This window comes from Vulpes vulpes, chromosome 16 (assembly GCF_048418805.1).
Source record: "Vulpes vulpes isolate BD-2025 chromosome 16, VulVul3, whole genome shotgun sequence".
In the NCBI taxonomy this organism is placed as follows: Eukaryota; Metazoa; Chordata; class Mammalia; order Carnivora; family Canidae; genus Vulpes; species Vulpes vulpes.
This window is the reverse complement of record NC_132795.1, coordinates 29,702,539-29,845,206: the sequence shown is the minus strand read 5'-3', so window position 1 is coordinate 29,845,206 and position 142,668 is coordinate 29,702,539. Positions and strand designations below refer to the sequence as shown.

Sequence of the window (142,668 nt, the reverse complement as noted above, 5' to 3'; positions counted from 1 at the left end):
ATTACAAACACGTCCTGGTGATGTACAGTACGGTGACTAGGTGACTAAGGTCAAGACCGTAACGTAGACTTGAAAGCTGTCAAGAAAATAAACATCACAAAAAAAATTGTATGATTATGTGAGGTGATGGAGGGATGGATGTAATGACCATTTTGCGATATACACACGTCATGTTGTACACCTAAACCTAACACAACGTTAAATGTCAGTTACATCTCAATAAAACTGGGAAAAATACCTTGAGTGGCCTTAATATTGATAATTAGTATAGAAGTTGCAGACTTAAGTCAGTTATATTGCATTTTTTAAAAAAACATCTTCCTCAGGCTCTGAAAACTCATTAATGTGATTTCATATTTCATACTGAACATTTACTGGAACAAAAGTTCATTTCCCCTTTTCTAATTCTGGTCTTCTGCTTAGGTGCCTCAGAGAAGCCATTTGTGACAGAAATCATCCTCTAAAAATAACTCGGCTTCATTTTCCCTACAGGTATGAGTAGGACTCAATAACTAGACTTTCCCTGGCTTCAAAGTAAGGTTTAACCAACTGTCCTCAAATCCCTGGCACCATGTGTGCTTCCGCAGATGTCTGTAAGGTCAGAAATCTCCTTATAAGGAACTGTTCAAGGTGATAAGTTTTATCAATAAGCTGCTATTAAACGTCTACCTTGTCTGGCCCTGCGGACAGTCTCCAGAGAAAGAGCAGAGCTCTGGGTCCAAGGGTGAGGTGTGCACTAGCCTCTCGCACAACAGCTTTTTTTTTTTTTTTTTTTTTGTCATTCATTTTGACAGAGTTTAACTTTGGGTGGCACTATGAAAAGTAGCTAGAAAAAAAAAAAAAGAAAAATAGCTAGAAGAAACAGGTAGATTATTGAGAGACAAATGTTTTCCTGCAGCAGCGTCTGGTAAACAGCAGACAGGATAATAGATTAATATTTAAATTACTATTTGTCATATCTTTAGTAAATAGCTGTAAAGAAGCTAAGTCAAAACACCACATTCCTTTCTATAGGATAGCAATAAATATTTTTCCAGAGATGAGGAGAGTCTTTGAAGGTGGTAGTTCGGTCACTGGGGGACAACCCTGAGACCTCCCCTGACTTCCCCAAACCTTTCTCTGATATGAGAAGAGCTACTGAGGAAGGAGCATAAAACACTACTACCGCAGGACCCTGGCAAAGACTCTTTCCTGGGGGAGAGACAGAAGTGCAAACTCTCTGCCCCTGGGGAGCAGCAGGACACACTGGGGTTCAAGGGCTTGAACTGAACTAACACAGAGTAGAAGTTGGCAACTTCTGGGAAACTCTTTTATTGAAGACGTATCACAGAAACAAGGCAGGATTTGTCAGCTTCAGGGGAAGGGGAAGAAATCCTGAGAAAGCCCCCACCTCGAAGGCTGAGCTATACAGGACTTAACCTAAGACCAAAGCTGAGCAGGAGAATGGAGAAGCCTGTTGCGCCACAAGCCAAGCACTAGCAATAAGCAACCCTACTCCATACTGAGGAGGAAAAAGAACGTGGGGAGAGGTCCCTTTGTAACACAGGCATGCAAGGACTGCTGAAAACTAAGCGGCAAGAAGAAAAATCCTCAGCACTCCAGCTTCCATACCCGTGTGGTACAGGCCACCTGCGTGGCTAAGTTAGTTAAGCATCTGCCCTCAGCTCAGGTCATCATCTTGGGTCCTGGGATCAAGCCCTGGGTCCCTGCTCCCACTATTTCTCCTTCTCCCTCTGCCCCTCCCTCCTGTTTGTGTGTGCTCTCTTTCTCTCTCTTTAATAAATAAATAATCTTTAATAAAAAATCCTGTGGTACACCAACAGATTTATTATTATAATAACAATAAAACTCAAACTCAGCTCAAATCCTAGATTGTTTCAATCACCTACATTTAAAATCCAACAGAAAGAGAGGCATACTTGTTTCTGGTATAAATATTTTTTACCTCAGTTTTCACTGCTCTTCTACAAGGATATCCATCATTCAATAAAAAATTACAAGACATTCAAAACAGCAAAGAAAAAAATCCATTATAAAGAGTTTAAAGCAATCAACAGAACCAGATTGAAAAATGACCCAGATGTTGGGCTATGATTATTATGTTAAAGGATCTAGTGAAAAGGTAGACAACCTGTGTGAACATACAGGAAATCTCAGCAGAGAGATGGAAATGCTAGAAAGTAAAAGCACATTATTAGAGAATGAATAATTCCTTCGATAGGCTTAGAACACTGGACATGGCAAGGAAAAAAAAACAATGAATTAGAATATAGGTAAGTAGAAATTATCCATGCTGAAATATGTGGAAAAATTTTTAGAAAAAGAAAGAAAGAAATAACAGAATATCCAAGATCTGTGAAATAATGTCAAGTGGTTTAATAAACACAGGTTGAAATCCCAAAAGGAGGGGAAGGAAGAATGAGACAGGAGAAATATTTTAAGATATAAAGCTGAGAATTTTCCAAAATTAATGAAAACAGAAGATAAAGAGAAAATCTTAAAGACAGCCAGAGAAAAATGATACACTGCAGAGAGCTAAAACTTGCAGAAGACTTCTTGTTAGAAACTGCATAAGCCAGAAGATAATGGAGTGACATTTTTTAAGTAGTAGAAGAAAGAATACTGTCAATCCAGAATTCTATACCCAGTTATAATATCTTTCAAAAATTGAAGGCAAATGAAGCTTTTTTCTTTTTTTTTTTCATTTCCAGTCATATAGACTTTCACTATAAAAAGTGTTAAAAGAAGTTCTTCAGGCAGGAAGAGTATTATAGCAGATGAAAATCTGGATCTACACAAATAAATAAATTGCTCTAGAAATGAAAAAAGTGAAAGTAAATATTAAATATTTAATATATTTAATATTTAATATTTAACTTTAATAATGAAATATTAAAGTTTTTATTATTGTAATCACTTAAAAAGATATATCTAAAGCAAAAATAGTTGCAGTGCACTATGGGGCTTATACATAGAATTAGAATGAATGACAGTACCACAGAAGATGAGAGAAAAGAAAATGGAAGTATACTATCATAAAGTTTTCACCATACCTAATGTGATATAGTAATCTTTGAAATTAGACTGTGATAAACTAAAGACATACGTTGTAAACCTTAGATCAACCACTAAAATCTTTTAAAAAGGGTGATAACTATTTAGGCAACAATGGAGATAAAATAGTACAATAAAATTTTCCAAAGAAGACAAATATAAGGGGGGGCAAATGGATAAAGAACAAATTGACAAATATAAAACAGCTTAAAAAATAATAGGTCTAGGGGATACCTGGGTGGTTCAGCAGTTTAGTGCCTGCCTTTGGCCCAGGGCGCGATCCTGGAGTCCCGGGATGGAGTCCCATGTCAGGCTCCCGGCATGAAGCCTGCTTCTCCCTCCTCCTGTGTCTCTGCCTCTCTCTCTCTCTCTCTCTCTCTCTCTGATAAATAAATAAATAAATAAATAAATAAATAAATAAATAAATAAATCTTTATTATTTTAAATCTTTTTTTTTAACGTTTAAATTTCTTTTTTCTTTTTTTTTAATTTATTATTTATGATAGTCACACAGAGAGAGAGAGAGAGAGAGAGAGAGGCAGAGACACAGGCAGAGGGAGAAGCAGGCTCCATGCACCGGGAGCCCGACGTGGGATTCGATCCCGGGTCTCCAGGATCGCGCCCTAGGCCAAAGGCAGGCGCCAAACCGCTGCGCCACCCAGGGATCCCTAAATAAATCTTTAAAAAAAAAATAATAGGTCTAAATCCAACCATATCAATAATCACATTAAATATAAGTGCCTCAACATCTAATAAAAGGGCAGATGTTGTCAGACTGAATAAATAAGCAAAAGCTTATTTACATGCTATTTACTAGAAAAATACCTTAAATTTAGGGATATACTTAAATAGGCTAAAAAGAAAGAGATGGGAAATTATATGCCATTAAAAAAAACCCACCAATCAAAAGAAAGTTGAGTGCCTATATTAATATCAGGTGAGGTAGACTCAAGAATAAGTAATACTGCCAGTAATTCAGTAGGTCTAGAGTAGGGCCTGAGATTCTGCATTTTTAACAAACTTGCTAGTGGGCTGAGGACATCTTAAACAGTAAGTTCTTAGAACACAAGGCCCATATTGACAGAATGAGGACAGATGGAAGGAATCCAAGTTCAAATAGTTTGGAAAATCCAGCATACTGTATTAGCCCTTGTAGACATTCACAATGACAAACAGCATATTAAGTCCTTAAAAATTCCTATAATAAAGAAATTGGCAGTAGGCAGTGTTTAGGATGACACTCCTCCAAAGATCCCCTCCATTTCTTGGTATTCATGCCCTTGTATAAGCTCCTCTCTAGGAGTGTGGCCTGGAAGTACTGACTTGCTTCTAATGAATAGTATATGGCCTATATGGTATGTCATTTCCAAGATTAGGTTATAAAAAGATTGCAGCTTCTATCTTGAGCGTTCTGTCTCTCTTCCTCTGGACTCACTCTTGCTAGAGAAGCCAGGTACCATGTTGTAAGGCAGCACTGTGGAGAGTGAATGAGCAGAGATTTCCCAACAGAACTTTGAGATGTTTCTAGTGCTGGCCAATGCCTTGGTTGTAGTCCTCAAGAGACCTTGAACCAGAACCACCTAGTTAAGCTGCCCCTATATTCCTGACCCTCAAAAGCTATGATATATTAAATTATACTAGGTTAATTTTTACCCTACTAATGCTGTGTTGTTTCCATCATGATCTCTCTTGGATTGAAGAATTCTGGGTGAGACATTTGATTTACACATATACTACACCCAAATTGAAGCCTGATAATTCTTTTTCTCAAATAAAACCCGTTAATATCCACGCACACACAGTTTAGAAAACACTACACTTAATCTATTATAATAGGTTCTTTAACATCATCATGGAACATTGTTTCCTTCTCATGAGAAGCAGATGCTATTAACAAACCACAATTATTGCAGTGTATTATTCCTAAATTACACCAACATTTGCGTGCATCCCTCTAGGAGATGAAATAAACTCATTAGCCAAGCCAAACCAAACCAATCCAAAACAAACCCCCCTATAAACAGGACACCAGCAGAATCTTCTGTTCAAAGCTGCCTGGGATATTATGCAGGCTTGCTTTCTATCTTTCCATTAGAAAATAGAGAAAAAGTTTGTCCATCAGTGAGTCAGTGAAGTGAGAAAGTTGTAGTTGGAATCACCACTAAACCTCGCAGAAGAATGTAAAACAATTGTCACTGGATAATAGGACCAGCCCCAAAGCTTCTACACCAGAAGGGATTATTGAAAAAGAACAAAATTCATTGCTTCTTGGAGCAGTTGCCCTGTTGTGCCACAGATCTTAGCTGTGGACTTCTGGAAACAGCCCATATCCACCTCTAAGATGGAATGAAGCATGGCAGCTTGGGGGATCTGGATCTCGCAGATGATGAAGAAGTTGACACTTTTGCCAGAATGCTATCAGGGTGGGTATAAGGAAACATTTAGCATTGTAAATGCAGATTCCCAAGACACACCCTCTAGAGACTGACTCAGTTCATCCAGGAAAAGCCCAAAAGGTACCTTCTTGATATATATGCCAAGTGATTCAAAATCATTACAACTAAACTTTGAGGGATCCCTGGGTGGCGCAGCGATTTGGCGCCTGCCTTTGGCCCAGGGCGCAATCCTGGAGACCCCGGATCGAATCCCACATCAGGCTCCCGGTGCATGGAGCCTGCTTCTCCCTCTGCCTGTGTCTCTGCCTCTCTCTCTCTCTCTGTGTGTGTGACCATCATAAATAATAAATTAAAAAAAAAATTAAAAAAAAAAAAAGAGCTAAACTTTGAGTTTTACAAATTTTATGCGTGACAGGAAGTGGCTTTTTCAGCAAATTTGTAACCACAGCTAAGATACCGTGTGTACTTTATATAATTCATTTTGCTATAATATGGTATATTTTTGAAAAAAAAAGGTATAATAAAGAGCTTCTTGAGGAAGCTTATTATTATTTTAGTGACCTGAGTTTTTTAAATTCCGACTATTTCCACATGGTGTGAAAAAGATGGTAATTCAATTTTCAGCCTCTGCATTTTTGTCTCTAGAGTTCTTGTTCTTCATAACTAATTAATTTTTTGTAACTGTCATAGGGTTATAATCAGTCATTATGAATCAGATGTAAAATTTAGCTCATGTCAGAAATTACTTAGGAACTTTCACGTGGTTTCTAGGTAGGTAGAACATTTAATTAAATGAATTAGAATAAAACAAAGTTCTACTATTTTGTGTTTTTTTTTTCATAAAGAAAGATTTAGTCTGCTATTGCAATGACACCTGCCAATGCCATACAGATTATAGAAGCTGTATGTGATAAAGTCTTCTTTTTAAAAATTCCCATTTTTGAATTTTACATAAAAGGAGAGAGAAAAAAACAACAGCAGGCTGTTCAAGACCTCTTCATAAAGGAAAAAAATAAAAATAGAAATTGACTCGTTGGATCATGTTTTTCTTAGCATATTTCATTTAAGAAATATTTTTAAATTGACTTGCCATATACTGGTTCAGTAATTTTAGTAATAATTCATGTCAAAACTAAAAGAGAGCTTTTCAGTATGAATGAATGATGTTGGGAAGGATTAGAATAATTATAATTTATAAGAAAGATAATATGTCCTCTGTATTAAATTAGCAAAGTTATAAAAAATAATTGGTCAAATTCAATTCAAATCTTTCAATTCAAATAGAGACTTGTGGAATTCTTTAAAGTAGTGATTGTCAAATTTTAGTGTGGGTAAGAATCCCATTTCCAAACATTCTTATTGAGTAGGTGCAGTGTATGCCCTAGGAATCGATATCAGTAATTCTGAGGCAAACCGTCCTGACTATACTGTATTATTGGTGGAAAAAATATTCAAAAGTGATAAATGATTCGTTGATGATGGCTAGAAAATAGTACCTGGGGGAAAAAATGGATGTATTTGGTTAATCTGAAAAAAAAGAAGATTGAAGAGTTACAGCTTTCTAAGAGTTAATTTAAGAGACTAGGATACAGAAAACCAGTAACCAGTTATTATGTTTTCAAAGAGAAGAGTGATCTTTCACCTGGATATCATCCAATCCTATCATTCCACATTACCCGATTCCTAAAGAAATTCTATCAAATTTTACTTTGCCGCCAACACACCCTTGGGAAGGATTTTTAATCAGCCATTCTCTATAATCTAGGTCTTTTTCTCCTACTGCATTAATTTCTATTAAAATAATTATAGTGAAATAATTATATTTCAAAATCCATTTTTCTTTCATGGAAAGCTGTAAACTGCAGATGTTCTTTGAGTTTAAATGCCTTAACTGTCTTCGTTGATCATTTATTGACGAAAAGATTTGTCTATTATTCAGGAGCCCTTTGATTCAGTTAAAACAGGGATTTTGTCTTCCTGCTCTCAGTTCTTTTTTTTTAAGATTTTATTTATTCATTCATAAGAAAGAAAGAGAGGTAGAGACACAGGCAGAGAGAGAAGCAGGCTCCATGCAGGGAGCCTGACGTGGGACTCGATCCTGGGTCTCCAGGATCACGCCCTGGGCAGAAGGCAGATTTAAACCACTAAGCCACGGGGGCTGTCCCTATTTTGTCTTTAGAGTCTATCTGCCTAAAATTAGATATCAAAGTCTACAAAACTAAGTGAAAAAACTATTATTATTTAGTACTTTTTGGTAACTTTCCCTCTCACCCATTGATATTTCTTTCCTGTGATTTATAGGCCCTGTCCTTACTGACAGGGTCAAAAACTCTACCTGTATTATCAGAGTATCTATTCATTAGGATATTTCCAACTAATTTCCAACTAAACATGTCTTAAATAATGAAGACATTTATTATGTCGCCTGGAAGTAAGTCCCAAGGCAGCAGCTTAAGCATGCTATCAAGGTCTCAGACTGTTTCCAGCTTTCTACTTCCCCACTCTTGGCTTGTTGGGTTTTGTCTGTAAGCTCTTGTTCTCATAGCACAAAAAGGCTGCCATTGCTTCCAATACTGGTTTCCCACACAACTGCAACCCAAGGCAGGGGCCTTCCATCTCTCGAATAGGGAAGTAAAGCCATTCTTAGAAGCTCCTGCCTTCACCCTCTCAGCAGACTCCCTTGCTGGTCCTGTTAGAAGTGAACTACCCCGTACCCTGGCTAAATGGGGTGACTGAGTATCTGGCATTTTCAGTCTCCATGGTGGGAAGTAATAGCAATAGATAGAGAAAAAATCACTATGGTGATATTTCTGACAGCTCCCAAAAGCCTTCGGCGGCTTCTGAAAATGGCAGTTGAAATTTAGGCTGACTTGATAGATGAGTTTTGTTCATTATCCTAAACTTTGATTAATGTATTTTCTTTTAGAAATTTACACATTGGGGATCCCTGGGTGGCGCAGCGGTTTGGCGCCTGCCTTTGGCCCAGGGGGTGATCCTGGAGACCCAGGATAGAATCCCATGTCGGGCTCCTGGTGCATGGAGCCTGCTTCTCTCTCTGCCTATGTCTCTGCCTCTCTCTCTCTCTCTCTCTCTGTGACTATCATAAATAAATAAAAATTAAAAAAAAAAAAAAGAAATTTACACATTGACTCAAAATGGGAGTTGCTTCTATATCAAGTGAGTATTTTTCTTTCTATTCTCTTGTTTAGCAGGTTTACGGGACATCTTTATTCTAAAACAATGAATTCCCTAAATAGCAAATACTTCCTGGGTTATAACAGGAGAAGTAAGGAGACAGTAGTAGGAATGGTAGAAAAAGCAAAAGATAAGGAACAAAAGGAAAGAGTAGACTGAGCAGTGACTGTTCTGGATGTTCTAACGTGAAGGATTTCAGTTAACTAGGCCACTGGCCTCCTGGAATGATGGGCAGGATAAAATATTAAGACTCCAGAGCAAACAGAATGCAGGAGGAGGGAGTTCACTGCTTTTTTCAGGCATGCATCCTACAAGTTAGAATTTGTCTGTCCTAACCACAAAGGACAGGTGTGTCCCTGAAAGGACATGTTCATATAGGTTGGCACTCCTTTTTCGCTCCTTTTTTCACTTAAAGATATTTTGCCTAACAACGATGCTTAGGATAATCCATCTAAATTTTAAGCTTTTAACTTGTTTCAGTAATTATCAAAGCTAAACCCACTAATATTCCTTGGATTTGTTTTAGGATTAAGTGGTTACTCTTCCTCCTTTGCATTCTCCCATTTCACCTGGTTCTTCACTGCCTTTTCCTAGTTTTCCCCCTTTTTACTCTTTGCCAAATTGTATAATCCCCAGAAATATTATAGATTGTTTTTAACACTTCATCAATCTTGAATAATACACGAGAGAATCTTGTTGAAATTCTCCCTTTGTTGTTACAGGTATCCTTTATGTTAAATCGATTTTTGTTGTTTTAATCCTTATATCTATTGTAAAATAAAAGTATAGAAAGCAATATACAATGAATGTATACCCTAATGAGTTATTTACCATAAGGCAAACATTCTTGTAGCCAGCACTGAAAGCAAGAAATAGTTTTCCAGCTATTCCAGAAGCTCTCCATGTACTTCTCCAATTTCAAACCACCTATCTGCCCCCGAGGCACTTGCCATCCTAATTTTTATAGTAATTATTTCCATGTGTTTCTTTATAATTATATGGCAGGAGTGCACATCCACAAAACTTATATTTCTGCCCATTAAGTATTTTTTTAATTTATCTTTTAAATCTCATTCTACAGGTTCATCCTTTCACCATCGGGAGGTTTGCTGTTTTCATATTCATGATGCAGTGTGGCATATTCCTCTGTCCTGGGCATTTCCTGAGAACTGGCAGCTGGATTCAGAAGCTTCATTGAACTCAGGTTTCATCACTTGGGGTAAGATGATAGGTTGTGTTGTGTTCTTTCATGAGAGGTATATGATGTTTGGTTGAGTCTCCTTTTGTGATACTATTAACAGTTGATGTCTGGATCCGTTAATTCACTGGGAGGTTGCAAATTGGTGATATTCAAATTTCATTATTTTTTTCGTTTATTGGTTGGAATGCTTTCATAAGGAGATGCTTGTCTTTATTTATTACTTGATTACTTAGTGGTACACAGTTCATAAAGAAAAGATAGGATAAGTATTTGGTTCTTCTATTTACTAGTTTTTAAGAGGATAAATTATTTTTTTTAGCCTTCTCTGAAGATGACTTTTTTTTTTTTTTAAGATTTTATTAATCTATTTTGAGAGAGCACAAGCAGGGAGAGGGGCAGAGGGAGAGGGAGAAGCAAGCTCCCCACTGAGCAGGGAACCCAACATGGGCCTCGATCCCAGGACCTTGGGATCACAAACTGAGCTGAAGGCAGATGCTTAACTGACTGAGCCACTCAGGAGCCCCTATTTGTTTGTTTGTTTTTAAATAATTCTTTTTAATTTCATATTGTTTACTGTAACAAGTTGAAAGTTGTGATAACTTTAGTGGCTTAAAAAATCAGAAATTTATTCTCTTGGAACGCCTGGGTGGCTCAGCAGTGGAGCGCCTGCCTTTGGCCCAGGGCATGATCCTGGGATACCGGGATTGAGTCCCACATCGGGCTCCCTACATGAAGCCTGCTTCTCCCTCTGCCTGTGTCTCTGCCTCTCTCTCAGTCTCTCATGAATAAATAAATTCTTAAAAAAGAAAGAAAGAAAGAAAGAAAGAAAGAAAAAAAAATTTATTCTCTTGTACTTTTGGAGCCCAGAAGTCCAAAACAGGTTTCACTAGGTTGACACCACAATATTGGCAAGGCCATGCTTCCTCTAGTCTCTAGGGGAGAACTAATTTCCTTGCTTTTTCTAACTTCTAGTGGTTACTTCTATTCCTTGGCTTCTGACCTTTTCCTCCATCTTTATTTTTCTTTAAATTTAAATTCAATTAATTAGCATATAGTATATTATTATTTCAGAGGTAGAGTTAAGTGATTTATCAGTCTTATATAACACCCAGTGTTCATTGCACCATGCGCCCTCCTTAATGTCCATCACCCACTTACCTCGTCTCCTCCCCTCTCCCCTCCAGTGACCCTCAGTTTGTTTCCCATGATTAAGAGGGTGACTCTTGGCTTTTAAAAATATTATCATGAACTGATGATTTCAACATATTTGATAAGGTTTCAATCAATGGCAATTACTTCTTTCTTGAAGCTCTAATTGTCCTATCTTTGGCCAATAGAATTCTTTTCAGGTTGGTTTCTGAGCCCTTTTGACATACGATACTAATTTTTGATAACTTCTTTGATATTTGATATCAGCTATCCAGGTTCATCCTGTGCTCAGACATGGAATCAGTCATATCAAAAGTCCTGATTTCTTTTACAATTTCAAGATCACAATCTAGGCACTAACGCTTATTGCTCCAGGGATGCTTATTGTTTCTGAGCCTTTGCAGTGGCAAAGCTAGGAAATAGATCTATCTATTGATAATTATACTTACAGATATAATTTTACAAATAAATATACCTAGTATGCCAATATTTCCAATTAAAATCCAGAACTATAGAGTTTTTTACTTAGTCCTTTTTATGCTTTTACTATATCTGTATCTCTTTTCCTCCATAACAAGATTCCGGTTCCCAAGGATACAGGAGATGACGGAATTAGAATATCTCATAATTACTCATCCACATTGTACACATGACAGGCTCAGAATAACAACACACATATTATGACTGTAATATAATTACAAAGAACAGCTTAAAATATTTTTATATGCTCTCCCCATTCTCAGTAATTTTTACAGTTGTACTATTTCTACATTATGCAAGAATATAGCTTTTACATATTTATCCTCTTTAAACTCTCATTTAATATTATTTCTTCAGATAACTATGTTTTACTATATACCACCAGTCGTTATATAGATGTCTCTCAAATCATTTTGTCTAAAACTCATCCTCTACTAGATTCTTCAGGAGGGGCTAATGAAAATAATATTCTTGGAGTTCTTGCATGTTGGTAACTGTTGTCCATGGCTTTTATGGTTGCAAGTCAGTTTTGCAGGATATAAAACGCTCAGTTCACATTTTACTTCTTGTGTCTCTTAAATATGTTATTTTATTTTCCTCTGGCATAAAGTATAGCTGTCAAAAAAGCCCCAACCATGATGAAAATCTAATGTTCTTACCCCGTAAGTTACTTGGTGGCTTTGACTGCATACTCAATGGAATATTTTCATTTTCTTTAAAGTTCATCCATTTTACTAGAAATATGTCTTGGTGTTGATTATTCTGGGTCAGTCTTCTCAGCTACATAGTGTGCTTTTTCAATATGTAGTTTCACACTGTTTCTTATTTAAGGAAAGTTCTCTTTTTGTTTTTAGTATTTGTTTTGCATTTCTTCTTCAAAGATTCTGGTTACTTGTGCTTGAATCTTCTTTTGTCCATCTTCACTATTTGTTACTTTCTCTCAAATATTTTTTAAACTTATTTTGTCCTTTTGTTTTGTCATTTTTAAGTTATTTAGTCCTTTTATTTTTTTGTCCTTTTAAATTTATTTTGTCCTTTTTATGTTTTATTTCTCTTAAGGCGTAATCTGTTTAATTACATTTGCTCTTGTGTTCCTTGTAGTTGAGTGTCACTTTTGAATTTTTTTTTTTTTTTGTTTCTACTTGCCCCCTAAGGTCTCCCTCCTCAGTGGCAGTGTTTTTAAAATTTTATGAGTTTTAACTATGTTGATTAATGTTTTCATTTCATGTCATATCATTTTATTAATGTAGTTTAGCTTCTTTTAAGATAGGAAGTTATAGGGGATCCCTCGGTGGCTCAGCGGTTTCGCTCCTGCCTTTGGCCCAGGGCATAATCCTGGGGTCCCGGGATCGGGTCCTGCCTTGGGCTCCCAGCGTGGAGCCTGCTTCTCCCTCTGTCTGTGTCTCTGCCTCTCTCTCTCTCTCTATGTCTATCATAAATAAATAAATAAATCTTTTTAAAAAATAGGAAGTTATAGTTTTGATTTGTTCTCTGCTTCTCTTTCTGATATAGGGATATTATTCTACTATGTTTCTTAGAAATAACTTTGCAAAGGATTTAGCCTCAATACTGTTTTCTCATTTTTATGGGAAAATGGTCTACAATTTTTAGTAGGAGGTGTGGTTTCAAGTAAGCTTCTCTACCTTCACAAACTCCCTCTTCTGCTATTTTCCTGTAGTTAGGAAGGGTTGACTTATCAGATTTCCTGGTCCTGTTGCCTCTCCTCAACACACTTTTTTTTGGGATCTCCTTCTATCTTTATTCTACTGTCTCTGTCTAGCTCAATCCTGATTCCGCTCTCGGCATTTCTCCTCCATGTGACACTCTGTCCTTGGAAGCAAGCTCTGACAGGTCAGTGTGTAGTGAGAGTTCATACACTCCCTACACTGCTTAAATACCTTCAGTCTTTGTAACAGACCTGGTGTGCTCACCATCTGCTGGATTGGGCAAGACCTACCCACATTTTCCAGGAAAGAGTCATTGCTAATTTGGGCTTCTCCTCTTCTCAAGTCTGTCAAAGTCTGTCAAGCTTCACTGCTTCTCTCTGCTTTTCCTGCTCAGATGCTGATATGATTCAGGACCTGTGGCTGTTGGTGGTTTGTCCGTACTTACGTGCATTTTGAAGCCTTCGTGGATGCCCTGTTAACTAGTGTCAGTGTAAATGTTGTCCATGGGTTTTTAATTTTATTGGGTAGCTCTGTGTTTTTACATTGAGATGTCGATTCAAAATTACCTTGCCACTGTAGTCATTTTCCTAGAATCTACCAAATTAATTTAAAATATTTAAGTAGAATCCACATTTTCACAAGAATTGGAAATGGTAAATTGCTAATAACTTCCTAAGCTGGGATAATTTTATTACAATTTCAGCAAAGTTTAGGAAATGTTTTCTCAATGTTATAAAATCCTCTGAGACCTTTTAGAGATGTGTATTTTTCAGTCTATGTCTGGCACAATTAAAGAGAAAATTTATGTGTCCTCAAACCAGTGTTCCAGGTATTAATGGGAAAACCAACTTCATATAAAACTTAGGTGCAAAGCAGGTTATAAGCTGAAAATAATAAAAGTAATCATTCTTATTGTTGTATAAGAGGAGGTATGTTTACACAGTGTTTTCACATAAATTATCTCATCTCATCCTCAAAATAACCTTAGCGAGGTATTGTTATTATGAGTCCTACTCCTCAGAAGAAATTGAGCTTAGAGGACTTAAATGACTTAAGATTTTAGCAGGGAGGACTCCATGTGTTAAAGGTTTACTCTTCCACCAAGGGCTCAGCTTTGGAGAGATCCCTGCATAGCTCATGGCAGGCAGTGAAACTTGCCTAGCCAGCTCTATCAATCACATATATACATATTTTTAAGATTTATTTATTTACTTGAGAAAGAGAGGGGGGAGGGGCAGAGGCAGAGAATCTTCCAGCAGACTCCCCACTGAGCATGGAGCCCAGTGTGGGGCTTACTCTCTTGATCCATGAGATCATGCCCTGAGCTGAAACCAAGCCCGAATGCTTAACGCTTAACGACTGAGCCACCCTGGTGTCCCATATCAATCACATATTTCTTGAGGACCCGTGGGGGACAGGTGCTGCAGCCGGATCTCTCACAGTCTGGTTGAGAGCCATGTTTAGCACCTGAGAGCTGTAAGTGACAGAATGGCACCTGAAGGGGAAAGAAGGAAAAAATGAGTGGGAAATATCAGAAAGGGAGACAGAACATGAGAGACTCCTAACTCTGGGAAACGAACAAGGGGTGGTGGAAAGGGAGGTGGGTGGGGGCTGGGGGTGACTGGGTGATGGGCACTGAGGGGGGCACTTGATGGGATGAGCACTGGGTGTTATGCTATATGTTGGCAAATTGAACTCCAATTTAAAAAAATATGTTAAGAATTTTTTAAAAATAAAAAATAATATGTAATAATAATAATAATAAAAAGAGTGGCACCTGAACCTAGGATTCTAGACCCGTTGGTTTGCTTCTCTCCCACTAGCTAACATCAGTTTCCGCAGTTGCTTTGTGTGACCTGCAGCACATTGAGTACCTCCAGTGGCATCACTATCCCTGCATGTCGTTGGATATGAGTAACTTTGATTCATGGTGGAGGTGAAAGGACAGTGTGCCAGGGCATTTCCGATGCTTGGGGCAATGCTTCTCCAACATTTACAGGAGAACCTTGTCCCCAACCTTCAGGGATTCTTTCATTACATCCTAATATTTTACCTTAAAATTCATGCAACTTTTAAATTTTACTTTGCAATATGTCTGTGCTTTTGAATTCAAAAAGAGCATTTACCATACTTGCTAGCAGGTAAAATTATTGCTATAGGTGAGGATCTAGACTGTTGTTCCAGTGGCTCTCTTAGTATCTAAAGTTCCCCAGTTTGAAAGCTTGATAGGAAGTGGAGGTAGGCTGCAGCTCTATCATGGAAGTGCAAAGATTTTGCTAAATATTTGAACATTATTCGCTAGACACTGAGAATCCAATGAAGTATTTTAAAAAAGAAGCTGACCTAGTCAATTTTGTGTCTTAGAGGAATGGCTTTGAACTTTTATGATCATCATCTATATTAAGAAATACTTTTTACATGGCGATACATATACACAATATATATATGAGTGTGTGTAATATATAATATATATATGTATGTATGTATGTGTAATATGCATCTGCCTTCACCTCAAGTCATGGTCCCCAGGTCCTAGGATGGAGCCCCACATCAGGCACCCTGCTCAAGGAGTCTGCTCCTCCCTCTCCCTCACCCCCTCCCCCTCCACTTGTGCTCTCTCTCGTGCTCTCTATCTCTATCTCAAATTAACAAATAAAATCTTAAAAAATAAAACAAAAAAAACAAGTTGCAGAATTGTCTGCTCTGGGACTTAGGGGCCAGTCACCAGTTTCTGAAGAGGAGGATGGTGACAACAAGGCAGGAACTGAACCGTAAGGGGGTGACAATCATAGCCAGGTCTCCACTTGTGGCTGAGGCACAGAGATTAAGGCAGCTACTAACTCTGTATATTGTGTGGGCCAGACTCAGGACAGAGGGCAGGAGATTCAGAGCAAAATGAGAAGTCAGGTGACTTAATTGCTGAGTTGTAAGAGTGTTCAGACAAGAGCTGCTGCCATTTTTCTTTAGCCCGGAAGGAACACTGAATTAGTAGGAGCTTACAGGTGAGGGTCAAGCAGTTCCCGCTGCTGGGACAGGAATGCTCTAGAGGGTTGGGAGCAGTAGGCAGAGGCAGGTAAGGAATGCAGTGGCTGTGGGCTAGGGCCACCATCAGGTCACACTCGCCCCTCTCTTACTCAACTGCCTACATACACCTCCCTCCTCAACTGCTCATAGAACTGGCTTGAGCATCATACTGCTCTCTCGTTTTTATCATATTGAATAAAATCTTTCTACATACTCACTATTTGCATGTTAGTCATCTTCTCTTTTTTGAAAATTGTATCCTAACAGTATACATAACTCAAAGTTAAAGAAATCTCATTAAAAAAATTTAATGGACATCAGGCTCCCGGCGCATGGAGCCTGCTTCTCCCTCTGCCTGTGTCTCTGCCTCTCTCTTTCTCTCTGTATGACTATCATAAATAAATAAAATTTAAAAAAAAAATTAAAAAAAAAAAAAAAAGGGATCCCTGGGTGGCGCAGCGGTTTGGCGCCTGCCTTTGGCCCAGGGCGCGATCCTGGAGACCCGGGATCGAATCCCACATCAGGCTCCCGGCGCATGGAGCCTGCTTCTCCCTCTGCCTGTGTCTCTGCCTCTCTCTTTCTCTCTGTATGACTATCATAAATAAATAAAATTAAAAAAAAAATTAAAAAAAAAAATTTAATGGACTGAGTTCTGGGTAGAATTAGGGATCCAAATATCAGTTTTCATATTCCAAGTGATTTTTAAGTATTGAAATACTGTATTTGTTTGTTACAATGTGGTTAGTATTTTTTAAAAAATACGAAATATGAATCATTTATGACAAGTATCCAGAGAATTCATATACTGCATTACTATTGCAAATGGAACAGAGCTGTACTCATTAAGAACATTTTAATTCTTTTTCCAGGAGGATTAGAAGTTGTTACTGGGCAGAAAGAGGAGGGGATGTTCCCACATCTCATTGCCACCATTTTCCCAGGGGCTGGATTCTCTCTGCTTCCTTCAGTCTGTTTATTCTCTGGCAGCCTGTCCCTTTCTCCAATCACCCTTCTTGAGAAAACTCAAGAAGTAAGAGAGGATAATCTCTGCCTTGAACCACCATGTCTCTCAGAACACTCTCGGGGCTCCATCCCAGGATCCCAGGATCATGACCTGAGCCAAACAAAGGCAGACGCCTAGCCGACTGAGCTACCCAGATGCTCCTGTTTCTTAAAAATCAAATACAGGGTATTTAAATATTTAAAAAATGTTTTTAATGTCAAAATACCCCATCACAGCTGTTCTCATAATATAATGAGTTAAGTTACTTTATTATATTGTAGATAGATTTTCAGTTTTAGTGGCCCCTAGTCTTAGAGTCTATTAACTTAATTAAAAACAAACAAACAAACAAGATCTTAATTTTTATTTTACTGTATAGTTATTGCTGCTCCTCTGTTTCATCTTGCCCTTGACTGGATGTCCTCGACACATAGAAAAGTTTTGCATGAAAAGCTAGTTGTTAAAGGGTAATTAAAAGATATCAGTAAAATTGGGATCCCTGGGTGGCGCAGCGGTTTAGCGCCTGCCTTTGGCCCAGGGCGCGATCCTGGAGACCCGGGATCAAATCCCACGTCGGGCTCCCGGTGCATGGAGCCTGCTTCTCCCTCTGCCTATGTCTCTGCCTCTCTCTCTCTCTCTCTCTCTCTCTCTCTCTGTGTGTGTCTGTGACTATCATAAATAAATACAAATTAAAAAAAAATAAATCAGTAAAATAAAAGAGAAAGATGAGGTATCTTTGAACTGGGATTCAGTGGACTGACTGAAAAGATTCAAACAGTCCTTTCCTTCTTTGGGAAGCTGAGCGAGAAGCAGGCCCAGCAGCCCTGACTTAGCTCCAAGGGAAAACACAGGCAAAAGCCAGTAGGAAGGGGATGCGGACTCCCAGGCAAGCTGGTCTGAGCAGGCCGCTTCCTGGCCAGGAGGCTCCCCTGACAGGGGCCTGGGGCTCCTGTCCTCTCCCAGATGCTGGCCCGGAGCACCCGTGGGCACCCCCACTGCACATCCCACTCGGCCGTCCTCGTGCCTCCGGTGTCACATGCACCCAGGAGGCTGCTCCGTGCGGGGCCAGTACCTGGTCAGGAGTGAGGTGGCCGGTCAGGTGGCCGGGGTCCCCAGCAGGAGACCACCGAGCCGGGCCGGCTCCCGGGAACCTGCGTGTCCGTAGCTGGGACAGGACCCCCCAACACTCTGCTTTGCAGCCTCTGCAGAAACGACTTGTGCCAAACACCCCGAAACGAGACAAAGAACCGTAAAAGCATTTGTCAGTGTCCGGGGCAAGGAGCAGTCAGGCCCAGCCCCCGGGTGTCAGCAAAAGGGACCTCACACGTGCAGTGGACCTAGCAGGTAGGCAGATTCGTGATCAGAGCCCACTGGGCCCACTCGGCACCACAGGATTGCTTAGGAAGGTTCCACAAAAGATCTCGCAAGGGCCCCTAAACCCAGGAACCCTGGGGCAACCCCCTTGGGCCTCCCTCCCCGGGAGCTTTATACTCTTGCTCAGTTAACTTGGCGTAGCCCCCTGCCCCCCTTCGTCTACCCCTTCATCCTCCCAAGAGGTGTGACGGAGACCCGGGTCCTAAGGCAACACCAGTCCTGTACCACCCTGCAGCCGCTCTTGTCTGCTGACTGACTGATTTATCCCACATCAGCCGCCCCCCAGCCCCCTGGGTTGCCAGGCGTGTGCGGCTGAGTGTGCTTAGCGCCTCCCGGAGCGAGGCTTGGCTGTTCATGAAGCTGAGCTGCAGGATCCGTCTTCACCTCAATAGTACAGGATCCGTGCTTCACGTTCAGACTTTAATTTAAATGTTTTTAAAAAAAATCCCAAGCACAGTTTTTTTTTAAATTAATTAATTAATTTATTTATGATAGTCACACAGAGAGAGAGGGGGGGGGGGGCAGAGACACAGGCAGAGGGAGAAGCAGGCTCCATGCAGGGAGCCCGACGTGGGACTCAATCCCGGGTCTCCAGGATCCCGCCCTGGACCAAAGGCAGGTGCTAAACCGCTGTGCCACCCAGGGATCCCCCAAGCACAGTTTTAAAAGAAACCTAATATAAATGCTTTCAGCTAACAAAAAAGGAAGAAAAGCATCCCTTTCTTCCTCGGGTTTTCAGCCTTATTTTAGATGGAAAATTTAAGCTCACCTCAATCACGAACTTTCGACTGGTTCCTCTGCTCCGCTTTGGGCCACTCTTGTTTATGGAGGTAACTCTGAGATCACTCCTCAAGCTACATATAAACGGAAACACTCTTAGAAAAGAATAATTTTTAAAATTGAAAATGACTACCTGTAAGATGACATTATCAACAAGCTTTGCTTTTTAAAATTAGAATTGCTAATGAATTGTTTCCTAGTGTTCTCTTCACCATCCTATGGATATTTTCTTAAAAGTTCACGTTTGTAAAATGGCTTGGTTTTCTCTGTCGGCCCCCTCATCACCCACACAAACCTGGCCTCCTACTCCTTGCTGACTCAGGGGCCCAGCCTCTTCCCACAGAAGTGCTCAGTGACCCGGGCCCACACCCACCCTCTCCTTTGTTCTCCCACAAACCCACCCCCTCACCTTCTCTCCTTCATCCAGGTAGACATTTTCATACTCCCACTGCTCAGCCGCCAAACCACAATAATGGCCTGGGCGTGGGGAAGAAGAATACTTTTTCTAATGGCCCTTATGGTTTTTTTTTTATTATTATTATTAATAAGCTCTATCCACAAATGAGTAGTTGAGAAACAATTCTTTTATTCTTGGATTATTTTCTCAAAAACTCCTTCATACACAATAATTGGATTTTCTATTTTTGAAATATCTACCAAAATGTGCATGCACTTTTATTGTTGTGACTTTTTTCCAGTGGAAACAGATGCTCTTATCTTTTGTCCAAATTAAAACATTTTACTCACATTTTGAAGTGAATGAGTGTACCAATGAAACAATAGCTCCCTGGAATGTTTATTTGCCGTAACAGTGTCTGAGCTATAGCTGAAACCAATAGGCACCCTGACAAGATTAATTGGCTGTGAATATGCTTGAACTATTCCGGAGCCAACACCAGAAATAAGGGCCGGCCCACTCGTCAAAACTGTGCTAAGGACTCCCCACCCTGTGGGGCCAGCCATGGGCGGGGAGACAGAAAGGCCAGACTCTGCTACTCATGTGTGTGTGTTTGTGTTTCAAGATTTATTTATTTTAGAGGAAAGGAGACCAGGCAGGAGCAGGAAGGGTGGGGGGGGTAGAATCTGAAGCAGACTCCATGCTCAGCACAGAGCCCAACAAAGGCTGGCTCGATCTCACGACCCTGAGATCACCACCAGAGCCAAAACCTAGAGTCGGACGCTCAACTGACTGCACCACCCCAGCACCCCTACCTATGTGTGTTTTTAAGGCTACTGAAGAAACCCCACACCCCCGCCCCCGTGAGTGGGACCAGGCCTAACCCAGAGGCAGCCCATCCAGGCGCCTCCCATGAATTTAAGCAACAAAAACATTCTGTTTTTCTGAGATAAGAAAACTATCCGCCGCCCCCCCCCCCCCCCCCCCCGCCCTGACTGGAAAGTCCCTGAACATGTTCGTGTTGACCTTCAAAGAAATCAATCATGTCATAACCCGAATGCAATGCTACTCCCGCGGTTTTTTGCCTTTAAAAGATGCCTATAATTGCTAATCGGGGCTCTGCCACCTCGGAGGCGGAGAGCCCGTTTGCGCAAACGTTCAATAAACCCTCTTGCTTGTTGCATACGCCTGTCTGGGGTCTGAGTCTCTGGGGTGTCCACCGGGACACGTTGGCACCCCTGAGCAAGGGTCCAACACTACCAGAAAGGCTTTCCCCAAATCATCCTCACCTTATGTTGCTATGCTTAAAATTCCAGCATTAAAGAGTCATTCCTGAATCTTCTCAGTATTTATAGTATGAAGAATCAGAAATATGCTGGATTTTCTTCCATTCATGACAACTATTTTCATCTTTCCACAGGGTTCAGATTATATACTACATGTCGTGAACAAAATCTATTCTGGAATATCACAAACCCACTCTTTAATAGGAAAAGTGAATATAATAGTGGGTTTCAATGAGTGCACAATTGAATTTGTGTTGGTATGGTTTGTTTTCTTTTGTTGTGTGGCTTTTTCAACATTATAATTGATGTGAACTCCTTAAAGGAAGGCTGAGACCATTTCTCCTTTTCATTAATCTCTCTGAGGTGTAGCACCATATCTGACATATAGTGGCACTCAGTTTATGACTGGAAAATTGCTTCCTGTCCCTAGTAATTTCTCTTGTCATTACTAAGACCTAGGGGCAATTTTATTGTACATTATTTTTTTTAAAGATTTTATTTATTTATTTGATAGAGCACACAAGCTGGGGGAAGGGTAGAGGGAGGAGCAGGCTCCCCACGGAGCAGGGAGCCTGATTAGAGGCTCAATAATCCCTGAGATCATGACCCCAGCTGAAGGCAGACCCTTAACTGACTGAGCCACCTAGGCACCCATTCTACTTTATTTATTTATGTGTTTAAGATTTTATTTATTTATCCATGAGAGACACACAAAGAGAGGCAGAAACATAGGCAGAGGGAGAAGCAGGCTACTTGAGGGGAGCCTGAAGTGGGACTCGATCCCAGGACCCTGGGATCATGACCTGAGCCAAAGGCAGATGCTCAACCACTGAGCGACCCAGGTGCCCCCCATTTTACTTTATATATACCATTAACTTACTCTTTATTTTGAATATAACAACTCTTTCCTTTAAATTTTCACAACACTGCCTCTGCTCTTTCATATATTCATCACCTTCTCTAGTATCATTTTTAATTTTAGAGCTCTTCACGGCTCATAAGGACTTTTAAGTTACAGCTCTCTATGATTTAATTGTATATCCTCACAAAAAGCAAGATTCCTTACATAAAAAGCTCCTTGCACAAAAAGATGCAAGCAAGGTGAAAACAATCAAGAAACATACACCTCCCTGCCCATCCTGCAGCCACAGTGGTGATACGATTGTCACTAAGTTTCTAGTTGCTGGTTTCAAGCTAAAGATGGTAAATGACCCACCCCTAGGCATGTAGAGCCCCGAAGGGAGGACATGAATAGATGAAATATCTATTTCAACAGATATTTGATGGAAAGAGAATGATGAAGGATAAAATGGCCCAATGGGAGAGGAAACCAAAATCAAAAGTGTGAAAAATGGAGCATACTGAAGATAAGCCAGATATTTCACCTTGAAGAACCAGAAAGAGGCTGAAGACTTGGGGTGATAAGATTTGGTAAATTGTGCCATGTAAAGCAGGAGATAAGATGAAAGCGTGAAAAGGAAGTCAACTACTTACTTTGTACCCTCAGGCACAGAAAATCAGCAGCCACACTACTCCCAGGAGGAAATAGAAGGTTTATTTCCTCAGGCAAGGCATAAGTCTTAAAATTGAAAGTGCCCATAAGTATTCAGCACATCATTGAGAAGTGTCAACCACTGGGAATAAAGAATCCCAAAAACTTCCAGAAAAAGAAAAACAAATGACTGTAAAGTAGGATTCAGTATGCATGAGACTTCTCAACTACAACTTTGGACTGGAAAAAAAAAGAAAACAATGGAACAATGCCTTAAGAATTATGATGTATAATTTTTTAAAATCTCTAATGAAATACCCTGTCAAACTATCAAAGTTTGAAGACAGAATAAACACCTTGTCAGATACAGAAGAATTCAGAAAACTTACCTCTTCTGTATCGTTTGTAGGAAACTAATACAAGGAATGATATAGAAAAATAAGGGGAGGAAAACAAGAAAGAGAAAGGCGTGTGATCTAAGAAATAGGGGATCCATCACACTTGAGATGAAAAGGGAACCCGCATGGTCATTGTGAAGGTGATTTGGGTGCAGCAGCTCTTCAGAAGCTTAAAGAGCAACAAGTTCAGATTGATGCAAGAGGACAAAGGGCTGCAGGACAGATGCCTCCAAGAAAATGGATAGATTTATAGAATCTTTTATAAATATGAATGTATTAAGAGATTTACATTTCTGGAAGAGAATAGGGTAATTCTTTTTTTTTTTTTTTAAGTTTTTTTGTTTTAACTCCAGTGTAGTTAACATACAGTGTTATATTAGTTTCAAGTGTGCTATCTAGTGATTCAGCAATTCTCTACATTAATCACTGCTCACCATAAGTGGTACTCTTTAATCCCCATCACCTATTTCACCCATTCCCCCTCCCCTCTGGTAACCATCAGTTTGTTCTCCATAGGTAAGAGCCTATTTCTTGGTTTATCTCTCTTTGTTTTTTTTCCTTTCTTAAATTCCACATGAGTTAAAAAAAAAAAATTCCACATGAGTGAGTGAAATCATATGGTATTTGTTTTTCTCTGATTGACTTATTTCACTTAGCGTAATAATCTGTAGCTCCACCCACTTGCTATAAATGGCAAGATTTCATTCTTTATGGCTGAATAATATTCCATTGTGTGTGTGTGTGTGTGTGTGTGTGTGTGTGTGTGTGTATGCCACTTCTTCATCCATTCATCTATCAATGGGCCCTTGGGCTACTTCCATAATTTGCTGTTGTACATAATGCTGCTATAAACATGGGGGTGCATATGTCTCTTTGAATTAGTGTTTTTGTGGGGGGTAAATACCCAGTAATTACTGGAATGTAAGGTAGTTCTATTTTTAACTTTTTGAGGAAACTCCATACTGTTTTCCACAGTGGCTGCACCAGTTTACCTTCCCACCAACAGTGCACAAGAGTTTCTTTTTTCTCCACAATCTTGCCAAAACCTGTTGATTCTTGCATTGTTGATTTTACTCATTCTGATGGGTATGAGATGATAACTTGTAGTTTTGATTTGCATGTCCCTGATGGTGAGTAATGTTGAGCATCCTTTCATGTCTGTTGGCCATCTGGATGTTTTCTTTAGAGAAATGTTTGTTCATTTCTTCTGCCCACTCTTTAATTGTATTATTTGTTTTTTGGGAGTTGAGTTGTATAAGTTCTTTATATATATATATAAATGTATATATAAATTTATATATAATTTATATATTTATAAATTTTTTATAAATTTATATATAATTTATATATATATTATTTATATATATTATATAAGAATTATATATAAGAAATATATATATAAATTTATATATAATTCTTATATAATTCTTTATATATATATATATAATATATATATAGCGAAATATACAGGCAGAGGGAGAAGCAGGCTCCCTGTAGGGAGGCTGACGTGGGACTCGATCCCAGGTCTCCAGGACCACGTCCTGGGCTGAAGGCAGCACTAAACCACTGAGCCACCCAGGCTGCCCTATATTTTGGATAATAACCCTTTATCAGATATGTCTATTGGCAAATAGCTTTTCCCATTCCGTAGGTTGCCTTTTAGTTTGGTTGATGTTCCTTCACTGTGCAGAGCTTTTTATTTTGATGTAGTCCCAATAGTTTATATTTGCTTTTATTTCCCTTACCTCAGAAGACACATCTAGAGAAATGTTGCTACAGCCCATGTCAGAGACATTACTGCCTGTGCTCCCTTCTAGGATTGTTATGGTTTCAGGTTTCACAGTTAGGTCTTTAATCCATTTTGAGTTGATTTTTGTGTATGGTATAAGAAAGTGGTCCAGTTTCATTCTTTTGCATGTTGCTGCTTAGTGTTCCGATATCATTTGTTGAAGAGACTGTTTCCCATTGCATATTCTTTCCTCCTCTGTTGAAGACTACTGATGATATAATTATGGTTTTATTTCTGGATTTTCTATTCTGTTCCATTGATCTAGGTGTGGACTTTTGTGCCAGTACCCTACTGTTTTTTTTTTTTTGTTTTTTGTTTTTGTTTTTTTTTTTTTGTTTTTGTTTTTGTTTTTTAGTATCACACTGTTTGGATTACTACAGCTTTGAAATACAACTTGAAGTCTAGAATTGTGATATATCTCATTTTGTTTTCCATTTTCAAGATTGCTTTGGCTATATAGGGTCTTTTGTGGTTCCATACAAATTTTAGGATTGTTTGTTCTACTTCTACGAAAAACACTGTTGGTATTTTGATGGGGAATGCATTGTATGTGTATAGATTGCTTTGCGTAATATAAACATTTAAAAAATATCTGTTCTTCCAATCCATGAGCATGGAATGTCTCCATTTTTTTTGTGTCATCTTCAACTTTTTTCATCACAGTTTTATAGTCTTCAGAATAACAGTTATTTCACCTCCTTGGTTAAGTTTATTTATGAGTATTTTATTATTCTTGGTGCAATTGTAAATGGAATTGTTTTCTAAATTTCTCTTTCTGTTGCTTCATTATTAGTGTATAGGAATGCAACAGATTTTTGTACATTGATTTTGTATCCTGTGACTTTACTGAATTAATTCAATTATCAGTTCTGGTACGTTTTTTGGTTGGAGTCTTTAGGGCTTTCTACATACAGTATCATCATTTGCAGATTGCAAATGTTTTACTTCTTCTTTACCAGTTTGAATGCCTTTTATTTCTTTTTGTTGTCTGACTGCTGTGGTTAGGAATTCTAGTACTATGTTGAATAAAAGTGTATATTATATCTTCATTATCCATCCATGTATTTATGGACACTTGGACTATCTTCCATAATTTTGCTTTTGTAAACAAGGCTGCAATAAAAAAATATAGAAGTACATATTATCCTTTTGAATTAATATTTTTGTTTTCTTAAAGAATGACTTTTGATAGGTACGTTAAAAAAATAAGCATATAAATAAAATGAGGTAATCATCAATTATAGGAATTCCAATTTGTACCTAAAGAAGCAATATAATCATAGTAGGTTACATGCCTCAGCCTTAAATAAAACTTGTCATCTTGATCATGTAAAAACTAATCAATGATCTGAGAAAAACATTATAATATAACTATATTAGGAGAATTAGAGGAAGGCATAAGGGACTAAATCCATATCTTTCCTAGAAGAGAGTCACAGATAATATAGGAATCTTTGAAAAATCACGAAATAGCAGTAGAAACGTGGAGATAAGTACCAGATGAAATGGCTGAAAGAGTTGAGTGTGGTTGCTTTTAAGAATGGAAATAGAACCAGATCTTGCAGGTTAGAAGGGACAGAGGCTGCTTTCTTCTCCTGTAGATTCTGAAGAGATATTTAGCTATTAAAACTCTGTACATTTATAACTTAGATAAAAGTACACAAAATTTCAAAAAGAAAAATGACGATATAGTCATATTATTTTTGAGATATGGAGGCAACCATCCTAAAAGCTAAGGAAAAGTTTGAAAGTGGTTTCCTTTGAAGGAGCAGAACTAGATTTGATTTTCACTGTAAGCCCTATTTGGTTTTTTAGACTTGTGAGGAGGCTACATTGACAAAATATTTTAAATAAAAACAATTCATTTGCAAGAATAATTCCAGGCATGTAGACACTTAGGAAGAATTTTGAATTTTAGCTCTGCTACTTGCTTAAGTTCCTAATTTTTTAAAATCTGTAATGTCTTCCTTACAAAGGGTAAGGAATTCATGAGAAAACACATTTGGAAGCTCCTGATAGATTGAAAATGATCAATAAACATTCCCTTTTCTCCTCTCACAGATAAAACCAAGTTTTCAATAGTATCAGCTCATTCTTTGAAACCTCTCTTTCCTGGACTCACAAGGACCCTTCCACTCACTACCCCTTGGATGCAAAAGAAATAGTGACATGTGCATAATGAAGTCATTTTTAAAAAATCCTAAGTAAAGGGGTGCCTGGATGGCTCAGTCGGTTAAGCCTCTGGCTCTTGAATTCAGGAGTCATGATTGATTTCAGCTCAGGTCATGATCTCAGGGTCATGTGACAGAGCCCTATGCCAGGCTCCACACTCAGTGGTTTCTCTCTGAGAATCTTAAGGTTAAGGTTCTCTATCTCTCTCTACCCCTCCTCATCCTCCCCCGCACACACTGTCTCTCTCTCTCTAAAAAAAAAAAAAAAAAAAAAAAGGAAAAGATCCTAAGTGAAATAAGAAATGCCCTTTGTGTAATCTGACTAATCTTACAATCCATCCATTATTTCAACAATAAAGTGCAATATATGGTTTACCCACTTTTCTGGAGCATTAATGATTTTTGAATGGGTTGCAGATTCAAATTTTATCTAATAGTAAATAGAACCAATCTGTCCATTGTGGAATGACATTAAAGCTGGGCTGTGGTGAACAGATTAGGAGTGAAGGATCGAGAAAATGATCCTCATATTTCTTTGGGGTAGGCAGGGCTCCTGGGTCAGTGACCTCTGGCTAAGATTAACCTAATCATTTCATATAGTACAGTACAATTATTATGATTTTTCTTTGAAAGCCATGTCATGAAAAAGGTTGGGAAGTACTGCCTTAAACAGGTGCCATGGGATCCCTGGGTGGCGCAGCGGTTTGGCGCCTGCCTTTGGCCCGGGGCGCGATCCTGGAGACCCCGGATCGAATCCCACATCAGGCTTCCGGTGCATGGAGCCTGCTTCTCCCTCTGCCTATGTCTCTGCCTCTCTCTCTCTCTGTGACTATCATAAATAAATAAATTTAAAAAATTAAAAAAAAAACAGGTGCCATAAAAATACAATATAAGGATGGACAGTCATTTAGGTAGTCTTTTTTCAGTTGCTTCCTTATGAAGTTAGTAAGAGAAGTAGTTAAATTAACATGTCTTTAAATGATTTTCTGTTGCCCCCCCCAATTCTGAATGGAAATTACTTAACATTATAAGGTTTATGTAGGAGTTTGGATTATTAAATTTAGCTATAAGTAACTTACTAGAGACCTCCAAGATAGTCATTTAAACAATTAGATCATTACTCTGTCCTGTAAAAAGAATTCTGTAGAAAGTTAGCCCAAGGCTAGCAAGGTGACTTCATCATCATCAAAGATCTAGAGGCTTTTAGCTTTTGGTCTTACACTGTTAAGGCATGAATCTCAGCTCAGGGAGTACAAACAAGCACATCCACACTGCAAAAAGTAGGATGAAGGAGGAGAAGAAGAGTGTGCCCTTTTCCTTTTATGAAGACTTCCCAGAAGTTACTATCCTATTTCCATTTAGGTCTCATTGTGAGGACCCTAGTCACATGACCAACATAGCTGCAAGCATGGTTGCAAACTGATCTTTAACTAGTTGGCAATATGTTGAGCTTAAAAGGAGTTTTATGAGTTAGAGAAGAATGATTATTTGGTAGGCAAATAACAGCCATCACATGTTTTAGTAACTGCCATGTAATTAATTTCAAACAAAAACCATCTGTCAAGTAGTTATTTAATATATACTGCAAGAAAGGCTGACATAAGCATTAAGGAAGACTAATTAGCAAATTCATTATTTGAAGTCTTGATTACTTATTTTTTCTGGATTTAATAATTCATGATTAAGACAGTGTAGCTGGGGATAAAAACGCAGATTCTGAAGTAGACTGCCCGGCTCCCACTTATTAGTTGTGTGACCTTGAGAAAATTGCTTAAGTGCTCCGTGTTTTTACCTAAAATGAAATCCTTTTCTTTAAAATCATACATAATTATGACAATCTGATTCTCTATTAAGAATTTCCAGGTGTGCAATATTTTCTTGATTTTACATTTGCAGACACTTACAAAATGGTGATTCTTGGAGTGAGACCATAGGGTTTTACTTGAGTTAATAAATATTATATTGCATAGTAGTGTTAAAAAAGACAAAGGAGGGGCACCAGGGTAGCTCAGTTGGTTGAGCATCTGACTCTTAGTTTCAATTCCGGTCATGCTCTTGGGATTGCTCCACACTGAGCACAGGGTCTGCTGGAGATTCTCTCCCTCTAGCCCTCTTGCTCATGCTCTTTCTCTCTTAAATCAATCAATCTTTTAAAAAGAAAGAGAGAGAGAGAGAGAGAGGATTTAGGTATTGGTCAAATTGAGCCATATTTGGTTTGTCTCCTTTCTCCTCCCACTCTTTTTTTTTTTTTTTTTAAGATTTTATTTATCTATTCATGAGAGACAGAGAGAGAAGCAGAGACACAGGCAGAGGGAGAAGCAGGCTCCATGCAGGGAGCCTGATGTGGGACTCGATCCTGGGTCTCCAGGATCACACCCTAGGCCAAAGGCAGGCGCTAAACTGCTGAGCCACCCGGGCTGCCCTGAGCCACCTGGGCTGCCCTCTCCTCCCACTCTTACTTCTTCTTTTTAGTGGACTGTATTGATGATGGCCCACCCTGACAGCCCCTTAGTCGGCTGGTCTCCTATTGCCACAGGCCTGTACAGATTCTTGCTATCCTTATTCCCACCACTACAGCATGCCTTGCCCAACTACAGTCCTTCCAAGTCACAGTCCCTAATAATTGCTGGTTGTTTAAAAGTGTAAATTGCCCAGATTAGGGCAAAAATGTCATTTATATGGGTATCCCTATTATTTTCTGGGTTGTTTTTTTGTCCCCAGATTTTCTTCAAACATTGCCACAAATATGAAAGGATCTATTTTCCTTTTATTTATTTTTTAAAAGATTTTATTTATTTATTCATGAGAGGCACAAAGAGAGAAGCAGAGACATAGGCAGAGGGAGAAGCAGGCTCCATGCAGGAAGCCTGATGCTGGACTCGATCCCAGGACCCTGGGATCAGGACCTGAGCCAAAGGCAGATGCTCAACCACTGAACTACCCAGGTGTCCCCCCTATTTTCCTTTTAGAAAAACAATCTTTAAGTGAAATTTTGATGATTAGTTGCATTAAAACTGTGCTAAAACACTTTCTCATCTTTTTTTAATAATAAAAGTATATTAAGGAAGTTTTAGAAAAATAAAAATTTCATATTTCCATTAACATATGGTTTTCATGTTTGGTCCTAAGACAACTGCTTCAGTGGGTGCCATTTCTTTTCTAGTAGGAAGGGATAAATAATCCATGGAGGGGGTTCCTGGGTCAGTTGGTTAAGCATCTGACTGTTGCTCTCAGGGTTGTGAGTTCAAGTCCCATGTTGAGCTCTACATTGGGCTCTATGTTGGGTGTGGAGTCTACTTTAAAAAAATAAATAAATGAGGCATGGAGAATATGCACCCAGTACGTTTCTGGGTAAGAGTGAGAAACTGCATACATTCTATTGGCAAGAACCTACTCATATGGCGATACCTGTATTCAAGAGAGGCTGGGCAATGCAGTCCATAGCTGGGTGTCCCTCTGACAGGCTAAAATTAGAGGTGGGGTTCTATTACTAAAAAAAAGGAAGGAGAAAACAAAGATGTAGTATATTAGTCTTTGTCACAAATTCATCACATACTTGCAATACAGTAAAAACAATTGTATTTTGCTTTTTACTTAACATTACATAAAAAAAAAAACATTACATCAAAAGCTTTTTTATAAAAATTTATTTATTTATTTATTTATTTATTTATTTATTTATTTATTCATGAGAAACAGAGAGAGAGAGAGAGAGAGAGAGAGAGGCAGAGACACAGGCAGACAGAGAAGCAGGCTCCATGCAGGGAGCCTGACGTGGGACTCAATCCTGGGTCTCCAGGATCACGCCCTGGGCTGAAGCAGGTGCTAACCTGCTGAGCCACCCAGGCCGCTCTCAAAAGCTTTTTTTTTTTTTTTTTTTATGTCAGTACGTAATCTTCATAATTATAAAGCAACAAATGGCATAACAATTTATTGAATGTATAATCAATAAATTCTTTAACTCTTCCTATCAATGAAAATGTAGATTCTTTACAGTTCTTCACTGTTATAAACAATGTCACGATAAATCTTTCCATGACTATGATTTCTTCATCTTATTGAGATGATTCCCTTAGGATGAATTCCCGGAACTAGGATTACCAGGTCAAAAGAGTGTGTGAACAGTCTATGATTCTTAATGTTTTCATTCCAAATTGGTTTCTGAGAAGGCAGTACCAATTTGTTCCCAAAGGAAATGCGCACATTCTTTTTCTATGAATGTGGAGAGAGAGACATAGTCACATATCCTTGGAGGTAGGATATTTTCAGTTTTGGCTGGAACGATCAGGAGACAATGGTTAGTGTTTTACCCAAAACATCATCCAGCAAGAAACTTGCAGAGCTGGGATTCAAACCTGGTGTACTTCTTCCCACTTTTATCTTTTTTCCTTGTCTTTGGAATTTTGGGGCATTATTTTATTATTATCATCATCACTATTTATAGCTCTGTGTGAGTTTCTCTACAATTTTTATGAACTTTGCATTTATTCCTGCAACAAAATCTCTATTTTCTTAAACTTGTTGCAAGAGAAACAGAAATTGACTCAAAGGTTCAGTAGCTTGCTATTCAAGCCCCTGCTGGTTCCCCAGAAGAAACCTCTTGAACCCCAGTAACTTTTACATTTTTCTTGGCTTGATTTTACCTGAGAGTAGTTCCGACTTACGTGTTTATGAAAGGAAAAAAAAATGGTTTTAAAATTGGAATGAATGAGTCAGATTCAAATGAGTTAGATTAGATGAAGCAAATTCTAAAACCTAACATTTTTGGACTCTGTCTCTTTTTCTTTCAACAGCTTAATATATAATTCACATACCACACAATTCAACCGTGTAAAGTTACAATTCAGTGGCATTGAGTATATTCACAGAGATGTGCATCCATCACCCCCATCAATTTTGGAATATTTTTATTATCTCAAAAAGAATCCCCACACCCCTTAGCTGGCACTCCCAAGCTCCCCTCCATCCCCCACTCCGCCCTCCAGCCCTAGGCAACTACTGATTTACTTCCTGGGCTCTTCCTCTTTTTACAGTGGCTCCCAAATGTCCGAATGTCCGTTTCCCACCAGCTCCAACAAATGGTCCTTCTCTCCACCCATCCCAGCCCCACTCCCAACTCAGCAAAGCTGAGCTCAATTATCTTTAATTCAAAGCTCAAATTCTGAAGTATCTGGTCTAATAAACTAATTTTTTTCTAAAACCCTTTTTGCTTTACTCTATTAGAATTTCCTTGCAATGTAATACTCAAGGTTAAAAAAAAAGGTACTTTTTTTTAAAGCTTTCATCTTCATGACTTTATTATCCAGTTTGTGGAGCTTTCAAAATCTTTTGTCTTTCATTGTCTTATGAGTCATTTCACAGCTTGTTAGTACCTCTAACTCTTTGCATGAAATGGTCAAGTAGAGGTTAAATTAAAATTGCTCTCTTATATGACTCTGGTTTTTAAAAAGTGTTGGTTAGGAGAAAGGCAAAACTTGAAATTAATGGTTAAAAAGAGTATTAAGGAACATCTGTGAATTTTAGTGACTTATATTCACAATTACTATAGGGAATATGTGATTTACTTTTTATAAAGGTCATTGCCATGGCAAATTATTGACAACTTGTTGATTCAGGTTGTATCTATTACCATAAGACTCTTAAACTGTTTGAATCATAAGGATGCAAACAATGATTTCTAGAACTAGCACAAACTTCCAAGGTTTGTTGATGGAAAGTAGTCCTGATGCTGATACATTTTACTGATGTTAATAAAACAGGAAGCAAGAAAGGGCAGTTAAACATTAGCAGGATGGGAGGTGGGAGTTATTCCCGAGGAGGGAAGAAATTAATGAAACATGTGAATATGCTTACACACCCCTGGTGACAACGTTTCTTCGACATACTGAAACTAATGTGAATTAGCTAGTGTACGCGGGGGAGGGTCTGATTCTAGTCTCTACTTGTGCTGACTTGCTTTTTGTGTTCTGGATACGTGTGGTGACAGCAACCTCTTAGCCTCCGGTAACATCCAGCCAGAGATAAATGTGAAGCCTGGACATGCGAGTGTGAGTGGGCACATCCCAGAGACACGAGCTGCGCTAACGTGGTCGGGCAGGAGAGGCTACGCAGGGAGCAGTGTGAAGGACAAGGACACTCAAAGGGCGGTAGCTTCATATAGGGAAGAAGCAGGTACTTTATGAGCAAAGAGGACTCGACCTACCTTTCCTCTACTCGGTGAGCTTTGCACAGTCTAGGTCTGCCCTCCTTAGAAGGGCCCTGTTCTCACGGAGCTACCACACCACGCATAAGTCACTGGGCTAGCAACTGTGAGGGACACCACACATCGTAGGAGTCCCGGCCTTGGGACTGCGGGGAAGGTACACGCGTGTCTGGGAGGCAGAGTCCATGTGTAGACCGCGACACGGGTGGGGAAAATGGGGACAGAGATGCAACGGGGTAGAGGCCTCGCGCCAGTAGCTTCCTGAGGCCAAATCTATGTTAGGACGTTGTTTTTTGGAAAGCAGAGATTCACTGATCTCCTTGTTTTGTTTTTTAACATGGGAAAAAAATGATCAGAGCTGTTTCTGGCTATTTATTCATATATATGTGTGTGTGTATATATATATATCGCTATATATATGTATATATTTGTCCCTCTGATCTCATCCTTCCTGAGACGGTACATGTTCAGTAAGAACCGTATCCGTCTTGTTTAACACCCGGCGCAGTGTGGCAGGCTATGCTTAATATTTAGTTCATGTAAACAGCAGCTGTTATTAAAGATTCATGTGTTCTTAGAATGGGAGAAATAAAGGACCCCCATTGTTCTTAACATTTATTTAGCTAAACTAGAGAAAAATTCCCCTCTCCAAGGAAAAATAAGAAACCCAGGCAACGTGGCATATCATTTGCCTAGGAAGAGCACTTCTAAATCCCAGGGGAGCTGTCAGGTGCTATGCATCATGGAAACACTATAAATCCCTATGTTCTATATTCCATTGATTCAGCAGTTTTTTCAATCTTACATCTGCAGGTAAATTCCAGGTGATTAACATATATTTAAACTGTCTAAGGCTCTGGTTAAACAGAATCAGTCATATTCCCATCTTTTACCGTCCCGTGTCATCTGTGGGTCTGGGCATCCCCTGGCCCCAAGGCACTTGCCAGAAGGAGCAGGTCGCCAGGGATGCTCCATGGGTGCCCTGTGGGGAGAACATCCGCAGGGAGGACAGGGCAGCCCGGCCCAGAAGAAGGGAGGAGTGGTGGGGGCTACTCTAGAGCCAGCCTGGCTCCGCCGGGGCCTGGAGAAGGGAAACAAGGGTCCCTGTAGTTTCCAGACCCAGGGTGCACTGCCGCCGCTTTCCACCCTGTGGGCTGGGCTGGGGGAGAAGGCAGGCGGGCCACGCAGCTGCCCTCCCTCCTGCGAAGGCTCCAGACTACAGGGCTGCAGAGCAAGATCGCAGCACCGGCATTTCCCAGGCCCAGGCAGCAAAGTGGGGTGACCTGGGATCAGGTGAAGGAAAATCATAAAATAAAGGGAAACACAGGAGAAATGAACCGAAGAGGAAGTCGGGTGGTGGATACGGGGCTCAGGTGGGGGCGACGCTGAGGGCCTGGGACAGAAACCTTGCACTGCCTGGGTGTGTGTCTGAGAGACGGGTGGGTGTGTTTGCAGGGGAAGTTGTGGGGGCATGTGTGCATGCACCATGTACGGTAGGGAGGGGTTTTATTGCTGTAGGAGTGGGAGGGTGTGTGCAGCAGGGTGTGGAGTGCGGGGGTGGAGAGAAAAGGGTGAGGAGCAAGGAAGGACTTTTATGGAATGCCAGGAACTCCCGATCCACAAAGGCAAACTGCCAGCTGCCAGACAGTCAAATCTCCTTTATGGGAAGGGATCAGCTCCCCGCAGTGGATTTTGGCCACAGAATGTGTGCCAGATGTTTGACCCATGAAGGGAGGAACGTGGTTTCTGGGTTTTTACCACACCCTGATCCATGAGCTTTCCCAGGGACCGATGTTTTTGCTTGGGTATTATGATAGTGTTGGTCTTGGAGCAGCCTGGCTTGGCAGACAGTTGAGTGCACAGAACAGTAAATTAGAAAGAAATACTTTCTAGTCTTGATTTCATCATATGCTTTTTTGATGGGCTTTGGAACCCTACCATAATATCTCTGTGCTTGGCTCCAGATTTTCCTTGTAACAAGGAAGACTGTATCAACCAGTTGAGGAAAATGTGATGTAGAATTAGTAATTGCAATGACTGAATAATTATAAAGACCAATGGATCACCAATTTTAATCCAGTATGAAAAAGAATTTGTACCACTTAGAATTGTTCAAAATTAGAAGATACTGACATAGAAGGAAGTCTGTGTCGTGTCATTAGGAGTCTCTAAACAGAGGAAAGATCACCAACTGTTGGGTGCGTAGGAACCCAGCAGCAAATAAGAGGTGTACTTAAGATACTCTGAAGAGTCATGCAAAAACTCTGAGATATTATAATTCTAGAATTATACAGTACTTTAAGCAACACAGAATTATTTCAAACATTAAGGTGACTTAGATGTGAAATAACCAAGGTATTAAATGATCAACTAACAAAGACAATCCCTGTATCTTTAGACAGGCTGTAGGTATAGCTTAGAGACGGAGAGACCTTGAGGCCCAAGTCTTCCACAGTAGCCCCCAAATTAAATACAGAGAAGGCTATGCCATATGCCAAGAAGTGCTCAATAAAAACAGGCTAGAACTTTTTTTTAAAGATTTTATTTATTTATTTATTTATTTATTTATTTATTTATTTGAGAGAGAGAGCAACCACATGTGATGCAGACTCAATGCTAAGTGCGGGGCCCGTGGGGTTGGGGGGCTCGAGATCATGACCTGAGCCAAAACCATGAGTCTGATGCTCAACGTATTGAGACGCTCAGGCACCCAAGCAGGCTCGACTCTTATCCATCATTCCTGAGTAGCCTCTGTTTCTATGGGCAGTCCAGTCCACCTTCGATTAGTACTGAAAGAAGGCTAGTAGTTTTCTTTTCGGTGATAAAAACTTTCAGATGTTCGCTGACCACCCAGTTGAGATGCGTGCTAGGTGCTTGGTGGAGAGACGGAACAGAAGTCTTCAGAGCTGCCTTAGCTTCCAAGTACTGTTGATAAGGTTGCTCAAAGGTTAATGTGCATTTTAATCACCTGGGGACCTAGTAAAATGCAGACTTTAATTCAGCAGGTCTGGGGGGAGTCCTAAGATTCTCTGTTTCTAAGAGATGTTGATGGTATTTGTCCAAAGACATCTCAAAGATGCAAGGCTATAGAAGACGGCTATCTGGAATTCTAGGTAGTCACATATTTTCTTGGGCAAGGGCACACAATGCATCAGAAGGACAAGATTCAATACCATCCCATCGACAGAATTACAAAATCAATAGGATAAAAGGAGTGAAGCCTTGTGATGCCCTCTAAAAACCATACTTCGGCTCTTTTTACTGGCCCCAAATTCATTATGTGAGGAAGGATGAGATCTGTGTGGGCTAGACGGAGGTCTCCGTAGGTGGTGATAATATGACCTATAGGATAAATGCCAGCGACTTCTTGGGAATTCTACACTACACTGCCAAGTAGATGAAGTCGGACTTAGTCTGCTCTTACCAGTTTGTCTCTCTCTTAATCATCATTTGGTGTCACTCATGTGGGGAATATAAAAAATAGTGAAAGGGATCATAGGGGAAAGGAGAGAAAATGAGTGGGAAATTTTCTCACTGAAAATTGGGTGCGAAACCATGCGAAAGGGTGCGAAACCATGAGAGACTCCTAACTCTGGGAAACGAACAAGGGGTAGTGGAAGGGGAGGTAGGCGGGGGGATGGGGTGACTGGGTGACAGGCACTGAGGGGGGCATTTGGCGGGATGAGTACTGGGTGTTATACCATATATGGCAAATCGAACTTCAATAATAATAATAATAATAATATATATATATATATATACATATAAAATAAAAAAGAACATGACTTTCCGCCTTTTCTCTCAGGACTTTAACCTCAACTAATTTTCTTAATCTCCTATAAGGAATCAGAGGGTAAAGAATTTAAGGTGTGACCTTCCCAGGCAACTCTAGAATTTCAAGACACAAAAGGATAAGGTCTATCAGCAATATGTCAGACCCCATGGCAGGTATAAAAGTGTATTTTGATAGAGGGCTAATTTAAGCAGCCTTCTGCTTCCTCCCTGAGCCAACCTTGCGTAGGATGAAAGGAGGGGGGAAATGGCTGTGTTAGGAGGAGTCCTGAGGACAGTCTCGTCCTAACTTAACAGGATTGAGAAGGTCATAGGGTGAAAGTCTTGGTCCAAAGGAAAAACATTTGAGGACGTGAATCAGCTAAGACGGTTAACCATTCTCTGAACGGTTACTTATTTTGCATCAATGAATGGGAAATAATTGGATTCCATCCTGTTTCTCACCTCAGATAGATAATAACTAATGTGATACCATATATATTTTTTAAAGATGTTATTTATTTATTTGAGAGAGAGCGTGAGCAGGGGGAGGGGTGGAGGAACAGGGGTAGTGGACTCCTCGCTGAGCAGGGAGCCTGATGCGGGGCCATGACCCTGAGGTCACGACCTGAGCCCAAGGCAGACGCTTCACTGACGGAGCCACCCCACGCCCCGTGCATCTTTACCTCTACCAGAAATGTAAGAATTATTTGCTTCAACCATTCACCACTTAGCTCTCTGGCAATACTGTCCATGCAGAACACAATTACAGTCCAAGAATTACGCAAAAAGTTCTCCAAGCAGGCAAAACGGATATCATTAAATTCACACGTGAGAGGTCATGAGGCCAAAGTTCTTAGTCTTCACATAATCAACGTCTCCCACTTAATGTCAGTAATTCATTACTGGAAATCAGATGTTCTATATAAACAAAGCTGACGGGAAGGCTATCGCTCATTATTTTAAATGGGAAAAATTATAACGTGTTACACATCAGCCCTAAGCCTCCAACAAATTTCTTCAAAGGTAATGAAAACAGTAAAATGTGTATAGTACATGTTATGATGTAAAGTGACTAAACTAAGTTTGCTGATCATCATAGTTTTTTTTTTTAATTTTTACTTATTTATGATAGTCACACAGAGAGAGAGAGAGAGAGAGAGAGAGAGAGAGAGAGAGAGGCAGAGACACAGGCAGGCTCCATGCACTGGGAGCCCGATGTGGGATTCGATCCCGGGTCTCCAGGATCGCGCCCTGGGCCAAAGGCAGGCGCCAAACCGCTGCACCACCCAGGGATCCCGATCATCATAGTTTTTAACACAGTTTTTAACAGCTGCTTTGTATGCTGTGATGCTTCTCTTATTACCAGTGTCCTTTGTCGGCGACACACACTAAAAGGCATATGCATGTGATTCTATCAATTTTTTTTAAGGTTTTATTTACTTATTCATGAGAGGCGCACAAATAGAGGCAGAGATACAGGCAGAGGGAGAAGCAGGCTCCACGCAGGGAGCCAGATGTGGGACTCGATCCTGGGACTCCAGGATCACGCCCTGGGCCAAAGGCAGGCACTCAACCACTGAACCACCCCGGCATTCGACTTTCTATCAATTATATTTCTTTTCCTATACACTTCCTTTTTAAAATGTTCTACTGAGTTTTGAGTATGTAAATATACATTTTCCCCAAAAAACATCATCCAAAAAGTTATATATATATATATATATTTATAATCTATATATAATATATATATGACATAACATGAAATTTTAAAAAAGATTTTCTTTATTTATTCATGAGACACACACACACACACACACACACACACAGAGAGAGGCAGAGACACAGGCAGAGGGAGAAGCAGGCTCCATGCAGGGAGCCCAACGCGGGACTCGATCCCGGGTCTCCAGGATCAGGCCCTGGGCTGAAGGCGTCGCTAAACCGCTGAGCCACCCGGGCTGCCCAAATTATTCTTATATATACATGTGTATTTATATATGTTCTATGAAGTTGGATATCAAAAACTAAGAGAGAACTCTACAAGAAAAATGTTAACTGGGGACGTGTTCGTGGCATACATCTAGTGGTACGCTGGCGTCTACTTATAGTGGTTCACAAGAACCAACTGTTAAATTTTCAGGAATTTAGCAAAGTGACTGATACCACATTGGTAGCTTAAAATTGGCCATGGTGGGACTATTTATACCACAAAAGTAGGCAAATGATACAAATCAGGGACTCCTCCCATTCCCATGAGAGCTGGTTGCTGAGCATTGACCAGCTGAGTTACCACTAAGACTGTCTATACAGTATTTCATCAAATGTAATAAGCTACCACTGGTTGTTGGGTGGATTCCAGGATTGTTGTAAGGATATGCTAGGTTATGTCATAGTAAAAATAATCCCCAAACATCACTGGCTTACACAATGAAAGTTTATTTCATGCTACAATGAGGGTCGCTCATAAGCAGATCAAGTCTCCATCACCTCCGTAAGAGGCTTCAGGGTTTACTGTGCAGAGAGAGAAATCATTTGAAAGTCAAGACCTGGTTTTTATATGCTCTGCTACCGAAATAACACAGGTCACTTTCTACTCATATCCCTCTGGCCAGATCTAGTCACATGCCACAACCACCTTTAAAAAACACCTGGAAGTATAGGGAACAGATTACTTCAGCACCGCCCCCCCCACCCCCCACCCCCCGGGGACAAGTCATATACACCATGACATTATACGTTTCTGAGGGAAAAAACCTACCAGCAATTAAACTATGACTTAAGGTTTTTCTTTTAACACAGAATGAGTTACTTGGACATAGATTTTAAAAAATCATTTATCAGGTAGCCCAGGTGGCTCAGTGGTTTAGCACGGCCTTCGGCCCAGGGCATGATCCTGGAGACCCCGGATCGAGTCCTGCGTCGGGCTCCCTGCATGGAGCCTGCTGCTCCCTCTGCCTGTGTCTCTGCCTCTCTTTCTGTGTCTCTCATGAATAAATAAACAAAATCTTTTAAAAAATCATTTATCATGCATAAAGGGTAAATCATTCAAATCATTCAAGGACAAATTGGTTAGTCTCTTAAATATTTATTTATGTATGTATGTATGTATTTATTTATTTATTTATTTTAAAGATTTTATTTGTTTGAAAGAGAGCGAGAGCAAGAGAGAGAACATGAGCAGGCGGGGCGCGGGGGGAGCAGAGGGAAAGGGAGGAGCAGACTCCCCACTGAGGAGGGAGCCCGGCTCCGCTCGGGGCTCCATCCCAGGACCCTGAGGTCATGACCCGAGCTGAAGGCAGATTTAACCAATTGAGCCACCCAGGCACCCCGAAAACTTCTGCACATTTAGAAGCTGGCTCTTCTGAAGCGCTTTGGATTCAGAGTCCTTGGTATCTCTATAGAGTATTAAACACTGTCACCAAGAGCACAAATGAGGTGGCATTTTTTTTTTTTTTTTTGAGGTGGCATTTCTTAAAAGAGTGCTCTATTACTGTCCCTAATACTTGTTTGCAAACCACTGGCACCAATTATGCAAGTTTTAATTCTGGAACTTTATGGATCCTACTGGAAGTTGTTCATGGAAGTTTTCAGACAACAGGTTTATACTCCCACCTTAAATATCCTCAAATGACCTGTTGTCTGGAGCTTTGTCGTCTGGGTCAGCCTTGACAGGAACAACCGAGTCACTGTACTTCCAGCAAGCTTAGTTTTAGTCGACTAATTTCTCATGGATGCGGCAATTGTGTCACGAATGCTGCTTGGCTGAGTGTGATTGTGAGAAGCTGTGGGTTGTAAGATGTGTCCTGATTTTAGAGATGTTGAAATATGAAAAATAAGATAAACAAAATAAGTGCATTTTAGAATCTATTAAATATCATACTTAACTAAGGGGAGCTTGGACTAAAATTCAGCCTTAAAGATTTTTGAAAACTCGATGAACAGAAAGAAGGAGAAAAGCACAGTGAATTCAAAGCTTTAGAGTTTTTTTTTTCCTCTCAAGAGATGGCAGCTGGAATTCACCTTCAGGGCAGAATGTTATTTTATTTGGAGAAAATAGAATGAGTCGTTTAGATGTTCAAACTTAAGCGAAGGCCTTGTTTTAAATTGGTGACTCTGAGTCGCTAAATATCTCTATATTCTAACTCAACGACAAATGCCTGTTTTATAATCTGCAGAACTGCATCTCTGCACACTCGATTTTTAGGTAAGTATTTTTCTTTAAAACATGGATTTAGACGATATTGAGTCTGAGCAGCATCACTTATTCACTTAGAGATTCGTGTGCATTCTTGTTCAGGAGCAAAATCTGGAGACTGCATGAATGATGAGCACGCAAGACCTCGCGCGAGGACACAGACCACACAGAGGAGCTCGGCCCGACTATTGAGGCCTGTGGGCAATATAAGGTTGAGTGATCCAGAATGTACTGAAGGTGCACCACTGTTTTGATGCATCACCCTACTGGGAACCACGGGACAAGCTCTGCTGCTCCGTCGTCTTAGGGAAAGCAGCAACATCTCCTTCCCATCTCTGGAGCTTGCCTGGGCTTGTGACTGGAGCTGTGGAGATCTCTGTCTTGCCTCTACCTGCAGCTGGGGTGAGCTGGGCGGGGTTGGGAACAAAAGAGGCATAAACTCAGAATGAGTCTGGGCCCCCCCTGAGTTCAGGGGTAGGCCCCTGTGCTTCTCTTCTGTTACTCCAACCTTCAGTCAAGCTTGTTAATAGTACAGCCTGGTCTCCAGCTGAGATGACAGGCTGCTGTCTAGAGTGGGGCACTTTCCTCCGAAGTCAAAGAGGCAAGAGTAGCAGATTAGGAACGAAAGGGTTCTCCGCGGAAGCCCACTCACAGTCGTGGGAACAGAAGCCTGGAGTACAGGGAAGAAGATCAAAAATGCTAAAGTAAAGCACGAATACTCAAAGAAGTGCAAGGAATGAACACGATAGCTCCGTGGGACCGGTGACAGGAAAACAGTGCAGCCCATCCCATTGGACGCCCTGGCTCCTGAGGTATCCGTGTCTTACAGCCCAGGACAATATTGTGTGTTGGACGTGAAAACTCCAAGTTCTCAAATTAAGAGGTTAAGTTTGGCAAGCTCCATGTAAGATCACATCACGGTTCATGCCACCATCGAGAGAGACTTTTACACAATTTGTTAATGCAAAGAATATACTTAGGATATAGTAGCTTAACTCTCAGCTACTTGGAAAACTTGGGTGTTATGGATGTTGACTTTCTTGAGAAACCTGGACAGTCAGAGACTCGCTTATTCAATTCGTGGCAATGGCTCTGTAGGACATCAGTATTTTCCCTGAAAGCATTTGGAGACGTTCCCTGTGTGTTTCTAACAATGCTCTAACAGCTCATATGAATCTAACAAGCATGAATTTATCTAAATCTTTCTTTATCCTATTTATATTTGTGGACTACGCAACATCTTGAGGATAATGAGTTCCATATGTTTACTACCCACTGTATAAAGTAATGCCATCTTTTATTTATCTTTAAACTACTTTCATAGAATTTCAATGGGTGCCCTTGAGTTTTAGCATTCGAGGATTTGGGCATGTTCTCCTTCCAGGGCCGCAGCTCGCACAAACGGGGCTCTACGCAGATAAGAAAAAAGCGCCCCCTGTGGCGCTCAGTTTGTGAATGGGTGCGAATGGGTGTGAATGGGTGCGAATGGGTGCGAATGGGTGCTCTGTCTTTCCGGCTCCGTGTGGCCTCAGTCCAGGTTCATGGTTCAGTGAGCAGAACATGGCGGGGCTTCAGGGCCAGTGTGGCCACCACCCGGCCCTCCTCCTCACCACACGGCCGGTGCCCTGGCAACACCCGGCAGCGCTGGGCCTCCCCACACACATCCTCTAAGGGGTTGGCAGATTTGGGTAATAACCTCTCAGATGCTACCTTCCTGAGGTATCTTGGTCTCGTTTGCTCCCACGTCAGAGCTATTGACCCCGCTCAACTTTTCTTGGGATTGGGTCTCCAGCTGAGGAGCAACGCAGGCACTTCCTGCCTTCCCCTGGGGACCCCTGGATCAGGTGAGAGTCGCAGGCTGGACACTGGGGTCGCTACAAGACAAAGGCCGGAGGAATAAGTCAATACAAATTCCATTTCCAGGGCACCTGCGTGGCTCAGGTGGTCACACGTCTGTCCTCAGCTCAGGTCATGATCCCAGGGTCCCGAGACTGAGTCCTGCATTGGGCTCCCTCATTGGGGAGCCTGCTTCTCCCTCTACCCCTCACCTCTCCTTGTGATCTCTCTCTATCTCTATCTCTCAAATAAAGAAATAAAATCTTTTTTAAAAACCCAAAAAATTCTACTTCTAGGGTTTCATATGGATAATTCAGAGATGATCATCTCATAATCATAGTTTAGATTAATTTGCCCTCACTGTCTGCTTGTTGCCCATATAGAGAGTTCCTGGATACTTTTCCATTCCTTTTTTGGCGATGAGGTCTCTCCTCATTTCATCTGTATCAGCCCGGAGCTGTGCCACCTGTATCTGTCACTTTTTCAGATTTCATTCTCTATTTCCTTTCCAAAAATATATTCAAGTCCTAAGTAATACAAGCATTAGTAATAAGGATAATACAGCTTAAAAAAAAAAAAAACTTCAAAACTGAAGACCATGAGTTTATTTCTCTTCTCCTTCAAACAAACAAACAACCTCTTTAGACCAGTCGTCCAGTCATCCTGCCCCTGCCTGCTTGACACTTGGTTGACACTCAATAAAAGAATGAATGACTAGATTCCCCTTAAAGTCAGTTTTGTGTTGGTTTCATTTGTTGTTCTATAGAAGCAACCTCTGCTGTCCACACTGGCAAGGCCCTCACTCCTTGTTCTACTCAGCGAACACTGGAACTTCAGTGACGCATGAGTTATGTAATTAAATCCTTCTAGTATGTTGGATATAGCACTTAGTCATCCAGTGAAATTTAATTTTCTAGCTTTCTTTCATTCCAGGTCTTCGTTCCCATATTTAAAATATATCACGCATTTCTAAAACTAACATTTCCATTTCAATTGTATCTGTAGATTAAATGTTTACCTATTTTCCCCACTTCTACTACAGAAGAGGTTTTCTGGGGAGAAACTTTTTTTTTTTTTTTTTAAGATTTTATTTATTTATCCATGAGAGACCCACAGAGCTAGAGGCAGAGGCCCAGACAGAAGGAGAAGCAGGCTCCCTGCGGGGAGCCCTGCGCGGAGCCCTACAGGGGACTTGATCCCGGGACCCCGGGGTTACACCCTGGGGCAAAGGCAGATGCTGCACGGTGGAGCCCCCCCCCCCCCCCCCCCCCGGGCGTCCCACGTCCCAACATGCCTTGATTTCTATTGTCCCTTCTACTCCTGAAATTCTTAGCTTCTTCCTCCTCTTGTGGGGATTTTTATTTTAACTTTTTGTAGCAGGTTGAAAATGCATTTATGTAATCATAAGCTCCCAACACCTCTCCACGTATATCATCCATAGAATGACATAAGCCACGGACTTCCTAGTCACGGGGTGTTTGAGCGTCGTTCCCATAGTGTTTGTTGCTGGAGATTTCTCTATCTGCCACCTTGGGAGCAAAGCACTGACTTGCCCTTTGTTCCTTGAAAGGATGTTTATATAGCAAAAGCCTGGAAAGTGCGAGGTAGCGGGCATACTCACTGACCATTATGGAAAGTTCTGGCTCCCTGAGCTCAGGGTTCACCTCCTGCAACATAGCCTATTGCATGGGCTGACGTCACCTCGTCCGTCCTCATCATCCTGTGGGGCTTGGGACTTGAGGAACTGATGCAAAAATGCCAGTGCTCTAGCTGTTGCTTTCGCTGAGCAATGACTCCTTCTTCTCTGGTCTTTCTCCTCCATGTGTGACGCGGTGGCACACTAACGTGCTGGCTTGCAAGTAGGGCAAATGCCACACCCCGCACAGTGCTTGACAGTTTTGGCAAAGCTGGTGGGCTGACAAAGGTACGGCTTCCTGGAAGAGAACAGAGGAGTGCCTCACAGGATTTGAGGGAAATCCATGGGAATCCCCAGTGAATGGGTTAAATGTTATGGCCAACTAGGAAACAGCTGTCTGTGTTTGTTGTCTGATAATAACAAGGAATGAGCAAGGTGGCTGCAGGCTAAGTACCAGCAGGTAGTCTCAGAGCCCGTTTCCTGACTAGTGCCTGCTTGCTGCTACCTCGCCTCTGGAGGGGGACACTTGCTCATCAACGGAGGTGTTAACCCCAGTCTCCTCCACTCGAACAGACAGTACTAAGATTTATCCTGGGTGGGCAGATGCCACCCCCACGCAGACAAGCTACCTAGACATATGTCCACACAGAGCATGAGAGGAAGGGAATTTGCTACGACCATGGGCAAAAACCAGACAAGCCATTAGAGCCACGCCTGGTCACTCGGGGGATGAGGGCTTGGGTTTGTAATGGTTATCAAGGGAGAATGTGACAGCTGTGCCTTCCTATAGCTCAAACCCTCCTGCAATCTATAATGCTAAATCTAGTTCCATGTGGAGATGACAATAGAAGGCCTCAGAATCTTTTTGCATTCAATCCTGGCTACTACAAGGGAACCTTGGCCTTCTTCGGGAGGTTTCTCTGAGACAGGAAAACACTTGTGGAAAACCACTTATGAAACACTGACTAGAATCCAGGCTCTTATTACTTTGGGTTGGGTTTATAATGTTGATGAATGAGAATGAGAAAATGATCTCTCTCTACCCTCTCTGACCTCAGCCACACTAAGGAGAAACCATTAGAGGTGAGGGCTGACATTTTCTTATCCCCCAAAGGAGGATTAAAGGCCATACATATCCATTTCAGTAAACCGGGGAACCTTGGAGTGAATTAAAACTTTTATGGCTCTGTTGGATACGAAAGCCTAAGTCACTATCCTACCTGCATGGGTGGAAGGAAAAGGCAAGCAGACTCACCTAATGGAGTTTGGATAGGGTTCCCAGTGGAGAAAGAAGGCTAGCCTAATTTTGTGGTGGGACCCTTTGAGCCAATTCAGTGCACTGTTGTTGCTGCTTCCCCATCTTAACGTCAATAAGAATTGATGCTTGTACTTCTCTGTTCCCTAAGTACTGAGAGAGGATTTTCCCCAGCTGAGAAGAACCACGTGTAGAGAATGCTAATGTGACCCACAAGCATTTTCAGCGATGCCTAGGGAATTTAGGTACCCCTGGAGGAGCACTAAAAACATACTGGAGGCCTTGTCATGAGAATGAGACTGATCTTGCTCTTCGAGGGCAGGTGGTAAGATGGGCCACGTCTGTGAAGTGGGTTCAGCTGCAGTCACAACAAATGGTACAGCTGGTGTAGTGGAAGCAACAACTGAATTCAGTTGCCCGCATGTGTGTCAGCATTTAGTGAGTGCCTCTACCCTCTAACGCCCTAGGCTTTCATTATATAATGTTCTGTCAACTGGCAAGTCAGATGGCTCAGTTCAACCACTGTGACTGCGGTATTATCATATCTCCATTATCAGAGGTTGAAAACCCTGACAAAATTCAGGGGCCTGCTGACTAAGTAGTTTCTTGAAACTGTGTGGGTGGATTCACATACTCAATTTTTCTGTCAGTCAAGGAAAAACTGCTATCTCTTTGACAACCTACCACCGAAAGGATACCCGTATTGGATACTTTGAGCGTTGGAGACAGCTGTGCTGCGTTTGGGGATTCTATTTGATTCTTCACATGGGCTAACTTGCAAACCAACATCCTTTGAGTGGGCCCGGATGAACAGGCCGCATCTGCAGCCACCTGGAGAGTCATAACACATTCTCTCAGTTGGGAACCCATAACTCTAATGACCCCTCTGAGTTACAAGTCGCTGTGCCTGACAAATTTGTTACCTAGAGCCTCTAGCAAAGGGAGGCAGCCTCCACCCAGAGATGCTCCTTTAGGGTTTTAGAGTCATTACCTTCATGATACGATGATCAGGAAAACTCCCCCCCCCCTTTTTTTAATTTATTTATGATAGAGAGAGAGAGAGGCAGAGACACAGGCAGAGGGAGAAGCAGGCTCCATGCACCGGGAGCCCGATGTGGGACTCGATCCCGGGTCTCCAGGATCGCTCCCTGGGCCAAAGGCAGGCGCTAAACCGCTGCGCCACCCAGGGATCCCAGGAAAACTCCCTTTAACCAATACCTACCAGCTTGCTACTGTGCTCTTATCAAAACTGAATGTCTGACCCATGGAGCCTTGTGCTTCTCTGACATGAAAGTCCTAGTTTGGGGTGAGTCAACTCAGATTTAGTGATTAACAAAGGGGACAGGCCCAACAAGCTTCACTTGTCATGTGAAAATGATATAGTCAGGAGCATGACCAGCTTGGCCTCAACAGCTTCTAGGCTTTTACATATAAAAGTGCCTACTGTTTTGGGGGAAACTGTTCCCTACTAGGCCAGCTGAGGCAAAGTCATTGGCTCTACAGGGCACTAATTCACAGCAGTTTCCCTCAATGCCTGGACTTGATGATGTCATTAGGCTGTAACCCGGTGTTGTTCACAGGACCGCCATGGTTGTTCATTTTCAGTGCCCGTGGTGCAAACCCAAAGTAAATGGAGTTGCTCTACTCGTTGGGCTGAACTCAAGGCTGTTCTTATAGCTCTGGACAATACTATCCCTGAAGAACTTTGCTATATTATTTATTTATTATTTATTCTTGGGCCATTGTCAATGGTTTAGCTATTCGATCTGCCACTTAGAAGCTAAAGACTGGTAGATTAAAAACACCCCTCTTTGGGGCTGCAAACTGTGGAAATAGATTGGCTGCTGATAGAACTGTCTGGATTAAGCTCAGGCTAAGAGTCTGTTCTCTGCTGAGACTGACTGGATTCAAGTCGCTAAGGCTGTACTACCCAGATTTCTACCATCCCTGCCTGGACCTGGACCCATCACCACACTACACAGGGACACACATCTACTCTCACAGAGGGGCATAAATTAAAGGCCTCTATAGGTCTGATGCAGAGGCTGCAGCTGCATGCCAGACTTGGAACTCCTGCCAAAAGTTGACTCATTTGTCTTGTAATGAGGGAGGGCACACACCTGGGGCATCAACCCCACCCACATCTGGTAGAATGACTACATTTGACCTTTCATTTCCTCTCAGACCTATCCATAGGACCTCGCTTCTATGACAATTTTGCAGTCGATGGTGGATGGTGTTTCTGTTCTAGTCTGGTCAACCAATTCTGGCCACACTGCTGTGACCCCTGAAACCAATTCATGTCAAGTTTTTGAGTGTCTGGACCATTTGCAGTCTGACAATGGTGTGCCTTTTTATCAGAAGCCATTCAACAGTGAGCTGATAGTCAAGGCATGTGATGGGCCTTCCATGCTCTTTGCCATCTTGCGTCTGGTATTGTTGAACCCTGGAATGGCCTCAATAACTGGCTCACTAATACCTCCGACTCTACCTCCTTCATCTCCTCCCAGTCCCCACACATTAGTGAGACAATTTGATCACTGAACACAACTCTCCCTGGAAGGAGATCATTTTCTCTCAGCTGCTTCCTGGGTAATGATTAGGATGCAAGGGTAGGAAGTTATATAGTCCTAATATGAAAATTTAGGACTCTACTCTGGCCATTCCTAGTTAAGATACTTTTACTTTTCTCCTAATGGCAACTCCAGGTCAGCCTGGTTGGTTTACCTACCCTTGCTGTAAATGATAAACTGTCTTTTGTCTCTTATTTCTTATTTTCTCATTTCTTCTACTAGAATAAACAAAATTATGGTAGGCTAACTTGTTGGCTTGCAAGTAGGGTACGGTATCAGACTATTCATCGTTCTTGACACTATCCCTACACTGAACAGCAGTCTGCATTGTAAAACAACACTCACAGCACAGAACTCTAAAGAAATAATGCTTGCTTTTTACCTTTCTGCCTTGCGTTGTCAAACTGATAGTGATAACTGTTAAATGCTCTTATGGACTCAGCAAGATTATGCTAAGAACATTTTGACAAAAAAAATGGAAACGAGTAGGATTCGGGGACTATTTGTTTCCTTTATATTACCATGCAGGGGGAAAAAACTGTGTCTTTTCTTTGCCAGTTGCCATCATATTTATAGAGTGCAAGGTGTGATTATCTACGTGAGAGTGTGCTTCTTAATGACCTTTCTTCAGTGGTGACACAATGCGTACAACAAAGAATCTAATTGCAGTAAAGATTGTACACGGCTCAGATCGGGGTTGCCTAATTGAATCTTTAATATCGGTGCTGATAGCCATGAGTATGTTTAAAGAATTTGTTGTGAAAGCTCCTCTTATGTTTACTATTGTGATTCAGCCTCCACGCTGTGAGATTAGGGTTCAGGAGGTTCCTGATACAGTAGGGATAATGCTAGCTCACGCTGGGTGTGTGTGTGCACACGTACTGCCCCTCAGAACATTTTAATGCACTCAAACCCAGGAAAAGTGAAAGGGCTGTTCTCTCATTTACTAAGAAAGGCTTCTGCAGTCACCATAAAGCACAACCTCAAAAGGGCTTTATGTTGGCACGTGACAGTTGCGATGCAGAGCGCTCCACATGGTTTCAGACATGTGTGATAGCTGTTGCTCATGGAAACTTCATGAAGCTTAGGGGTCTGGACACTGAAGATGGTGCAAAGATGGCCTTGGAAATGATCATGAGCAAATGGACTGCGGTACGTTACTGCTGTGGGGGATTTGTGCCTGATTCGAGAAACATTTACTGAGTGCCCACTACGTGCGGGTGTTGTACTAGACAAAAAGAGTGCACGGACGCCAGTGTCTGTCCACGGAAAGCTGTCAGTCTGGTGGAGGCGCCATGAAAAGGCCTCTGCATCAGGAATTCAGGTGTAGATGTGTATGTGACACAGAGGGACCCAGAGGAGGAAATGATTAATTCTGCCCGGGAAGAAAACGAGAAAGCGGAGAGAGGAAAGTGGTTTTGAGGAAAGTGGTCCCCGCTGTGTTGGGGGGCACCTGGCACCCGCCCTGGACCTGGATCCCTTGGAGGTGCAGCCAGGACGGGGCGCTGGGGTGGGGGTCGCTCGGCCCTGGGGTGAACTTCAGCTCCACTGCTAACCACTTACTAGTTCTGTGGCTGAGCAAGAAGCTTAACTTTGCTAAATCTGGGGTACGGTCAAAATAGGGATGATAGTATTAATATACTTTTTGTGGTGTTGGTGGTGGAGGTGAGGTCCGGAGCCGACAGCCAAGAAAGAATTCTTTAGCCGTCTTTGGTGCAAAAAAGGGGATTTCATTAAAGCCTGGGGACAGGACCCAAGGGCAGAAAGATCCGCTGCCCCGGAGGGGAGAGGCTGCCCAAGAGGTAGAGAACCTGCCCAAGAGGTAGAGAACATGTCCAAGAGGACTTTCACGTGCTAAAGCCACACAGGATACTGGAGGCCTGGCTTTGTCGAGCTAGGGTTGTTTTCCCTTTTAGTGAGGTGTTAACTTTGAGCCGGTTGGGAGTTGCCCGAGGACTGTCACAGTATCTGCCCTGCCTGGGAGTCTGAGTCCTGGAGGGGATGGTGGTGTGGTGTCAGCTTGTGCTTTGTCCTCAGCTTGCCTCCTGCTCCCTCACCAGGATCCCACACTGAATTAGGATCAAAGGAGAAAAGCAATCTACAGTGTCCACAGAGTTAGTCTCCCTTCCCTCTCACTTTCAGGCCTTAGTCCCGCAGTAAGTGCTGTGGAAAAGCCCAATTACCAGTTCACCGGGAGTGATCACATGGTCGTTCTCGCAGGGACTTGCGGCAGATTCCAGAGTATCTTGGAGTTTGAAAACCAAATAAAAAAAAAAAAAAAAAAAAAAAAAGAAAACCAAATAATTGGGACGGTTGGGTGGCTCAGCGGTTGAGCATCTGTCTTCAGCTCAGGGCATGATCCCACGGTCCTGGGATTGAGTCCCGCATCGGGCTCCCTGCATGGAGCCTGCTTCTCCCTCTGCCTGTGTCTCTGCCTCTCTCTCTGTGTATCTCATGAATAAATAAATAAAATCTTAGAAAAAAAAAAGAAATAAAGCCAAATAATTGAATATAAGAAGATGAGAAACAACAATAACAATACTTTTTACGGGTTACTTTACATAATTCTCTTTCGTAATCCTCTAAACAACCGTGTAAGGGAGGTCGTGTTTCCCCCGTATTGGAGATTATTCTCTTACCCACTTTAATATTTAATATTTAGTCTTACTTAATTCACTTTGTTTTGTGTATGCATTACCCTTCAAAAGCTTGAGATAGGCTTTTTTTTTTTTTTTTTTTTAATTAGTAAGGGTCCCAAATGGCGGTACACAGCCAGCAGATGAGGATAGCTGACTGGAGCCACTCAGTACACACAGAACAAGGCCTCATGTATGAATGTGCTCAATTGGCTGACAGTTTGGTGCATTTTCTATGTATGTGTAGTATATACATACTTCTTCATTAAGAGTAATGATTAATTTACATCAAAATGAACGTTTCTTTAAACTAATGGGTAAAGAAAACAAATCTATGTTACCTTTTGGTTTCTTTTTTATCAGCATATCACAAACTTAATGTTATGCAGAGCTCACAACTGGAATGTTCCTTTATCTCTCACCCGGAATCTTAGCTGGAGGTCAGAACTCTCCCAAGGGCTGGGTATGGCCCAGGACTTTGGAGTAGATTTACAGTGTCAAAATAATTTTTCTGTCAGTTGGCTATGCTCTTTTCCTATATCAGACGAGAGGGCACCGAAGAGAAGACGTTAGCTTATCTTTTTAAAACCCCTAATCAAAAAAAAATAAAAATAAAAAAAAAAAAAAATAAAACCCCTAATCAACCCCAAAGTCATCTGCATGCCCTGGTCCTTCCTCTGCTGTCAGTCTGCTTTTGGCTTTCCCAAAGCTCCTCATATTACTTAGGGTATGGAATAAGCAGTTCTAACCAAGAGACTCTGAAACAGCATAGTTCTAAAAAACAGTTTATTTTTCTCTTGTGATATGGACTAAAGAGGAACACCGAGGCCGGCCAGAGGGCCGTCCCATGAGGTCTTTCAAGGAAGTCTGTCTCTCCATCTCGCTGCTCCACCACGCCCCGGGGGCACGTTCTCATGCCCCGGGGTCAAAGCTGGGTTGCTCCAGGCCTGAGGCTCAGCTGGAGAGAAGAGTAGAGAAAGTCTCAATGGCCTGAATTTAGTCACAAGGTCACTCCCAGTAGCCACGGAGCCCGAGAAATGTGGTTTAGGACCTAGTGGCCATGTGCCTAGCCAGAGCTCCGAGCTCTATTATGGTGGCTGCAGGACACTAGCTTAGGGACAGTCCGAAGGCCAGAGGTGAAAGAGGAGCAGCTGCGAGACAGAGCAGGCCGGCTCCCCTCCCCTTTTCCGGGTCCCCCAGCTGGACATACTCTTCCATTTTAGTCTTTAGTGCGTGTCCCCCGCTATCGTCCCAGTGGGGCAGCCTCCAGCCGCAACTAGCGGGCCTCGCTGGCCTCCCTGCCTCTGCGCTTCCTCCTGCAGGCCCACCGTTGACAGCAGTCAGCAGGCTCCCTGCCCCTCCACCTGGAACCCCCGCAGCCTCCCCTGCCGAAGCCACCTGCACAGGCCGTGGCCTGGAAGTGCGTGGCCCTGCTGGCTTGGCTCATGTCCTTCTCTGCGCTCAGCGGGGCTCGGCCTCGTAGTCGTGCTGTCCCTTGAATATGCTGAACTTGCTCTCATCTTGTTCTTTCCTTCTTGCTGCTCCTTCTGCTTGAGGCCGGATCTTCACGGAGTCGGCTCCTTCTAAAATTCAGGCTTCAGCCTCTTTAGTGAGATCTTTCGTGAACATTCCAGCGAAAGCCCTCCTCTTGCAGTCACTATCTGTGTCATCGCCCCAAATGTCTCCTTTGTAACATGCATCGTAGCCACTATTATTTATTATTTATTTACATGTTTATAGTATGTTAGCTCCAGGACATGGGCCTCTACCTGTTCACCGCTGTGTTCCAGAACTCCTAGCACATGGCTATGAACACATAGCAGGCAGCCTGCGAATATCTGTTAGCAGACAGGCTTGATTTTTGTAAAATAGTAAAACTATTTATCTAAGCCATTAGCCATTAGTTAGTACAGGTACTTATGCATTGTAAGCATTCAGTAAATTTTTATTAAACGAATAGAGGGCAGCCCCGGTGGCTCAGCGGCTTAGCACTGCCTTCAGCACAGGGCGTGACCCCGGGGTCCCGAGATCGAGTCCCATGTCGGGCTCCCTGCGTGGAGCCTCTTCTCCCTCTGCCTGTGTCTCTGCCTCTCTCTCTCTCTCTCTATGTCTCTCATGAATAAATAAATAAAATCTTTAATAAAAATAAAATAAAATAAATGAATAGACCCTAACTACAAATCAAGTGAATCAGAGAGACAAGAAGGGCCATTTGAAAGGCTTTACATAAATATTTTTTTACATAAATATTTTGTTTTTAGTGAATATTTTTCTAAATATTAAAGAATTCAATAAGCTTCGAAAAATATACAGATAAGTATAAAGGAAAGTCTTACCACTGAAAGAAAATCATTGTTAACACCTTGGTAAATACTTACAAAGACTTTATTCCTGTATGCGTGTACACACACAATTTTTAAAGATTGGTATACCATATACCAGCATATCTTTTCACTTTACTGTACTTCTCAGCTATTACATTTTTTACAAATTCAAGGTTTGTGGCAACCCTGCATTGAGCAAGTCTATTGCCACCATTTTTCCAATAGCATTTGTTCACTTTATGTCCTTGTCACATCTTAGTAACTCTTGGAATATTTCAAACATTTTCATTAATTATAACAAGTATATATCATGGTGATCTGTGACCAATGATCTTTGATGTTACTATTATAATTCTTTTGGGGCACCATGAGCCATGCCTGTATGATAATGAACTTAACTGATGAATATTGTGTGTGTTCTGACCGTTCCACTGACCAGCCGTTGCCCCCTCTCCTCGGGCCAGGCTGCCCTACTCCCTGAGGCACAACAATACTGAAATCAGGCCAATCAATAACCCCATAGTGGCCTCTAAGTGTTTAATTGAAAGGAAGAGTTGCACATTTCTCACTTTATATCAAAAGCTAGAAATTATTAGTCTTAATGAGGAAACTTAACAACAGAAGCTTAATGCCAAAAGCTGAGATAGGCTGAAAGCTAGGCCTCTTGTGCCAGTTGGCCAGGTTGTGAATACAAAGGAAAAGTTCTTGAAGGAAATTAAAAGTGCCACTCCTGTGAACACATGAATAAGAAAGTGAAAGGGCCTTATTGCTAATATGGAAAAAGTTTTAGTGGTTTAGATGGAAGATCAAACCAGCCACAACACTCCCTTGAGCCAAAGCCTAATCAGGAGCAAGGCCCTAACTCTTTTCAATTCTATGAAGCCTGGGACAGGTGAGGAAGCTGCAAAAGAAAAGTTTGAAGCTAGCTCAGGTTGGTTCATGAGGTTTCAGGAAAGAAGCCACCTCCATAACATAAAAGGGCAAGGAAACAGCAAGTACTGATGTAAAAGTTGTGGCAGTTATCCAGAAGATCCAGCTAAGATAACTGATAGAGGTGGTTACACTAAGCAACAGATTTTCTATGTAAACGAAACAGCCTTACGGTGGAGGAAGATGCCATCTGGGACTCGCATAGCCAGAGAAGAGAAGTCAGTGCTTGCCTTCAAAGGACAAAGGACAGGCTGACTCTTGTTAGGGCTGATGCAGCCGGTGACTTTAGGTTGATGCTGAACATGACCATACTGAAAATCCTAGGGCCATTTAAAACTATGCTAAATCTACTCTGTGTGCTCTATAATGGAACAACAGAGCCTGGATGTGGACACATCTGTTTACAACATAATCTACTGAATATTTTAAGCCCACTGTTGAGACCTACAGCTTAGAAAAAGATTCCTTTCCAAACCATTCTACTCATTAAAAATGTTCCTGCTCACCCAAGAGCTAGGATAGGATGTACAACGAGATTAATGTTGCTCTCATGAGCCTGTTAACACAACTTCCATTCTACATCCCACGGACCAAGGAGTAATTTCAACTTTCAAGTCTTATTATTTAAGAAATACATTTCATAAAGTTATAGCTACCATAGATAGTGATTCCTCTGATGGATCTGGGCAAAGTAAATTGAAAACTTTCTGGAAAGGATTCACCATCCTAGATGCCAGTAAGCACATTCATGATTCATGAGCAGAAGTCAAAATATCAATATTAATAGGAGTTGAGAAGAAGTTGATTCCAACTCTCATGGGTGACTTTGAGGGGTTCAAGACCTGAGTTGAGAGAGTAACTGCAGATATGGTGGGAATACCAAAAGAACTGGAATTAGAGGTGAAGCCTGAAGATGGGATTGAATTGCTGCAATCCCATGATAAAACTTTATCGGATGAGGAGTTGCTTCTTATGAGCAAAGAGAGTAGTTTTTGAGATAGAATCTACTCCTGGTGAAGATACTATAAAGGTTGTTGAGATGACAACAAAAGATTGAAAATACTCCATAAACTTAGTTGATAAAGCAGCGGTAGGGTTTGAGATGAATAACTCCAATTTGGAAGAAAGTTCTACTGTGGATAAAAATGCTGTAAAACCACATCATAGGCTACAGAGAAATTGTTTATGAGAGGAAGAGTTGATCAATGCATCAAACTTCACTGTTGTCTTATTTTAAGAAATTTCCAGTTACCCCAACTTCAGCAACCACCACCTTGATGAGCAGTCACCAACCTCAAGGCAAGAACTTCCAACAGCAAAAAAGGTTGCGACCCACTGAATGCACAGATGATGGGATGGTTGGCATTTTCTAACAATAAAGTATTTCTTTTTAATTTATTTATTTGAGAGAGAGCGCGATTATGAGCAGGGGTAGGGGTGGGACAGAGGGAAAGGGAGAGAAGCAGACTCCCTTAGAGCCCAGGCCAGTCTGGATCCCATGTCCCTAAGATCATGACTTGAGCCAAAATCAAGAGTCAGAAGCTTAACTGACTGAGCCACTCAGGTGTCCTCCAATAAAGTATTTTTGTAAAGTATATATATTGTTTTTTAAGACACAAGGCTATTGCACACTTAAAAGACACAGTATAGTGTAAACATAACTTATATATATATATTTATATATACATATATTTATATATATACACATACACTGGAAAACCAAAAAATTCCATTTGACTTGCTTTATTGCAATAGTTGCTTTATAGAGGTGATCTGGAACCGAACTCATATCTCCAATGTATATTTATATGCAGTTTGTTTATTTTTAGTTGTGAGATGTATTTATTTTAATTTTGTAATTTAAGTATAGTTAACACAGTGTTATGTTAGTTTCAGATGTACAAAACAATGATTCAACAATTTTCATCACGTTGAGTGTACTCTCAATCCCCTTTATCAGTGCTTATCACGGTTATGTATATTGTCAATCCCCTTTATCTATCTCACCCATCCTCCTACCCACCTCCCCTCTGGCAATCACCAATTTGTTCTCTGCTCTTGAGTCTAGGTTTTTGTTTTGTTTTCCTTTGTCTCTGCTTATATGCAATTTAAACAGAAAACTTGCCAATATACTCACAAGAAAGAACGCTTCTTTTATTTATTTATTTATTTATTTTTACATTGGACGGGTAATGTGCCCAGGACGTAACAAAGTTTGAGGGAGACACATGTCATACAACATCCAGAACGCCCGATCCTAATGCTTATGAACTACACGAGGTTTCAAAATCATGCTTAAAGTATGAGGATGAACATTAAGATAAATTAGATTGTGTGCTTTAGTTACGTTTCAGGTGGTGATTAGACAAAGCACAGAGTAAGTTTTGCATGGACATATCTATTAGCTGGTAGACCCAAGCCCCATCCTAGGGGCTTTTTGCAGAGTGGGGAAAATATAATTCTCTAGAAAAGCATTCTGAGATGCTGCTTATTTTTATTTAGATCTAACTCTTCTCTTCCTTTCCACAGAAGAGCATTGATAGCTTTTCTTTTCATCTTTCCTAGCAAAAGTTGGCAAATATCACAGGAAGAAAACTATCAGGATTTATTTTTACTTTTACCACAAACGAATGCATAAGGCAAGCTCCCATGATGGAACTGTGTAGCTAAGGCTATGCTAGCAACATATCAGGGATGCTGTCTTTCTGGGAGGTGAGGGAAAGCAAATAGATTTGGAAATCTGGTATACGAATGTCTATGAATATACAAATGACATTCATAGACCCAGAGATACCCATCTACCCATAAGTATATGGAGTTGGCATTGAGTCACTAAGCATAAAAAAAATGTTGTGGGTGTTTACATCTTTTTTTAAAAAGGCATTATTTGCATTAAAAATATGTTTCCTAATTTCCAAAATAGTCTGTGTAAGAAGTTGGGAAATTTGGGTAAAAAGATACGAGTGGGGGAAGGAAAGTACTAGGAAAAAATTGGAAACATATGCGTGTGAACATCATGATCTTTCGTGTTTCCAGCTTTTTACATATGTGGAAGAAGGTGCACCTCCTGTTTCTAGGTCTGACTTTGCCCAGCAACCAGTATGAGTTTGGCCAAGTCACTTCCCCTCCTTGACCCTTTGTTTTTTTGTCACCAAAACAAAAGAGGAGAGAAAAAAAGCAAGAAGCCGGCCCCAGTGTATCATGTAGCTCCCCTAAGCAGTACAGGACTGACACTGGGTGAGCATTCCCGTGAGTACAGTCATTGCGTTATTTTGCACAGATGGATTATATGGGTTATGGCGATTTTTTTTTCTTTTGCCTTTTTGTTTGTTGGTTTGAAGGGTGTTGGTAGGTCGTTTTGCTAAATGGAGCTTCACCTGCCTACCATTTCCCTGTGGCATCTCTACCAACGTGACCGACACGGCCAGGGCTGTCAGTTGTGTCTAAAGCCTCCGATGCTGGCTGAAGTTTTGTTGAGCCCAAGGCCTCCTCACATGGGCTTACGATAGATGGTCACTGTTCACAAAAGGGGGTGGCTGGTGACTTGGCCCCAGAGGCCTGTGGTGAGCTGTGGCCAGCGAGAAGGGGACTAGAAGAGGAAATGGCAGCGGCAGCAGGGCTTTCAAGAGCGGACAGGTACTTGCCATAAATGACTGTGGTGTGTGAAAGCAAAAGGACGCCCAAATCCGCTAAAGCTTGTGAATACTGAAGACTTCAGTCCCATCCACAGACCAACTCTTGAGAAGAACACACACTACCTGAAAACTTCCCCCTGCCCTGGACAAGGGCTTGGAAAGCGAGAAGGAAAGGCCCACAGCTAACCCAACAGAGTAGCACGAACAACGCCGCGTGGCGGGCACTCTTGCCACGCAGTTCAACCACCCAGGGCAGGAAGCAAGGCCGCACAGAGGTGACCGCACAGGGTCAGGAGTCCAGGCTGAGGCTCAGCCACAATTCTAAGACCTTAGAATAAAATCAACAATCCCTCTAATTGTTTATCACAATGGTTCCTTTAGAAATTTTACTTGAGGAGTTGGGGTGGAGCAAAGAATAAAAAAATCCTTTCTGAGCTTGTCTCACATCTAGTTTGAAAGTAGAATTTCTTTACTGGAACTGCTGATCTGTGGAGCCACCAGTGTACGTGGGTTTCAAAGGGCCCTTAGAGTCCAAGGGCGGGTGTGCTGAGCCGGGGCAGGCCGCGCACGGCCCCAGCGCCCTGTGTGCATCTCCAGGCCGGCCTCCCTCCGTCTCTATTCATATTTTGGGTCAGTTAATTCTTTATTCTGGCGCCGGCCTACATATTGTAGGACGTTCAGTTGTATCCCTGGCCCCCCTGCCAGAAGCCAGCACCATTCTCCTCTCTCCTCACCTCCACCCCATCCTCTCCCGACAACCGAAAATGTGGCCCAATGACTTCTGAGGGACAGAATCTCCCCTGGTTGAAACTCACTGCTTCTGGCTGAGATGAAGAGCTTTAGTGAGGGGGATCGGAGGACAGAGGTTGAGGAACATGAGGCTTTTCTCCAGGATGCAGGTATTTATTCTCAAAGTTATTTCTATTTACGGAAATTACTCAAAGATGCTTTTCAGGAAGTACTTTGTTTTTATTCAAAATACTTTTTAGGAAGCTGATTTCATTCCAAGCAAGCCAAATATCACAAATATCATTTTATTTTATTTATTTTTTATTTATTTTTTTTTAAAATTTTTTATTTATTTATGATAGTCACACACACAGAGAGAGAGAGGCAGAGACACAGGCAGAGGGAGAAGCAGGCTCCATGCACCGGGAGCCCGATGTGGGATTTGATCCCGGGTCTCCAGGACCATGCCCTGGGCCAAAGGCAGGCGCCAAAACCGCTGCGCCACCCAGGGATCCCCACAAATATCATTTTAAACTGTGACTTATAACTGCTTTTCTACAGAATGTCTTAAGGGATTCAAGCATTTGCCTTGAAGAATGCTATCGACTCATTCACTGTTTTCCTAACTTGTGGTAGTGCCGGCCTTCCACTTGAAGTAGCATCAAATACTATTTTGCTTCCCCCCCCCCAAACTTTGCAAACCACCTTGATACACTGCTGAAAATGCATACTAGCAGAATAAGCTATTTTTTCTGCAATTCTCAAAGAATCCATGTGGTCTACTTTGCTAGGAGAGCAATTATTTTTCATCTGAACCTAACTGAGGCGTAGTTACCTAGTTCCACTTTACCATGTTGCCACACAGGCTTAAAATATTTTGCTACCAGCAGAACTGTAGTTTGCATACAACACTGAGCTTACTGGGTGACTTTATGACGGAAGCTCATAGCTGAAGAGTGACTAGGAACTAATATACCTTAGGGCGAAGCTTAAGGAATGCCTTTATTCAGTGTTTACATCTTTTTTTTTTTTAAGATTTATTTATTTATTTGAGAGAGAGAGAGAGAGAGAGAGCAGGCAGGGGGCAGGGCAGAGGGAGAGGAAGAGAGAGAATCCTGAAGCCCAATTCCCACTGAGTGCAGAACCTGAAGCAGTGCTTGATCCCAAGGTTTTTTTTTTTTTTTTTTTTTTTTTTGTGTGTGTGTGTGTGTGTGTGTGTGTGTGTGTGTGCGCCTTTGGGTTTTGGTGGTAGCACTCCAGGACTTTCCTTCTACAATTTATTTCAACATGATTTATTGAACACTGACTGTAAGCAAGTCTTTATGCCAATTTTTAGCGATTTTATTTTTGCAGTAAAATCAGATGTATTTCTTTTAAAATTGTGCTGTAATGAGCCTTTTCTCTATCCTTTTGATGTCAGTGAAGATTAACTACGACAAAAGTTAATGTTTTCTCTATCTATAAATGCAAGACTAGAATCAAGGAATAGAAGAAATCTACAAAAGGTAGGTTAGGTTTTTTTTTAAATATATAATAAGATTAAATATGTGGTAAGATTCTGTTTCTTATCACTTTACTATTTGGCATCAAGTAGACAAAAAAACAGACACTCTCAGACTAAACTTTAATTTTCATCTGGAGAGATGGCAGGCCCAGAACATCACAGTTTGAATACTTGAAACGTCTGTAATTTCAGATGAGTTCTGGGAAAAATAAATACTTTCTGGCCTATAAACTGTCTGCCATATTTTTCCATATCTGCTACTGATTTATTATAATATGTTAAATATCAGTAAATAGGAATAGCATAAATATTACTGCATTTAAAGACTTTAGTTCTTGCTTTTAGATTCTGTATCTTTTCTGTTAGGTGCTGGGTCTCTAATTTGGTGCTGGGTCTCTAATTTGGCGCTGATTTACTTGGCTGTGTGGGAGTTATGTAAAATTACCCAACTGATAAAAGCCAGGTGTTCACAGTTCTTTATGCATCAGGGACCACACTGGAAGCTTTCCAAGAGTAGGTGTCTGTGACCTACATAGCAGCATGACAAAGATGGCACATGGACCTATTTTCAGTGTCCCTCAGCAAGCTGTCCCCTCAAACTCACTGACCAACTTGAAGGTCCTCGCTTCCCTAATACCAGTCCCTCTCCCCAACCACTTGGGAGAGCTGTCTTTGGCAACAGTCAGATCCATGGCGCATTCCTGAACCCACACAGAGACTTTGTGGCAGCCCAATGGCTTCCACCCTCTCCCATGGCCCAGCACCATCTTCACACCTCTGCATCCTATACCTCCAGCTGGTCTGAATGGTACAAAGCACCTAGAACCCTAGAAAATTACTCTTCAAAGGCTTCTAACCTCAGCTCTAGATGTCACAGAAAACAATACATTTGCCATCTTTGGCAAAAAAAATGTTATTTTAAAAGCACATTCTCTCTTGCTCTTCCTCTCATTCTTTTCTATTCAGGTGCTTTCTAATTCTTGTTCCTTGATTATTCTTTTCAAAGAGGGAGAAGAAATAGGTTAAAAAGCAACCAGAAGATGGAGAAGGAAAAGAGACTCACTAGTGGAGGGTGCGTGGGGAGGATTATCAGCATTCGTTTTAGGGCAAGACTGGTGCTAGGGGAACAGAAATTCCCTGCTTGGTATAGGAATGTATGGCAGCAGTCATGGAACCAAGTGGCTAGGACCTGAGCAACGTGTCCCTGGCTCTGCAGTGCAGCCAGCAATCCTGCTCTCCTGCTGCTCACAGCTCTGGAGTCTTCCTGTGAAGGCTGCTCAGGAATGAGTTGAGGGAATACAAACAACTGTTACTGGTTGGTTGTGTCCCCCCACATCCATATAGGTTGAAGTCCTAACCCACGCACCCCCACCTCAGAATCCAATCTTATTTTGGAAATATGGTCATTGCAGACATAATTAGTTAAGATGAGGTCATTCTGCTGAGGCGGGTAATACAATATGATGAGGGTCCTTATAAAAAGGGGAAATTTGGGTGCAGAAGCATACAAGAATCCATGCAAAGATTGGAGGTTTGCTGCCATGAGCCAAGGGACTATCGGAAGTTAGAAGAGAAGCCTGGAATGATTTTTAGTGCCTTCAGAGGGATTAAAGCCCTACCAACAAATAAATACATAAAATCTTTAAAAGGGAGGGGAGAGGTGGTTCCTGGGTGGCTCAGTCAGGTAAGCGTCTGCCTTCAGCTCAAGCCATGATCCCGGGTCCTGGGATGGAGCCCTGCGTGTGGCTCCAGGCTCAGTGGGGAGCCTGCCTCCCTCTCTCCCTCTGCCTGTCATTCCCCCCTGCTTGTGCTCTCTCTTTGTCAAATAAATAAAATCTTTAAAGCCCTACCAACATCTTGATATTGGACTTCCTGTTTCCAGAATTATAAGACAATAGATTCCTGTTGTTCAAGCCGCTCAGTCTGTGGTAAAAGTTTGTTAAAACAGGCCAAGCAAACTACTATAATAAGGTGGCAATGATGGAGCTTTCCTGGTCTTGACTAGAATGTACCTGCAGAGGTGCTGGTTTGATGAAGCAAAGAAGCTAAGCATGGTCTAATCCAAACATCTAAAGGAAACCTGTACAAAATAAAAAAAAAAAAATAAATAAAGGAAACCTCTGTTTATCGATAATTGATGTGTATAGATAAGGACTCATGTATGAATAAAAACACATTGCAACGATTTCTAAGCAATTCCATGAAAATAGTACTTGCTAAAGCTTCCTGTTAACATCACTTACTCACTCATGGGTTTCCTACATGTCAGAGGAGCTGTACCTCAGCTACAGGGTAATTCCAGGAGTTGAACCCTCTAGGCCAACCTCCTTCTGCAATTCAACTCAACCAACATTTATTAACCCAAGTGCCAGGAATTCCAAGCAATGGCAGTAGAATAAAACTTCAGACACAATTCTGGCCCTTATGTAGTTTGTCATATAGTAATTAATAACATCAGGCAAATTCTGCAAGAATCTTTATTTATTTATTTTGAATCTTTCATTTATTAGCCTCTATGGACTTTTCCCACTCACACTCAGGAGTGCCCAAGACTCGTAGTCACAGGTGACAGAAACACAACTCAAGCTGGCTTGAAGCAACACACAAATAAAACCCTGAGCAATCCAAAGGTCCAAGTATGATTTGGTTAGTGTATTAGTCAAGGTTCTTCAGGGAAACAGAACCCACATGAGAGAAGGAAGGAGAGAAGGTAGGGGAGAGAGGGAGGGAGGGGAGGAGAAAAAAACAGAGAGAGACATAAAGAGAGAAAAGAGATTGTAAGAAATTTGCTCACACAATTGTGGGGTAATGTGTAGGGCAGACTGGCAGGCTAGAAATTTAGGTATGACTTGACATTGCAGTCTTGAGTGTGCATTCTCCAGGGCAGCAGGCTGCAAACTCAGGCAGCGTCTCTGTACTGTCGTCTTGAGAAGACGTCCTTATTGGAAAACCTGTCTTTGCGCTTAAGGTCTTCAAATGATTCCAGGAGGCTGCCCACATTATGGAGGGTAACTGCTTTACCCAAACTCCAATTTGAATGTCAATCTCATCAGAAAAGTACCCTTATATACAAACATTGAGATTAGTGTTTGACCAAACGACTGGGCACCACAGCCTAGCCAAGGTGACACATAGAGGTAGCCACTACAAGCAGTATGGAATCCAGAGAGTGCCCCCAAATCATCAGAAATCCACCCCTCCCCAATTTCCTCGATGAAGACTTTACGTGACCCATCTTCCAGTCCATGCCCTGGGGAACAAACAAGGTGGCTAAGGGAATGCAGTTCCCTTGACTGGGGCCTAAAATGGGGGTGGGGGGGTTGTTGGGGGGAGAGGTGGAGGGGAGGTGGGTTGCGTTACTTAAGGGATGTCATGCAGTCATCCAGAGCCTTTCAATTAGAGGGATCCCACCAACCAACAGCAAGAGATAGGGGAGTGTCGCTAGGAAAGAAAAGGAAACATTTTGTGCACAACCAGTCCTTGAGTCCTTAAAGGTGGGAAACAGAAGGGTGAAAGGAGAGGTCCTTTGGGAGAAATGAAGGGCTCTTGCTGGAATGTCCTATACGCTCGTGCAGCTGGAGAGTGGCAGTTATGCCAGTGGTCACACCAGACCATACACAGTTGATGGGCTTACGTCACATTAGCTTGGTTTAAATGACCTCTGAATCTCATGAAATATTGCTTTGAAGAAAATTTATTTTTTCTCATTGACTTGAAGTCAGTAATTTCTGTTCCTCTGAACACGGAATTGCTTTTAATTATAAATGCATGACATTTAAAATTATTTAAATACAAATATTTTTACACCAACGGGTGTGGAATGTGGGGTGTGGGATGTGGGGATGGAAGCAATGAATTTTTTCCTGTACAGAAACCCTGCTAGAAAAATATTTTCCCTTAGTCATCGTTACAAAAATCATCCCTCTCAGGGATGCTTGTTATTTAGAATTAAATGGAATTGGCATTTGGAGATTTTTGAATAATTTAGATGGACTTATTTCAGTGACTACATAATGGCTACAAATGGGTCAAGGCTCCCCCCAGTCATGTCAGGGAAGTAAGTAACCGATTGTTTCTATGGCCCCCATTCCTCTGCCTTCCCCCCACCTTGGGCTTCCATCCCCACGGCTGCTCCCCACTTTTCTCACACTGGAAGCTCCCTAAGGAGAGGGATCACCTCCCCCTTGGTCTTCCTCCTGGGGTGGGGTGTGCTGACTTGCACTGAACATTGGCACCTGGGGACCCGGGCGTGCAGGAAGGGGGTCCTGTCCGCTCCCCCCAAGCACAGCTCCTCTACGCAAAGTCACCAATGTCACAGCAGCAGCAGCTCTGGAGCTTCTGGAGGCAGCGGCAGCGGCTTCAACCAAACTCTTCCTGGCAGCTAATGCCTGTCATATACTGAAAGCCAACTCTAGGCAAAATCTGAAATATCTTTTATACATCCCCACTATTCACCTTTTTTGAACTTCCCTTTTCTTATGTTTCTCTTTTCTTTATAATAAAATGAAAAAATGTGTTACGCCCTGAAAGGAAATCCAGGTCCGAGTAAGTAGATGGGATGGCCCTTCTGCTCATCGACAGGTGCCTCCTGTCTTCTCTCCATGTCTGATTTCTTCCTGGGGGGCAGGTGGGAAAGAGGGACCCAGAGATGGGGTCGCCCTGAAGAGCACCACTAACAGGGCAATGATTTCAATCCACCGAGGGTGTCCAGCAGGGCCTGCTCTAAAACATGGCCAGGCTTTTATCCTACTCCTAACACCTACTTCTGGGACCTGAGCAGGCCCTGGAGGATGGTGAGTCTGCTCTGAATCCACCTCCCCTTACCCCAGCGCCTTACCCCTGCCACTCAGGGGACAAGCTTTCTTTCCTTTGAACGCAGGCCAGGCCCCTCCCCCAGCTTTAACTGAACTCTTTTCTATCCATGAGCTTTAACAAAAAGTACCAGGTGCCAGCTCAGCGCATGGATAGGAGGTCGCACACATTAATGCTGACCTGAACACAGCCCAGCCAGACAGGTGACCTGTGCCTATCGGAGAAGCCAGTTAATGTCCTCAAGGCCTAGCATTCAGTGGCCGAATCAGAAGCCTGGGTCTCTTCAGCAGTAAAGCCCGTGTCTTCTCCCAGATGGGTTTTAATGTCGTCTGGCATTCATTTGTTTAAAAATGGACAATTTCACTCCACTGCCTCCCCAACCTGAAATCTTGGGTCACCTCCGACGAATGTCTTTTGGGAATTTCACGTTCCACGTGATCAGAACTGGAGGCCAAACCATCCCTACATTCCTGATCTTTCAGTCAAATAGCTACTGACACTAGAAACCTGGATGGACCCCCTGACTGCCCCCTTTTTGCTATTCTCTCTCTCTCTCTTTTTTTAATAATAAATTCATTTTTTATTGGTGTTCAATTTGCCAACATACAGAATAACACCCAGTGCTCATCCCGTCAAGTGCCCCCCTCGGTGCCCGTCACCCATTCACCCCCACCCCCCGCCCTCCTCCCCTTCCATCACCCCTAGTTCGTTTCCCAGAGTTAGGAGTCTTCATGTTCTGTCTCCCTTTCTGATACTTCCCACACATTTCTTCTCCCTTCCCTTCTATTCCCTTTCACTAGCTATTCTCTTGCTATTCTCTCTCTCTTTTTTTTTTTAAAGTGGGCCACCAAGTCCTATAGATTCTTTCTCCCACATATACATACAAATACATATATTCTGCTGTAAAATCCTCCTTGACTTCTCTGGAAGCCTTGGTCCCTCTGCACTTCCACTGCTGTCGATACCCTGATTGTCAGGAGTCAGGACACATGCCTCTGTACCTGGAGGGTCTGCTGACAGAGGACACGTCACCTCCCCCAGAGAGAGAGCCCTACATTGGCAAAGATCTCATCTTGCCTGTGCTTGGGACACGGGATCGTTCGGGTTTCTGGTACACGGTAGATCCTCAATAAATACCGACGGGTGAATTTAATTGGAGTACATCTGAGGAACGAGGAGGTCACAGTGCTGATACTTGTGACGTAAATACCGCCTTAACAATCAAGCTGGGGTGCGAGCAAAATACGTGAGATTTCCAAGTTTATCTTTTATGTCTGTGACTTCATACGTCTGTTCCTTTTTCCTATCAGTAGCGGTCCCTCTCCTTTTTTAGATTCTCAGTGACCATTGACATTTCTGCTCTGTCCCTTTCCTCAACTCAGGAAGGAACCAGAATCATCATCACTTGTGTCACAACTGAAGTGACACTAGCTCCACCGCACACTAGCTGGGATCCTGAGTGAGTTCTTACCTTATCTGAAATTGTTTTCTCATTTATAACACAGATATGAAAATACCTGCCTCCTAGTGTTGCCATGGAAATTTAAAAAACCAAAAAACTCTAAGAATTAGACATCCTAAGCACATAATAATGGCCCAATTAATGTTTAAAAGAAAAGTAATGTTTATTACTATTAATGTTTAAAAGAAAAGCACATTTATACCAACGTGCTAATTCTCCCCGATATATTTACTTGAAAAATTGCTATTTAATTGTATAATGTATTATCCCTTATTAAAGAAATCTCTTTGTTCAACTAATAACTATTGAAACTTCCCCGGTGCCCGGCTTCACATCTGGGAACGCAGGAAAAAAGACTGGATCTCGGCCCTGGGAAGTGGAACTTCCCACTTTTGTGATAAGGTCAGCAGTGTGTAAGGACTTACACACGAAGTGTTTCCAGAGTTCAGAGGAAGGCCTGGGGCACAGCCTAGTGAGGGGTGCTGAGGGGAATTTCCCTAAGGGTTCCGCTAGGTCTGAAATCAGAGGAGGGCAAACTTGTCAGAGGAAACATGAACAAAGGGTCATAAGTCACACTAGGTTTGACAAGAGAGGACAAATGACAAATCCTCTGGTTCAGCTGTAGCTTGGGTGTGTGTAGGAGGGGGCGGGGGAGTCGGAAACATGAGGCTAGAAAAGACCAGAAGGCAGCCAAATCCTCAGGGGCAATAGCAAATAGGTGGGAAAGGTGTAGGCTGGGGTTCTTTGGCCCAGGAAATCTCAGCTATGTTTTGCGTACTGCAATCACTGGGAGCTTTTAAAAGTACTGAAGCCTAGGTCCCCAGACAATTGCATAGAAACCACTATGGGAGGAACTGAAGCATCGTTTGTTTTCAAAGCTCCCCAAATGATTCTAATATGCAGCTGAATGTGAGAACTGCTATATAATCCAGTCTTCAGGGATCCCTGGGTGGCGCAGCGGTTTGGCGCCTGCCTTTGGCCCAGGGCGCGATCCTGGAGACCCAGGATCGAATCCCACATCGGGCTCCCGGTGCATGGAGCCTGCTTCTCCCTCTGCCTGTGTCTCTGCCTCTCTCTCTCTCTGTGACTATCATAAATAAATAAAAATTAAAAAAAAATATATTAAAAAAAAAATAAAGTCTGACTTTTAAAAAAAAAAATAATAATCCAGTCTTCAAAATCACATCAATCCAAATTTGGCTGTGAAGGTAACAGTGTAATAATCATTGACTTCTAGAATGGGGGGGAGAGGGAGGGAGCTGTATTTTAAAAAATTATTTAATGTCTCATTGTGGTAAAACATACATAACGCAAAACTGACCATTTAAACAGTTTTCAAGTGTAAGTTCAGTGCCGCTAAGTACACTCACACTGTTGTACAACCATCACTACCCATCTCCAGAACTATTCTGTTATCTCAAAAAATGAAACGCTGTGCCCAGTAAACACTAGTTCCCCACACATTCGTCCCTCCCCCAGCCTCTGGCAGCCACCATTCTACTTTCTGTCTGTAAATCTGACTACACTGGGTAGGTACTTCATGGAAGTGGCACCATACAGTACCTGTCCTTCTGTGCCTGGCTTATTTCATTCAACATGATGTCCTCTAGGTTCACCCATGTGGTAGAATGTATCAAAATTTCCTTTCTTTTTAAGGTTTAATAATAATCCATTGCATGTGTATACCACATTTTTATCCATTCATCCATCAACAGAAACTTAGGTTGTTCCTACCTTTTGGCTGTTGTAAAAAATTCTGCTATGAATTTATGGGTGTACAAATACCTATTTGATTTCTTGTCACTTTTTTGAATTTTATTTTGGTAAATACCCGGAAATGGAATTGCTGGATCATATGGTGATTTTATTTTAAAAATTTTTAAGGAACTTCCATACTGTTTTCCACAGTATCTGTACCATATCACATTCCAATCAGCAATGCACAAGGGTTTCAACTCCTCTACTTCTTTACCAATGCTTGTTATTTTATTTTGTTATTTATTTTGTTTGTTTTTAATAATAGCCATCCCAGTGGGTGTGAAATAGCATCTCATGGTTTTGATTTGCATTTCACTAGTGATTGGTATATTGAACATTTTTTATGTGTTTATTAGCCATTTGTATATCTTCTTCAGAAAAATGTCTAAGTATTTTCCAATTTTTAATTGGGTGTTTGTTTTTTGTAGAAGTTCTTTATATATTATGGATATAAATCCTTTATCAGATATACAATTTGCAAACATTTTCTCCCATTTCATTGGTTGCCTTTTCACCCTGTTCACAGTATCCTTTGATGAACAAAAGTTTTTAATTCTGATGAAGTTCAATTCATCTATTTTTTTCTTTTAAAGATTTTATTTAGCTATTCATTGGAGACACAGAGAAGCAGAAACATAGGCAAAGGGAGAAGCCCTGTGGGGAGACTGATGGCAGGACTCAATCCCATGACCCCAGGATAATGACCTGAGCCAAAAGGCAGACATTCAACCACTGAGCCACCCAGGTGCCCCCATCTATTTTTTTCTTGTGTTGCCTGTACTTTTAGTTTCATAACCCTGGGTTTTACAGATGTGTACACAAAGTCCTGCAGGTTGGGCTTCTCTTCACAGAGAAGACTTAAATGGACGCTGGTATACAGAGTATATTAGGCAGAGCTCTTGGCATCACCACCTGTGGAAGGGAAGGGCAAAGGAGCATGGGCTAGGGAGAAATTGGGCTGTGACAAAATCTCAAGGAAAGCCTCAACTGATCACCAGAGTGAATTCTAAAGTTGAGGAGGACCTCAGAGATGTCCCTCATTTGGGTGAAGGGGATGGCCTTTATATTTGACCAGTCATTGGATAAGGGGTGATATCAGAAGGGGCTATGACCAAGGGTAAGGCAGTTCTCTTGAGCCCAGGCAACTCCAAAGAAGGCTAAGAACTGAGGACTATTGGCTCCGAGCACTCCCAGCATCTGGGGAAAGAGGCCTTTATTATTGGAAGGGGATCTGGGTGATATATCATATCATCTACTATATTCCCAAAGAGGCCCCCTCTTGCTTGCTTTGATGCTCCTAGCTCACCGACACTTTACTATAGTTTAAGGAGGCATAAGGTGACCAAGAATCCCCAGCCTATTATTGCTAGGCCCACCCTTTCCTTTCCATTCTTCACTCTTCATTTTTCAATTCCTAGTCTCTCTCTTCCCCACCTACAACATAGTAACATTACCATTGTACTTCTACCGAAGACTGCAGTTTAATGTCATGGCCCAGAGTTCTCACCACCTCAAGCCTTTTACTACTCAAGATATAATGAGCAGGAATGGAAGTAGAAAGTAGTTGCTTAAATCCTGAAGTATGGGTGGATGGGTGAGGGAATAGAGAAATGCTGGGATCAAATACTTACACATAGAGAATCCCAGGATGGGAGCTCAGATACAGAGGGGGTGGAAAGTGAATCAAATAAGCAAGTACAGGATAAGAAAATTAAAAAGAAAAAGGACGATAGCTAAATAATACTTGACATTAGGGACACAATAAACACTGTTATTAGTTTTAGATGTTGAAAAAATGGCAAAATGGGAAGAAAAAAATATAAAGTTAATATTTATGTCTAATTGTTATGCAGTACAATAATTCAGTATATAATAAAATGTGTTAAAACTTAAATGTGTTAAAATCCTACCTCAAATTGTATTTGATTAAACTCTTACATACAAATATGGGGCTTCATAAATTGTAGTTCACATTGTGTGGAGGTCTGCTCACAAGCCCAAATCATTGGAGGGGATGCTCACTGCAATGCCTCCTCTTTTGCATGGAAGGAAACTACTTCGGGATCCTTCCCGCAGCCCGTTGCTCTCACAAATACAAAACCTATGTGCTGAGTTCCTAATTCTAAACTCGGAGACTTGCTTCTCATAAAAACTTCTCCTTAATAAATCTTATCTGTGTACTGTAACTATGTTTTATGACTTTTTCCTAAAAATAATTTTTAGAATATATGAATAATTAGATTTATGAACATTTCTATTCCTAGCCTCTAGGTAACCCACTCTTCTTCAGTTTTAATTAAAGTCTATGCAAGACCGTTATGTCATCTGAAGTCAGGCTCTATTTGGAGGTTCAGTAAATCTTTTTTTTTCTAAGTACTCCTGAGAAAGCATTATCTGTTTGGTAATGGTTTAGGGCAATCCAGATGGAGAAACAAAATGTAGATTTTATATTCTTCTTTTTCCTTTTCTAGTTCTATGGCTCTAAGGATACCAGAATTTCCCCACAATGCCACCCTAGCACATCCTGCCCAAAACTAGATTACCCTTATCAGAAAGATAACGAATATACACTGATTGAAAATGCTTTACCTGCACAGAATTTCCACTCGATCTCTATTTAATTTCTGAGTGTCATTTCCAATACTTGCTCTGACCCTATTTGCACTCCAGTCTATATCTTCAGACTAAGAGAACACAACATTTCTCTAGGGAAATTTACTCTGAATAAACCCCCAAATGTAAATTCTCTGGGAAATAACAAGATTATACATTCTTTAAAAACAAGTTTTTATATTTCCTTTATACTAGAGCCTCATTTCTCTTAGGACAGCCATGTGGGAATTGAATGATTTCTATAGTTGCATTACAGTTTTCTTTATCCTCATCACCATGATTATTGCTATTAAGTTTTGAGCCTACATTTTTATGATTCAATCTTGGAGATGGTTTTTAGAGTTTCATTATCATTTCCTTAATTGTTTCCGTTTTTCAGGCTTTTACTATGACATTAGCTATTGTCCCTTCTTTAAATTGCCTGAAAACCAGGATTTAAATTTTATTATCAAGTAGCTAAATGGAAAATCCCTCTCCTGGGATTCTTAGTGAGGCCACATGACAAGCTTCCCAGGATATGCTATCTCATCATAGAGCTAGGTTACAAGCTCGAGAACATAGAACTAGGTTAGAAAACCCAAGACTTGAGCAGGTTCTCCACTCTGCTCACAATTTTATCAGTGTGATAACTCATCAAGGCTTTAGCAAAATCATCCTGCCTTTCTGTTGCTTTGTTCCTGCTGTCTGTTTAGTGCAGTTCAAATCACAAAATCAGTCTTATCTCCTTTTGTCTATCAGTTCTTCACTCTTTGCCAGGTGTTCTAGGTAGTTCCTAGTTCTTATCATCGGTTTCTAGCAGTTCTTAGATTTTCCAAGCCAGAATGGAGCACTACAAACATATCTCTTAGGGAATCAATGGAACTTCATGAGAAACACCAAAACATCCCTACTGAGATTCAAAAAAGGTATAGAACTACTGTCATTTTTGTGTATCCTAATCCTTTCTTGTACCATCACTCCTTTCCTCCTTTCCACCAAGCAGAAGTTATTAGATAGGAATAAATAATCAAAAGAGATAATTCCCAATTACTAACTTCTAACTTACTCTATGATTGAGTTATAGTGTTGTCTGAAAACAAAGGAAGATTCTTTGTTTTTTTTTTTTTTTTAAGTTATTATCCCCACAATTCTTGCCTAAAATGTTGGGAGTTGGTGGAATGAAAATAAGCAAAGAATAATCTCTCTTCTATCAGAGTAGCAAAGCTGGTTCTTAATTCAAAGAATAGAATTGGTCTTGCTATTAAGACTAATAGCAACCCATTTGTTGCTTGGATCTGAATGCACATGAAATGGACTTAAAATTTTTTTTTAATGTTATGATTTGCTTTTCAGATTGTAGTTGTCATATACAAATAATGCAAGGCTGAACAAGTGTCAAACCTGGGATGTTTGCAGGGTCAGTTCCTGAAACATAAGACAGGTGGTATTTCTATTTTGCTATCTAAGGGAGAGGTTCAGCAGGCAGCCAAGGGTAGGACTGATTGGTCCCTGGGCATTACATAGAACTAGGAGCAAGTACTAAAAGTTGAGTGAGAGATGAATAATGGGCATTGGGGAAAATGGCAAGCTAAGAGGCAAAAGGAAGTTGGAAAACAGAATAGAAGTTAGAAAATAGAACAAAAAAAGAGAGAAAAAAAGAAGGAAAGAAAGAAAGGAAGAAGAAAGAAAGAAAGAAAGAAAGAAAGAAAAGAAAGAAAGAAAAGAAAAGAAGAAAAGAAAAGAAAAGAAAAGAAAAGAAAAGAAAAGAAAAGAAAACAGAACCAAAGCCATTCAACTAATTCTGTCATTCTGTGTCTTCCTTGGGTGCTGTCATTACCTGGGCACTCAATCCTGCATTGGCTCTTGGACCTCAGCTTATTTATTTATTTATTTGTTTATTTATTTATTTATTTATGAGAGAGAGAGAGAGGCAGAGACACAGGCAGAGGGAGAAGCAGGCTCCACGCAGGGAGCCCGACGTGGGACTAAATCCCGGGACCCCAGGATCGCACCCTGGGCCAAAGGCAGGCGCTAAACCGCTGAGCCACCCAGGGATCCCCTGGACCTCAGCTTCTTAAAGGTACTACTTGGCGCCTGGCATCATTATCACCATCAAATCAGCACTTATTTTCCCAGGATGCAGAGCAAGTCTTAATTTGCCAGATCCCCTGAAAACTAAACTCTTAGTTGGATTTGATAATATCTTTTCTTTTCAGAAGTTTTTTGAGAAGGTTTTCTGATGTTGACACCTTTACTGACTTCCTACAGTTTATTTTATATAACATCCATGGCATATGTGTTATTGAAATTTGTGCACAAATGTACTGTATCCTTACAAGCATAAGAATAATGTGGAAAGAAGCTATTATATTAACCTACCACAACCATTTGTTTGCTTTCATGTTGTGGGAGACAAGAAAGAATGCTTGGAGGACAGGAAAAGAGAGAGACATAAAATTTCCTTTTGCAATACTCAGCCTTTTCCAGAAAACAACAACAACAACAACAACGATCTATCTCTAGTAGGCATTGTTTCCACATCTTATTACAATATTGAAAAGGACAAGAATTCCCCAAAGAACTTCTAGATCTCATTAGTGTTAGCAACTGAGCCCTGCCCATCAATGGAATTTAAAGAGAGTTATTGAGGGAACTTCCTGAACCTGATAAAGGTCATCTACAAAAAATTCAGGGCTAACATCATACATGATAGTAAAAGACTGGATGCTTTCCCCCTCAGATTAGGACAAGGATAAGGATATCCACTCTTGTCACTCTTGTTTGACACTGTACTGGAGGACCTAGATAGAGCACGTAGGCAAGGAAAAAAACAAAACAAAACCAGAAGGCATCGTATTGGTAAGAAAAAAGTAAAACTCTCTGTTTCTAGATAACATGATCATGTATATAGAAAATTCTAAGGAACAACTAAAAAATATTAGAATTAATAAACAGTGTTGAAGGTTGCAAGACATAAGATCAATATACAAGTATCAATGTATTTCAATATGCTGGCAATTAATAATATGAATGAAAGAAAATAATTTCATTTAAAGTAGCATCAAAGAGAATAAAATAGGAATAAATTTAACAAAATATATATAACATTTGTACACTGAAGACTCTACTCTAAAAAACATTGAAAGAAATTAAAGAAGATCTAAATAAATGGGAAGACGCTCCAGGTTCATAGACTAGAAGACTTGATATTGTTAAAATGGTGATACTCCCCAAATTGGTCTGCAGATTTGATATAGTACATACCAGAATTCCAGCTGGCTGTTTTTGCAGAAATTGTCTCACACTTCCCTGTTTCAAAATTTACTGCAAAGCCTTAGTAAACAAGACAGTGTAGTAGTGGCATAAAGATAAACATATAAATCAGTGGAATAAAATTGAGTCCAAAAATAAACCCTCACATTTACAGCCAGTTAGAGAGGCAGCCAAGACAATTCAAGGGGACAACTAGATATCTAAATGAAGAAGAATGAAGTTGGATGCTGATCCTGAATTGTATAGAATAACTACCTCAAAATGGATCAAAGACCTAAATGTAAAAGCTAAAATTATAAAAGTCTTAGAAGAAAATATAGGAATAAAATTTTGTGACCTTGAACTAAGTTTCTCAGATATGACACCAAAAGCACAAAGCATCAGCAAGAGAAGATTAAATTGGACATCATCAAAATGAAAAACTTTTGTGCTGAATTTTAAGAAAATAAAAAGACAACCTATAAAATTAGACAAAATATTTGTAAATTGGACACCTGATAAGGGACTTGTACTAGACTACATAAGGAATTCTTAAAATTCAACAATAAGGGATCCCTGGGTGGCGCAGTGGTTTGGCGCCTGCCTTTGGCCCAGGGCGCAATCCTGGAGACCCGGGATCAAATCCCACACTGGGCTCCCGGTGCACGGAGCCTGCTTCTCTCTCTGCCTGTGTCTCTGCCTCTCTCTCTCTCTGTGTGTGACTATCATAAATAAATAAAAATTTTAAAAATTTCAACAATAAAAAGAGAAATGGCCCAATTAAAAATAGGGAACAGGCTTGAACAGATATTTCATCAAAGAAGATACACATGTCCAACCATCACATGGAAAAAATGCTAATCATCCTTAGTCATCAGGGAAATGTGAATCAAAACCACAATGAGATACTACCTCACACCTACTAGGATAGCTATCATCAAAAATTTGGATAATAACAAGTGTTGACAAGACATGGAGAAATTTGTACTCTTTTTCTTTGTTGGTGGGAATGTAAAATGACATAGTCACTTTGGAGGACAGTTTCAGTTCCTCAAAAAGTTAAATACAGAGCTACTGTTGACCTAGTAATTCTAGTTTTAGGTATATGTCCAAGAGAATTGAAAACATGTCCACAAAAAACTTGTATACTAATATCCATAGCAGCATTATTCATTATAACTAAAAAGAAGAAACAACCCAAATGTCCACCAACGGATGAACAGGCAAACAAAATGCAGTATATCCATACAATGGGATATTATTTGGCCATAAAAAGGAATTCCAATGGGTGAAATTTGAAAGCATTATTCTGAGTGAAAGAAGGCAGCTATTAAAGGCCACATATGGGAAGATTCCTTTTATATAAAATGTTAAGAATCTGTAGGGACATAGAGATCTATGTCAACCTCACAGACAGAAAATACATTGGTAGTTGCCAGGGCTTGGGAGAGGGGGAATGAAGAGTGACTGTTAATGGATTCAGGGTTTCTTTTTGGGGTGCTGAAAATATCCTGGAATCTGTGATCATTGTGCAACTTTGTGAATATACTGAAAACACTGAACTGCACACTTTGAAAGGGTACATTTTTTGGCATGTGAATTACAACTCAATAAACTTATAGAAAGGGAGGGAGGATAAAATGAAGAAAGAAAAATAAAGTGACCTGTACAGAAACTAATCTGCAATGGTTTATTTAGGTTAACATCATCCCTTACAACTTCAATGCTGTCAGGTATTTGCATTTATTAGCTTGTGTTTAGTTTTGTTTGTTTCTTTCTCTCTTCTCTTCTTTTGAAGCTTCAATCCAAGTCATCCGGCTAAGTGGATTCTCAAACACGTGTTTCCACATATCTGAGTCCATGGCCAAGTGATCCAGATTCAGGTAGGAAATTATGACCAAATTCATTTTAGTCATGTATTATCAGATAGGGGGCCTCTAGAGACCCAAATACGTCTCTTTTTCATGGTGACATAAAATTATTAAATTAATCATAGGTTCCTTTTAGTGCAAGGTTAATACCTGAAAATAATAATCAATTTAAAAGTTAAAATGAATAACAAATGTAATGAAACACACATTCAAATGTACCCTGAGAAATGCCCTTTTGTATTATCATATTAAGAATATATTTTTTTAAAAAGAGCTGTACCTGTAGGTGTATAATGACTTTGCGTAGTTATGCAGCCCCCTTCTTTTGAATTGCTCAGAATGCTTTATAGCATTTACTTCAGCAATTGTCACAACATCCTTGTGGGTGGCAAGCGTTGTGCTAACAAGTACAGTACAACTGCAGGTCAGACAACCAAAGGACATGTAGTCATTACATGAGGTCTAGAGCACAGGGAGGTGTGAAATCCAGATGGTCCATCTAATAATGTCTCACCTACATCCAACCAAAGTGGCATTTCCTTGGACTCATACCCTTTTAACCAATGATGGTTCTGAGTTTCCATTATTCTGTATATTCCAAGTGTGTCAGCCATATACTAAACAGATGGTCACTATCACACAATATGATTGCTTTTGCTGTTAATAAGAATCACATGGCTAACACTTCCTAAAAAAAAACTGGATTAGATATTGAAAATTGGGCCTCAGGGTTTTTGTTTGATTTCCTGTTTTATTTCTAGAAAATCATAGGAATATTCAAAATTTACAAGGAGTATTCTGAAATGAATTAATACCTACATTTGTTATATGTCAGACAATCTGGGAACGTTAGAAGGCTCTACGAAACAAGAAATGCTTTTTTGGATAGCAAAAATTGAGAAACTAAGAGCACATATAGCTACTTAACATTTTGGGCCTCGGTTTCCTCATTTGTAAAATAAAACTTTGGACTAACTGATCTCTTAGGTTCCCTGCAGCTATCTGACTCGGTGGTTATAACTTCCTGGTCATCTCAAAGCTTGGGCAGGGTCATGTGTAGGTACAGAATTCATCTTATTTACCAGTATATTCCTCATGCTTATTATTAGCATAGTGCTTGGCACATAGTACATGCTCAAAAATATTTTTTGAATTAGCAAATGTCTATGGTATTGTTTTATAAGATTTTCTTTGACTGTGAGGCACTACAGTTGAAATTAAAGTTATCATAACAACCTTTCTCGGGAATATATCTCCTCTATTGACCATGTGTTTTTATTTTTCCAGATTTCTCTCTCTCTCTCTCTCTCTCTCTCTTTTTGGGCTCCAGATTTCTTTCATTCCTAATGTACTGAGTGACCATTCACAAAAGGATATTACTAAGCTTTGAAGATTTCCAAAAACCTCTCATGAGGGCATTTCTGTAAGTGTTCACGTGTTTTTCATTAATTTGAAAGGTTTATTTATACCTGCAGTATTTTTGGTATTTAAAAAAAAACATATTTACATGGCCTCAACACTTATTTCATTGTTTTTTTCCTTAAAAGTATTTTTTTAAAAACCTTTTTTTCAATAATCTTTCCTGGTTTTATTTCCCTCATCACCATTAGTTAGCAGAGCTGGCTTTCTTCTTTTGATTGCCAGTATTTGTCCAGAAAACTTAGAGGAGATGACCTATTTGTCTTTGATTTTTGCTTCCAAAGATGCACCACTGAAGAATAGGAACTTCTTATAGAATGCATATGCTTTAGGGGCATCTGTCTCTAACTTGACAAAAATAAAATAATAAAGTTATGTGTTTCCTTCACACATTTAGAAGCCAGAAATAGATTCAGACGTACATTTTTCGATCTGTGTGCCAACCTAGTAAGCGGAGAGAAACCGCCTGCAGAGGAGGCCTCCCGCCCTGCCCCGCCCCGGAGCTCTTCCTCCTCCTGGGCCAAGCTGTCCACACCCTGCCAGCTGCTCCCCTGCCAGCTGTACGCTCTCGTTGGGGGCTGTCACGCTGCCCGGTGGTGCTGGGTGTCATGGAAATCGCAGTCGCACAGTGTGGGAGCTCCGGCACTTTGGACTGGCTCCTTCTACGCCACTGAACGTTTGCTGATTATTGACTCCATTTTAGATTCTTCACATTTCATCATCCAAAAGGGCTTGGAGAAGGGACCGGGACCAGCAGACTCTGCTGCAATATCTTGCGGTCAGTCTCCTCAAAGCAGAGGTTAAGGAGAGAAGGTTCTAGGTGCCCAGAGAGACGGGGCTAGTGGGGAAGGCCTATGTGTTAGGCTCTTCACCCTTCAAGGAAGAAAATCTCAGAGATTCCTGAGAGTATAGAGCCCATCAGTATAACAGGGTTTGGGCTAACAATATATGCAGTATGCATTCTTCCTTAGAAAATATAAAACCAGTTTTGTAATGCCTTTACCCCCAACCCTGCTATCTCACAAAATACTGGGTAAAGCGTGTAGCCCTGGCCTGAGCTGGGCAGATCAGTCACTCTCACTGGAGTTTGGAACTGAAACAGAAATGCTCATCTGTCTGTGCACTGGGGAGCTGTGGGGCCATGTGGGGCCATGTGGGGAGCAGTGTTTGGGGCTATGTGCACCGAGGCAGTGAAAACATCTGCGGAAAGAGAGTGGTAAAGAAAAATAAATTTACAGAGAGAAAAGCAGAGAGGAGAACAAGAGAGAGCATGCTTCCTGGCTTCCTACAGGCTTCCTGGATCTTAGGTCTAGTCCCTTAGGATACTGGGCTGCCTCCAACATTTGGCCTGAAGTTCACCTCTCTTATATGCAACAAAAAGCTTTTCCTAAGATACTGACTTCACAAGTGTTTTTGACAACAAAGCACAATCATAATCCTTTTATCAACTTCAATTATCCAAACTCTCAAGAATCTGAACTACACTTAAGATCCCAGAAGTAATCATACCACATATCCAAGTAGTACAAGCTGTGTTTTTGGTCCAGAATGGCGCAGAGTATCACTCCTAGCGGTGCCTGTCACTGCTAACTATCCTCTCCTCAAAGAACAGTAATTCACCATGTATCTACTGAGGGGCTGCTACATATTCTATATGGGGCCAAATGCTGAAGGTTTGAAGCCAAGACACAGCCTCTGCTTCCCAGGAGCCTTCAATCTAATGGAGAAGTTGGAGAAGTGGAATGTGCCATATTTTCCTGATGTAAACTGGTGAAAGAATTCAGCCTTCTCTAATACCGCTCTCAACGAAAACCTCAAGTGTTAAATGAGAAATAATAAAACTATGCAGATGTTATTTGTTTAGTAGTTTAAGAAGCCAAGTGTGAGCATTAGCTACAAAAATCTAAAAAATTTTGAAGGTATGACTAACAAATTCTTTTGAAGATTTTGGGTGAATGTTGTAGAGTTCTCGATGAAGAAGAAACAGTGTCTTTCAAGATGCTTACGTATCTAAACCAATGAAGCAGATTACACACAATTTAACTTCTTTCTATTGGCTGCATGAATTTGATAAGATCATGTTGGATTTCTGACTGGCTTCCCTATGTAGGTAGTATAGCAAAGTCCTTATCGTCAAGGAAACAAATCTTACATAGATACTGTCAGAGATCAGTTATAATGTCAACTGGATTTATACGATTAAATCTTTTTATTAATATTTTACTACTTTGATTATGCATCAGATAATATGTTAATATGGTACTCAGAATAAGACTTCTGAAAGTAACTTTTATCTGACTACAAGTTAACACATATTTATTGCAGAATATTTAGATAAAAGACTAATATGGTATGACTTAATCCACAAAACCATTTTATTGCTATAATAGAACTTCTATATTTTTAATTTTTTAGATCCTTCCTTCCTCTATCAGCAGAAAGTCTAATACAGACTCTCCCCAGATTGTCTAAAGGCTCCAGAGATTTAGTCCAAAGGCGGATAAGGCTGAGTTATGTTTCCAGTACCAGGTCAAGGGAATTGGTCTAGACCCTTTCAGTAGTGCATATGCTGTGGGAATGCCTATGATGGTTCTGGCCATTGTCCAGATGTTGTGGGGTCTGACCTGGGCCTTCGCAGTTATAGCTCTCAGAGCCCCTCACATACTCACACACTGGGCCGGGATGGCTGTGTCCCAAGGAGCTTCCAGCTTAGCTATGTGCCAGGCTTCCTCCAATAATGCCTCGGCCCTTATGTTTAAGCCAGAACACTAACTTAGGTCTGCCTAGTTCTTTCTTCCTTTCTTCTTCCTCTTTTTTTTTTTAAGTTGATTTTATTTTAAAGATTTTATTTATTTATTTATGAGAGACACAGGGAGAGAGCCAGAGACACAGGCAGAGGGAGAAGCAGGCTCCCCATGGGGAGCCGGACGCAGGACTCCATCCCAGGACCTGGGGGTGACGACCTGAGCCCAAGACAGATGCTCAACCGGTGAGCCATCTGGGTGTCCCAGGTCTGCCCATTTCTAAAGATAATTTTATTTCAGGGTTTTGTTATTCTTCTCTAATAATGACCTTTAGCTAGGCTACCCTGATAAATCTCAAAAAGAGCAGGGATGAGTATTTGTCCCTGCTTTTACGGGCAAAGCTCCATACTCAAACTGTCTAATCATTTCATCAGGAATCAATTGTATGGTCACTGTAACATGTGGCAAACATGTGGTTACCACAGAATAAGTTGACAGTAAGTTGAGGGAATATTACAAGGAAAAAAGTCAAAAGTACCCATAATCCCAACCATAGGTAACCTCTGGTATCGAAGGATTCTTGTCCTAACTTCCCTTCCTAACCCCCCCTTGCGCCGCTCTCCCAAAGCCACTATTGACACAATAATTTGGACAAGTTGCTGCTCTTTGAACACTCCCTACTTTCTCTGTCCACTGTGTCTCCTTCTCCTGGAATGCTTTCCTTACTGTTTCCCCCATTGACATCTACTTCTTTCGAGGCCCACATTGAATGCCTCTTCTCTCCGATCTCATCCTCTGGTGGAAGCTCCACCTACTCGGACCCACCCCAATCTGTACCTTTCTAGAGTCACGTATATTATGTTTCTGTATTGTTCTTACTTTTGCTCTCAAGTAAGAACTTTTTGGTTTTTTTTTTTTTTAAATAACTTTGTTTTACTCAAATTTTCATGCTCCATGTCGACTATGGCAAGGCCTTCCTTGCAAATGGTGCATACTTGACAAGTATTTGTTGGAAATGTATGTATGTACAAGCTATAGAAGGAGGACATACCAACTTAGTCTGCCCAAGTTCTTTAACTTTATTAAAATCAAAATGAGGGGGCAGCCCGGTGGCTCAGCGGTTTAGTGCCGCCTTCAGCCCATGGCCTGATCCTGGAGACCCAGGATCAAGTCCCACATCGGGCTCCCTGCGTGGAGCCTGCTTCCCCCTCTGCCTGTGTCTCTGTCTCTCTCTGTGTGTCTCTCATGGGTGAATAAATAAAATCTTAAAAAAAAAATAAATCAAATCAAAGTGATAAAGATCAAGTACCTACTATATGTAAGACACCAGGGATTTACTATTTCAAATTTTCCTAAAATTTACATGGAAAAAGTACAGATGTGAAAAATTATGAACATAATAAATACCCATACATCCATCACCCATATTAAGAAAGAACACTGGGGGTTGTTCTTTCCAGGCATTTATGTTTAAACATATTACACATTATTTGTAATGTTTGTTCACTGAATTGTTTAAGAATATTAGATTCTGATATAGAAAATCAGAGAAGTAAATGCATAAGGAAAAAGAATGAAACTAAGAATTGAAGCAAATAGTTTAAGAGGCAAGCAAAATTTGTAATATATGTTGAGTAAGTTAGTAGCCTATAAGATATGTTAGACATAGATAAAGTAAGTAGAGCATTTGTGTAATGAACATAATTAGCAAAGGATGGACAGAGTAAGAGACTCCTAAGAGTAATAATACATGAAATATACGTGAGGCATGAATCATCAAGTATTCATGACACACTGAAGATACACGAGGAATATGGGGCATTCGCTATCAACAAGGTCTTACTTCAAGGCACCGTTGGCTCCTCATATCCTCTGTACAAGGAATGCAAAATAAAATCCATAGCTGTCCATCGGCTTACATGTGAGCTACAGCTATCAGCCAGAGGCACTTGATTCTAAGCCTGTAGAGCAACTGTGTGTTTTGACTCCAGACTCCAGTTGACCCTTCTAAGTGTAGGGTCAACTTTGTTCAAAGTCTCAATTCTCGTCCTTGCAAACATACCCTTATCAAGGAAAATAGAAAGGACTGAGGAACAGGTAGTGTCATATTTCCACCTAGCCTACATCATGTTTTAAATTTATCTTTTCACCTTGCTCCTCGCTATGTGTTTTCAAATGATTTAATAAACCATATGATTTAAGCATCTCATTTTGGTCCATAAGCCTTCCTGTTTTGTGATCTCTTGGGTAGCTTACTTGTTACTGAACTTAAAGACTTCCATTGTGCAAAGCTAATTTCCCAGAAACAACAGTATTTCCAAGTTTTAACCTGGATATACATGGCATCATATTGTATATACTCATCTGCAACTTGCTTTTTCACTCTCATATTTGTGAGAATGTTCCAGAGACACATGCAGATCTATTTATTTTCACACTATATCCACTATATGAATATATTACAATTTGTTCGTGAATTCTTCTGCTCATCTAATGTAGGTTGTTTCCAATTTTTTTAAAAGATTTATTTATTTATTCATGACAGAGAGAGAGAGAGAGAGAGAGAGAGGCAGAGACACAGGAGGAGGGAGAAGCAGGCTCCATGCTGGGAGCCTGACGCGGGACTCGATCCTGGGACTCCAGGATCACGCCCTGGGCCAAAGGCAGGTGCCAAACCGCTGAGCCACCCAGGGATCCCCCCTGTTTCCAATTTTTTACTATTGCTATCAAGACTGCCTTGGATATTCTTGGATGTATCTCCTTCGGCTCATAACTCCTTAGGATGATCTCAGAATATACCCAAGAGAGCAAATTTCTGGGTCAAAGAGTATGCATACCTTTAATTTGACTAAATATTGCCAATTGCTCTGCAAAGTGATTGCTTCAATTTACACTCTTAACAGAAGTACATGGGTCCCTATGTTCTTAATCCTAGTCAACAGTTTGTATTGTCATACTTTAAAATTTTTTGCTAATCCAATGAACGGATATACTCTGCTTACAAAGAAGTAATAACTGTGATAATAAAAAAAGAACCCTTATGGTATTTCCTCACTTCAATTATGAGGAAAAAAATACATGCAAATTTTGTCTCAGATTTTTGAACTTTCTCATTTTCTGTTTAAAGCTAAGTTAAGTTTCCCCCTTTTCTTTCCAAATCCATGAACACAAAAGAAAAAAACAACCTAGCAGCAAAATTTGCCAATTTTTTCCTGTAGGGGAGTAGGGCTGGGAAGAATATCATGTTGGTTGCTTTATGTCACAAAAATATCCCTCTGATTATAAAGGAGCGCAGGAAAAAGAATTTCACGGTATCCATTCAAATCAGTCATCCCTAAGCACATGCCACAGTGATGCTGGGTCCGTAGCTGAACAAGTATTACTCATAAGCTGATAATGCATTCACTTACAAAATTCTAGAAGGTTGCCCCTTCCCCCACTAGATCTATCACACGGGCTTCTTTGACGCCTTAATTTCGACTATTGTATGTTAATGTACTGGGGGTCAAAATTTTCCTCTTTAAGAAAGCTCCCAAAGAAACTACATCTCAAAAAACATATTTGGTACTTAGAGTCAGCAGCGCCTTACTTGTCACACCTCTTTCGAAAGAACCGATGATTAGGACATAGGACCTGGAAGTTCTATCGGATACGAGGTAGAGACCACCCTCAACATCTTCCTCTCTCTAAACTCGCGCTTTCAGACAGGCGAATCTTTGTTTTTAATTTCTTGCTTAAACCTTCTGGGTCACTCCCCAAAAGCTCTACCACTCTAAATGTGGTCTAGGAGTCCCTTTTGCCTTTGATCCTCTAACAGAATTGTTTAAAAACTACAGATTCATCAGTCCCAGCCCAGGCCTACTCAGTCAGAATACCTCAGCCCTGGAATCGCGTTTTCTATAAATTACCTAGCTTGATTTTTTTTTTCTTTTTTGCAATTGAGAAATAACATACATTAAGTACTAAAAACAGAAATATGCAGTTCCATACATTATTACAAAGTGAATATTCATGTAAGTGCCTTGCCAGCACCTCAGAAGACCCCCTTGCGGTGCCTGGGTGGCTCAGTCAGTTAAGCATCTGACGCTTGGTTACAGCTCAGGTCATGATCTCAAGGTCTTGGGATCGAGTCCTGCATTGGCCTCCGTGCGCAGCGGGAAGCTGCTTGGGATTCTCTCGTCCCCTCTCCCTCTGGGCCTCCCCCCACTCACACGTGTTCTTGCTCTCTCTCTCTCTCTAATAAATACATCTTTTTAAATAAAGAAGCCCCTCTTGCTCCCCTACCGGGGACCTCCTTCTGTAACTACTACCCTGATGTCCGGCACTGCCAGCTTGACTCCTACGGTCAGTGGAGCAAGAACTACAGTGACGGATAGATCCACGCTGCTCTGTGCACAGGGTTTGGTCACACAGTGTCGTCCTCTGCATCCGCCCTCTTCACATGTCGTTCTCAAGTCAGTTGGAACCAGTTGTTTCATTTTACAATTACTGCCCTAATTCACCGCTCATGCTTCACACTGTTTCGCTGCCCCCATGACCTCTGGGGACTCCTGTACTTCCTGGGTCTTTCCAGTAAACTCATCCTTCAAGACCTGTGCACCTGTCACCTTCTAGTAAGCCTTATGCTGGTGGGCCCTGCCCACCCAAGGCAGAACCAATGCTTCTCTGCACTGTGTGACCAGGGCCTCTTGTATGTGGAGCAGCTACTCTTTCACAGGCCTAGTCCCCTTCCTACACCAGGAGTTAGAGCACAGACATTTTTTAATCCCCTCGAGCTTGTAGGCTTGGTGTGCGTGCCTCAGTAGGTGCTTAACTGTTGAGCAAATAAGTGACCTCCAGGTGTGAACGTTTGTGGAAAAGGAGCACACCACAGTTTAACTCCTCCAGGGAGATCCGTATCAGACCCCGTTCTTCCTTGTCGGGAAACAGACGTCAGGAGAATCCCAGGTGCCACAGGGAGGCGGGAGCAAGTGAAAGCAGTGGGATGAAATGCAAAGGGGGAGCGGGAGCTAGAGGGGCGCTGCCTGCAGAGCCTGCTAGTAAGGGGCAGTCGGAGCCCTGCGGGTGGCTGAGGGCGCCATGGGGGGGCAGGGGGACGCTCTGGCCCAACCTGAGTCCCCCCTTTCTTTTCAGGACTTCTCTGGTTGTTAGACTGTTGTACTGTGGGGGGGGGGGGGAAGGGAAGCCTGGGCTGTCAGGCTTCTTCACAAGGCCCCTTCCTGCCTCTAACTGGCCCAGACTGTCCACCTGCTTCTGAGTGTCCATCCTTGCTTGAGAAATGCCACCTCACGAGTAACCTGCCTTTTCCTGACCTTGGCATACGAGGAAGGTAGAGCATTCAGTTCTCCAAAACTCCTACCCATCCGCATTATGTGTGAGTAGGAGTGTGGGGGGAAACGGGACACACAGAGGGGCCTTGTGTAACTGCCCTGGTGTCCAGAGGATCTGGATCGTAAGCATCTGGGCAGCCTGCCCCGGGAACCTTCGCAGCAATGTAAATAGTCCTTACACTAACGAACCTCAGCTGCTAGGCACACTGAGCGGTCAGAAGAGCAGGAATGAGAAGAAGGACTCCAAATTTATATAATTCAGAAAAGATACTGTAAAATAAAATTAAAATCTTTTTTAAAAATTATTTTTATTTACTCATGAGAGACACAGAGAGAGACAGAGAGGCAGAGACACAGGCAGAGGGAGAAGCAGGCTCCCTGAGTGGATCCCCATGTGGGACTCGATCCTGGGACACCAGGGTCATGACCTGAGCCGAAGGCAGACGTTTAAAATCTATCCAAAAGTCTGAAAAAGAGTCAATGCCATGGGTTAAGGGTAGGGGTGGCTTTAAGCTTGGAGGTGATCAAGACCAGCACAGAGCTAGCACTCTTGGCAGATGGCTGTGTCTGTGAAATGAAGGAAGATGGAGCACTGCAAACTGTACTCTTGGAGACAGTGGGCTCCACTGTCCTCCCCTAAAGAACCCCAGTGGCCTCCAGCAGAGTCCCCAGCAGCACCAGACGAGCACTGTACACGGCGGGCCGAGCTTTCTGCAGCAAAACGGGCAATGAGAGATAGTGACATCAGAGGCTGCTCAGAGAGCAAGTCTGCCATTCTGTGGATGCGGAAGCCCAAATGAAAGAAATGAATACCACTCTTTGACTTACTGTACGAGAGCCCTGGGACCGTGTAAGTCTCGGTAGTAGGGGCAGCCACAAGTAGACGCATGCTCGGATGAGAAAAAACCGAAGAGATATGACTGTATTTGTAATATGAGACTACGGCAGTTCAAGCAAGCTAAACCAGACCTCTGTATCCATCGGACACAGGCTAGACTCTCCAGACATAATTATACAGGACGGATTACATACAAAGAGCTCAATACATATTTGCTAAATAAGTTCCTGATTTTTGTCGCCCCCTCTTCAATTTCATTTTAATTTTTATTTCATTGTACCCTGCTTCTGAAGCAGAATCTTTGTTAAAAATGACATTTAAATTTCCCCCCTGATTTTCAAAGTAATGCATGTTTGTTGCTGAAATTTTTGAAAATTAAAAAAGCATAAAAAATAAAAATCATCTACAATACCAACACCCAGAGATAACTATGCTAACACTTGGTAAACTTTGTCCCCTCTTTATTTAGGTAGAGAGATAATGGATTGTTCTGCTCTATTTTGACTGGTAACATTATATCATGAGTATTTCCCAATATTCTTAAATATTAATTGAATATTTCCCACCATATTGATGTGATACCACTTAACTGATCCATTATTTTGCTTTTCAAATCTTCAAATAATGTTTTTTTTTTTAAATCTTCAAATAATGTTGTGATAAATATCCTCTCAAGTGTTTTGTTTTTTAAGATTTTATTTATTGCTTCATGACAGACACAGAGAGAGGCATAGATACAGGCAGAGGGGAAGCAGGCTCCCTGCGGGGAGCCTGATGAGGGACTTGATCCCGTGACCCTGGGGTCACATCCTGAGCCAAAGGCAGATGCTCAACCACAGAGCCACCCAGGCGTCCCTTCTTAAGTGTTTATAAACTTAGGATAATATCCTAGAAGTGAATCTGTTTGATCAAATAAAAAAGAACACTTTGAAACTATTGGTTCAATTTTGCTAAATCGCCCTTCTAAAAAGTTGTTTACCTTTTTACCAGAAATCTGCGTAAGAACTGTTAACCTTACCAAGAGCAGGATGATATGGAAAACTCTATTTAAAGAATACATTTTATAGCTGGGAACAACTCTCACGTTGTCACTATTAGAGATGTTGTTTCAGTAGGAAATGAAAAAAAAATACAGCGATAGAAAATGAGGAATTCCTTATTTTTTGATGACCCTGAATTATTGCCAATTCCAGGCAAGCTGATGGTCACAACATAGGAATCTGGGTCTGCACAACAATATAATTCACGCTATAAAGCTGTGAAAATTACATGTGTACTGAACCACGTGTGACTTACTTTTATATCAATAGCTTTAAATCTCTTGGTGTTCAATACCCGCATTGCTCTTTCAAAGTGTCTGCTCCTACAAGGCAGTTAGTGCTGAGTAATCTGTTGTGACAAGTAGCCCCACTCGTCCACACATTCAATTTATTGATGTTTGAATAGCGCATGGTGGATATTTTTTGAACCTGTTCTGCTTTTCTTTCCTTCTTCAGATACATACCTGATAACGCCCACCCCCCTCCCAATCCAACTGAAAGGTGACACGAGGCCCTCTTCAAGCGAAGAAAGCAGGAGAAAGCCACTGTTTCCCTGTCCCTTCTTCCCGAGGGTCTATCCCAAACTCTCCATCCCATTACTGCCATTTGTCCCAGGCCAAGAGCACACTTCGGTGGAATTTGTTACGATGATCTCTTCATTTTGCCCCTTCGGGAGAGCCGCGTGCTTGGGGAGTTTTTCTTTGTCCGTTGTCTCTACTTCTTTCAGAATAGTTATGTCCGCTGTAGTCAGCTTCTCCTAAGGGCACATTTACTCTCTTTTTGTCTCTTCCTCTCTATTTTTTTCCAACTCATTTATTCAAGAAGGGCTCTCTACCTTGACACGCTATTTCTATTCTCTTTCTCCTTTTATGTGCTAGAAAAAGCCACGCACCTTGGCTGACAAGTCACACACTTTTGGCAAGGAGAAAAACAGAATCTTTCATCCACCTTCCCATGTCAGGCTTCACAGCAGTGCTCCAGCTGGTGGGCCCTGGGCCTGCAGGAGGAGAGAAGCTCAGAGAAAGCTGGGAGCGTGGGGCGCGTTGGTGGCTCAGTTGGCAGAGCGTCTGCCTTCGGCTCAGATTATGATCCCAGGGTTCTGGGATCGAGTCCTGGATCAAGCTCCTTGCTTAGCCGGGGGGTGGGGGTGGGGGGGTTGCTGCTTCTCCCTCTATCCCTACCCTCTGCTCATGCCCTCTCTGTCTCACAAACACTCTCTTTGTCAAAGAGAGAAATAAAATCTAAAAGAGGGAGAGTGAGCATAGACTTGCTGTCAATTTTAGCCAACTGCGTAGAGAACAAAAGCCAAACATGGGACTGTGAGGAGCAAGAAAGCCCAGAGGAAGGTGTGCAAATGGAAGACGATCTGGATAAATTCCAGATAGAGCGAGCAGAGTATTTTTCACCTCCTCTCCACCCTCTCTCTGCCTTGTGTAGTGGCTGAGAATCATCAATGGCCAGGGTCTTGGTTCATTCAGGCTGCTGTAACAGAAATGCCACACACAGAGTGGCTTGAACAACAGACATGTATTTCTTCACAATCCAGAAGTCCAAGATCAAACTAGGGGCCCTGACAGATGATCTGGGGTCTTGTAAGGAACCACTTCCTGGTTCACAGATACTATCTTCTCACTATGTCCTCACGTGTTAGAAGGGGCAAGAGAACTCTCTGGGGTCTCTTGAATAAGGACATTCCCACTGATGAGGACTCTACCCTCAAGACCCACTTCCTGACAGTGGGGATTAGCATTTCCACCAATGATCCGGAGGGCAGGGGACACAAACATTCAGTTCATCACAGCCGGGCCTAAGCGGGCGGTAGTCAGCGTTGGTGAGGCCTCAAACAGTGTTACAGAACAGCTAACTACACAAGTCCTGCACGCTGGATGCCAGAGAAGGAGAGAGGCGGGAAGGGAAGAGAAAGAGTAGCTGAGTTGTGACCCCTGCCGCCAGAGAGGACAAAGGAGGAAGCAAAACCAGGCCCAGTTCCTTCAAAAGTATCCAGAAATTATCTTTGGAAAGGCTTTTCAAAATTTTCTTTACAATCTCTTCTGTTTTAAACACAATTTTTTGGGCAGCCCGAGTGGCTCAGCAGTTTAGCACAGCCTTCGGCCCAGGGTGTGATCCTGGAGACCTGGGATCGAGTCCCACATCGGGCTCCCTGCAGGGAGCCTGCTTCTCCCTCTGCCTGTGTCTCTGCCTCTCTGTGTGTGTGTGTGTCTCCCATGAATAAATAAATAAGATCTTTAAAAAATAAAAAAATAAACACAAAATTTTAAAATACAACCAAAATTACTCTTCATTCAATTAAATGGTTATATTTACTGTTTAATATTATATTAGTATTTTTCTGCTGTTCATATTAGCAACGTAGAATGTAAATGTCTTTATCTGTAGAAATCAATTGTTTTTAAGATTTTATTTATTTGTAAGAAAGTGCACATGAGCAAGGAGAGGGGTTAACAAGAAAGGAAGAAGCGGACTCCCTTCTGAGCAGGGCTCCGAGGACCCCCTAGGTCCCAGGACCCTGACCATGATCCCAGGATCATGACCTGAGCCTAAGGCAGAGGAAGGCCGACGACTAACCAAATGAGCCTCTCAGGCACCCCTGTAGAAGTCAATTGTGTCAGATGAATTCCAAGATCCTACGTGCCCAATCAAAGTCTGTAATTCTGTATCTTCACTTGCATTTTATAAGCATTTGTAGTTCCGTGCCAGGAATCTATTTCATCCCCCACCCTTTTTTTTACCCCACTAGGGATGGCGGTACAAGTTAAAATAATTAACTTATAAATAAGCTATTAGAACTAAACTAGTTGTATGTTGAATTTCTGCAAAGTATTTGAACTATTTTGAATATACACAAGAGGTTGAATTAGGTGAACATCATGAGCCTTTTTTTTTTTATCATGAGCCTTTACAACTTAAAATTCTAGTGTCTTAAAATGCAGTGTATGAAGATATGCCTATTTTTCTTTTAGAAGAGCAAGTAGCTTTAGTCATGAGTCTTGAAATGATCAGTTATTAAATATATTCTTCTTAGCTTACCTTTAAGAAGCTTATTTATAATTTCAGTATTTGAAAATATTCAAATCTCGATACACTTTAAAAATCTAGTCTGCAACACACATCCAAAGCTTTAAATTTCATATTGCTAAATAAGGGTAATTTTAATTACATTTCTGGTAATACGAATATTACACATGACTCGGTTAATTGTAGGGCCACCACCACATTGAGTGGAAAATTCGTTAAGTATAGAATTGTTTTGAGGCAATAATAGGAGAACTGGAGGACAGCACTACATTGTATCTTAAATCTTATAGGTCATAAGCCATAATATTCTTTCTCTCCTCTAAGAATATTTTAAATCTATTATGAATTCTTTTGTTTTGAATCACTGAGGCTTTTTAAAGTAAGAAATCTTTCTAAAAGTAATAAAGCTCTTACAGTGAAATTTTCACTCAGATGTCTGAACCACTATCAAATTTCTACTTTTCTTTCTTTCTCTCTTCTTTCTCTTCTTTCTTTCTTTTTTTTCTAAAACCCTTTTTAGTTTCACAGTGTGAAAAAGGTTTTGTCCAAAGAACTCCTTATTTCTGCAAATGTACTAATCACTGAAGTTTTTTTTTTTTTAAGATTTTATTTACTTGAGATAGAGCACAACAGAGAGCACCAGGGGAGGGGGGGGGGTAGTGCAGAAGCAGAGGGAGAAGCAGACTTCCCACTGAGCAGGGAACCCAATGTGGGGCTCAATCTCAGGACCCTGAGATCATGACTGGAGCCGGAGGCACACAGACATTCAGCCAACTGAGCCACCCGGGCGCCCCTAAACTATTTTTAATAATATTTTTAAAGTCCTCTTAGACACACATGTATGTACCACATTCAAGAGATGTATAAGGGACACTTACAGGATGGAATGGAATATGGAACAATCAGAACCTGTGATTGTCACTTTATGGGATGGAGTGTCTTCCCTTCACAAACCACCAGGGCCTGACAATGGGAAATAATTGTGTGTGCCCAGGGCGTGGAATGGGGGTGGGGGGTAGCAGCCGGTTTTGGAATGGGATGGGGGACAAAAGTGGTGAGGAGGTAAATAAGAATCATGCTTCTTTATCTGAATTGTCTCAGATACAGACAAATACCTCAATTCTCCTCGTGCGCAGCCATACTGACTGTAGCGCTGTCGTATAGACACTGCAGAGAAAACTGGATGCCTAAAAGCTTAAAAATTTATCTTTTCTTCATTTTCCTTCCTCCCACTACTTCCCCCAGCACCACAGTGTGTTTAAGGCAATGCAAAGTGGGCCAAAAATACCATTCTTAATGTGGGAAGAATATACTATCTAAACGTGCCCAGAAAACAAACAAGGGACTTTAGTGTTTAACTGTAGAAATACAGTAGTCCCAGATTTCACTTTCCGTGGTTTTAGCAGCCCAGGGTCCTGGAGTAGATGATCCTCCTTCTGACATAGCATCATTAGGCCGATAGTGGGCTAACACCGTGGCAATGCCGAGACATTCACCTCACTTCATCTCATCTCCACCAGAAGGGTTAGTACAGCACAATAAGATATTCTGAGAAAAAGAGTCACATATCTTTCATTATAGTATATTATTATAATTGTTCTACTTTATTATGAGCTATAGTTACTCTCTTACTATGGCTAATTTATAAATTTATCATAGATACATACAGAAAAAACATAATAAATATAGGATTTGGTACTATTCGTGGTTCAAGACATTCAGTGGAGGTGTTAAATGTGTTCCCCATGGAACTACTCTATCTAGTTACAAGGCAGAAAAAAAAAAAATCTGCTCTAACTTATTTCCTTTTCAGCATCACGTTCAATACTGGCCAAACAAAAACAGGCTCAGGAAGAGGATTTAATGGCCTTCAGGCCAATTCTGACAACAATTCTACTGGGAGACTCAATAGTCCAGGTTAAGATTGCTCATTTCACGACTTGTGAATCACTAATTGTACAAATTTATGGATGAAAGATATTTTTTTCTCTAGACGTTCAGAACCAACACATGTTTGCAAAACATCAAGATTCCAGAGAGAAATCGGAACTTTGCAGATTTCAATTGCTCGAAAATCTGTTAACCTGTACCTTTCCAAGAAATGGTCTTTATGTTATGATACTTTGTTGATGGTCTCTTTAGCAGAACAAGGTCCACAGCAGCAAAAACCATGACACTTAGGCTAAGACGAACTTCCAGTAGTGATTTCTTCAGTTGAAGGATTTGAGGAAGCAAGCATTGCTTATTCATTTGATAATATCAACACGACGACTTCATACAGAACCTTTCCCTCACCCTGGAAAAAGGTTTAATTATATATACCCTGTCGTGGTATTACTCATTCTTTCAACATGTTTTTGAAAAAAAGGAAAAAAAAAAGTCCAGTACTTTCATAAGGTCTTTTTCTTTCGATGTTATCATCCCATCCAGTGCTACAACATAAAGACGTGGTAGGCAAGAATTTTCCCATCTCAAAGGCGGCCTTGTGTGCCAGCAGCAGAGGAGGCCCCTCTGGGAGCCCGGCCAGGACGAGGCCCGGCTCCCCCTACAACTGGATCTTTAGATGTACGTGAAGACGGGATCCTACCTGCACTGGCGGTAGTTGCAGGTTTAGTAAATGCGTTCTGTCCTTGCAGAGCACGTTGCTCAAATTGGGGGAATGCTTTCATTTTCCCATTTTTGTAAAGAGAATAGATCCTAAAACAAATTTCCAATTTTTTTTTTTTCAATAGTTGAAGTGCATTTATGGAGGTTTCGAGACTTCCTTTGGGTAGAAAAGTTTATGCAAACGGAACTCCGAGGTGCCCCGGCGCCCCGGGAGCTGGGCGTTCGGGTCCCGGGCCTGTTCTGGAGAGCGGAGGCGGTGCGGGAGGGTGGGAAGGGGCGCCCCCCGCCGGGGGTCCCCGCGAACGGCTGCGCGGGGGTCCCCGGGGCCGCGGGTGGGCCGGCCCGCACCTGCCGCACCTGCCGCCCCCGCCGTCCCCGCGCAGCGCGCCAGGGACCCATGCGGGGGCCGCACCTGGCACCCCCGCCCCCGCCGGCCCGAGCCGGGCGCCCCGCGCTTCCACCGCGGCCTGGGGGCAGGGCAGGGCCGGGCGGGCTCCGCTCCTGAAATACCAGCTCGGGGACCTCGGGGACCTCGCAAGTTGGATGAGAGGGATTTTTTTTTTTAATTGCAAATCTTCCCGGGGCGGCAGGCGGCTGGAGAGCAGGCCCAAGGCGGCGGCCCCTCCCCTCCCTCCCCCTCCTTCCCATCCCTCCCTCCCCTCCTCCTCCTCCCTCCCCCTCCTTCCCACCTCTCCCTCTCCTTCCCCTTCTTCCCATCCCTCCCTCGCCCTCTTCCCCTCCCTCCTTTCCTCCCTCCCCTCCTCCCCCTCCCCTCCTCCCCCTCCCCTCCCCTCCTCCCTCCCCTCCTCCCCTCCCCTCCTCCCGCCCCCGCCCGGGTCCTCCCAGCTGCCGGCGGGACGGGCCGCCCTCCGGATTCCGCGGCGGGGGCGGCGGCGAGGGGCCGAGCCCGGGCCCCGCCGCCCCCGCCCCCGCCCCGCGGCCCACGCCGGGATCTGCGTCACTCGGCCGCGCGTGGGCGGGAGCCGCAGCGGCGAATGTAGCAAGAGCGGAATCTCCCGATGTGACAGCGCGCGGGGGGGGGGGGGGGGCGGGGGCGGGGGGAGGGGGAGGGGTGCGGCGCCGCGGGAGGAGCGGGACGGGGGCGGCGTGCGGCGGGAGGAGCGGGAGGAGCGGGGGGCGGAGCGGAGGCGGGGAGGGCGTAGCGCGCCCGGAGCAGCGGGGGGAGGGGAGCGGCGCGGCGGGAGGGGCGGGAGGGGCGGGGGGAGCGGGGCCGGGGGCGGGGTGCGGCGCGGCGGGGGCGGGCGGGAGGGGGGAGGGGCGCGGCGGGGGCGGGCGGGAGCGGGACGGGGAGGGGGCGGGGCCGCGGTCTCCGCCCGCGCTGGGGAGCCGGGCCGGCGCGGCGTTGGCGGCGAGCGGAGCGCCGTCGGGGCCGGCGGCGGGGGCGGGGAGCCGGGAGAGCGCGCCCACCAGCGTCCCTTCCCCCCGATGGCGCGGGGGCGTCGGGGCCGCCGCAGCCGCCGGAGCGGGGAGAGCGGGAGGCCGCCACTCCGGAGTTGGCGCTGAGCGGCGCCGGCGGGAGACGGGCCGAGGCCGCCGCAGCCGCGCCGCGGGCCGGGTACGTACCTGCTCGCGGGCCCAGGGGTCGGGGCGCGGGGCGGCGTCCAGGCCGGAGGGGGCGGCCCCGGCGCGCGTGGGCGATCCCGGGGGGGCCGGGGCGCGGGGAGGGCGCGCGGGGCGCACGGGGTCGGCGGCGGGCGGCGCGCCCGGCGGGCCCCGGGCAGGCGGACTCCCGGGGCGCCCGCGGCCAGAGCCCCCCCCGCCCCCCCCCCGAGGCCGCCGAGGGCGGAAGCCGCGTCCCGCTGCAGGCGCTCGCGGACACCTGCCGGGCGCGCGGGGATGCTCGCTCGCCGGGGTCGCGTCTCAGGTGCGCGCGCTCGGGCCGGGGGCCTCAGGGTCGCAAGGCCGAGCCCTGAAACGACGCTCCCGGCGGCCTGGGTCCGGCTCGAAGGCCCCTGGACACGGAGCTTGGGCCGGAGCGTGCGCGGACGGGCCCTCAGACCAAGTTTGCAGCAGGTGATAGGACCCCTCGACTCGCACGTGCCCCCCCTCCCGCCCCTGGAGATCCGGCGGGCGTGGAAAATTGGGTGGGGGGGTAGCTGTCAATTTAAACTCTCCTCCGAAAGAGTTGACTCAGGGTAACCTGTCACCACCAGTCGGCTCGTCTGCAAACTCCAGGAGTGCAAAGATCAGGAGCTGCGAGGGAAATTCTCAGATCTTGTTTAAAAATATTTTGGCACTTTTAATAGATGATATTAGATTGCATAGGAACAGAAGAACGGAATTTAAAATAGATTAGTCACGTAGGAAATGCTAGGCTGTTTTGTCGGAAAAGTGTGCACACAGGGAATTACGTTTTTAGATTTTTCACTTTTTTTGAGAATTTTCTCTTGTAAAACATACCAAATTATGACACATCGTGATTTATATGTGGGTTTCAAGAAGAAATATTGGAAAAGGATGCTTAGGATTTACTTCCTTTATTTTGGGTGGAGGCTGATGTTTTCCTGAAGACTTCAAAGAGCTGCTCTCAGTCTCAGTGCCAGTACAAGTGGCTCTTAGATTCAAGGGTATCCATTTTCCTCCGTTTTCCAGTATTGAGACATTTTAGTATTGTCCTTTAAGCTTCAAAGTTATGTTGTCCTTACAGGTATTGATACACATATAAAGATTCTCTTAAGAATGTATGCCTGGCTGGCAAGGCCAGCCTTCATTATTCTTGTTTGGGTGTTGGATGTCAGAGGTCTTGAAAGAAAATTTCAAGGAATCATTGGAAACTTTCTTGTTTTGATTTTACTAGTTTGGCATCTTGCAGGAAAGTTAATATGCCATCCTGGTATTGGAAACATTTCATATTCCTTGGCTCTGGTGATTCCCGGTTAATATGTGGATGAAGCAATGGTAATAAAAACACTGAGGCGTTGTAGATTTTTAAATTTTATCTCACTTTGCCTGCTAACTGTGGATGTAATTAAAATGACAGAAATTCTTAGGAATGCCATACCTGATAAAAAGGAAATTTAATGAGTTTATATGTCTAATAAATAATCTGATGTATTTAATAATGTACATCTTGTTCTTTTTCACAATTATGAATACAACTTAATTTCAAATTGATTGAAAATTTTCCCTTTTTGTGACTACTAAATAACACCCATTGTCTACAGTGAAGTTAATGTATTTTCATCCCCCTGGTTGTTAGAAAATCTGTTAAAGCATTTGGTATTTTAATCACACTTTAAGGACATAATGGTTTATTAAAGATTTGGGGGTTTGCACTTTGGATGCTTTGGAAGAAGAAATTAAATGTATTACAAAGTGGGAGAGACCTTTGAAGAATCTATTGTTTAAACTTTAAATATTTGAAGTAAAAGGGTAGTTGGATGGAAACAAATATGTCAGGTTTTTGTGTCTCTTGACCTAAACTCTTAAGACTTGGGCCTCATCTGTTCGAAGTCTGTTTTTGTTGGTGCAATTCATGTGCATTATGTATATAATGTTTTATGTTATTTTCGTGGAATTGAGCGTTTTATAATCTGTTTTGAACAGTTTAAGATCTCGCTAATGTTTAATTGTCTTGCATATGCGTTATTTCATTGTGGAGTTTATGAAATATATTAAGTAATAAATAATACCCTTTCAAGCATAGTAGAAGATTCTTACCTTTTTGTTTCGGATTTAGTTCTGTCTTTTCTGCTTCTTTCGTTCTTCTTAGTGGAATGAAGAATAGTACAGTTATGATATTAAATACAGATTTCCTTTTTGATCTGACATGTTCAAAACTAGTACAATAATGCAGAATATACTCTCTTATACTTAATAATGGAATGAGTGAGAAATCAGAAGTTGGTGCTGGAAAGAAATAGTGATCCTCATCTTGTCAATTTTCAGCTAAAACGTGGCAGTAAGCTTTCAAATAGTTTGTCATTTCTCAATACCTTGTATTTAGGGGGCTGCACAGTTAGTTTGCACAGTATGTTAATTTAATTTTAAAGAGAAATTCTGGAAATAGCATGCATTCTACATGCTCAGATAATATGAATGCTTATTGAATGGCTTGACTTAGTTGACTGAAGACTTCCCAGCCATAGCCTATGAAGGTTATTATTTATTTATTTATTTATTTATTTTTAAAGATTTATTTATTTTTTCATTCAGAGAGAGCGAGAGAGAGGCAGAGACACAGGCAGAGGGAGAAGCAGGCTCCATGCAGGAAGCCCGATGTGGGACTCGATCCTGCGTCTCCAGGATCACACCCCGGGCTGCAGGCAGCGCCAAACCGCTGCGCCACCGGGGCTGCCCAATTTTTTTTTTAATTTTTTTTTATGAAGGGGTCTGTAGGACATTTTTTCTCCGGCTTTATTCAAAATTAAAAAAAAAATTAATAGGGAACGTTTAAGTTCCCCAGGTTACCATTAACGCATTAGGACTACATGTTTAGTTCATAGCTATGAAAATAATAAGATCCCAAATATTTTAAGATCGCTGAATGCTTACTAAGAAATGTGCCGAGGTGGATCACTTGGTGCTTGGAACATACACAGAGTTAGTGCCTAGGCCAACTCTGCGATCGAAGCCACAGTTAATTATTTTAGCTCGAGTTCCAGCACTAGGACCAAAGTTATAGGAATTCACTTCCTAGACTTCAAGGCTTGTCTTTCCCTAAGCCACCCTCTGGCCTGGCATACACCTTTTACGTTTCAGCCCGTAGTGTACCCAGTGCACCCTCCTCACCAGGCCCTTAAACTTCAGGCCACAGTCTTCCAAACTTGATGGTGCTTCAGGGACCTTAAATGCAGTCTCTGCCCCCAGGTCTCTTCCTTCCTTCCTTACCATTTCCAGTCCCTGTCTTTCATTCCTGTAGCCGGCACTGGATCTGCAGCTAGATGTTAAAAGGAAAACACTCTGGTGGAACTAATTCACCTTAATCTGTAAATGACTCATGAGCTGACTCTTCCCCAGTTCTTTCACATTTTGTGTAAGTCTGTAAGACGCTGCTGTTAATTTAGACAGTTCTAAAGTAAAAATTTCAGGCTGTGTTGGGAGGAAGGAAATTTATAGTCCTTTGCATACAAAAGAAGTCCCATCTTACTGGGGTCCTGCCCTTGTTTCTCCTCACTCTGAGGAGTCTCCACTCCTTGCGTTGCCACAGACCTCATACAAGTGTGCACGTGCTGGGAATGTGTTTCCTACCCCAGAATAGGAAGATTCAAGAGTAGTGATTACGAGTCCACTTGATATTTGTTATTTGAGGATAACTTATGTTGCATTTTAATTTACAGAGTCAAAGAGGGAAAAGACCTAGAATCTTTCATGACCTTTTGAAATGATGGTGTTGGGACTGGACTAACACAGGAAGTACTTATTAATTCCGGTGTTGGGAACACATCCTTAGATCTCTTGGAAAAATAGCTATGTTATGGGAATCCAAAGACAGCCTTATAAGAAAGAAGAATATTGAGGGTGAGAGAAGGTAAAAAATTATAGGGAAAGCAGTAATACTTAACCTACGTGATAGGTCATTGGGCACCAGTGTACGCAGAGAGCATAATTTGGAATGTGAAGAGGCTGCTTCAATCAGATTCTTTCTCAAATGTTGGGTTTCATTCAACAGCAGCCTTTATAGAGATGTCACTGTACATTCAACACTTGGCTAGAAGTAAGGGGTAAAAGCTGAAATGAGACCCAGTTCCTCCCCTCACGGAGCTTATGACATGTTGTGCAGAGCCCGGTGAAGTTGCTTCTTTATTCCATGGCTCCTCACGTATGACACTTAGCATAGCGTTTATCACAGTGTTTGTCTGCCTATTTGTCTTCTTTCACCCTCACAACTCATTCTCCATGAAGGGTCCTCTTTCCTCCAGATCCCCAGGACTGGGTTAGTAACTGGCATATATGAACAAGTGGGGGAAGAATGAGAGATCAAGTAGTGTAGGGTTCAGAGAAGGAAGAGGACACCTCGCCCAGGGAGTGTGGGCAAGGCTTTGTGGAGAAGGCCCGTGGAGGTGGGCCGGAGGGAGTATGGCTGGCACAGGGGCAGGGGAGTGGGAGGCACATTCAAGGAATGCCCGGTGTATCTGTTTGGCCTGAGAACAGGGACATACTAGGGACCAGAGAGAAGGCTGGGTTTGGGACTCGGATGCCTATATGAGTAGTTTGAATTTCTTTTTCTTTGCAATGGGGAAATTTGTAGAGGTGGGTAAAGAGCCACACCTGTACTTTAGGAAGATAAAGTTGGTATGGTAGTGTGGGATGATGTATCAAAGGATGGCAGCTGTTTTCAGAGTTGAAGCAGGAAGTAGGGAAATGTAGAATTAGGTGCTTTTGAGGCAGAGAAAGAAAAAGGGTGGTGTGGCTTAAGGAGATGAAGATTTGAGGAATGAAGAGGAAAGCACAAAGATGAAAGAGTAGTGGTGCAACTACAGAAGTAAGAGTTGGGAAGAGTGGATTTGGGAATCTGGAAGAAGGGAGGAAAATGGATGCTTGATTTTGGACTTAGAAAATTCGAGATTTTTGACAATCTCCAAGTGGTAGTTGAAATGAAAAATTAACAGAAAAATGATTTGTGCTGATGGTTCTCAAACTGGTCAGTTTTGAAGATCATTTTTTAAATTAAAAAATACCAAATGTTCATTGATAATTTTACTTTAGTGTTCGTTGATCGAGAATAGTATACTGTAATGACAACAGCTACTATGAATTGGGATGCCCTTTTAAAGAGTTTATATTTTATTAAATCACTAGGTGTTTATTTACGTTCATTTGCAAAGTAGACCTGTGTGAGAGGCATGTTTCTTACTCACCAGCCAGTGCGTGCTGTGCATCTGCCAGTCACTGTGGCAAGCTACAGACAGCAGTTTGGAGGTCAGTCTGCTGCTATATGTGATCTTTGGGAGTGGTATGGAAACCTGGGAGTGGTTGAGATCATCAAAGGAGAAAATGGAAAGACAACAGAAAAGAGATTTAATATGAAAGTTTAGAGAGCTTAGGGAAGTCAGGGAAGAGAGCATAATATGCCATTAGCCAAGTCCAGTAGTGAGCATTTCAGGGAGTTAAGGCAAGCTGCAGAGACGTTTGAGGGAGAGGTCAGCGATAACTTGAGAGTTTTGATAGAGTCATGGGCTCTAAGAAAGAAGCTTCTTGGAATGGATTGAGGCAGGGTTAAGGGATGCTGCTGCTTTCCCCTAGTGACTAGTAAAGGCCTTCTGTCCCGCACTGAATCCCCACATTACCGACTTGAAGAATGTCAAAGTTTTGCTTTTCATAGCCACACTGAGTGTTTCATTGTGGTTCAAGGACAAAATAAGAGTTGATTAGTCAAGTTTTCTGGTCCAAGCTAACCCCTTATTTCCTTGAGCGTGGTTTGAATCTGGCAGATGATTGATCCTCCCTTGTGAGGAGGCAAAGGAGTTTTGTTTTGCTTTATTTTTAAGGTTCTGGAACAATCATTACCATTTAAAATAGATTAATGAATAACAAATGACAACAAATGGCCTTAAACGAATCCATTGTTGTTTAATTCCCCGTCCTCTGGAACTGACGGGGCTGAGCAAGGTTTAAGCTAGTGCGAGTGGAGATTGCTGTGTATAGGCAGCAGGCCTTTGATTGGATTTTGAATGCAGTAAAAATTAGTAACTGGTTTCTCTTAACTGTGGAATACACAGAAAGGTCAGACTCGGCGTGGTTGTCCCAGCATCCTGGAAAGGCCAGGTAGCAGTAGTTTTCAGCTGAGTAGATTTACTATACTGTTAGCTACCCGTTTATAGTGTTGTTAGGATCTCTTTCTATTTACTTCACATTGGAGAGCTACAGCTAGAAGCTTGCTCCTAATTTATTTGACCTTCATGTTGAAGCATGAATAGATAGAGCGTTTGTAAAAACAGAAAATCTCATCTTATAAGAATTTTCTTTTAAATCAAATCAAGTTAATGTATGAAGTGGTGGGTGTTTAAATGATCACAACAGGCTTTTGTAGGAAACTGAAACATTCTTCTAAAGCAAAAGCTTAAGGAGAAAACTCCTTTCCCAGCAGTAAGTGTGGGCCTTTAGAAGCCTCCTGGGATTCCAGCTAGCTCACATATTTATCTTTCATCTGGTATCTTGACTTTGGAAATGCACACTTGGTCCTATCAGTCATTACAGAGATAGTGTAATAATTACTACTTTCTTACTGGTACTGCTTTCTTACCCAGTTAGGAACTAGGCAACTTTCCTTTCTGGGTAAAGATGAGAAAGGATAAAAATAGGAAATGAATATTTTCTAGAACTATTGACTGTGTAAGAAGAGTAAACTTAAGTTTGGGTCTTCAGTTCTCCTTTTCTTAAGTTTCCTTTTATGTTTGTCTAACATTTTTTTCTAATTGCTAATCAAAAAGCTTCAAAAGCTATTCCTACAGTCACTTTCTCACGTAGTCTACTATTCCATAATTTTGGGGAGCGCAGATATCTGATGATATCTGCAGGTTTATAGCCCTCTTAAAACGATTGTGTATGCAATGTGTGGTTTTGTGTGTGTGTGTGTGTGTATGTATTTTTTTAATTCTTGAGTTGAAAGTGTTTGAAGCTGTTGTATTAGGTGTATGATGGGAAAGAAAGTTTCCTTTCTTCTCCCTCAGACACTTTCTAGAAGTACTTTTACTTGGTATAATGCAGTTCAATACAGACTTTAAGTTGTGTCTGTAATTCCCAAGAGCTGTGTTTTTGTGGCTTAATGTCCAGCTGGATGATTCACACCCTCCCTGGAGAGTCTCCCTGGAGTGGGAGGACAAGTGGATCCTCTTGCGGGTGATTTAGAAGATGCAAGAATGTTTTTATCCAGAGGGGTAAAGTGGCATGAACCTGAAGGTAGACTAAAGGAATCTGAATGATTACAAAACATGTAGGAGTTTGTGGTGCCCAGAAGGTATACTAAATAGGAATCTTCTAGTTGAGTTTGCCAAACTTGCCAAATCATGGGAGCCTCCTAAGATACAACTCAGTGACCTGGGAAGTTGTACTTTTATTACATCACTCCAAGTGATGGTCCTGGATGTTAGCAGAAAGCTGCTGCTCCCCGGTTCAGTCTTTTTTTGTATCTTTTGGAAAGTCATCAAGTCACTAGGCAATATGCTTGTAATAAAATATAAAATAAAATAAAAAATAAAAAATATATAGAAATATAAAAATATAAATATATAAAATATAAAATAAAATAAAAAAACATAAAATTTGAGGTCACTAGTTGATCAAAGCAGATTGTGGGTGACACGGAGATTCCTGAAGATGGGGCTTCCCAGAAGTCAGTCCTTAGGGTAGTAGGGAGATGCATTCTCCTTGAATGGGAGGACTGAGACTAGAATTTTGGTAGCATTCTGGTTGATGGCATAAAGCACCAGTCCCAGATTTGGGGACCTCCTGGCCTTTAAAGATATTCCTAATATTGCTCTGTTTGCCTTATCTCCCAGTTAAGTGTTGCTCTGTACTATTTTGAATTGAGAGTGGAGCTCCCATATTCCTCCAGTGTGCATATTCTTTTGTCCTTCTGTCCTTTTCTCCATAGAGGGCTACAGGGTCCTTTTTAATGCAGAAGGTACAAGTTGATTACAACATGTTTGTTTCTCTAAAATGGCAGTACTTGGCCAACTCCTCTTTGTATGTGGGAGGTCTCCAGGCAACTGTGAATAACTTTTAAAGGCTGCTAAGAGGTCAAGAAGTGCTTTGCCTGTTGTGTCTTTTAAAAGCAGGCTCCTTGGTATGGTTTGGGCCCTAAAAGTATGTTTCTTCTTTGACTCTGTCTTGGGCTATTAAACCCTCCTCTGTCGCATGCTGTATCTCTGACCCTTACACACACCAAGATTCACCTAGATTCACGTCTGTTACTTTACACCCGGGGCAGATCTATTGAAGCACTCTACCTTACGCCATTTCCAGGTGCCATATATTTGAAAAAGAATCCCATCCTGATTTTTCCGTATCCACAAAGCCCGGAGCCATTTTCTTAACTTCATTCCTTATACCTAAGTGATCACCAAATCTTGTCTTTTATTTGTTGAATTTTTCCTTCTTTTTTCTTCCGTTCTTAAATAGACCACCTCTTACTCACCTCCAGTTCATGCTGAAATCCATTTCCCCCTGCCTGCCAAACTAATCTTGATATATATATATTTTTTCTAAAATGGGAATTACTATACCAGCCTTGCAGAGCTGCTGCAAGAACGACCGATCTTCCTTGACTTACAATTGGGGTTACATTCCAATAAACCTGTCATACGTTAAAAAAATGTCAGGAGTTGCGGTTAATGCACCTAACTTCATAGCTTTTAGCCTAGCCGGTCTTCAGTGCGCTCGGAACGTTTAGTTAGCTTACGTGTGGGCCAAATCACCTAACACAAGGCCTGTTTTATAATAACGTGTTGAGTATCCTATGTAATTTATGGAATACTGTTCTGAAAGTGAAAAACAACGGTTCGTACGGGGCAGGATGGTTGTAACCGCATCGGTGGTTAGCCGCTGGCCTCGTTGTGGGGCTGACTGGCAGCCGTGGTCACTGCTGCTGCCCGGCCTGACGAGAGAGCCGCGCTCGCCCAGGAAAGGATCCCCATTCAAAACGGATGGTTTCTAGGAATCTTGGGGCTCCTGTGGCTCTCGCACCGTCATAAAGTCGAAAAATAGGGCAGCCCGTCGGGCTCAGCCGTTTAGCACCTGCCTTCGGCTTAGGGCGTGGGCCCCGGATCCTGGGATCCAGTCACGGAGCCTGCTTCTCCCTCTGCCTGAGTCTCTGCCTCTCTCTCTCTCTCTAGGTCTCTCATGAATAAGTAAATAAAATCTTAAAAAAAAAAAAAAAAGTTGAACCTGTAAGTTGGGGACCATTTGTAGGTGTAAAGTGTTTATCCGTATTGTCTGATGCAAAAGCAGCCTTCCGGGTCGGATTATGCTTCACCTGGCGTGTGTGCCGGCGCCCTGGAAGCCGTAAGGGAATAGTCAGCAGTCGGGGCCCTGTGAGCCCTGGTTTGGTGCTTAGGGTCTGCGTAACCAGCCGAGCCTGCAGGCAAGTCACTTGTTATTTTTTGTGTTTTTCGCCTTGAACCGGCAGCAGCTCTGCGGATGCCTGGGCCTGAGCCGCGACGAGTGCCGGGCCCTCGCGTGGGGGGCGGGGGGGCCCGGGCTGGAGCGGCTCCTCGGCCTGCCCCCGCCCCCCCTCCCCCGCGCTGCATCTGGGAGTCTTGCGGTTGCCGCCCGGCGGGGGGGGGGGGGGGGGGGCGGCGTGCTGAGCGTGCTGTCTCCGCCCCGCAGGTCCCGCGCTTCGCCGGGGATGGCCGCGGCCTTGCCCAGGACGCTGGGGGAGCTGCAGCTCTACCGCATACTGCAGAGGGCCAACCTGCTCTCGTACTTCGACGCCTTCATCCAGCAAGGTGGGGATGACGTGCAGCAGCTGTGCGAGGCCGGGGAGGAGGAGTTCCTGGAGATCATGGCGCTCGTGGGCATGGCCAGCAAGCCGCTGCACGTCCGGAGGCTGCAGAAGGCCCTGCGGGACTGGGTCACCAACCCCGGCCTCTTCAACCAGCCGCTGACGTCGCTGCCCGTGAGCAGCATCCCCGTGTACAAGGTGCCCGACGGCTCCGCGGCGTGGCTCGGGGTGCCGTGCGGCGGCCTTGACAGGGGCAGCGGCGCGCGCGAGCCCCACGCGCAGGCCCCCAAGTGCGCCGCGGCCACGTGCGTGCAGGGCGCGGGCCCCGGGCGGCCGGCGGCGCCGGGCGGCCTCGTGCTGCCGGCCGTGGGCGAGCCGCGGCTGTGGACGGGCCCGCGCGGCCCCGACAGCGAGCCCAGCCTGTCCCCCGGCGACCTGGGCTCCCCCGCGTCCCCGAGGGAGGGCGGCGAGGCGCTGGACGCGGCCGCCGCGCTCTCGGTGGCCGAGTGCGTGGAGCGCCTGGCGGCCACGCTGCCCCGCAGCGACCTGGGCGAGGTGCGGGAGCTGCTCCGGAGCAACAAGAAGCTGGCCAAGATGGTCGGCCACATCTTCGACATGAGCGCCGACGACCCGCACAAGGAGGAGGAGATCCGCAAGTACAGCGCCATCTACGGCCGCTTCGACTCCAAGAGGAAGGACGGGAAGCACCTGACGCTGCACGAGGTAAGGGCCCGCGCGCTCCCCCGGGCGGCGCTGAGGCGGGGCTGGGCGGGCGGGGCCGGGGCCGGGGGCCGGGGCGGTGGCTCTGAGGTCTGAGGTGGGGCTGTGCGTGTGTGTGTGTGTGTGGTGGTGGCTCTGAGTGAGGCGGGGCTGACGGGGGGGGGGGGGATGCTGAGGCGGTGTCTGAGGTGGGGCTGTTGGGGGGGGTGAGGTGGTGGCTCTGAGTGAGGCGGGGCTGACGGGGGGGGGGGATGCTGAGGCGGTGTCTGAGGTGGGGCTGTGGGGGGGGGTGAGGTGGTGGCTCTGAGTGAGGCGGGGCTGTGGGGGGGGCTGAGGCGGCGCTGTGCAGGGGGGGCGGGGGCTGAGGCGGCTTCTGAGGTGGGGCTGTGCGGGGGGCGGGGGGGGGGGGCGGCCGAGGCGGCGCTGTGCAGGGGGGGGCGGGGGCTGAGGCGGCTTCTGAGGCGGGGCCGTGCGGCCCCAAGGAGACTCCGCCCCAAGGGCCGCAACCCGGAACCTCCCCTCGGTTCAGGCCGTGCAGCCTCGCGTGGCGTGAGGAGGGTCTGCGCCGGCCCCTCGAGCACGGCAACCGCGGCGTAGGGCGACCTCTGCAAACCTGCCGGGCGCCGCAACGTGACGTGTCTTGGCACGTGACGCAGTGTGGGTTTGTTTGTTTTGTTTTTTTGTCAGAGTCTTTGACGGTGCACTCAGGAATTTGTGTCTATTTTATTGATTTCGAGGGCAGAGACCCAGGCAGAGGGAGCAGCAGGCCCCACACAGGGAGCCCCACGCGGGCCTCGATCCCAGGACCCCGGGCGGGCGGGCAGTAGGCGGAGGGCGCTAAGCCGCTGAGCCCCCCAGGCCGCCCTCGTTTGTTTCTCAATCAGGAAATAAAATGGGACTTGCAGTAGGACCTTTGATTTAAAAAGCCCCTGGGGTCCGGGTCAGCTGAGCCTGGATCTTGCCTCAGGTGAGGGTCTCAAGATTGAGAGATGCCTCCCCCCCCAGGTGGGCTCCCTGAGGGCCTGCAGCCACCTTAGGACCCACCCCGCCGTCCCCCTTTAGGAAAATAAATAAGCATTTTTGCAGACATTTTTTGACCAAAAAAGTTTTGTGAAAAGTAACCGGCACCTGAAAGTAATTCTCAGCCAGCACCGACAGTGAGACGGTTTCCGGTGAAGTATTTTGCAGGGCTGGAGATGCTTTCGGTTTGACCTTTGACCTCGGAGTCCTCACCACTGGGCATTTGTAGGCCTCCATGGAGAAACACTCTCCGTCTGGTCCGCTCGTCCTTAGGGCTCAGCTCCAGGACAAGCTCCAGTCTGTTGGGCCGCGTTCCCGCCGTGGGACGACCCTCCCGTCCCTCTCCCAGTAACTCCACATTGGCCGCTTACCTGCGTGGCAGACTGTCCCCGCCTCATGCTGTGGGCTTCTTGGGGGCAGAGATCACGTCTGATGCATTTTTATGTCCTCAGAATCTAACACACCCTCCACATGCTTGGAAAACAAATGCATTTTTTTTTAAGTTAAAAAGGCTATTTTATTGCTGAATTTCTTAGAGTGTTTATCCTGTAGAAATAAAGCCTGTGGAAGAAATAAATGTCCAGTTGACTGTAGCGTTCCATGTAAGAACCTCGGATCTTCCCCTGGACGGGTACTGCAGCACAGAAGAGAATATACGTCTACTGCCAAAGATTCAGTTCTTACATGAGGATGTAAAGTAACGAAACTTATAAACTTTCAGATAGTTTTCTTTGCGTATATAAGTAAGGGATCACATTTGGCACACTGTCCTCTGAATTTCCTCTTTTTTAAAAGAAATTTTAGCAGTATACTCCCAGTACAGTATACTGTCAGATAGCTTTCCGAGGGAATACACATAGAGCTACCTTTTTTATTTCTGGGTTGCACTGTTTTCCATAATGTGAATGTGCCATTTTTAATTTATCTGAATCATTCACTTGGTGTCCTTTAAGGCCTTTCTATTTTTTTGGATACTAGTGTACAGTGGTACCTGGACTTTATATACGTGCTCCTCTACAGACAGACTTGTGCACGTTTACCTATAGAATAGATTCCAGCATGTAAAATTACAGGACCAAAGAATATATACATTTAATATTTTGGTCGATACTGCTATTCTAAAACAGCTTCTTCTATACTTTCGTTATTACATACAAGCGTCCATTTCTCCACACTCTTCCTAATACAGCATTTATCATTCTTTTTAAACTTTGCCAATCTAAGACATGACAAATTTTCATTGCTCAAATTTGCTTTCCTTACTGAGGATGAATATCTTTTATATCTATAACAGACATCCAATTTTATGTCCTTACCCTTTGTTTTAATGTTGAGGTTGTTTTTCTTACCTGTAAAAAATTTGATTTGTTAGAACATTTTATATTTTAAGGATATTAACCTTTTGTCTTATGTTGTAAACATTTTCCCAGATTATCATTTGTCCCTTGGCCTTTTGGACTCATTTGCCATGTGGAAGTTTAATTTTATGTAGTAGTATTTATTTATTGATCTTACCGTATTGATTTCATTAGTCTAATTCTCTATTCCTTTACCAGTATAGGATTACTTTAATTACTATAGCTGAATAATATATTTTGATATCTGGAAAGGCTGTAGTCTTGTTTTGTATCTTCTATTTCTTTAGGTGGTCATTTCTCCTTTCAACGGAAATTTTTATTTATTTATTAAAAGATTGTGTTTGAGAGCAAGTGAGAGCACAAGCAAGGGGAGGTCCAGGGGGAGAGGGATGAGCAGACTCCCCACAGAGCAGGGAGCCAGACGTGGGGCTCACAATCCCAGGACCCCCCAAAATGAAATTTTTAATGCATAGGTTAAATTTCCCCCAAATTTCTATTGGTATTTTTATTACAAATTGCTTAAAGGTGTGGATTAATTTGGGAAAAACTGACGTATTTACAGTAACAAAAACTCCCATATAGTAGTATAGTGTATATATTTAGATCTTTTATATTCCTCAGTAATTTTATAGTTCTTTATTCATATATCACATAGATTTTGCATATTTCTTATTAGGTTAAATACTGTGTAGTATATATATGCATATTTAATGTCTATTACATATATTTAAGTTTATTTTAATGCAGGATATGCAAATATATAAGATTTAAAGAGGATAAAATTGGGGGCACCTGGGTGGCTCAGTCAGTTGGGCAGCTGCCTTTGGCTCAGGTCATGATCCTGGCATCCTTGGCATCAAACTTCACATGGGGCTCCCTGCTTAGCAGGGGGTCTGCTTCTTCCTCCTGCTTTTGTGTTCTTGCTTGTTCTCTCCCTCTGTCCCTTTTAAATAAATAAATAAAATCTTCAAAAGGGGTAGGGGGGATATAATTGTAAATTAAGTTTTTTCCACTTTTTCTCAAATTATTATCACTGGTTGATTTTTGTACATGAATCTTGTTTTCAGCAATTCCATTATCTCCTCTTTTTTAAATATATGCTTTTAGATGTGAATGCATATTGGAGTTCAAAATAAGGAAATTGGTTAGTAAATGTCTTAAGTAACAGTGAATCTTGGATTTGATCTATTTTGGGCGTATCCTTTTGCAATTGTTGTATGTATTGTTGCCGTACAATGACAAGAATTTAGGAATCGATCTAGAAAATACACTTAGCATTATAATTCAGATATACTTTGATGCTTTTCATGACCCCTGAATTAATAAGCAGAATCTACTAAAAGGCCATTATAGTGGTCATCAATAGAAAACAAAGGGCAAAACATGTTGGCAATTTTAGTTTCATGCTTTAATCTAGTTTCATATAATTTTAAAAATATAACAGATGAAATACAAAGTTGAGTCAGTATTTTTATGAAAGTGTAAGTATGTTATAGAGATGACTCTAATAAACCAAATCAACCTCGCCTTTTTTCCCCCTTTTTTAAGGCCTAACCTACTTTTAAAAAATAGAAAAATTATTTCACACTTGGCTTATGCTAAAGGGTTCTTTGCTTCTTTGGATAAATAGGTACAGATGGTATTTAGGTAATGAGATTATCATGAGTTTCCCAAAATAAGAGAACTCTCAAAATGAATGCTCGTAGGCTGAGATATGGGGGTGGGGGCTTTAGAATATGTGGCTTGTATTTTTGAAACTTAGACCACTTGTTATTTGTAACTAAAGTATGAATCTGGTCCAAAAGTAGAGTTTAGGATAGATGTTTATGAATCAGGACGCTTCATTCAAACTAGTAACCATTCAACAGCTTCATAGAAATTATGAAATCTTGAGATAATTAAAAGAAAGAAGGCACTACGTTAAATGCACCTTCTAGATATTATTTTATATTTTCTTACTTGACTATTTAAAATGAATAAACATATGAGTTTTTCTAAATTTCTAAGATTAAAGAACAATACAGATTTGTCTTCAATTTCCAAACAAGAAAATATAGGACTCATTATTAATTCACTGTTAGTATTTGAGGATTTTCTTCATATACACCTTGTGGACACTGTTCTTTCGATCTTTCTTTCTTTTTTTTTTTTTCAATCTTTCAAGACACATAGCTGTAATACATAGGTTTGTGGATGAAAATTAAGACGTTATCTACACCTGAAAACATTTTTTCAACTCTGACAAAGTGCATAAAATTCTCTTTCTTGTATGCATTGTTGTACTTGTTTCCAAAGGTACTGTATGTCAGGCAGTAAAGAATTACGAAATTAATCATTGTTATAATAAACACTTTTTTTTTTGAAGCTAACGAATCAGCCATGGTCTTAAGACCTGGCTGGGGGGCAGCCTGGGTGGCTCAGTGGTTTAGCGCCGCCTTCAGCCCAGGGCGTGATCCTGGAGACCCGGGATCGAGTCTCACATCGGGCTCCCTGTGTGGAGCCTGCTTTTCCCTCTGCCTGTGTCTCTGCCTCTCTCTCTGTGTGTCTCATGAATAAATATATAAAATCTTAAAAAAAAAAAAAAAAGACCTGGCTGGGTATGGCCTGGTGTATAGGGGTCAGACCATTAAGATAGTGTGAGTGGCTGGGCCTAAAACCACACTTATTTTTGGTGTGAGGCAGGTTCTAAGGGGCAAACCCCCAAAGTATTAGGAATAGGACCAGCAGGCAGGATGTTTCCTCTCTCCAAAGGTGTGTTATGTGGTAAGCTAGACAAGCAGCACGCGTTGTCTGATCTTTCATCAGTGAATGGATGAGGAGAGAGAAGCTAAAAGTTGGGAATAGCAAGGAAGTGGAGAACGTAGGAGCTTGGAATATTCAGAAATATAAGCAGGTAGGGACTGCGGCATTATAGAATATGTGTCAGATAGCAACTTCCAACCAAAGAGTTCTGGAACTCAAAAGGTGCAAACAGGAGGATGTGGAATCAATCAGTGGGTGAGTTGTAGACTTCCTAGAAATCCTACAGGAACTGAAGTGCATGTGTTAACCAAGAGAAGGACCTGGGCTCACAGAATATGCCACTTTTAGGTCAGGTTTCCTTGTAGTGTTGAGAAGTCAAGGCTGAAGCTCTCACAGGAGTCCAGCAGTCTTAGTTCTAAGAGGGGAGAACTGTTGAATCAGAGAACCCCATAGACCCGAACACATTATTAATAAGTTATGGTGCTTTATTCTAACCTCTTAGAATGCACAGATTTCAGCATCAAATACTAGAAATGTTGTGATTTTTGTTATTTTAAAAAAATGGGTTATAGGATTATTAGGGTAGTCTGTTTTTGAGTCAATCTTGGTAAGATGTGCATTTCATCTAAGTTTTCAAACTTACTATCATAAAGTTATTTATAGTTTTTAAGACCTAACATGATTTGTACATTTATCTCTTATTTTTAAAGATGTATTTGCTTGAGAGAGTGCGTAAGCATGAAGTAGGGGGAGGGGCAGAGGGAGAAAATCTTCCAGCACATTCCTACGTAGCACAGAGTGTGATGTAGGGCTCAATCCCCAAAACCATAAGATACGGATCTGAGCCAAAACAAAGAGTTGGATGCTTAACAGACTGAGCCACCCAGGCGCCCCCATTTATCTCTCTCTTTTTTTTTTTTTACCTGATCAATTTTGCCAGAGGTTTGTCTGTTTTATTTATCTTCTCAGGGGTCTGCAAACTATAGCCTGTGGGCCAAATGTTGCCCACCTCTGGATTTTGATAGTAAGTTTGTATCAGAACACAGCCAGGCCAGTTTGTTGCTGTATTGCCTGAGGCTGCTGTTGAGCTATAACTTCAGAGTTCAGTAGTTATAGCAAAGACAGTTTGGCCTGTTAAGCCTAAAATATTTACTCTCTGATCTTTTACAGAAAAAGCTTTCCAACCCCTGATGTTTTTGAAGGAGGAACTTTAGGCTTAGCTGATATTCTTAGTTGTGCTGTGTGCATGTGTGTGTTCATTGATACTTTTCTTACAGTTTGTTTTATTGTTCTTTTCTAACTTAAGTCAGGTGCTTATTCATTGTTTTGTTTTTTTTTTTAGCTGTTCTTTTTTATTTATTTATTTATTTATTTTTAAATTCTTATTTTAGCTGTTCTTTTTTTTTTTTTTTTAATTTTTATTTATTTATGATAGTCACACACAGAGAGAGAGAGAGGCAGAGACACAGGCAGAGGGAGAAGCAGGCTCCATGCACCGGGAGCCCGATGTGGGATTCGATCCCGGGTCTCCAGGATCGCGCCCTGGGCCAAAGGCAGGCGCCAAACCGCTGCGCCACCCAGGGATCCTCTTAGCTGTTCTTTTTTAATGTAAGCAATCAAGGCTATAAATTCTCACTATATGTTGATTGAGTGTAATTCCCTGTTTTGGGATGAAGTTGTTTTTTTTTCCCCCAATTCTGATTACTTCTCTTTTTATGATTTATTACCCATGATTTATTTGAAGTGTTTTTTAACTTCCAAGTATAAGGGCTTTTCTTAATTATTTTTCTAACGATTTTTAACTGAATTACATTGTGGTCAGAGCACATGGTTTGCATAATGCCAAGACTTTAAAATTTGTTGAGATTTTAGTTATGGCTCAGTATATGGTCAGTGTTTTCTATGTGTTTCTGCAGATAGAAGGTTCTGTATGTGTCTGTTTTAACAAGCTTTTTCTAACAGCTTTTTTTGTCTGCTCTATCAGGAAGAGTTGTGGATGAAGATCAACTACTGTGATTATGGAGTTGTCCATTTCTCTTTGTAATTTGCAGTTACTGTATTAATCTTTAATAACCCATTTTGCTTCAATAGCCTGTTTTGTTTGATACTGATATAAGTACATGTGTTTTCTATTTGTTAGTAATTATGCTTGTTACATCTTTTTACCATCTTTTTTTATTTTCAGTTTTTCTGAGTCCATTTTACATACATCTCTCATAAATACCAGTAGTTGAATTATAAAAACTCTAGGCAAATTTTGTGTTTTAACTGGAACATTTGGCCTATTTATGGCTAATATTTTGAATTTATCTCCCTTATTTTATTTTGTATTAGTATCCCTGTCTTTAGATCTGATTTGCTGTTTGGAATTAGTTTCTTTTAGCCTGAAGTACATGTAGAATATTCTTTATTTTATTTTATTTTTTTCTTCTTTATTTTATTTTAATTCAATTTGCCAACAGGAAGTGTAGCACCCAGTGCTCATCACATCACATGCCCTCAATGCCCGATATAGAATTTTCTTAATGAAGGCCTACTGATGGCAAAATCTGTCCTGTCCCAACCCGCTGAAAAATATCTTTATTTTGCCTTCATTCTTAATTGCTGTTCATTTTGGGTATCAAATTCTATATTGTCAGTTATCTTATTAATTGAAGGTATTTCCTTGGCTTTTGGTTTTCATTGTTGGGTTTACAAGTCAATGTTAACTGACTGTTGTCTGCTTTTGAAATCTTATGTTTGCCTCCACCCCAATTTTTTCCCTCTTTCTCAGTTTTTCTTGGTCTTTTTTCCTGTATTATTATTTCATCATATTTTCAACTTTTTTTTTTATTTCTCTAAAAGAAGTCTTTTGAGGGTTTTATTCTGCTGTTATTTCTTTTTTTGTTCTGTTTTAAAAAAATTTTTTTTTTTTATTTCTACTGGTTTTTACTTTTGATGCCTTATTTCTTTGGATGTTTTATGATTTCTGTCTATAACTCCTATTTCCTGGAACTGTGGGAATGTTTTGAGGCCTAGGAAGAAGATGGATTCTCCTAGAGATTATTTGCTTTTGCTTCTACCAGGCGCCTGACTTCTGCACAATACAACTCTGAAACCCTGTGAAAGAAATCCTCAGCCCACTTAGTGTGAATTAGGGTTGAAAATCATGTGAGGGCTGATTTGGGGTTTATGAAATCTCAAGGGAGTATCTTGTTTTCTCCTACTCCGTAACAGGGTTTAAGACAGGTAATTTCCCTTGAATTCTCCTGGGAGTACAAGTGTATTTAGCTTACAGTGGGTATGTAGTGGTTTGGGATTTTAGCTTTGTGGAAGGAGGCGGTCTTAGACTCTTCACCTTTGGTAGATCTTGGGTTTTTCCTCCTATTTGCTTTCCATATTAACCAGCCCTGTGAGGTTGTGAAGTCTGGAGCTCAGGGTCATCTGGTTTTAGCAATTGTCCTCAACTTACTCCTTTGGAGATACCATCTTGATTCATTTTAGCCAGAATAGTCCTTAACTGTTGTCTTGCCGTCTTATTGATGCTTTTAAGATATTTTTCCCTTCCCAATTTTATCCAGCATTTTTAGTTGTTTTCTGTGAGAAAGCCAGTCATTCCCTCCATATGCTGGAAAGGAAAGCCTTGATTGCCTTTTGAGCCTTCCTTTCACACAGCATTCTTATTGCATTTTTATGCTAACAAGACTAAATGGAAAGTCACAATCATTTGATTGTTAAAGATTATAATTTTAACTACCGTAAAGAAAACTTTAAGTCTAGTTATAACTTCTAGAAAACTAACTTTAAGAACTATTTAACATAAAAATATGAAAGGAATTTTGATATTTTTAGTCACAAAAAGGAGGACTAGGAGGAAGTAAGCCAATTAGAATATTTTATATTTTTAACAAAATAGAAACAGAGGCACCTGTGTGGTTCAGTTGGTTAAGCATCTGACTCTTGGTCTCAGCTCAGGTCTTGATCTCAGGGTCAAGTTCAAGCCCCATCTTGGGTTCCATACTGGGGATGGAGCCTACTTATAAAAAATAAAAAACCCAGAAATTTAGAATTTTTTCTTTAAAAAAAAAAATCTTAAGTAGGCTCCCACACTGGGGCTCAAACTTATGGGCCCTGGGATCAAGACTCACTCCACCACTGAGCCAGCCAGGTGCCCCTAGAAACTCACAATTTTTTTTTCCAAAGATTTTATTTACTTATTCACAAGAGACACAGAGAAAGAGGCAGAGACACAGGCCAGAGGGAGAAGCAGGCTCCCTGTGGGGAACCTGATGTGGGACTCCATCCCAAGACCCCAGGATCATGACCTGAGCCAAAGGCAGACACTCAACCACTGAGCCACCCAGGTGCCCCAAAACTTAGAATTTTTAGAAAGCTAGTATGGTACTGCAGTAACTACTGTATTAGAGTATTTGTATAATTTTTAAAAAATTCTTCATAATAGTTACTGATTTAATTTTTAACAATTTGGAGCATGAAATACAGAAAACACATTTTTGAGGGAGAACCCTGATAAGTCAGCTGCTTATTGCAACTTGGGGTGAGCTATAGTTATTTTTGCAGCCTCAGTTTTAATACCAGAAGTTTCCCTAAGGGCTTGGAGAGCTTAGTCTACTTTTTTGATGTTTGGAAGCCTGACTACAGTAACAAAGGTTGTGTTTTGGGTTTCTGGTAGGATGATGGAAGGAATACTAGAACACTATTTTTCGGTTTATGTTGAGTCTTTTCTGTGGTTGTGCAAAAGGGAACACCTCTGAAATGTCCGTTAAAATACCTTACTGACAATCTGAAGTTCTCCATGCTAATTTTAGGGTATGAGTACAAGAAAGAAAAGGCTACATAAAAAGGTGCTTGAGAAGGTCTTCAAGGTCATTGTAGCTACTGTTAAGCTGAAATTGAAATTTATTTAGAAATTCATTCTTTAAAGTACATTTTAGGGCAGCCCCGGTGGTTAAGCGGTTTAGCGCCGCCTTCAGCTCAGGCCGAGATCCTGGAGTCCCGGGATCGAGACCCACGTCGGGCTCCCCGCATGGAGCCTGGAGCCTGCTTCTTCTCCCTCTGTCTGTTTCTCTCTCTCTCTGTCTCTAATAAATAAATAAATCTTAAAAAATGAATAAATAAATACATTTCACTTTTAGCTCCAGTAACATTGTGCCTTTCAAAAGCACTTAGAGATTGATCTATTGATGAGTCTTTAGGAAAAGGAGGGAGGACTGAAAATACATTGTTCCTCTTATGCTTTCATATTCAGTTGTGGGTGTAAAATAGAAGCCCTGGGTTTATTTTAACCTTGTCTGTAGCAAGATTATTTGAGAATTAGCCACTATAAATTACAGGTGGAAACCTGAAAAGGGGGATGTTAGATATATGATGATATCATATAATACATTTTAAATGGTTTCAGTAGTTAAGTGGAAAAAATAAAACTATTAGGATAAATTAGAGGAGAACCTTTATATTTTATTAGGGTGAGAAGGGAGTTTCTGTGCATGGCACCCAAGACAAAAACTGTAAGGCTAATGATAAACTATGAAAAAGAAAACTGCTGCATATATAGAGTTAGTGCTCCTAATGCATAAAGAATTCATAAAGTCTGTAAGAAATAAAATGGTGCAATAGAAGAAACCGGCAACTGCCATGAACAAGCAGATTTTAAAATAATTTAAAAATATAAGAAAAAGGTCAAGGAAAGGAAATGTAAATTATAACCAGATATTACTGAAAATACATGAGATTTCTAAAGCTTTTAAGATAAATAATCAGTGTTGCTTGATTCTGGATAATGGATCTTCATATAATTGTTGGTAGTGTTATGATTCGGAGCAATTTTCCTGGAGAGTAACTTGGTGAAATACATGAATCTTTTACAATTTAGTGTGTTCTGTGATCTAACAAGTCTATTCTTAGGAGTTTATTCCAAGAAAATAATTCAATATGTGTGCAAAGACACAGTTAAGAATGTTCTTTGCAGCTTTCTTTGTAGCACATGATAAATGAGGGTAGTTTTAATGTTCAGAGTGAGGTTGATTTAAATAATATATTACTCTTTCCTACAATGAACTATTATATCTAGATGGTAAAAATGGTAGTGTAAAAAATATTTAAACTAATATTTCAGTCAACAAATATTTATTGAGCAACCCATGTCGGATACTGATGCACACAAGCCAAGTTTCTACCTTAACACATGATAAAAGTAAAAAATACAGCATACATAAGTAAAAAAGGCAATTGCAAACTATATTCACATGTATGTTTCTATGTACATAGAGATATTAGAATAATATACATTAAAAATATTAACAGATGGAAGGCTTGCATTCTGCATTTCTTTGCTTTTTTTGCTTCTCTGTACTTCTGAAAATTTTAAATACAGAACATTTTTGGGAACCATGTGGGATGCCTGGGTAGGGAGAAAGTAAATACTTGGTTTTTTTATGAAAGGAAAATAACTAATACTGAAGAACAACTTTGTGCCAGGTGTGTCTCCTCATTTATTTCTTGTTAGTTCCTTGAGGTAGTTCCCGTTTTGTTTATCCTATTTTTGCCTCTGAGAACACTGAGGCTCAGAAGTTTTTACATGCCAGAGTCACACAGATGGTAAATGATGGAGCAAGACTCCCCGCAGCTCTGTCTGCCATCAAATCCCTTTCTCTTTTTGCTGTTAATCATGCCTAGAACGAGTATGTTTCTTATTTTTAAAAAACAACGGCAATTCCCTACTTCTATTTAAATTGGCAAAATTATGTAAAAAAAGCCTTTTCTGATTTATTAAACAATTCAGATTTTGAATATCAGATAACATTTGCTATTTTGAATTTCAGTACAAGGTGTTCTGTCAAGTAGCAACTCTATTCCATTATTTAATACTTAAATAAAAGAGTGGAATTAGATGAAATTTAGAGAATTAGTGACTCCAAGACCTTGATTTTCCTTTATAGTTCTAATTTGCGATAACCCCCTTTTTTTAAACTAATTTGATAAATATTTAACTCAAATCATCAAATTTTTATTCCTTCCTATGAATTTTCAAGTCAGTTCACATTGGAAAAAAAGTATCTGTCAGACCATGTGTACTCACTTTTAGTTAGGGAAGTATTATCAACAAACATACCAAATCCTTGACTTTTCATAAAACAGATACAGAACATTTTTTACTTTATTTTTATTTTGCTTATTTTCAATAAACTCATACCTAAACAAAAATAAATTAAGCATATAAATAAAACCAAGATGACTATTTTGGTTAATTTGAGTTCTGAGAGATGGTAGGTGATGTGATTTTTCTTCTGAAATTAGGCATTAGCACTAATAAGGAATAAAGAAAGACGCATCCTGACTTTCATAAACTATGATCCCATTCTATAATTATGTGACATTTTTATATCCTTAAGTGAAATGTTTTTCATATTGATGAAATAAAGATGTTTATAAGCTTTAAATTTTGTTTTGGATACACAGCTCACTGTTAATGAAGCGGCTGCTCAGCTCTGTGTGAAGGATAACGCCCTGCTGACAAGAAGAGATGAACTGTTTGCCCTGGCGAGGCAGATTTCTCGAGAAGTCACCTACAAATATACCTACAGAACCACCAAGTAAGTGTGTAACTAACTGACAGTATCACTTGATAGAAGTAGAACTTACAACACTACCCACTGTTAGAATATAATAAGCATTTTTCAAAAGTAGAAGTGTGATGTGATGATGGTTCTGTAAAATTTTAAAGAGTGAAGGGACTTTTCAAAACATTGCTAATGTGGTTTTTGTTGTTTTGTTTAATTCTCTTTTCTTTCTTTTGAAAGACAGTTCCCTAGCACTATAGCATTGTTCTGGTGGTGGTTGTAAACCTTCTTCTCACAACAGAAGCTTTGGTTTTGAGTGTGATGATGGGATTTAGTTAGTCAGCATGTATAGATTTATTTGTATACCCACTAACTATATGAACTTGTTGAACTCTTTGAGGAAGCAAAGTGGTTCCTTTTGCAAGGTGTTTGCAATCTAATGAAGTTAGTTCAATAGATGAAAAGACTCCATTGACCCGTGTTTAAGGGAAAATTGGAAGATGCCAGATTACATGGACTATGGACATGTGTTTGAAATACGGAAGTGGAATATGGAATATTTGAAGTAAAAAACCTACATGTTGAAAAGCAATGGTGATTTTAAAGTTTAATATAAATACATCTTATTCCTCATCTCATCTTCACTTAAATCCTAAGCCAAATTGTGTATTACTATTTTGATTTTGTTCTCTTCTTCCACATGGACCCTGATTTCTAGTTTGCCGTCAGTTGTGTGTCCCACTGCTTCTCCAAGAAGATGCAGATGACCCTTTGCATTAGAGTCATTGAATGTGTGTTGAAAAGCCACATCCTGAGTACCCTCCCCAGCCCTAATAACTCACAATTTCTGGGGACGGAGTCTTGCAATCCAAATTTTCACAAGTGTCCCAAATTACTCTGTTCCTATTGAAGTTTGGAAAGCCACTGTTGAGGCCTTTGCTGTCATCATGATTTCCCCTAACTCATAGCAGCTTCCTGGGCCACCCTGCCTAAAGGGTCCACATATTTACAAACTGCCACAAAGTAAAAATATGCAGACTAAATGAACAGGCTCAGAATATACAGCAATATTGTGGAATTATTTATAATATTTTTTTAAGTTAGGTAATCATGAGCTGATGTAGTGATTTTTTTATTTTTTTCACTCTATTATACATTTTCTGACTGCTTTATTTAAATAATCTAATCAAAGTTATACATACACATGATTTAAGGAGACATATAGTACACAGAGCTTATAATGAAACTCAGCAGTTTCCCCACTCCACCCTTTTCCCCTTCTGAATACCACACCCCAGAGGCAACTGCTTTCAACAATTTTTAGCTGTTTCTTGTAGTATTTACATTTATGTACTTTTTAAGTTAAATATATTTTTAAATATGTAACGTGTTTACATAATTTAGAAGCCAAAGCTCTGTGAATACATAATATAAAAAGTTACATTCCTCTTCTGGTCTCTTTTTAACTTCTTCTCCTCAATGTAAATAGTTTTACTAGTTTCTTTTTCATCTTTTCAATGTATGTTTATACATTTGCAGATAAAAATATGTTTTCTCATTTTTACCTTTTTTCCAAAAAACAATAGGTAGTATGTATGCACTTATTCTGTATTTTGCTTTTAACATATCTTGGAGATCTCGTCATAGAGAGATACATACACACCTTGCTCACTATTTTTTTACAGCTGCATGGTATTGCATTATGTGGATTACTATGATTTTTTTTTTTTTTTTTATTTATGATAATCACAAAGAGAGAGAGAGAGAGAGAGGGGCAGAGACACAGGCAGAGGGAGAAGCAGGCTCCATGCACCGGGAGCCCGACGTGGGATTCGATCCCGGGTCTCCAGGATCGCGCCCTGGGCCAAAGGCAGGCGCCAAACCGCTGCGCCACCCAGGGATCCCTACTATGATTTTTTTAAAAATATTATTTATTTGAGAGAGGGAGCGAGCATGAGCAGGGGGAGGGGCAGAGGTGAGGGAGAGAAACAGGGATTCCCCATGTGAGGCTCGATCCCAGAACCCTGGGATCATGACCTGTGCTGAAGGCAGATGCTTAACAAACTGAGCCACCAGGTGCCCCCAGCATGGTTTATTTAACCAGTCTTCTGTTGGTGGATACTTGAGTTATTTCTAGTCTTTTATCATTATAGATAGCACCATAATAAATAACACCATACGTATTGTGTTGATTCTGAAATGTACTTTTTTTGACATTTTAACATCTTTTGAGGGATAACTTATAATTGATAGCTTATTACAGTTTAATTGGCAGTAGTATTTCATATATCTGTAGGTATCTTTGGGATAGAGTCCCAGCAGAGGGATCTCTAGGTCAAGGGAAAATGGATCTGTACTTTCACTAGGCAGACAAAATGCATTTTAATCCTACATAGCCCTGGGATGCCCGGGTGGCTCAGCGGTTGAGCATCTGCCTTCAGCTCAGGGTGTAATCCCGGGGTCCCAGGATCAAGTCCCACATCGGGCTCCCTGCAGGGAGCCTGCTTCTCCCTCTGCCTGTGTCTCTGCCTCTCTCTCTGTGTGTCTCATGAATAAATAAATTACATCTTTAAAAATATGTGTGTGTATACACACACACACACACACACACGCATATATAATCTTACATAACCCTAAGCATTCATCTTAAATGGCCACTTTGGTCATTTTATTCTGGTGTTCCTACTGATCCATAAAAAGACAATCATGCAATACAATCCTCCTTGATTTTTTTTTTTCCTTTTTCATTATGTGATGATCATTGCATGTTTATTGAGTATTTTCTTTGTTGGGAACTCTTAGATAGTAGGTCTTTTAAAATGTTTAATTGTGTCTGCATATTTCCCTAATGTTAAGTAGAAATAATGAAAAGTCTCTTTTGTTATGTCAGTGTTCATTATGAATGTCTTACTTTTTGGTATGAGGGTTTCAGGGCTATATGTTTGGGTGGAAGTTTATAGATTGAGATGTCTTTAGAATAAGACTTGTTACCTTCTCAAGTTTTTCTCTTTTCCCATTCCATCCAGGTCAAAATGTGGAGAAAGAGATGAATTGTCCCCAAAAAGAATTAAAGTGGAGGTAAGATTATGCATTATATTTTCTTATGCTAATGATGTTTACTTACTAGTTCAAACTGGAAAGGATGTTCCATAAACAAATGAAAAAGGTGAATTGTGGAATCTTTAAAACAATATAGAATTGTTTATAGAATTGTTGCCTTGAGGTATCTAATTTGAAGTAGGATACTGAAGAAATTCTTAGAAGGAAACAGTAATGAGATTGATGTCCAGTTTATCACAGGTTGATTTGTCGATAGGTATTTTTTACAGATTTAAGATTTTGCTGGTTAAATGATTTGTTTTATGATCTTATATCATTAGTCATCAAATACATTTAGAGGAGCTAGAGGGCGGAGGGGAAGGGAGGCAAGAAGACTCTCCACTGAGCTGGGACCCCAAGCTTGGACTTGGGCTTGATCCCAGGACACTGAGATCATGACCCGAGCTGAAATCAAGAGTCAGATGCTAAACCGACTGAGCCACCCAGGTGCCCTGAGGCTGTCTTGATTGTAGGCCTCCAAGAGGTAAGGTGGGAGTTGAGCAACAACAAAAAAAGTGCTTTTCTTAGGGCTGTCAGAACTGTAGAATGGTTTCAAAAGTACTGTTCCTTAATTTGGATTGAACGTTTTTTTAAAAGGCCAGTCTGCAGCAAGCAGTGTAGAAATTTGAAGTTTGACAGCTCCTTCCTTTTTTTTCTTGGACAAGGGGATGAAGGTCCTTATTACTCTCTTAGTCATCTGTTATTTAATTTCAAGTTAGAGCAAATAAGCTATGTTTGACTACCCTAAACTCTTCTCATTTTAATGAAGCGTCTGTGTGGACTAATGTTTCAGTCATACTGAAGTCACAATGCTCTTTTAAAAACATAAATCCCTTTCTCACTTAAATCTTTCCAATGGCTTACTACTATACCTAGTGTAAAATCTACACTTTTTCCCAAGACATCTAAGACCTAACATGATTTGACTCTAACCTTGTATCTCTAACCTCCTCTCCTACCACACTTCCCCCTTCTTACTGTGTCTCAGCTACACTGACCCACTTTCTGTTGCTGGAATATGCCACACTCATTTGTGCCTCAGCGCTTACTGTTTGTTGCCCTACCTAGATCTTCCCATGGCTTCAGCTCATAGCCGAGAGTTTCCTTGACTTCCACGCCTCCCTTTGTAAAAGGGCACCCTTACCTCAAAATCAGCTTTAGGCTCATTCTCCTGGTTTGTTGTGTTTTCATAGTACTTAACTGGTATCTGAAATTATATATACTTGTTTTTATTATAAGTCTGCCCCATTAGATAAGACTCCAGCTCTTACCTGTCCACTACTTTATAGTCAGATTTGATCATAGTGCCTTGTACTTAATAGGCACTTAATATAAAAAAAAATAGGCACTTAATAAAATCTTTTGGGTGAATAATCAATGGCTATGATGATGAAGCATCTTTGACTTCTTGAGAACTTTAGCCTAAAGCAGTGGTTTTCAAAGAAGAGAAGACTTTTGTCCAAAAAAGGCCACACTTTAAAAAATTGTGCTTATATTTTTATTTTTAATCAACCTCACTGTTAGCTCTTTGTAATGTTTAAGGTGGGTTAACCTCAGATATGCAAAAAACTTGCTGAAATTATCCAAAAGGCCATTAGAAGATAATCTAACTAGTGAAGTAGTTTCCATCCTATTGCATCCCAAGATCATGAACAAGAGAGGATCCCAGCGACTCTGCCCCTGAAGGGATGGCAGGTGAACATAGACACCGCTAAGAAGGCATGTGCCATTGAAGGATTTAGAGGAAAGACGGTATAAAACATGCCTACAGACCAGGAAAAGTAGTCACCTGCTAGCCTACAAATTCTGTCTACCTTTCTTTCTGTCCACCATTGGCTCTCTGTGTGACCCTGACTCGCACTCATGTCACATTTAGGCCCTGGTTTCCTTTGTTGTCTGTGTTCAGAGATCACTGTTGTACATTGAAGTTTGAGATCATGAATCTCATGGCCTGTTTGAGCTGTCATTTTTTTCTTGTTAGGCTGTATTGGTAAGTCTTTCTGACCTTCTCATTGGCCCTTATCTGAAATTTAAGCAAAGTGTTTTTTGTATCCAGTCATAACATTTTGAGTTTCCTTTTAGTAGCTCAGAATGTTGGGTTACTAGCATTAGATGTCACCTTTAAATATGTTCCACTAGAGATAATTGAATGATGGTTCTGTTTGGTTAGTTTATTGTTTTACTAGCGTTCACAAAGCCACTTGAACAGTTCTGGACTTAGAATTAAGATAATCGCTGTTTCCTTTTTCTGTGAATAACAGTTTTAACCCTTCCTAAATAAGACAAGGGTGACTCATCAACTCAGGCTACTTTAAATGCTCTTATAGACACTAAATTCTTGATTTTTGTTTCCCAGAAATAAATAGGGATTTGAGCTTTGAATTTAGGACAGTAGTTTACTTCTTTTGCTGGTTTGTTCTAAATGTTTTGTTTTTGCTTGTTTTTTTAAAAGCACTCATGTATGATTGGGCAACAGTATCTTCAGAGTATGTGTGTGTTTTGCATATGTGTACCTACACATGTAGCCAGTGTAATCCTTTGCAAAATATACAGTATTGGCGTCAATCCTTGTTTAAGTTCTCTGGTGTACTCTAATTCAGATCAAGATACCAGAGCTACTCATTCGGTTCTGGAAGCTGATTCTGAGACAGGTAGTGAGTGATGTGTAGGATTGTAAACTCCCTTAATGACATTTCATCAAGTATTAGTGCATTGTTTATACCTCTTTTCTATGTGGCTCCCAGCGAGGGGGAGAATTCCTGGCAAGAGGAGAGATTAAGGGAGGCTCTGTTGAGGGGATAAAAGAAGGGTAGAGTTTCAGAAGGTAAAGGTGTGGGGTTTCAGAAGGTAAAAGGGCATCACAAAGATACACTAGCATGGGCAGAGACAGAGCTAAGAAAATAACTACACATGTTCAGAGAACAATGAGACCAGTTTGTTTGGAATTTATAACTGATACCAAGGACTTCATAAGTAAAACTAGAAGGATTTTAGAATTCTTTGAACATCCTGTTTCTTACTTCATTTGAATTACTAATTCTCCATTAAAAGAAAATCCTATAAAGATAAGCTTAATGCATTATAAATTATAGCAGATTACTAATTACTAGGCCCAAATTAATGAGAATTTTTCTTTCATTTTCATTTTTATTTTTCTAAAATCCATGATAATAACCAATTAACACACATGCCAAGTTACTGACTTTTTTTATCTCAAAAAAAATTAGTTTTTCTAGTGAACAAAAAGAAATGTAATATCCAGTAGACAAAATAGAAATCACATAAAAAATAGACATGTAAGGGAAAGAAACATTTTCTTGCATGCCATTACCAGTACATTAGGACACTCATAAAACTAGCACTTTGTTCAAGCTTGGTAAGATGTTTTCTTCTTGCTAAATGCTGTGATTTCCTGATCTGTTTGTGGAAGGTTGGATAGAAGTTTTAAAATCCTTGTGTGATTTTTTTTTTTCCCCTCTTATTGTGTAGTAGGCTGTTTCCTTTTAAGGATAGTTAGCTATTTTTTTGTTTTTGTTGTTATCATTTAATACAGGATACGAATTGTAGTGAAGTACTCGGAATAATCTGTTGTCCTTAAATAGCATTCCTTTCTATAGGGGATATTAGACATTAAAAAACACAAGAGATTTTGAACCTTCTATAATTCTGAGAATAATGCAGTAGACATGGAGGAAAAAGCCTGCTAGCTTGGAAAGGCCTTAGGGTAACCCATCATTTGGAATGAAGCCTCTAAGGAAGGCACCTTTTCAACCTTTTATGTTAGTAAGTGAGGTTTGGGGGTATTTCTCCTGTCCCGGCTGGATAAATAGCTTGCCCACCTGGAATACAACCCTTTGTATGGATTCACTTTCAGCTAAAATGGAAATTAATTATGTTTATTGCTTGCTTTTTCTTCAGAGACCTCAAATCTAGCTCTGGGACACTTGGAAAAAATAACTTTTTTATTGAATCTGTTAATGCCTGTCCCTGCTAGGCATTTGAAATTCATTATCACAAACCTTCTTGTTTATCCTTATGTGGAAGCTTTATGATTTCCATTTATAGCCAAAGAAACACCAAGAAAGTCTCAGTAACTTGCTCAGGTTGCCACATTGCTATCCAGTGGCAGAGCCAGGGCTTCAAATCTGGGTCTGACTCCTAAACTGCAAAGCAATACTACCTTCCTGGGTGCTGATGAGCATTCACAAAGCACCTTCCGTGTAAAAAGCACTGTTAGGATTAGAAGGCTGAGTGTGTGCAGAATTGGTAGTCTTTAAATCCCGAGTGGCATTTACCAGTTTCTATTTCAAGGAGGCATACCCAAACATTATTAAGTTTGGAGTGGAAAATTTAACAATATAAATTACAAAATGTATTTAAATTTAAGACATTGCCATTTTGACAGACAGTTTAGGATGAAGAAAAGCACTGTTGGAAAGAGAGTAAGTCAAGAAAAATTAGTTTGACTTATTTATGTTGTACCTATGACAGTGTATTTGAGACAACTTGACAGCTAGTTAAAGGAGATGAAAAACCAACACCCGAAGTCCCTGGTACTCTTGTCTTTTAAAAACATTAATTAAAAGTGGATTCAGTTGATAGCCTTTCTTTTTCATTAAGAACATAATGTGTTGTACGAACAAATCCTGTCATTACCTCCAGTGTTGTAAGTAATATCTTGGAAGAGAGGAAGAATGTGTAAGAGCACCTGTCTTGGGACTGGCCACGGGAGCTGACTAAATGGGCTGTTAGTGTTCAGATCTCATCTGTAGAATTTCTTCCTTCACTGAAATTGCTGAATACTAGGCAAAGAGATGGGAGGTGACAGCATTCTTGATCCTGTGTGGGCTGGGAGTGCAAAGCAATCAGAGATAACTGGATGAAAGAAATGCAGTTTGTTAATAGAGACCAGAAAGTCAGAGAATTGGGGCTTGAAGAAGAAAGACTTAGAGGAAACATCTGCTAGCAGTTCCAGTGGGATGGGGGTGGAAGGAAGAGGCAGGGGGAGGGAAGAGGGTCAGAACATCCACCTACGCTGTTACTAAGTTTGTTGAAAGAAAGCTGGTCTAATTTGATGTAGACTCTTCCCCTCTGGATCAGAAAAACAGAAGCATTACAATCTGCTATTCATATAGAAAGTGTGAGTAAAAAAAAAGAAAAGAAAGAAAAGAAAATGCACGTGTGAGGCTGAGAACATCTGGTGGAACAAACCATTTTAAAGACAGCTAAGCAAAAAAAAAATAAAAATAAAAATAAAGACAGCTAAGCAGTGGCTTTAAAGTAGCTTGCTGGTATCTGGTGGCAAGGTTGGGGAGGAATGGGGGTGGAGACCAATGGGATGAGAGTAATTAGGTCATGAACAGCATCCCACCCTGTGTCTTTTATTTTCTCAGTGCTCAGAATCAGAGTCTCCCCAGTATGGAAACACTATGATTAATGGCAGTAGCCAAGAATATGACATGAAGATAAATTGCTCATAGCAGTGGTACAGCTGGTTCTGGAGAAAAAAAGCTTGAGAGACATAACAAAAGTCCTGCACCAAACATCATGTGAAAGAGACCAGTTTCTTGGGAATGTTCTCACTCTTGTTTCTAAGCCATATATTTTGGGGTACCTGAAAATGTAGCTCCTCAGTCCTGTAGTTTCCCATAATGAACTATCAGAGACTGTGGGAGCAAATCAGAATGACTAATGTACTCCAGTCTCAGAGAGACCACTGATTACTTGGATATTGCCGTTTATTGCTTATTGCATGTTTTTACTTCTCTTTATTAACAAAGGAGCAGTGTCTTATTTCCGAAAATTTTTCACATGTGGAGTTTGAAGTCCTCCCCTTCCAGCTTTTCCATATTCTCATGGTTGAATAATCCAGACAATGGTGCCATCGTATGTTTGTATAGCAGTGTGTACTTTGCCAAGAGTTACCATTTGCATTACTTCATTTAATCCCCACAAATCTCCACTGGGTGGATAAAGCAGATGGTTTCATCTCCATCTAAAACTTGGGAACACTGGAAATAAGGAGGTTAACTTTCCTGCCTGGTATCACACATCTAGTTCTCAACATAAAGACTAGAACAGCACTGGAATATTGGAGATTCTGGCCTGGACACACTCCACCCAGGGCATGTTGAGAAGCTGGAACTGTATATTGTCCTCCTCACATTCATATTGGGCTTTAAGAAACGCAGATCTGGTTTGTTTCTTCCCCGAGACCCTCAGTGGTTTCTGATTTTAAGACAAAATCTACAGGTTTTTTTTGTTTTTGTTTTTTTAAATCTATAGTTCTTAACATGGCTTTCAAGGCCTTATAGAATTTGGCCCTGCGTATCCCAATTTCTCTCACCACTCCTTTCTCAGTGTATTCCCTTGTTAGCTATATTAAATATTGTATGGCTTCCCAAGTGTGTTGTCCTGTTCTTTTTGCCTCCAGGCTTTGCTTTGCTTTGCTTTGCTTTGCTTTGCTTTGCTTTGCTTTGCTTTGCTTTTCTTTTCTTTTCTTTTCTTTTCTTTTCTTTTCTTTTCTTTCTTTTTTTCTTTCTTTCTTTCTTTCTTTCTTTCTTTCTTTCTTTCTTTCTTTCTTTCTTTCTTATTTACTTTAAAGATTTATTTATTTATTCATGAGAGTCACAGAGAGAGAGAGAGAGAGGCAGAGACACAGGCAGAGGCAGAAGCAGGCTCCACGCAGGGAGCCCGATGTGGGACTCGATCCCAGGACCCCAGTATCACGCCCTGAGCCAAAGGCAAACGCTCAACCACTGAGCCACCCAGCTGTCCACCTCCAGGCTTTTCTGTAAGCTTCTGTCTTTGCCTAGAGTTCTCTTCTTTCAAGTCTTATCCTAGACATCATGCCCTCTCAGAAGACTTCCTGACACAGTGTCCTCCACTATGTTCTGGATCTCTTTGTCCTTTTCTCTCAGGAGTCATTGAATCCCTAGCATTGAGTACAAAGTCTAGAACTTATTAGGCAAACAAGGGGTTTTTGATTAATGAATAAACAAGTGTTTTCAAATTTCCATTGTTCTTTCCACTAAAACAGTTCCTACCAAAATAGTATTGCTGATTTTATTGTTTAATACCCAAGATTTCTTATACCGTGTAAGTAATCTCTAAGATGTCTATACTATGTAACTATCCCTAACGTTTATCTTATTCCCCCTGTATCATAGAGATGCAGCAAGTCACTCATAGCATGCTATTTTACTGTGATTAAATCTGGTAGCATTTTGCAGAAGGGGAGATGGGTGGGGGAATGGGGTAACTGGGGGACCGGCAGTGAGGAGGCACTTGATGGGATGAGCACTGGGTGTTATGATATACGTTGGCAAATTGAATTTAAATTTTAAAAAGTAAAAAAATAAAAATCTGGTAGCATTTAAGGGGAACTTAATAAATATCAGTAGCAAACATCTATGGGGTAATATCTATGTGCCAGTCTTTGTGCTAAGTGTTCTTCATGAATTTTTTGGTTTCTTAAAATGGTTCTAAAGTTAGCTGAGTAGACACAAAAAGATGAAATAGTCTTTCTAGTATCAAAGTAAGTAGTAGAATTGAGTTTTGAACTCACTGTAAATCTAAATCAGTTCAGCTTATGAAAATCAGAGCTGTAAAGGATGTGATGTGCCTCTGTTTATGGCTGTGAATTTCATAAATGTGGTTACTCTGTGATTTTATACTTTGAGCAGAGGCTTCGAAGCCAGTGTCTGTAGCTGTAAAATGAAAGGAATCTAGGGCTGTGGTAGACATTAAATGAGATAGTATGTGTAAAATACAGAAACATAGTTGGAACGGGTGGTGTGGGGTAGTCACCTGGAAAGTGATAGCTTCTCTTGTTTTCCAGATCTTCTCCTAGCTTCCCTCATTGAATTTCCCTTGTTGAACAACCCCAACAGATAGGTGCTCTTAACGCAAAAGAGAGATTGCTAAAGAGAAAGTTAGATTTGTAGGTCTAAATAAGTTCTTAGAGAAAAATGGAATGACGAAACAAGTGTACTTTTGACTTGGATTTAGATTGTATCCACTTGTATAAAGTTCATTCTAGCTCAGTCAATGATTATATTCCATACATTCCTCTGAGCCCAGAGTCCTTGGTTTTTGTGGGGTCCTGGAAAAGCAACTATTTTCATTACTTTAAAAATGCTGATTGTCTGTTGACCCACCATGGAGCTCTCTGAACTATCTCAAGATGTCAAATTTACTTGCCCTTGACTCTATTTCATTGCATGTCTTTGAATTTAAAAACGGCAAATTATTAAGAAATGAATTTTTTAGATGAAATCTTTGAAAACACGAGATCTACAGTGGAGAAATAAGACCCTGATGGAGAAAAACTTTTGAATCAGTATCTCTTATTTCAAATAAGATAAGATACTTTGTTATTATTACATCTCTTTCTGCTATGTTACTATAAGAATTTTGGTTTTTAATGATTTACTTTTTGCTACAAATAATTAGCTCATGAAACTAAGGGTGAAATATTTTGGAGATCAATGACCATTTCGGTGAGGAGTTCTTTAGTAGCTTTTAGTAAAGTTACTAAAACCATGCTGTTGTGATGTTTGTAGATATAAATTCACGTGGAGCAATAAATGAGAAAAAAAAGCTAGAAAAAAGTAGGTGGATTGGCACACTATAGTAGCTTTTTTTTCCTCAAGTATACAGCGAAAATCATTTAAGTTGATGTATTGTCCAGGGGGAGAGTGCCCCCAAGTTAGTTCTGTTTAATAGAAGTTCTGTTTCGTATGTATTGATACACTTACTTAGCAGTGATTACATGCTAAAGGCAATGTCTCATCTGCTCCTCACAACAACCCTAACAGATAGGTGATCTTATCTGTATTTCTTTTAAAGATTTTATTAATTTGTTTATGAGAGAGAAAGAGAGAGCAAGTGCACGCACAAGTAGCAGAGAGAGGGAGAGAGCCAATGCAGGGCTCCATCCCAGGACCCTGGGATCATAACCTGAGCTGAAGGCAGATGCTTAACTGACTGAGCCACCCAAGTGTCCGTCTCTATTTTTTATATGATAGAAACTAAGGTTCTGGAAGGTGGAGTTAATACTCCAGTGTTACATCACGAATAAGTGATAGAATTGGAACATGGAAAGCAGATCTTCTTCCCTTTTTTTTTTTTTTTAAGATTTATTTATTTTAGAAAGAGTGTATGTGTGAGCAAAGGGGTGCAGAGTGGACAGGGGGAGGGAGGGAAAGAATCCTGAAGCAGATTCCCCACTGAGCAGGGAGCCTGACATAGGGCCTCATCCCAGGACCTTGAATTTGTTACCTGAGCTGAAATCAGGAGTCAGCTTCTTAACCAACTGTGCCAACCCAGGCGCCCTGAGTGCAGGTCATTCTGATTCAGTCCCCATTGCCTGTCGATGAAATGCTGAAGGAGAAATGACAAATCAGCAGAATTCTTTAGAAATTCAGGTTGGGATTCTTGGGTAGCGCTTTGAAGAAAATTTTCATTGGTTCTTTATCCCATTATATAAAACAGAATAAATTTCTGATGGGTGGTTAGAGAGTTAAATTTAAAAAACAAAGCAAACAATGAAATAAAGCTTTAGAAAAATTAGAGGGGAGGATCCCTGGGTGGCTCAGCAGTTTGGCGCCTGCCTTTGGCCCAGGGCGTGATCCTGGAGTTGGAGTCCCGGGATCGAGTCCCACGTCGACTCCCACGTCGGGCTCCCTGCATGGAGCCTGCTTCTCCCTCTGCCTGTGTCTCTGCCTCTCTCTCTCTCTCTCTATCATAAATAAATAAATAAATAAATAAATAAATAAATAAATAAATAAATAAATAATCAATCTTTAAAAAAAAGAAAGAAAAATTAGAGGGTAGGTTTGAGTATCAAATCTCTAAAGCAGGATACCTTTTTGAAGCTTATAATGATAGAAGAATTTATAAAATATATATAACTACAGTATATAAAGTTTTTAAAAATTTTGAATCTCATTACAAAAATATGAATTGGCAAAAATGAAGAAAACAACACCACCCAGTCCTGGCAAGAAAAACTTAGGGTTTGATTAACTAGTAAAGGCCCTTGGGGGAAGTAGTGAATGAAAAATGTTCATAAAAATGTTCATCCCTCTGCAGTAATTGAACTTCTAGGAATCGACTGTATTGGGTAGTCTAAGCTATGGAAAATGCTATTTCTATGAAAATATTTTTGGAGTGTTTTTCAGTCTAAGAATAAGAAAAAGAATCTAAACAATCTGATTGAATATTGTGCTTATTACTAATTGAACCACTAGGTGAAATGCTATATGAAATGTTATATATAACCATTATTATTCACAAATGCTTGTGAAGTCTGTATTCCAGTGATGTATAAGTCTTACTATCTTTCTCATTTGTATTATTGTGAGGTTACAGCTGTAGAAATAGGGTAATTGTAGATAAAAGACTGAAAAGAAGTATTGTACATTAAAATCTTAATCATGAAAAAAAAATCTTAATCATGATTACTCGGGTAGTAGGATTAACGTGGTTTTCTTTGCCCTGTTTTCTGAGTTGTTGATATTTTATTTACAAACTCTAAGTAAAAAAGGACTTATTCTTTGACCCATAGGATGGATTTCCAGATTTTCAGGACTCTATGCAAACACTCTTCCAGCAAGCTAAAGCTAAGAGTGAAGAACTTGCTGCTCTTGGTTCACAGGTAATGTAAACCACCAGTTAACATTCCATATTATTTATCTGTAGATTGAAAAATAAATGCTTCAGCTAGAGTCCATTTTAAGCATCCAAGGACTGAATTTGTGTTGTTTTTGAAATGTCATTTGATCCACAGCTGTATCAACAAGATAGCAATAATAACGTAATGAGTAAAATCTGATACAGTGATACTTATTCTTTGTAGTTTTATAGGAAGAAAGACAGATTCTCTACTTAAGAAAACTTAAAAGAAGCGATTTGCTACCAGGAAAATAGCCATGTTGACTATGGCTGTGTGTAATACAACTCTGGATACAGTAGTACTAGTTCTCAATAAAACATTAATCATCAACATTGTAGCTATGGCTAAATCATTTTGATTCATGTATGAGAAAAAATAGTTACGTTTAATAGGTAGCTTCAGGCGCTTTTGCTATTATTTAATTGTCCTGTGCCGAAATTAACATTTAAAAAAGTCATTTCTGCAAATGCCACCTTTTAGAAAGCACCATAGGTTTTATGCCTGTGGATCTTCCAGCTAGTAATCACTAGCTGGCTCTTGGCCAACTCAGTAGTGCCAAGTTTTGTTTTTTCTTCTGAAGACAATGAAAAACACATTTCCTCCTTGGAAATCTTGCTGAAATTTTATCAATTAATTAGTAATAAGTTCAAATGAATTGAAGTTACAAGCTCCTTTTGATCTGGTTTATGTGCATTCAGAAAAATAGTATAAGATTTTATCCTCTTCTGTGAATTAATACTTTTCATTTATTGTTTTTTTTCTATTGTGAATCGAGATTTTTTTGTAACTAATTTTATATAGCTACTTCCTTATACTATTCTTTTATGTAGCATGGCAGTGATTCATATCTGCATTTTGACTATTAACGTCCTTGGCAAAATAACACAAATGCACTGCTTTGAACATCATATAAAAGTAATTTAAAGCAATACATAAAGAAAGAACTTATAAAACACATGCAAAGATGAATTTCTATTTACTTGTGTATTTTAAGCGTGTCTTTTTATGATTGGTTGGGAAATACTGCAGTTTCATTCCATGATGAAGGGGAAGAGTCTTGTTGGCACTGGTGTTTTTCCTGCATAATTTGCATTGTTTAATTTTGGTGGGAGGTGTGTTTGTCTTGTTCTTCTAGACAGCCATTTTACACCTTTCCTCCCCCAACATACTGTCATCATATCAGAGTAGATATAGTGCCAAATCCTAAAATAAAAATGCCAAGATCTCACCCTGTGTGTTAGAAGCAGTTTATAGCAGATGTTGCTGTTGCTTTGAGGTTCCTTTTTTAAAAAAATATTTTAAAGGACTCAGTACTTGGGGAAACAAAGCTAAGGTTATTTTGCCTTTGAGCTGAAATGGAATTCTCTTTAAAGGATGTGCAGGAAGATTTTTTTTCTTTTGCACAGACTCCAACATTTTATGTTTTAACATGATAGAGACATCTAAGCATATTTATGGAACGTGTATACCACATGAAGTGTGAACTAATTTAATGAATACTAAATATATTTGCCTGGAGTCTGAAATAGGCATCTTTAAACCATTAAAAAAATGTAGAATGTTTTAGTTACTGATTTTATTTTTGCTTTACTTACTAGCAGCCTGAAAAGGTGATGGCAAAGCAGATGGAGTTCCTTTGCACCCCAGCTGGCTATGAGAGACTGCAGCATGCTGAGAGAAGACTCTCTGCAGGACTTTACAGGCAAACCTCAGAAGAGCACAGCCCTAATGGCGTGACTTCTGATAATTCTGATGGACAAGGTATATCTTAGAGTGACCTACATTTTGAGAGCCAGTTACTATGTGCACTTTAAAGAGAAACAAAAGTTAGCTTATTTTTAAATACTGATATTTTATAGATTGTTATACATTCTTTATAAAAATTAGTTTTTAAATTGTCTTTTTCAAAAGAAAAATTTGATCCTGCAGATTTAATTATCAGAGTTTGGTTTATATGTTTGTGTTTTACCTCAACCCTAAATTAGCTGACATACACAGTTGACACTTAATTTTGTAAAGGGTGAGTGGGAATGGAACGTGTAAACAGTGTAGATCCTTCTCCCCAAAGAAACTGATTCCATGGGCGACATTTATCATTTTTTAAAAGATCACAATTTCATATTTTCTTAGACTTCACAAACAAATTTTTCTATGATGTTTATAATATTTGGTTCCTAAGAGAGTACAGTAAGTACTTCTGAAGTACTATGACAAGAATACAGAGATTTGTAGAGATATTATAAGAATGGAAGAGACTTAAAGAAATTTTATGTGCTTTCAGGCTTTAGACTGGCCTACATTCCCTATGAAAATATTTTATGTGGGACATTGGAAATTGTTCTCTTGAATTCTTAAGTTTAGGAAGCTGTGATTGATGAATATTTTCATCATTTAAAAAAAACTATATTCATTTTTTTTATATTCACACATGAAGAAAATCTCAAATCATCATTTACTCATAGTATCTCTTGTGTGCCAGGTGCTCTTCTAGGCACCAAAGATGCATCAGTGGCTTGGAGCTTACACCCTAATGGAGGAAAATGTACAATATCTAATATAGAAGTATATCCTCTAGTTCCAAGTAATGATACGTGTTTGAAAAAAAAATGTTGTTGTTTTACATATTATTATTATTATTATTATTATTTAAGATTTTATTTATTTATTCATGAGACACACAGAGAGAGCCAGAGACACAGGCAGAGGGAGAAGCAGGCTCCATGTGGGGAGCCCAGCCCGATGTGGGACTCGATCCCAGGACTCCAGGATCATGCCCTGGGCCGAGGGCAGATATTCAACCGCTGAGCCACCCAGGCATCCCGATGTTTTACATATTATTTTTATACTTTTCTAGAGAGTGGCTGCCATTGTCAAAAAAAAAAAAGATTTCTCTCTTAAGTGAGAACACCATCTTAACAAGCATTCTCTAAGTGTTGGATAAAATATGTCAGCAGATCAGAGTGCTGGAGGAGAAGAGCATTCTTCCTTTTTAAAAATATTACAGAAACTGTTTACTTGAGCTCTTGTTTAACTTCTCTAGTCATCCTTAACGGTTATGACTTAAAAGAGTTAAGAAGCAAAACCAAAATTAAAGATTGGATGACTTTAATTCGTGAAACCAGGATAATGCAGTTTGGGGTGGCAGTCAGCTGAGTATGTAGATGTAGGTTCATGAGAGAGATGATTTGGCGTGTAAAACATTTTTACCATATCTGTGCTAATTCTGTTTTAATGGATTTGCTATAGGTTTTGTTCTTGCTGTTTAAGAATAGGCAATTGTTTGAAGCCATCTCTGTCTTTGATATTTGTTATTATGTGGTTAATGCCATGTCTTGGTAAAATGATTGCACTGGTAAGAGAATGCCTTACAGAGGGGATGAGGATGTTACCATATGCCAGAATTGGGAGTACTTACTGGAAATCTGTCTTTAGTTTACGTATCCCTCTTAAAAAATGTCCTGATAGAATTGTAAAACCTTGGAACTAGCATGAATTGCCATTTCCCTTCTCAATTATTATTTAAAATATTCCTCTAGCTATTATTTAAATTCTTCGGTACCTGTTGCCTTTCCTTACTCCTTCCCTAAGGAGTGTTTAGGAAATTTGTGAAAACATATTTTTAAGAAAAACCAATAGTGTGTTTTTAATATTATTCATATTAGGTTTTTTCTTCCTTTTCATTAGGAGAAAGACCTTTGAATCTCCGAATGCCTAATTTACAGAACAGACAACCGCATCATTTTGTGGTGGATGGAGAGCTGAGTAGACTTTACTCCAGTGAGGCAAAGTCCCAGTCAGGTAAGAATATGGGATGTGATGAGAGACAATAACACTTGAATAAAACATCTTTAAATTCTACTTTCCAATCTTCCACATCTCCACCACCCCCCTGTGACCCCTCCCCCCAGCCAAAAAAAAGTCATTACTAACAATGCTACTAGTCAGTTTTTCTCCCCTTGGAAATAAGATTGCCCTAATAATAGCCAGTCTTTTTTAGAACATAGTATTCCAAAGATTTGACAGGGGAAAACTCATAAAGGTTGATACAGTTTTGATTATCTATTACACAAATGGTGACTTTTATACAGGTTTCTAAAAATTAATTAATTAATTAATTAATTCATTTATTTATTTATTCATGAGAGACAGAGAGAGAGGCAGAGGCACAGGCAGAGGGAGAAGCAGGCTCCTTGCCAGGAGCCCGACGTGGGACTCGATCCTGGGTCTCCAGGTTCACAGCCTGGGCTGAAGGCAGCGCTAAACCACTGAGCCACCCGGGCTGCCCTTATATAGAATTTTATTTATTTATTTATTTATTTATTTTTAATTTAATTTCAGAATTTTAAACCAAATAATCCATGGCTGATTTGAGTTATGCTGTTGCCTTTTTTCCAGCCTTTCATACTGTGAAATTGATGGATTATGTGTTTGCTCTCCCACTAAGAAACCTTGTATACCAAAATCTAAACTTTTCTTGCAGATGCATGTCGGGGATGATATTTATATTTCAGAAGTAAACTGAACTCCATAAAAGGATAAGCTCTTCTTTATTATAGTTAGATGTCTGCCTATTTTTCCCCAAGAGAAAGTGAGTTAGACACTAAGTAGTAGAAACCAGCACCATTTGAAAGTATCTAGTATCATTCCGTCTTTGAGTTAAAGTGAGTAACTTTAGGAGTCACTTGAAGTCTGTTGCTTCGTCTGTAAAACAGACATAATTTCTCCTGCATAGAGTAGTTATAAGCATTGAACAGGGTAGCATATATGAATTTCCTGGCTGATAGGAATTCAGTAAATTGTAGCTACTTTTTTTTATACTCTTGCTAAATTTAAAATCCACTTTTGCATAGAGTGAGTAAATTCATAAATTGAACTGATTTCAGATAAGGCTTTAGTTTTGGTTACACTTCTAGAATCCTTTTCAAAGTGTGTTTTGTGTATAGGTATCTGTCTTCCAGTATTTCCATAGAAACTACATTTTGTTGTCATTCTGTAGTGTTTTCGTGAGGTTGAGAAAACTATATACACATAACTCCAAGGAATGATTCCTTATGAAAGTAGTCTTATCCCTGTTTCTCCCACCCTAATGTATCATGGATAGAACTTTTAAACACAGTTCCATGTTTAAATATGGAAGATGAAAAAAAAATATGGAAGATGTTTTTTTATTTTTTTAAGATTTATTCATGAAAGACAGAGAAGCAGAGACATAGGCAGAGGGAGAAGCAGGCTCCCTTCAGGGAGCCTGATGGGGGACTTGATCCCAGGACTCCAGGATCACGCCCTGCGCTCAACCACTGAGCCACCCAGGCGTCCCAGAAGATGTTTTCTGTCTCATTTTTTCATTGATAGTAATTAAATATTTTAGCTAGTAACTTTGTTGTATATGCATGACCAGTTTTAGTTTACATGGTTTTTTTATAATGTTGAACTAAGCATTAAATAAAAATATGGTCTATGTGCTAAGTGGTTTTTTGTGTCTTTCAGAATTTGACTCTCATGCCACCTTATATAGGTACTATCCCCCATTTTATAGATGAAGAAAGATACTAAGGCCTAGAGAGGTGTGTAAGTTGCCTAGAGATGTATATAGCTACTAATTGGCAGAGATGGAATTTAAATCCAGAATCCAAGCTCTTAACTGCAACTCTATAAACATAAAATTTTTGTATGGAATCGCAGAATTATGAATAGTTGATACTGTTTGCTATGGAGTTTAGGGGTTTGTTTCATAAGTTGGAATTTGTTTTTTTGTGATCCATTGATTTAAAGTATCTGCACTCTTTGTGTTTCCATTTTTATGCAGAGAGTCTTGGGATTTTAAAAGACTACCCTCACTCAGCTTTTACTTTAGAAAAGAAAGTCATCAAAACAGAGCCTGAAGATTCAAGATAGCTGTGATTCTCCCACTCTTCTCTGGAAATGGCATTCGATTTAAGGATAATGCTCCATCATAGACATAAGCCTTAATAACCAACGTTGCCTCATTCAGCTCAAACAGATTCATAGCCAAAGCATAAGGACTGATACGGTAGTCTGCGGAAACCAGGAAGACAAAACAACAGCCACAAAAGAGAAAATTGAGAGAATGTTGCAGTCTGTAACAGAAATATTGATCCATTCACATTCCTGTGTAAGTCGTTTTATGTAGAAAAGCTTACAAATTAATATTGTAAGCATTCATTATTTAAGAATGTACAATGTATTTGTCTAATTTATAGAAGTAAAATCTAGATGTGGAGGCCTTTTGGTCCAATAAATGTGGAAACAGTTTATTTTACTTGAAATTTCACTGTCTACTTTTAAGTGTGTTTAGCATAAATATTATTATATGTTAGTTTAGAATCTTTGCAGTCATAAAGAAAGCTTAAGTGATGTAGTTATTGGCAGGATTGCAGTGACTTTGGAAAAATGGAAAGCAAATGCTCAATTTAAACCAAGGAAAATATTGTGGATTTAATATTTGATAAAACTGATTTTGTTTAACGGGAAATGTGTCATTTTTAGTCGTAAAATGTCACTTTTGCTGGTTTAGTCAGGCACATTTATGCAATTAATAAATACTAAAGTAAAGTTAAAAAGATGAGCAATAGAGTAGAAATCTCTTTTACTTAGTTGACTCAGAATGCTTATATCATTATATCATAAAAATAGGAAGCTACTACTTGGACAGAGAACTTGAAACAACTGAACTGATGTGCAAAAGCCGTGACTTAAATATTGCTATTTAAGAAGGTGTTGAATGGATTAAGACATATGTAAGTTAACCCCAAATGTGAAAAGGATGGTGACTGTTAAAAAGGCTCTAATAATATAATAGACTGAGAACCATTTTTATAGGTTGAAATTCTTCTTTATGTCCTGGATGGAGTCAGAGAAAGTCGGGGCTCGCCCAGACCATACAGGTGTGGACAATCACTACCCCACATTTGTAGGCATAATTCTGAGGAGGTTTAGTTGACACCTGGATTCGTTATTTATTTCACAACCTTGTATGCCTTTCATATATGTGTATGCAGTTTTTTCTTAAGATCCATTTTAGCTTGAAAGTATGTTTTCATCCCTTCCCCCTATTTAATTAATAGGCTGTGTGCATATTTGGGGGTGTGTGTGTGACTAAATGTTAATAATATCCTTGCATACTTATGAGAATTACACATTGGAATCCATGATTTAAAAAAAAATACTATTTCTGCCAATTTACATTTTTTCTTTTGGTTTAAGAGAAGATATTTGATAGCTTACCTACTTCCTCCAGATTCATCTAAACCCAGGTATTGCTGAGAACAGCATACTGAACTGGAATATGTGGTTTTTTGGTTTTTAGTTCTGCTCTAGGTCATAACTGCGTAAAAAAAAATTATTAAGTCATAATCTGTTATACTGAAATTCATCAGCCACATGTTAGATGAAATGTCTGGACTGTAGTCTCTGATCACTGTCACATATATAATTGCTTTTTCATTTTGATTTGTAGACTAGCTTTACGATAGAAACACCAGTAAACAACTTTTATACTATTGAAAGGCTCTTTTTCCTACCTAAATGTTTTAATTGTACCATAGTGTTTTGCCCACTGAAGAAGCTTTTTATGGACCTTGCAACTTTGTTGCTAGCTTGAGGTTGATTATTGTGGTTGTATTGTTCACTGTGTGTATGAGTACAATTTAAATAGATTGTTCAGTTTTTAATATTAGCCATAGAACTGGTTAGTATCTCAGTAGTTTCATGAAACGTTTCCTGTATTCTAATCTATTTTGAGAAATTTTGTGGGTTTTTTTTAATTGTGTCTTACAGTTCAAGTTTGTAGATTTTAATAAGCAACAATTTTTAAAGATGCGGTAATCTTCCAGTTAATATTTATCTGCCTTTCATGGACCCACACACTGCATCTGCATCTTTAAATCCATAAATAAGTTTCCTTAAGTATCATACTTTCCTGGTCTTTCAAGCATAATGATAAGGGGGAAGCACAAGAAAAATTTCAGTAGAATACAGTTTTTATTTTGTAAACACTAATGTATTAAATTTGCTATACATTGAAGCAAATAATATATATTTTTATTTGAATTGTATATATGAATTGGATGTTATAACTAGTTGATTTTTTTCATTGTGTTAGAGGTATTTTCACTGAACAAGGTCAATTGGTTACCTCAGTATTACAGCCAATATAGTCCAAGGGACCATTTCTCCCCAAGTCTGTGTTGTACTTTATTATGTGAAGTCTGCGTTTCTGTGACTCTTAAATCTGTTGGTGAGGTGGGATGAGTGCACTTGCTTCCTGTGGCAATAAAGATTTTCTGTGCCTCACACATTTATGTGTATAGAACTTTCTGCAAAGCACTTTTCACAGTAAGTAATACTAGCCCCTCCCCCCCCCCCACTCCGCCTCCCCTTAATGGTTATTAGGGCTAGGCTTAGGTGTAAGGGGCCAGGCCCAGGACTTATGTCTGAAGTCAGGATGAAACATTATTATCAGCTACCTTCATTTCTAGAAAGTTATTTGGCAAACAGGTACTCTGTTGACTCTGGCCTTGTTGGGGGATACGGTTTGGTTTGGTTTGTGTCATTCTCACATGAGAGAGGTTCACAAAGACATTGTAAAAGTGACCCACCATATCTAACCAACTAAATTAATAAAAGGAGGAACGTTAGGATTTAACATTTATCGTATACTAATATTTTTAAAGGGTTAATGTGATTTGGCCTCAGTATTACCACTGATGAAAAGATACTGAACTCACCTAGGATAGAGATTAGCAGAAGCTTTGCAATGAAGGTGGTTTTGTTTTGTTTTGTTTTGTTTTGTTTTGTTTGAGAGAGTGAAGTCAGAGAGAGAGAGAGAAAACGCTGGGGAGAGGTGAGGGAGGGGCAGAGGGAGAAAATTTCAAGCAGGCCTCACCCCCAGTGTGGAGCCTGATGAGAGTTCAGGCTCGGCCTCACCACCTGAGATCACAACTCGAGCTGAAATCAACAGTTGAATGCTTTAACCCACCAAGCCACCCAAGCACCCCTGCAGTGAAGTTAATCGATGAGTTTAGTAGATGAACTGAGGGCTTCACTGGTCCCTACACTGTGCTAGACGGTGGGATGCAGGCGGGGACCACAGAGGAAGCAAGGCGTGATCCTTGTCCCTTGTGAATCCCATACCTAGTTGAATGGGAACTAATACCACTCAGATAAAATGCAGATCCCAATGTGTTACAGAGTTGGAATGAATAAGGAGCTGACATGTAAGTGTATCTTGTGTGTTTAGTAGGTATTTTACAGGTGAAAGACTACTTAGACAAAAAAAAAAGTTGTTTTTGATGCTGAATGCCAGTTAGATCTGCTTAGATCAGGATAAGAATTCTTTTTTGACAGTCCCATTGAACCTACAAAAGGCAGGGGGACATGTGCTTTTTCTTGCCCTTAATTAGTAAAACCACTTGAGTAAAAGCTTTAGGATTTGGTGATTATAAGGCTCCTCGCACCTACTGTACCTTTACAGTTACAGGTGGTGGTATTACAACCTACATAAGCATGCAAGGAATTTTCTCACATATAGTCTGTTCACTTGGTTACTCAAATGTTAAAGTATTACTGACACAGTTGACCTCTTTTGCTTGTATTCTTGTAACTTCACTTAATACTGACTGCACTGAGTCTTCAAAAGAAAATCAACCGACATACTAACCTGATGAAACTAGGAGGAGGTCTATCTTTTATAGGAAATGAATTTGGTTAGTCAACAGCTAAAGTTAGAATTGAGTAAATGTTTTGTTTGTAACAGGTTACAGCATATAACCATATATGGTAGCTGCTACTTAACTAAAAACCACCTTATGGTCCAGCTGTGTGCATGGGTGTTGTTTCATGGAATCTAAGCTTTATTCATTATTATCTGTGGGTGTCCTCATAAATGAGATTCTCACATGGGCCTCCAAAATTAATAAAAGAATGATCCAATGTCCAGAAATATATTTTTATTGTGAATGTTTAATCTTAAACCAGAAACCTTACCGTTAACTATTTCCTGATTGACTCTGTAAGATAATTCTTATTTTACATAGAATTGATCAAAAGCTAAATGCTAGAGCTAGGGTTTTTTTTTTTTTTCCTCAAAATAATATATTTATTCTCTAAGTTTTTATAATAAAAAATTTCAAACAAAAGTTTTTAAGAGAAGTACAATGAATAACCATATTCCTAACACTTAGATTTAATAATTATTAACAGTTTCTATATTTGCTTTACCTATTTATATATTTTTTTCTGAATCATTTTAAAATAAGCAGAAGACATCATGCAATCTTTACCCCCTATACATTTCACATGCTATCTTCTGAGAATACAGACATTGTCCTATATAATATCATATGTGTGCAGTTTGTATGTCATAGGTGGTGCAGCATTGATAGGTTAATACTGTGTATTTTTTCCATTTTATACATGTATTATAATTGGTTAAATTAGTTTCTTTAGATACTATAAACATCGGGTACGCTGGTAACTTTCATCTGAGATTTTTGTAGGGCCAGGGCTTTTCTTACTTTTTTGAGTAGGCAATGGTTAAAGCTTTAAAACCTCTGACTTTGTGTCTGCCGACCTGTGAAAATTAAAAAAAAGTAAATACCTTGAATGTCTTTTTATCTTTTGTATGCAGAAAAAGCTAATCAGAACTTTATTTTTTAATTTGAACTTGTCTTTCTCTAAGTTTAACAAATTTTAACAAACACTTTTAAGGGAACTATGAACAATGATAGGTTCTTTTTACAGAATTGGTTAACTAAGCTCCTTTATTTCTTTATTCTTTCATATTCTCCCTGTCTTTTAAAGGCCACAAGATTTTCAAGTATGAAAACAACACAACATCCTATTGAATTCTAGGTCTCCTGGTTGTATCTATTTGGTCACAATTTCCAAGGTTATTTTTCTGACAGCTAAATTACTTCCAACATATCACTCCAGTAATGTTAAAGGTTTAGTCTTTACAAGTTCATCTTCAATTAAAAGGAATTTTTATAGCAATTGGTTAAAACTCTCAAGGAACATCAGAAATGAATCAGATAAAATCCTAGTCTTGGGGTTTTTTCAACATAAATATGAAATGTTTAATTATGATCCTTTTTCTTTCTTTTTTTTTTTAAGATTTTATTTATTTATTCATAGAGATGCAGAGAGAGAGAGAGAGACAGAGACACAGGCAGAGGGAGAAGCAGGCTCCATGCAGGGAGCCCGACGTGGGGACCCGATCCAGGGT

General features: G+C 40.8%; 1 protein-coding gene, 1 long non-coding RNA gene and 1 other non-coding gene across 4 annotated transcripts; 1 reads left to right on the top strand and 2 right to left on the bottom strand.

The window, feature by feature from the left end:
- Nucleotides 1-39,898: 39,898 nt before the first annotated feature.
- LOC140595947 (uncharacterized) lies at nucleotides 39,899-94,627 on the bottom strand. The gene is made up of 4 exons (XR_011997943.1): nucleotides 94,428-94,627; nucleotides 51,302-51,495; nucleotides 50,508-50,797; nucleotides 39,899-44,794 (listed from the first exon to the last, which is right to left on the bottom strand). It is a non-coding gene; the product is annotated as an uncharacterized lncRNA (long non-coding RNA).
- LOC112922968 (small nucleolar RNA U13) lies at nucleotides 56,394-56,497 on the bottom strand. Its single transcript, XR_003235575.1, has one exon. It is a non-coding gene; the product is annotated as a small nucleolar RNA U13 (small nucleolar RNA).
- On the top strand, nucleotides 94,165-139,738 carry NAB1 (NGFI-A binding protein 1). Of its 2 annotated transcripts, none has more exons than XM_072742187.1 (8): nucleotides 94,165-94,419; nucleotides 104,133-104,970; nucleotides 117,546-117,679; nucleotides 120,673-120,724; nucleotides 131,316-131,405; nucleotides 133,025-133,184; nucleotides 135,108-135,221; nucleotides 137,230-139,738. In XM_072742187.1, exons 2-8 carry the CDS (start codon nucleotides 104,152-104,154, stop codon nucleotides 137,316-137,318), a joined length of 1,458 nt encoding a protein of 485 aa, XP_072598288.1. In that variant the 5' UTR covers nucleotides 94,165-94,419; nucleotides 104,133-104,151; the 3' UTR covers nucleotides 137,319-139,738. The 2 variants fall into 2 exon arrangements, with proteins under 2 accessions (XP_072598288.1, XP_072598287.1); XM_072742186.1 differs by having other exon boundaries at nucleotides 133,022-133,184.
- Nucleotides 139,739-142,668: the final 2,930 nt, after the last annotated feature.

What these genes read in the sequence shown, in the direction of transcription:
- NAB1 (XM_072742186.1), top strand. Translation starts at nt 104,152, where the DNA reads ATGGCCGCGGCCTTGCCCAGGACGCTGGGGGAGCTGCAGCTCTACCGC. An exon ending in CAAAAAGAATTAAAGTGGAG is followed by an intron (nt 120,725 to 131,315) that starts GTAAGATTATGC and finishes TTTGACCCATAG; the next exon opens with GATGGATTTCCAGATTTTCA. An exon ending in TGAGGCAAAGTCCCAGTCAG is followed by an intron (nt 135,222 to 137,229) that starts GTAAGAATATGG and finishes ATTTTTATGCAG; the next exon opens with AGAGTCTTGGGATTTTAAAA.